Source organism: Brachypodium distachyon, chromosome 1 (assembly GCF_000005505.3).
Source record: "Brachypodium distachyon strain Bd21 chromosome 1, Brachypodium_distachyon_v3.0, whole genome shotgun sequence".
Taxonomy (NCBI): Eukaryota; Viridiplantae; Streptophyta; class Magnoliopsida; order Poales; family Poaceae; genus Brachypodium; species Brachypodium distachyon.
In genome coordinates this window covers 29,869,679-29,975,849 of record NC_016131.3, presented here as the reverse complement: position 1 = coordinate 29,975,849, position 106,171 = coordinate 29,869,679, and the positions used below count along the sequence as shown (strand labels likewise).

General features: G+C 44.3%; 12 protein-coding genes, 4 long non-coding RNA genes and 1 other non-coding gene across 21 annotated transcripts; 11 read left to right on the top strand and 6 right to left on the bottom strand.

The window, feature by feature from the left end:
- The first annotated feature begins 8,060 nt into the window (after nucleotides 1–8,060).
- LOC100824552 lies at nucleotides 8,061–9,901 on the top strand. Its single transcript, XM_003560469.4, has 2 exons — nucleotides 8,061–8,442; nucleotides 8,848–9,901. Exons 1-2 carry the CDS (start codon nucleotides 8,197–8,199, stop codon nucleotides 9,724–9,726), a joined length of 1,125 nt encoding a protein of 374 aa, XP_003560517.1. The 5' UTR covers nucleotides 8,061–8,196; the 3' UTR covers nucleotides 9,727–9,901.
- A 1,743-nt stretch (nucleotides 9,902–11,644) lies between these two features.
- Nucleotides 11,645–12,689, bottom strand: LOC112270076. The gene is made up of 2 exons (XR_002962385.1): nucleotides 12,114–12,689; nucleotides 11,645–12,026 (listed from the first exon to the last, which is right to left on the bottom strand). It is a non-coding gene; the product is annotated as an uncharacterized LOC112270076 (long non-coding RNA).
- Nucleotides 12,690–26,484: 13,795 nt separating this feature from the next.
- Nucleotides 26,485–28,464, top strand: LOC104581502. The gene is made up of 2 exons (XM_010229127.3): nucleotides 26,485–26,886; nucleotides 27,280–28,464. Exons 1-2 carry the CDS (start codon nucleotides 26,641–26,643, stop codon nucleotides 28,159–28,161), a joined length of 1,128 nt encoding a protein of 375 aa, XP_010227429.1. The 5' UTR covers nucleotides 26,485–26,640; the 3' UTR covers nucleotides 28,162–28,464.
- A 4,227-nt stretch (nucleotides 28,465–32,691) lies between these two features.
- LOC100821184 lies at nucleotides 32,692–43,666 on the top strand. Of its 3 annotated transcripts, XR_002963104.1 has the most exons (21): nucleotides 32,692–32,919; nucleotides 33,379–33,522; nucleotides 33,620–33,694; nucleotides 33,780–33,895; nucleotides 34,093–34,207; nucleotides 34,315–34,443; nucleotides 35,004–35,051; nucleotides 35,451–35,641; nucleotides 35,725–35,921; nucleotides 36,010–36,296; nucleotides 36,501–36,650; nucleotides 36,749–37,282; nucleotides 37,403–37,552; nucleotides 39,085–39,160; nucleotides 39,354–39,481; nucleotides 40,067–40,267; nucleotides 40,352–40,489; nucleotides 40,606–40,728; nucleotides 41,321–41,542; nucleotides 41,671–41,904; nucleotides 43,415–43,666. XR_002963104.1 is itself a non-coding variant. In XM_014898062.2 (20 exons), the coding sequence occupies exons 2-20, from the start codon at nucleotides 33,388–33,390 to the stop codon at nucleotides 41,836–41,838; spliced, it is 3,183 nt and encodes a 1,060-aa protein (XP_014753548.1). In that variant the 5' UTR covers nucleotides 32,692–32,914; nucleotides 33,379–33,387; the 3' UTR covers nucleotides 41,839–42,315. The 3 variants fall into 3 exon arrangements, 2 of the variants coding, with proteins under 2 accessions (XP_014753548.1, XP_014753545.1); XM_014898062.2 differs by lacking the exon at nucleotides 43,415–43,666 and having other exon boundaries at nucleotides 32,692–32,914; nucleotides 41,671–42,315; XM_014898059.2 differs by lacking the exon at nucleotides 43,415–43,666 and having other exon boundaries at nucleotides 41,671–42,315.
- A 5,336-nt stretch (nucleotides 43,667–49,002) lies between these two features.
- Nucleotides 49,003–50,035, top strand: LOC100823937 (auxin-responsive protein SAUR19). Its single transcript, XM_010229126.3, has one exon. The coding sequence runs from the start codon at nucleotides 49,308–49,310 to the stop codon at nucleotides 49,692–49,694; it is 387 nt and encodes a 128-aa protein (XP_010227428.1). The 5' UTR covers nucleotides 49,003–49,307; the 3' UTR covers nucleotides 49,695–50,035.
- A 1,596-nt stretch (nucleotides 50,036–51,631) lies between these two features.
- Nucleotides 51,632–52,608, bottom strand: LOC100820882 (auxin-induced protein 15A). The gene has a single exon (XM_003563468.4). The coding sequence runs from the start codon at nucleotides 52,228–52,230 to the stop codon at nucleotides 51,826–51,828; it is 405 nt and encodes a 134-aa protein (XP_003563516.1). The 5' UTR covers nucleotides 52,231–52,608; the 3' UTR covers nucleotides 51,632–51,825.
- A 6,589-nt stretch (nucleotides 52,609–59,197) lies between these two features.
- LOC100846688 lies at nucleotides 59,198–60,449 on the bottom strand. Its single transcript, XM_003563467.4, has 3 exons — nucleotides 60,272–60,449; nucleotides 59,993–60,169; nucleotides 59,198–59,895 (listed from the first exon to the last, which is right to left on the bottom strand). The coding sequence occupies exons 1-3, from the start codon at nucleotides 60,308–60,310 to the stop codon at nucleotides 59,662–59,664; spliced, it is 450 nt and encodes a 149-aa protein (XP_003563515.1). The 5' UTR covers nucleotides 60,311–60,449; the 3' UTR covers nucleotides 59,198–59,661.
- A 1,500-nt stretch (nucleotides 60,450–61,949) lies between these two features.
- LOC106865765 lies at nucleotides 61,950–63,006 on the bottom strand. The gene is made up of 2 exons (XR_001405101.2): nucleotides 62,675–63,006; nucleotides 61,950–62,598 (listed from the first exon to the last, which is right to left on the bottom strand). It is a non-coding gene; the product is annotated as an uncharacterized LOC106865765 (long non-coding RNA).
- A 3,049-nt stretch (nucleotides 63,007–66,055) lies between these two features.
- LOC112269778 lies at nucleotides 66,056–66,987 on the bottom strand. Its single transcript, XR_002961803.1, has 2 exons — nucleotides 66,845–66,987; nucleotides 66,056–66,500 (listed from the first exon to the last, which is right to left on the bottom strand). It is a non-coding gene; the product is annotated as an uncharacterized LOC112269778 (long non-coding RNA).
- Nucleotides 66,781–68,987, top strand: LOC100823634 (cation transporter HKT1). The gene is made up of 3 exons (XM_003560467.4): nucleotides 66,781–67,986; nucleotides 68,097–68,318; nucleotides 68,596–68,987. The coding sequence occupies exons 1-3, from the start codon at nucleotides 66,821–66,823 to the stop codon at nucleotides 68,804–68,806; spliced, it is 1,599 nt and encodes a 532-aa protein (XP_003560515.1). The 5' UTR covers nucleotides 66,781–66,820; the 3' UTR covers nucleotides 68,807–68,987.
- On the bottom strand, nucleotides 67,988–72,614 carry LOC112269779. Its single transcript, XR_002961804.1, has 2 exons — nucleotides 72,239–72,614; nucleotides 67,988–68,359 (listed from the first exon to the last, which is right to left on the bottom strand). It is a non-coding gene; the product is annotated as an uncharacterized LOC112269779 (long non-coding RNA).
- On the top strand, nucleotides 69,788–72,205 carry LOC100846381 (probable cation transporter HKT9). Its single transcript, XM_003563466.4, has 3 exons — nucleotides 69,788–71,180; nucleotides 71,257–71,487; nucleotides 71,580–72,205. The coding sequence occupies exons 1-3, from the start codon at nucleotides 70,072–70,074 to the stop codon at nucleotides 71,764–71,766; spliced, it is 1,527 nt and encodes a 508-aa protein (XP_003563514.1). The 5' UTR covers nucleotides 69,788–70,071; the 3' UTR covers nucleotides 71,767–72,205.
- A 104-nt stretch (nucleotides 72,615–72,718) lies between the features above and the next one.
- Nucleotides 72,719–74,144, top strand: LOC100846076 (60S acidic ribosomal protein P3). Its single transcript, XM_003563465.4, has 2 exons — nucleotides 72,719–72,998; nucleotides 73,763–74,144. Exons 1-2 carry the CDS (start codon nucleotides 72,801–72,803, stop codon nucleotides 73,925–73,927), a joined length of 363 nt encoding a protein of 120 aa, XP_003563513.1. The 5' UTR covers nucleotides 72,719–72,800; the 3' UTR covers nucleotides 73,928–74,144.
- Nucleotides 74,145–76,058: 1,914 nt separating this feature from the next.
- LOC100845772 lies at nucleotides 76,059–84,241 on the top strand. 2 transcript variants are annotated; one of them, XM_003563464.4, is made up of 19 exons: nucleotides 76,059–76,262; nucleotides 77,056–77,204; nucleotides 77,298–77,525; nucleotides 77,676–77,762; nucleotides 77,852–77,941; nucleotides 78,016–78,142; nucleotides 78,274–78,374; nucleotides 78,463–78,631; nucleotides 78,752–78,873; nucleotides 79,391–79,519; nucleotides 79,636–79,734; nucleotides 79,822–79,879; nucleotides 79,961–80,036; nucleotides 80,126–80,252; nucleotides 80,403–80,560; nucleotides 81,497–81,569; nucleotides 81,655–81,849; nucleotides 82,113–82,206; nucleotides 83,182–84,241. In XM_003563464.4, the coding sequence occupies exons 2-19, from the start codon at nucleotides 77,130–77,132 to the stop codon at nucleotides 83,994–83,996; spliced, it is 2,823 nt and encodes a 940-aa protein (XP_003563512.1). In that variant the 5' UTR covers nucleotides 76,059–76,262; nucleotides 77,056–77,129; the 3' UTR covers nucleotides 83,997–84,241. The 2 variants fall into 2 exon arrangements, with proteins under 2 accessions (XP_003563512.1, XP_010227427.1); XM_010229125.3 differs by lacking the exons at nucleotides 76,059–76,262; nucleotides 77,056–77,204; nucleotides 77,298–77,525 and having other exon boundaries at nucleotides 77,744–77,762; nucleotides 77,852–77,918.
- Nucleotides 84,242–85,625: 1,384 nt separating this feature from the next.
- Nucleotides 85,626–85,763, top strand: LOC112270264. Its single transcript, XR_002962663.1, has one exon. It is a non-coding gene; the product is annotated as a small nucleolar RNA Z247 (small nucleolar RNA).
- A 5,146-nt stretch (nucleotides 85,764–90,909) lies between these two features.
- Nucleotides 90,910–99,630, top strand: LOC100845164 (UDP-sugar pyrophosphorylase). The gene is made up of 17 exons (XM_003563462.4): nucleotides 90,910–91,462; nucleotides 91,897–92,001; nucleotides 92,324–92,440; nucleotides 92,634–92,774; nucleotides 93,289–93,385; nucleotides 94,573–94,700; nucleotides 94,872–94,943; nucleotides 95,046–95,110; nucleotides 95,298–95,358; nucleotides 95,450–95,567; nucleotides 95,857–95,981; nucleotides 96,320–96,396; nucleotides 96,798–96,903; nucleotides 97,770–97,829; nucleotides 98,615–98,695; nucleotides 98,778–99,017; nucleotides 99,101–99,630. The coding sequence occupies exons 1-17, from the start codon at nucleotides 91,358–91,360 to the stop codon at nucleotides 99,266–99,268; spliced, it is 1,866 nt and encodes a 621-aa protein (XP_003563510.2). The 5' UTR covers nucleotides 90,910–91,357; the 3' UTR covers nucleotides 99,269–99,630.
- A 1,056-nt stretch (nucleotides 99,631–100,686) lies between these two features.
- LOC100844546 (eukaryotic initiation factor 4A) lies at nucleotides 100,687–103,878 on the top strand. Of its 2 annotated transcripts, XM_010229122.3 has the most exons (6): nucleotides 100,687–100,846; nucleotides 101,700–101,772; nucleotides 101,900–102,006; nucleotides 102,084–102,514; nucleotides 102,871–103,530; nucleotides 103,680–103,878. In XM_010229122.3, the coding sequence occupies exons 2-5, from the start codon at nucleotides 101,702–101,704 to the stop codon at nucleotides 103,504–103,506; spliced, it is 1,245 nt and encodes a 414-aa protein (XP_010227424.1). In that variant the 5' UTR covers nucleotides 100,687–100,846; nucleotides 101,700–101,701; the 3' UTR covers nucleotides 103,507–103,530; nucleotides 103,680–103,878. The 2 variants fall into 2 exon arrangements, with proteins under 2 accessions (XP_010227424.1, XP_003563508.1); XM_003563460.4 differs by having other exon boundaries at nucleotides 102,871–103,878.
- The last annotated feature ends 2,293 nt before the right edge of the window (nucleotides 103,879–106,171 follow it).

Here is a 106,171-nt window from a genome sequence, read left to right as displayed (position 1 = left end):
CTCGCCCAGAAAAAATTGGCGGGATCCTTGAAGGAAATCAAGGGGAATTGGATAAACTGACGGGATTCTTTTGCTCGCCTAGGAGAAATTGGCGGGATCCTTGGAGGAAATCAAGGGGAATTGGAGAAATTGGAGCGATCCTTGATGGGAATCAGGCAGGAGAGGGACAGAAGCCGCCAGTGCAGAAGAGAATTTTGCTAATGCGCCTTATCAGCGCTTAAGTAGGCGCTTAGAGCCTAAGCGAGGCATTTTCCCACGATCAGAGCTTTTGCCCGCTTAAGCGATGCTTTTTCGAACCATGGCTCCATCTACAAGGGGGATAAAAATGGCTCATCTACGTCGCCATGAAGGCCAAGGATGTCCAAGGAAGAAGAAGGAGGCGGCACGGTCCTGCCGTGGCTCCACCATGCATCTGCCGCGGCAGAAATCTTGCCGCCGGGGTCCTGCCACCTCTGTCGCGGCAGAAATTTTGTCGCCGTGGGATTTTTGCCTGATCTTTGGGGCTGGTCCTCTTCATCATCAAATTTCTACTGGTCTTTCTAATGTCTAATTACTTTGAGTAATTTCACTTGTTCCTGTGGGCATAATTATTTTGAGTTTGCGGTCAATTTTTATTGCAATGATTGTTCTATGAGGGTAATTTATGAAGTCCGGCTATTTGTTATTTACCTTTATGGCTCATAGGCAGCACCTTATTGTTAAGAAAGAGTTGTAGGTATTAGGGGGTGACAAAAACCCAAAACAAATTCAATGGATTAGCATTAAGGGGGGATACCGGAGATCCTAGAGTTTAATGCATTGTTGAACTTTTGTCTTTAATTATTTATTTTGTATTAACACTACAATTAAGTAATGCAATCATTAGTGATGTATGTATAATAAGCTACACCTATCCTTGGCTCTGCTCTAAGTTAATTTAAATGGTCAACTTAATCAGTCTTGTTCTGAAATATGAATTGTAAAAGTAATCCGTGCTGCCCTTGGGAATGTTTCATGTTTGCCAAACACACGCTCTCTCACATAGACCGCTGGGCTTGTCCTCTTGCAAAGGGGATTGGGCTCTCTCTGAAAAGATCATTTATTTTTATTGCAATTTCGTTTCTTGTTCTTTCCTACAATGTAGTAGTTTAGTTATCCAATCAAAGATACCCTATTTGGGTCTGTTTGGTGTGCAATCAACTCAGTAATGCAACCGTGCAATCAAATTAACGTTAGCCATCAGAACCTTATTAGCTTTGGAGGCGATGCTTCGTCGAATTTTCTTCTCAATAAATTGAAGTTATTGTATCAACCAATTGCAGTCTGTGATGTTATATAAATAAAGCTTCGTTGTATCAATGAATTGCAGCCTCAGGTTTTTGTACTCCGTATCAACGAAGCATTACCTTTTTGCTTATGATATGTATCATTCAAGCGTGGTCTCTGATGAGAAGCGGGGGCAGCTCCAGAAACCGGACGTGTTGTCTCGTTTGGGGTCATCTTGCACATCCATGAAGTGGTCGATAGGTTTCATCTTCTGACTGATGGTTCGTAACACAACAACAGGGACTACTCTAATTCTTCTTCAAATGATGAATTTTATCCGGACTATGGTGGTTCTGGAATACCGCGAGGAGATCCCACTCGCCTCCATGAGTTCTCATGTTTTGCTGGCATTGTAGATGGTTCAGTTTCTCCAGGAGCAGGAGTTAATCCATTTTGATGTTGTGTTGTGTTTAATCCATGTTGATGTTGTTGTATGTTATCTTTGTATTAGTTGTTTGTTGTCCTAAGACTACCTATTTGTACTGATCCATAGCAAGCTATTGATCTTTATCTGAACCTGGGCATGTACTGTTATTGTCACTTATTCATTTCCTATGAATTTTTTTCGAACTGCACCTCCTACTATGAATTTCCTATGAATTTTGTGGGAAGCTTCGAAATTGAATTTCCTTCACATTGATTTCTAATTGCACAAATGGAATCCGAATGAAAAGTTATGCGGGATGACAAAATTTCAACTTGTTTTGAGAAAGTTGACTTTTGTTGACCACGGAAAAAATGGCCACGTTTTGCTGTTTGAGGCCCCCAAATGGACAATTTCGGAGGAAGCTTCGAAATTGAACTTCCTCCAACTTGATTTCTGATTGCACAAATGGAATCCGGATGGAAAGTTATGCGAGATGACAAAATTTCAACTTGTTGTGAGAACGTTGACTTTTGTTTACGAGGGGGAAAATAGCCATGTTTTGCTGTTAAAGCCCACCCAAATGGACAATTTTGGAGGAATCTTCGAAATTGAACTACTCCAAATTAATTTTTGAGTGCAAAAGTGGATACAAATGGAAAGTTATGCAAGATGACCAAATTTCAACTTGTTTGGAATACAAATTGCACAAATTTTAGAAAATTTTGTAGATTTGAACTTTATTTTGAAATTCCATCACCATACTTTGTCCAAATCAACTGAAACATCGTACACTAGCCACATATGTCTTGTGAAACCAGTATCTCAGACTTTGTTCATTTCTGAAATGTTTTGGTACTTTTTGAATTTCAAATTAACTTAAATTTGCTAGTTTTTCACATGTTTGATGTGAAACGCGTGCAATAATCCCAGAAGATTAACAGAGCTTTGTGAGTGCCTCACAAGTGTTTTGACCAAATTTCAAATTTTCTGGACTTTAGATACTATATTTCGTAAATTCCTTGAATTTCTGCGTTTTTTGGTGAAAAATTGGTAAACCGATGGAACTCAACAGAAATGATGGTACAACCAATGCAGCAAAGTTGGGTTAGGACCATACAAGTCTCGAAAAATTGGATTTCCTGTGGTTCAGATGAATTTCAAACCTATTTGTGCATCGGAGCTGGGATTTCCCTATTCGGCCAATTGGAAAAATATATAATAATATGAAATATTATCCCGAAAATTCTGAGAACTTCTATGTGCTCCTTATTTGTCACTACTTATCACCACAAAAAAAATTCAGAGCAAAATTTATTTTCCATCATATGCTTGTTGTTCAAGCTAGCACACCCCTTTGAGATGTTTTAGAAACTCTAACGGCTTGTTTGGCACCCATCATTTGGGCATAGAATTGTAGAATTCATTTTGAATTCCAAAAAACAACTTGTTTGGTTGGCATGGAATTAGCCACATGAATTCAATCTCAAATTCCATGGAATCACATTATAACTAGCCTCAATTACTCTCTAAAAGCCATTATTTCTCTAGAATTGTCTCTCACTCTTCAATTCCATGTGGTAGATAAACATGATTTTTCAACCCGAAATTCAAATTCAACCAAATGAAATCTTATCAAAAATTGGATCTCATTTCATTTTGATCAAATGAAATGAATTCTTGGTTGCCAAACGAGCTGAAGGAGATGTTGCAGATTTGATCTTTATTTTGGAATTCCATCACCATACTATGTCCAAATCAACTGAAACTTCGTACACTGGCCACATGACATGTGAAATCAGTATCTCAAATTTTGTTCATTTCATAAATGTTTTGGTACGTTTTGAATTTCAAATTCACTTAAATTTGCATGTTTTTCACATGTTTGATGTGAAACGTGTGCAATAATCATCCCAGAAGATTAACAGAGCTTTGTGGGTGCCTCAAAAGTGTGTGACCAAATTTTAGATTTTCTGGACTTGAGATACTATATTTCGTACATTCTTCAAATTTCTGCGTTTTATTGCGAATAATTGGTAAACCAATGGAACTCAACAGAAATGATGGTACAACCAATGCAACAAAGTTGGGTTAGGACCATACAAATCCAGCAAAATTGAATTTTCTATGGTTTAGATGAATTTCAAACTTTTTGTTCATGGGAGCTAGGATTTCCCGATTCGGCCGATTGGAAAAAATATAATAATATGAAAGGAACGCTCACCGTTTCCCACGCACGCCAATTTCAACATAAGGTGTTCTTGGGGCATGGTGGGGATGATGTTTCCTCCAACCGGTGCACCGTTGCCCACGCACGCCAGTTTCCCATGCAAGAGGAACGCTCTCACTGGGCCTCGCCGCCTCGCACGTCTGCTATTAGGGCGGGGTGGTGATGATATTTCCTCCAACTGCCCACGCATGCCAGTTTCCCATGCAAAGAACGATCTCACTGGACCTAGCCGCCGCGCACGCGTTCGCAAGGAAGTCAAACCGCTCCGGCGAAGAGTCCCAGAGCATGCAAACCGCTTTCAAAGCCCACCACCCACCACTGATCGCCGGAAACCTCTCCCCTTCCCCTTACCATCGCTATTTAACCCGGCGCCATGGCACTCCTTCTTTGCATTTTTCTCCTTCTTCTACACATCTTCACATCTCTCCACTTCATCTTATGTGCGGTTACCCGATAGGCAATGGCGTTCCAAGGCCTCACCTTCAACCCGCCGCCCCTCACTGCGGAGCAGTTGTCCCCACCGGGCGTGCGTGTGGAGGGGACGCTCCAGGTGTGGGCGATGTCGCGCAGCCGGAGCCTGATCGTGCTGGTCAGGGCCTTCCTCCACACCGGCTACGCTCACGGGGAGGCTGGGGCCCCTCCAATGTACGGCGTGAAGCAGCTCCGCGAGGATGGCGTCGACACGGCCATCCTGGTGCATCTCACCAACAGCCATGACGCCGAGTACCTTCTTGGCCGCGTGTGCTGGTGTGGATGCAAGTTTATCACATTCACGTTGAACAACGTGTACACCAACACAATGAGCACGTTCCCCCATGCCAACCAGATGCATGGCCTCCCGTACGTCGTGCCGGAGGTGGCGCCTGTGGAAGGTCCTGCGGAGCCTGGCGTGGCGGCGGTGGAGGAAGCCGGCGGCCAAGAGTATTCGATCGGCGTCGTTGTTATTTTTTATTAATGTTGTCAACTGTTGGAATATGAACTGGGTGTTCTGGAATATGAACTGCTATATTGAACTGCCTGTGATGTAGTTGTTTCCATAATTTTGCATGCGAGATGTGTTTGGCTTTCTTTAATTAAGCTGTGTCCGTGCCGTAGGAAACACCAGAGCTCACGAAGGCATATTCGGCGGCGGCAGTGCTGGTGCTTCCCTTTGTCAGTCTCGTCTGCGAGCCCACGGAGGCGTATTTGGCGGGGGCATCGCCCGGTGGCGCGCAGCTGCTCGTCATAATTTTGGATGGGGGGGAAGGGATGAGAGAGCGACGGTCCCACCTGTCATTCTTTGCATTGCCCCACATGTAAGTTAAGTCGACCGCTCCCACCTGTCAACCACGGCTTGGCCCGCATGCAAGGTAAACAGGACCCATTAAGCCCTGCCCGCTTGTGCTGCATCCTCGGTGCCCCACACGTCAGAACGAGGCTCCGGCCCCACCTGTCAGCGCTGCCTGTGGCCCACCCGTCGGAATCAAATGGTCAAAGGTCGATCTTGACCGTTAGCAGGTGCTCCGTGAGGGCATTTGCAAGGAATCGCCAAAGGGGTATAGAGGCGAGCACAGTTCGAGGCCTGAGTATTTCTGATCACATCTAAGCAAGGAGGGGCACGGAAATAAAAAAACCATGTATATATGTATACCTGATGGATCCACTATGTGATTATAAATGTGGAATCAAATGAGCATGACCAGAACATCCCACGTTTGCCAAGACTAAATCCAGAATATTTTTACAATTTTTTGTAAGGAACGGGCAGGAGCACTGCCTTTTCATTAAGAAGATAGCAATAAATATTTACAGAGAGGTGACGTGTTTTCTATACCCGAGGGAACGCACAAAACCCTGGGAAAACAGACAAATCACACCTAGTCAGGCTCTAGGGCAAGGCCAACGGCAAAAAGGCCGAAGGCAAGGTTGCGCTGAGTAATATCCTCCAAGGCAAGGTGACCAACTTCGACGTAAGTGAGACGCGCAAGGTTGAAGATACGGCGGTTGCGCTTCTTCCAGACATTTCACCAAACGTAAATGCGGTGGCCACTCATTCTTTTCTTAGCAATCCTATAAGTGTGGGGAAGAGAGGCGTCCCACCACTCGTCGATGGAGGCAAAGGACGGCACCGGGGCCGTAGCCACACCTGTCCAGTGAGACACTAAACGCCACACGCCCGTAGTGAACGGGCAGTCCTTGCATAAGTGGGTTGCGGACTCGGGGGCCCTCAGGCAAAGCTGACAGGCGGGGTCGTGGGGCCAGCCGTGAATGGCAAGCCTGTCTGCGGTGAGGATGCGATCCTGCAGGAGCAACCACGAGAAGACTCTGCACTTTGGTTCAGCATACGCCTCCCAAATCTTGGAGGCCTCAAAACACGGGTGAGAGCCAATGAACTGGGCCCGGTAGGCCGAGCGACAACAGTATACGCCGTCCTGGGTCTAGATCCAGGTGACGGAGTCCGGTCTGCCGGGGTCTAAGGCAGTGGAGCTGACAATCCTGGCTAGGTCAAGGAATTCGCGGAGCTGCTCGAGGGAGGAAAGCCGACTGATTGCTCTGATCCAGTTCTTGTTGCTCAATTTTTTGTGCACCGATCTGTTCTTCCGGGTCGCAATCTTGAATAGCTCGGGGGGGTGGGGGGGGGGAGCAGAAGGCCCCCTCTCCAGACCAATTGTCAAGCCAAAACTGAGCCAAATTGACGTCGCCAATCGTGAACCGGGTGGAAGCTCTTGAAAGGGCCATATCGTAGCTGTCGCATGGAAGGCTGGAGCCCACCCAGGGCCTGTCCGGCTCCGTCCATCTGAGCCAAGGCCAGCGAAGCCTGAGAGCCCTCCCAAAGCGCTCAGTGTCGGCGATACCCAGACCGCCGAGGGGCTTTGGACGGCACACAATTTTGCAGTTCACAAGGGCATGGCCTCCCCCAGCCGTCTCGCTGTCATCACCCTTCCAAATGAAGCCCCTTGAAATCCTATCAAGCTTCAAGCGCACCCATTTCGGCAGAATGATCACGGAGAGGTGGTAGGTCACTGTAGAGGTAAGCACCGCCTTAGCAAGCGTGACCCGGCCAGCCCGAGAAAGGTTCTTACCCTTCCAACCCTTGAGGCGACCCCCAACCTTGTCGATGAGAGGCTGGAAGTCGATCTTGCGCAGCTTACAAAAGTGGAGGGGCAAGCCGAGCTATTTGACAAGGAAGGAAGCGATCTTAGCCAAGAAGTCAGTGAGGATGTCATTTAGGTCTACCCCATCGCATCTGATCGGGAAAGCTTCGGACTTGGAGATGTTCGTGACGAGGCCACTAGCCTCGCCAAAGAGCTGTAAGATGGCCGAAATGGAGTAGATCTCCTACCTGAGGGGGTTGGCAAAAATGCCGGCGTCATCGGCATACAAGGAGATCCTGCAACGGACCGAGCAGGTACCCACAGGTTGCAAGAGGCCACGTTCCTCCGTCTGACGGAGAATGACCTGGAAAGGATCGATGGCCAGGATAAAGGGAAGCTTCTCCGGCTCACCCTGGGGGCCGTAGACCGACGTTAACAACGTGTTTGGCAAAAGCAGGGAGGGGGATTGGGAGTTTATTGATGAGAGTTTGATGGAGGATTAGTCATGGGAAGTTGATATTTAGTCCTATTCCCTTAATTGGTGTGGGGGTGGGAATTAGGAACGGTAGTTTAGGAGATGGCTGCTTTCCATCGTTTGCTTGGTGGGTTTAGGCGCGGGAATTTTGTTGCCACCAATTGTGGAACGTGCAAACCAAGGTCAATTCCCTTTCCCAGGTTCAATTACCAGGAGGACCCCAGGGAAGAGATATGCGGAAGTTTACCTTCTTAATTCCCTTTCCTCTACTCTTCTAAACTCCCATACCCGCTTAACAAACAGGGTTGTCAAGTCTCGTATACTCTCATATCCCATTCCCTAGTCTGATTTCCCCCGAATCAAACACGCTGTAAGGACCAGGAGACCTCGCTGCGCATGAAGTGTGTGTCTGAGATCGAGAAGATATTTTTATTTTTGCAATATATATCACAACAAGCCATGGGAATTAGAACATCGTACAGGCTACGGGCTGGAAATGAAGTCGGGAATGGGAATCGGTTCTGCACGTGTCAACCGCGCGGGAGGGCCCAGCCTCCAGCGACTTGGGCGGAGCGATCCGGTCGTAGAATATTTCCTCCCCCCCCCTCGTCAGCTCTTCACCCGACTCGTCTCAGGCTCGACATCCACCATCTCCCTGCTGCCGCTCTCGTACCAAATCCCAAACCCTAGCTACCCAGATCCACTGCCTCCCCTCGCTAGCTCCGACGGGGCGCGCAACCGCCCGGCCATGCGGATCCGCAGATGCGCCTCCCGCCTGGTGCTCGGCTCCGCCTACGACTTCGCCGCGGCACCCGACCCGGCACCCCGATTCGAGCTCCCGCCCCCGCCGCCAGCGAGGGCCAGCCCCTCCGCCGACGAATCCCACACTGGGGGAGGAAGCTTCGCGGCTGAGGCTCCCAGCTCTGGGCTGCTGTGCGAGCTCAGCCTGTCGCCATGGGACCTCATGAGCCAGCTCGACCTCTCGGATCCCCAGGTCAGCACCCTATCGCCTTCTTCCTCTCTCCTCGCTCCACTCCTTGTATTCCGCTCCACTTTGCTTTCTGTGGTATGAGTCCCTAGCTCGCTTGTTGTGCGGATGCTACTCGCTGCTATATTCAGTTCTTCTCGCTGCTCGCGCCGTCTGGTTTCGTGCATGTCGCGCTAGGGTTCACCCGCGGGTCAAAATGGGCAGGCAGGGAGCTCTTCTGTTGGTAGGATCCGGCCTGATCGAGGTCTAGGAAGCGTTAGCTACCCTTCCCTCGTTGTAATTTCTGGCCGGCGGCACAGCTAGGTTGGGAATCGCGGAGATGGCGTCGGGGTTCAACCATAGATCCACGCCTCATTTTCAAGCGCGCTTTCCCTTCTAATTAACCCAGTATTCTTCATTTCAATCGTTTAGGAGAAGGAATTCTTCATGCTGACTTACTTCGTCAGTGTCCCCTTCCGGGCTAGCTGGCTCCTCCCAACCAACATGCCTGTCTCCTTCATCAAGGAGGAGGTCGAGGAGGAGCAGGAGAACGCAGTAGCTGTAGATATGGTTGACGGGGTCAACGTCACACCGCCGAATAAGGTTGCCAAGAAGATGGCTGGGAAACGGATTTTGGCAAAGGAGGACAAGAATGCGAGGGAGCCAAGGAAGAAGGCAAAGCTTAAGACTGAACAAGATAACGGAGTGGCTGCCAGACAACCAGAACTCTGGACGTGCAAGAAGAACGATGGCAAGAGGTGGTTCTGCCCGCAGCCAGTGAACAAGCCCAATTCGTACTGCTTGTACCACACTGATCGCAAGCGTGCGGCACCACCAGTTTCGTCAGCAGCCTCCAAGACCTTCTGGAGCTCAAAGCTGCGTAAGAAAAAGGCCGTCGTCGACACATGCGAGGGGTTCTACTATTATGCCGGGTTCGGACCATCCCGCAGCAAGAGGCACTTGGCAGGCAGCGCCCTGCAAGATATGCCGCTTGCTGATGAACAACAAGATCAATCTCCACCTACTGAACAACAAGAGAAGGCACCAGCCGAAGATCATGCTGCTCCTGCCCCAGGTGAGAAAGCCCAAACTGATGCTGCAGACTACCAAGCGGCAGCACACATCGATGAACCTAAATGCGACGACATGGGTTGGATCGCCGGCTGCGATGAGGAGAGCAGCGACGACGCATTCGGCTTCAATGGTGAACCCCGAGTTGTCAGCGTTCATGGTGATGTCAAGAGGAAGAGCCCAATGAAGAAGAGGTGGAGGAAGCCTGTGAAAGCCCGGTCGCTCAAATCATTGATGTAATAGCGTGCGGGCATTCTTGGTCTCCCTTCTATGTGTTAGAAAAGAGATGCTATGTGGAGTACTAGTGTTCCGCGTAGTGTACCTTAGTTGCTGTAGAATTAATGTACGTACAAACTGTTGCATTCTTTTGTAATATTATTTAGTTACTTTGGTAAAATCTATTACTTTTCTATTTGTTCGATCGTCTTAACATGTGTTTAGTTTGATCGACAGAAAATTTGTCCTCCGTTTTGTGGAATTCAGGGCATGTTGCTGCACTTTTGGCTGCACTTCGTATAACAGTGCGTATGACAATATGATTCCACATTTCAAAGCAAACCACGCCTCAGCAGATATATGGCCGCAGATCACACGTACGTGCGGCATACGTGTAAAAAAGTTGGATTTACCTTTACGTGCAGATCCCACGGACGTCCAGAATAGGCAAGCATTGATCAGTTGAGGCTTTCGGTGGAACTGTCGTTGGCCTTAGTAGCCTGCACGACCGATGCGGCATTGGCGATTCCTCGTCCCTGCGTGGCCAATTCAACGATTCCTGTGTATGCCTAATCCCAGACGATCGAGGATCCGATCGATGCAGGCAACTTGGTGGCGCACGTTTCAACTTTGCAGCGGCGCGTGATTACATCGGCTAATTAAGCAGCGAGCAGGATATTTCACGGCACCTGACTCGCTCAGTATATATTACAGTAATTCTGTTTCTGACCGTTGATTAACAGGGCAATTAATATACAGTAGACGTTTTCAATTTGAGATCCATATCTTTAGTGAGGATATATTAGGTTGTTGCAGAACCATGTTGCCCTGAATTTTATAAAATAGAAAACGTTTTTTAAGGAAAATAAAAATAAAACTGTTGATTAGCTAGAAAGAAAAAGGATAGAGAAAAAAGATCACGAGAATCAACCTCCATAGCAAACGCAACCGTTCATATTGCTCGATAGATAATACTATTCTCTCCGTCTCATATTAAGTGACAAAATATTACATGTATCTAAAGGTTTTTTGGGTATAGATACATCCATATTTTTGATTAGTATAGGACAGAGGGAGTAGTATATATTGAATATTGTTACGGAGTTGCATACCATGTAGATACAAGAGACAACCCACGTAGACATGGCTATCGAAACTACAAGAGAAAAAACAACCACACACATGTGAAAAGGAAGAAAAGAAATCGCTGCGAGCGAGTGTTACCGCCAAACTAAGCGCAGGAAGCTAAAGCACAAGTGTACCGCCATCAAGAGGCCCTGCTCACTGACCTTGAAATAAACCAAAAGGGGTTCAACATCTCCAATCTTCATCAAACTGGTCGAACCTGGCTATCCAGTTGCTGCTCTTGCTCAAATCTTTGAGGGGAGGAAGCCTCAAAGGAGGGAAATCGTTGCAAGAGCACGAGGAGAGGAGATACAAGAGGGGGACCGATCTAAGGTCTCGCTAAGTGACACCTCCCACCAGTATCAAGCCAGTCGAACTTGACTGCATGGTTGCCGCTCTTTGCCGGAGTCCTCCACACTCTCCTCCGGGGGGTGGAAGCCCTAAAAGACGGGGTACGGCCACGAAAAGGAGGGCTCGAAGCCCTGATAACCCAACTATGGTGGAAGGAAACAAGTAGTGATGAGAAAGACGAAGCAAAGACATCCAAAGGAGTCAGCATACATTGCAGAAGAAACCGAAGGGAAAAACACCACCGTGGATCTGAGAAAGGGGATTCCAAGGAGATCAGAAGTTTATAGGGGGGGAGGGAGGGAGACACTAGGAGAAGGCGATGCGCGCATCCAGGGAGCCACCAAACGTAAGCAACCCTAGAACTGCTCGGGCGGCCGGAGGAAGCAGATCTCACCCACATGCCACATGGGCTCCCCGCGACCACCACAGTAACGTCAAACATAAGGGAGTAGGCCTTGTCCTGAGATTTCAAGGGTCCGGTACGAAACCAGAGTTACATTTATATGAAAAGGTTTATACATTTACCGTAAAAAATTATTCACTAACAAATACTAACGATGAATCAAGAGTTACATTTATATGAAAAAGTTTATACATATTACCGTAAAAAATTATTCTAACATTCCTTGATGCAAAGTAATTGATGATGCTATTTAGCATCAATCTCATCTACGAATTTCTTCTTCCACAACAACTACTATTGCCCGCTCATCTGGATTTCTTGCTATGTTGGATATGCTTGTGTTACTCTTCAAATCTTTATCCATGGATCTTTCTGCGATTCTATCATGTCATCGTCTCATTTCTTTTCTCACTTCCTGATGGATACTTTCTAGATGACAATAGTTCTGAAATTTAACGAACTAGATTAATTAACAAATTGAAACTAACATAAAGAATTATAGATCAAAGATAGTCGGGTAAAGATAGCTCACCTAGTGCCGTACTCCCGTTGTCCGGCGACGCCGATGCAGCCTGCAAGACGATCAGCGATGCATGTTGCATGACAGCAGTAGGCTTTGAAGAGGAGCAGTACTCGAACCGGCTTGCTACCTGGGCAGAGAGGTGCAGCCGCAAGGCTTGGCTGCCCAAGGCGGAGGAGCGGCGAAAAATCAGCCGATTGATTCGATCTGTCAACTTATCCACAGACGAGCGCGAGTGCCACGAGTCAGGCAAGAGATAACGAGAAAACGATGGGGATTCGATTGAAGTTAGGAGGTTTTCTTGGGCCAGGACCGTACTGCACATAGACACATATATACGGCCAGAACTTTGCCCGGTGTAGCTGCACTGCTGCACCACCAGGTCAAGCCGTCAAGGCGGACGAGCGAGCCCCAGCCTACTAGCTGCCCCGGGCATATCTGCATATGGCGGCTTGGGCTCGGGCCGAGCCCGTCTGTCCTTCATGCTGAGCGGAGGTGGGAAGCAGGCTCGTCTGGCCTTCGCGCCGAGCCAAGCTAGTCAGAAACCAGGAGCCCACCAAGTAATCGGCCCGAGCTCAGCTCGCGTCCACTGGCCCCAGGGCCGGCCCTGGAAGGGAGCGCCGAAGGGACGAGAGGACAGAGGACGGGTGGGCACGGGAGGGAAGTCGGCGCGAGCAGGCCCAGACGCCGCCGCCGCCGGCGATGGAGAGGCAAGGCCGTCGGGATTGATGGCGGCGGAGATGGGTCGCCTTCCAGCGGTAAGGCTTGGCGCATCATCCACGGCCGCCGCCGGGGAGTGGGAGGAGGGCAGCAAGGGGCGCCATGCGAGCTAGGAGGAGGAGGAGAGCAGCAAGGGGTGCCGGAGCCCCGGCGCAGGAAGCGGACACGGGCGCCGCTGCCGTGACGGCCGGATCTGGATCTGCGCCAGCAGCGCATCGGGAAGCGCAGTAGAGGAGCGAGCGATAAGGGAAGGGCGGCGGCGAGGGACTGGAAGAGGAGGGCTGGCTTCTCTGGCGGCGGGGCTGCTGCTGGATTGCCCCCTGATTCGCCTTCGGGCGGCTCGGGAAACGCTAGGTTTTCTTGGTGTGGCCTCAAACGCAGCTATTCTTTTTTCGCGCAAAAAAAACGCAGCTATTCTTTTCGGATCTGTCATGATGGTATCTACTGTAGTGGCACCGCCCCTCACCAGCATGTCCAGTTTGACCATACTCGGCAGTATGGCAGTCCGGCACTCCGGCCAGAGCCGCCGCCTCCGGCCTCTTGAGAATTTCAGAATTCAGACTGAATTTGTGTTCAGACTGAATTTAGACTGTTTTTGCTGCTTACTGTAATTCGTGAGATGAGTCGATTCAGCCTAGTACGTACGGCCGGGAAGGCATGAAGCAGTGCTTGATGCAGTAGAGTAGGAGAGGAACTGCATGGGTAACACGCGTGTTGGTGTTACGAAAAGATATAAGAACGTCGAGAACAGAACCCTCATAGGTCATCGCTGATTCTCTGCTGCCTTTCAACGCTGAACCGAAGTGTTTGCGAGAGACGCGGTGCCTACGAGTTGCGCAATGCTTTCCTTCTTCCTTTGTTCTTTTTAGAAGTCGTCGCTGGCCCAATCACCACAAGCAGCCATACAAGACGCGAATACACGCTTGAACACACACAGAAAAGAAACATGCAGAGCGGGACAGCATCACACATTACCAGCAAAACTGAAAAAAACGACCCCAGAAAAAACGAAAAATACAGTCTGGTACAAAGGCTCTTGGCAGTGTCTTCTTCAACGCCCACCGCCAATCTCGCGCGTCGATGGAGCACCACCAGAAAAAATATACGACAGAACAACCGACCAAGAGCAGAAGCTGCATCATCGCACGCACATTGGAGGCCAAACTATTTGTCGTGTGCAAGAGTTTTGCCGAGAGCTCTTCATCGGGCTTTCGGCAAAGGCTTACTAATTATGCCGAGCACTAGGCAAAATGCACCCGACAAACGCTTGGCCCTCGGCAAAGACTAAGCCCTCGACACAAGTGGGAAAAAGTCGTCAAGGTTGACAGGAAGGATACTGCGCATCCATCTTTGTCAAGGTTGACAGGAAGGATATTGTTATGTTGTTATTCTCTTTATTGTAAATTATGATGTAGTCTAACATTTTTTAGTTGGAATTTTACAAGGGCTTCATCAAGGAGAATTTAAAAACAATCCACTTTTGTTCTCGCAAAAAAAAATCAATTTTTGTGCAAATTTAATTATTCACCATTTTTTAGAGTTGTTTAATAGGGAGAAAAAGAAACAAGACCTAAAAAATGTCAAAAACTAAACTCATTGGCAAAGAGCCATATCATGGGTATATAAGATTGGGATAAATTTTACAAGTCTGTACACAAATTTTAATGCTCAATTAAAAAAATGGGCTATCTTGTAGTAGTTTCTTAACTTATGGTTTAAACCTCCAAATTTGAATCCCAAATCAAGTTTTTTTTTTAAAATACCACTTTTTGAGTGGAATTTTACTAGTCCTTCATTTAATATAAAAGCGAGGATTTAAGGCTATGGTTTTGCATTAAGATGGAGAGAATGATGGAGTAGAAGAACCTGTAATATCAATCAAGTCATGATCCACAAGTTTTCTTTGGAGGCTTTCGGTGATCGGAAACGATCTATGCTGAATTCGTGTGATACCATAAATCTTGAGGGAATTAGTCCGATGGGCAATGGGACATTGTGTGAATCTCCAAAAAAACTCTTTAGAAAACTGAAAGACAGTTTTTTTTTAATTATAGGACAAGATTTTTTTTTCATCTCTAATTATTTTCAACTAAAAATGTAGAGTGATGCTAATAAACTGGTCTGATGTAAAGAAAAGAAGTTTTTATGTTAGCTAAACAAAAGCACTGTATTTGTATGTTGAATACAAATTCGTCGCAAAAAAGAATTAGAAATTAGCTTGTCACACTTCGTAAAAGAGTAAAATACACAACTAGTCCATGAACTCAGCAAAAATGAACACTTTAGTCCACAAACTCAAAAAATGCACACGTACACCCCTAAACTGGACCTACTGTGTCACTTTAGTCCAAAAACGGTTCGGCGAGGCTTAAACATGCCACATGTCCGCCACATCTGCGTCGGCGATCCCTTCATTGACGTCCTCTCGTCAAAATTGAGCATTGTGGATTTGATAGCAACCTTAGGCGAGGCGGCGGTGGTAACGGCGTGGTTCTCAGGGCCCAGGATCACCGTCTAGGTGCGGCCGCCTTGCCTCTCGCGGGCGGCTCGGGCATGGTGATTTTACAAAAAAAAAATCCTGAGAAAATCGATTAGCATCCCGCGGTCCCGCCCGAAGCCGACGTGGCGGCCACGTGGCATTTAAGCCTCGCCGAAACATGTTTGGACTAAAGTGACATAGTAGTCCCAGTTTAGGGGTTTAAGTATGCGTTTTCCGAGTTCGTGGACTAAAGTGTTCATTTTTGCCGAGTTCATGAACTAGTGGTGTATTTTACTCTCGTAAAATTTACCAATGCAGTGCAGGTTGCTAGCGATCACGAAAGCTTATAAACAAAACGTTCTGGTAATCTATAACAATATATTAAATTGGAGTTGGTGGTGATGGTACGACCGCAGCCGTACGTCCGTCCATTGCGCCCGCACTTAAAAAACTAATGACACACGGAGGTACCCCGCATCCTGACCTAATGTGTGCAACAAAAAAAACGATCCCACGCACAATCGCCTTCTCTCCCCATCTCTCTACCCTCTGACCGATGCTAAGTGGATCTTCCCAGCTGTGGCCTGTCGGGCTGGGCAGAGACGGCCTCGATCTGTATCTTCCGCGGGCGCTGGATACATTGTGCTGCTGGTCCTCGTCAAGGTCCAGGTTCAGATCCGGCAGCCGATGAATAGCTCCACCGGTGCCAGCATGTTCCGAACCCGAACTCGAGTGCCGCTGCAAGGGGCGACCTCACCCAGCACGGGAGGAGAGCATATGGGCAGGGTGGCCATGGCGTGGCCCCCAGGGCGCGGGAGAGGGACGAGGCCAGGGGCTAGCATAAGCAGCTGCAACAAGGCGGCGGCCATGGCTGCTCGCGAGGGGAGAGAGAGAGAGAGAGAGAGAGAAGAGGGAACGAGGCGAGGGCCCAGGGACAAGCATAAGCAGCAGCAAGGCAGTGGCGGCCATGGCTGCACTACTAGAAATCACAGGTTTCCGTAGTACCAAATACTCTAGGGGAAAGCATAAAAACACTAGGTAAAGGTTTTACCCAGTGACCGCACTAGGAAAAAAACCCTAGGTATAGCATGGTGGGGAAAGAGGGCTTTACCTAGGGGCATTTGTACAACTCTAGGGGAATATTTATTTTCCTAGTGGCTGGAACTCTAGGTAAAGAGATCACATGGCAGCTATGTGCCAACGTGAAAAGTTATGATCCCTAGGGTCAATTTACCTCTAAGGAAAGGTGTGGAACCAATATTTGAATCAGATTTGCCACATCATCATCTTTCCCTAGAGGACTTTACCTAGTAAGATCTAAACTGCACTCTAGGGAACCATATGGAATTCATATTGACCATATATAAATTCATATTGACAATATTTGAATTTGAAATGACCGTAATTCAAATATATTCGAATGGGGCAGAAATTAATAACCAACAGAAACTTCACAGGAGACATTATATTCACTCATTCTCAGTCTTCGTTCAAATAACATGTCTGATCAGATTACAGCCGTGACAGATCAGTACATGAGATCAGTACATGCATGCTAGAGTTAGCTTGGCCAAAAAATATGACACGATATGTCTACTATTGTCCCATATCAACTATTGTCACATATCAGTAAGTAGCTAGATTTTGCTACTCCCAAAAACTACATAAGCAAGACCTATTCAGTTGCTATGGCTACTCATGAGCAACGATGAGAACGTAATTGCGCCTGTTGCAATCTCATTGAAGAAACCTCCAAACGCATCTTGATCTGCAGCATGCACAGGCTCGGCGGCAGAAAAATTTGAGCTGGCATTGTGCTCCTGAAAATAAGACGACAATCATGTGGTAGCATCAATATATACAATGGTAGTAATTAACAACATCTCATTAGATATCTAGTCAGTATGTACCTTTAACTTAAAAGCAACTCTACATGTACTCACTCTGTTCATATGTTCTGATGCATTGGAGTAATTATGTGGTAATATCAATATATTCAAGCATGCTCGTACTAAACTTATGTTCACATGCATTGGAGTAATTATGCCAAAAGGGCTGCAATCTCTCAAGCTGTACACACAGTTAATATGACATCCTAAAAAAGATAATAGCATTTCTCTATTGTGAGAAGAAAGCACAGAACAGTGTGTCGATCAGTGTATTGACAAACAAAACTCAAGAGTGCAGATCTGGAAAAAGGCATCAAATTACATGACAACGAGATTCTAGTCTTTTGGGGGAGAAAAAGGAACAACCAGCAAAGCACGTATGTCCAATTAGCAAACCTGTCCGTGACCAGCAAAGCACGTAATATAGCAGGTAAATAATTATTCGGTTTTCAGTTGAATCGTTTCTTAGGGTAAGATTTTTCTCTGTAGCTTTATGTAGTCATGTAAATGTAATTCTCATGTAAAGCTTGTTGAGTTAACCATTTAAGAAAGGTCTAACACATGTGGTTTTTGTAAACATTACTATCTTAAATCCTTTAGAACTACCCTATACAATGCAGGCTGAAGCTAGATTCAATTCTTTGGCTTACAATCAAACTATCTTTTACATCAAAAGCTCATAACTGTTGTGTGTCAGATAAAACGCTCAAAACTGTTGTGTGTCAGATAAAACTTGATGAGACTTGGTTGTGAAACCTGATTATGTACATCAAACGTGAACTATATTTACAGGTTAAGGAAGTTTTGTGCATTTAGCAGAGAGCAGGTCATGAGTAAGGAAAAGTCCATACTGAACAAGCTCCAGTGAGAAACCTATTAATTATTTGCATCTGAGCTGAACCACACTCTTAATTATGATGCTCACATGCTTCTACTCTGATCATGGCATCTACTTTCTGAAATCTTATTATTTATATCAAACCCGAATCACTCTGTATATTGTGTTTATCACATGCTATGGTGACCAGATTATTGCTTACATGATGTGTAGTCGGTTTTGATACTCTAAACTATATAACACTGATCAAGATGCCCACAATGATAATTTTTGGACAGTTCGGTTATGACATTTTTGGGATGGGTTTTATTTCAGAAGACATACCTGAACAAAAGAATTATTTGCTTGTTCTTGAGCACACAAGACTGGAGAATTTTGGTTGCCATTCGAAATCTGCGCCACAAGAGATGGGCTTTGAAAATAGCTATTTCTTTGTTTATCAGATTGAGAAAGATGATTACATACGTGATTTGGAGATCCAAGTGGAGACCGACAAGGCGAAGATGGTGAAAGAGCAGGTGGTGGAGGTGGAAGAAGTGGAATTTCGTTGATGGGCACACCTTGCTTAATAGCCAAAGTCTGGAAAAAAAACCAGAACAAGTGGTCAGTTTGCAAAGGTGATAATTTTAGTAACTAGAATCATTGATATTAGGTTTAGAGCACCTCAAGAAGCTTTTGTACGCCACTGCAATGGTCATACATGCCCATACCCCATGACATCATGTTGTTGGCATAAGTCTCTGCCCTTGTAGACTTCTCACGCTCCCTTCTAAGCTCATCTACCATTTGCTCTGAACGACGACGCTTGAAGGCTGCTGAGGATGTAAGACCGCCTCTAACATCAGCAATTACGTCGGTGTCATTGACAGCCCCATTGAAAAGAGCCCATTTACCATGGGGCCTCCCCAAAGAGCAGTCATGCCGGGCTCTAGAGCTGATGGGATTTTTCTTCCAATCAAACTCCGGACCATGCAACTCTTTAGCCTTTTTTGTGTAACGTTCCTATGCAATCAAACACATGATTCAGAAATTTAAATTGACTCCAATCTAAACAAACTACATGTTCAGAATAGGGCCCGTAAGCACGTACCAGGCATGCCGTAGATTCTGATGTGTTAAGAATATCAGGATTGTTCTCATCTTCTCCTCTATGTGTGTAGACCCAAGATTCAATCTGGTTTACTTCATGTCCTTTCTGTTCAGACTGCATTGAGAAGATTTAGTTAATAGTAGCTATATGTAATGGTGATTACGATCATTGAGAAGAGATAAGTTTAGTTAGCTGGTTACTATTTTCTGGCTAATGGTTGCCATAGAATTCGAGCCACCTTTGTGTGTCTTGAAGGTGGATTTGGTACGATTGACACGAGCTGTTTTTGATTTCTCAACCCACTCTGGAGTTGACCATTCTTCAGATAGAGTAGCCCAAGCAGCCTTGCTGCACCAGGTTGGCATTTGTGCCAAATATTCATCTTTCTCCAAGTAGTATTTTCCAGCCAATTTGTCATTAATATTGGTGTTCTCGGTGCTCCGAAAGTGGTCAACTATTGCTTGTATTCTTGCATAATAAAAGATACTTGTAATAGGCCTTTGCAGCACCTTCCAACATGTTGATTTGCCATGTCTTCGTAATCATCTTCATAGTTGTACCTCAGCTGCGAAAATGTGTGTAATTAAGGACAGCATTTAGGAGTGCTAAAAAATGATGAATATTGGTTATCATCTTACCCAAAAAGCATCTACAACTTTGTTGGCAACTGAATGAAGAAGATTGTCCTTTACTGCCTGATAGTGCTCCCATGTTGTTGCAAGTACTTGCTTACCTTCATAATCAATAACCCCAGGATGATGACGTTTGAGAAGACATGTAAGGACACTTGAAGGTCGTCTTCCTTTCCTTATCTTAGGGATATCCTTCCAATGCCTACGAAGGCACATACATGCTATATTACAAAGAAAACAACATGCATGTAAGCAGATATGACATTGTGCAAGTTGACAGAACTTACGTCTTCCCGATAGGTCGAATCAATGGACGATCTTCCTTGTTTTGAATAGCAGGTGGCAGATCTGAAAGCCCTCTTGTGTAACCATCATAAGAAACATTACCATTACCACTGTTCTCAGCAGGAGCTGGGTTCTGAACGGCGAGGACAGAGCGATTTGCTATTCTCCCAAGTGTCATCCTGCAAATTTTTTCACATATTAACATAGGGATGAAAATGCATAAATAAGGATAGAGGTACAGTAAGATAAGAAACACAATCCAAAATACTTAAAATTGTTGAGAATGGATACAAGAACACATTCATTCAGAAGTTTACAATCGATACTTAAAGCACACAGATTGTTCATAACAGATAGTAAAAGCATACAGATTGTTCACAACGGATAATAAAAGCACACAGGTTGTTTAGAAGGGATACAAGAACATATAATGTTCAAAAATCATCAACATCTTCTTCAATATGCTCTATGATCTCTTCAGGACATTCTTCTTCTTCTACCACATGCCGCCCGGCCCTTCTACCAGAAACACCGTGCCTTGTGGTTATGTCAAATAACTCACTTGGATCAACCACCTCATCCGAACCACTAATAGTCATGTTATCAAGATCAATTCCTAGGTGGGCAACAAAACCATCTGCATTATCAGTAACTTCTTGAAAGACATCTCCACTAGCGCTTGGTGCTTCGGTGTAATCATCAATTGATGGAATTGGCTGACTGCCTAACGGTGGAACCTTGTACGCAACTCTCCAAGCATTAAGATTGGAAGAGGTGAAAGAATAGGGCACGAAATATACTTGGGATACTTGGTTGGCAATAACAAAAGGCTCATTTGCTGGATTGCTGGATTCATGTGCAACTTCAACTAGTCCAAATCTATTCAAGTGCCTGATTCCTCTAGTTGGGTGAAACCAATGACAGTCAAACATCACAATCGCCAATTCATCATCACCATCGAACTTCAGTTCTACAATGTCCTTGATAAAACCGTAGTATTCTAGCTCTCTATTAGTAGCATCATCAACTCCAAGTGCAAGTACCCCAGTGTTAGTAGTTGAAAGGTCTCCTCTAGATTTTTCATATTTGTCTGACCGGAATCTATACCCATTGACCTCATACATGTCATATGATTTCACTCGCATACTACAACCTCGTGAAATTTTGCGTAATTCAGGATGAATAGCGGCATCCTTGATGCACTGCAACAATTGTACAATACAACATATTATTAGTAAGTTTATGTATTATACAATTTAATTTTAGATGTTTCAATTTTAGATCCTTACCAGGGTTTTGAACCAATCTAGCAAATCTGGTTTGCCTACACCAGCACCATTACGCCTTAGCTTGTCTAATTCTTTTTGAGTTGGTGGTCGAGGACGCCTCCATTGTTCAAGTTCGAATTGCCTACATTTGATAATGTTGGTAATGTAAAGGAACTTACTTGGCAATGTATACAATTGTTGATGAGCAAGGAACTAGTGAAAAATATCACTTACTTGACAATGTCATCCATTTCTTCCATGTTTGTTAAGAGAAAAATCATTGATGTCTTGTACTCTTCAATTGATAATGTCCTAGACTCCCCCCTTCCAGTTTTCCAACCTCTTTCTTTAAACAAGGAAATGGTACTTTTACTAAGAAGGTCAGACTGCACATAACGTGGGGGGCGATTTCTTGAGGTAGACACATAATCAGGGAGGTATAAAGAGATAAAATTTGCTATCTCTTCAACAAGATAGGCCTCACATATTGAAGCCTCCACACGTGTCTTGTTACGAACCTTAGCTCTAACCCTTTTTATTAACCTACATGTACATGCTGCGAGTTAATGTATTTACTAGGAAATGATAGTACCAATTCGATGAAAATGCATGACAAGGAACATACCTTTCATAAGTATACATCCAACGATACTTAGCATGCCCTCCAACTCTAGCTTGGTAAGGGAGGTGCAGCATTAAGTGCACCATAGAATCAAAGAACCCCGGTGGGAATATCTTCTCCAATTTATAGATTATGACTGGAATGCTTGCCTCCAGATTTCTCATTTGATTAGGATCGATTTCTTTTGCACAAAGAAATCTAAAGAAATAGCTGAGCTCAGCTAAAACCTCCCACACAGCATCATCTACATACCCTCGCATCATGACAAGCAACAGCCGCTCCATAAAAATATGGTAGTCATGACTTTTGAGGCCATGTATCTTGAGTTGCTCTAAGCTAACACCTCGCTTAATATTGGCCACATATCCATCTGGAAATTTGAGCTTACTAAACCACAACATGACTTCCTTTTTTGGGTCCCTAGTCAAACAAAATGGTGCTCTAGGCTTTTCCCATTTGTTGTTGGGCTTTTCTTGAAGATCCAACTTGGATCTACTACATAGCTTTGCTTGGTCAAGGCGGGCTTTAGCATTGTCCTTAGTCTTACCAGGAATGTCAAGAACGGTATTGAATATAGCTTCAGCAACATTCTTTTCAATGTGCATAACATCTATGTTGTGAGGAAGCAAAAGCTTTGGGAAGTACAACAGCTCCCACAAGGATGGAATGTGTGTCCAATTATGTGTGACATTATAACCAGCAAAGTTATTTTCCTTACGTTCATTCACGTAAGCAAAGACTTGTTCCCCTGTTAACTTATGTGGAGCTACATCATGTATTGTTGTATCTTTGGAAAAGGCATGTCTCTGGGTTCGAAACACGTCGTCAGATGGCAGAAATCTACGATGGCTATCAAACCATGTCCATTTGTGTCCATCATCAAGCCAAGTTGTTTGTGAATCTGCCCCACATTCATAACAAGCCAAACCACCATGGGTAGGCCACCCGGCAAACATTCCAAATGTAGGATGGTCATGCACAGATGTATGGAAGGCTGCCCTCATATTGAAATTTTCCTTGCGAAAACTATCCCAGGTTTGTACCCCCCCCCCTCCTCCACGCCTCTTTCATCTCATCAACTAGAGGCTGCATGTACACATTGAAGTTTTTGCCGGGACCCTTTGGTCCAGGGATCACCATGCTAAGAAATATGTTTTCTGTTTTCAAGCAAAGACCGGCGGGTAAGTTAAGAGGAGTAACAAATACAGGCCAGCAAGAGTATGTTGTTGCCCCGAAACTAAATGGATTGAAGCCATCCGTACACATTACCAACCTCACATTCCTGGGATCGTCTGCAAATCCATCCTCATTGAAACCTTTCCATGATTCACTGTCCGCTGGGTGAACCATGATGTTAGCATTTTCCCTCATGCCTTCCATGTGCCACCTCATATGCTTTGCAATTTCTGGCTCCATGAACAATCTTTGCAATCTTGGAATCAATGGAAGGTAACGAAAGACAGCCCTTGGGATTTGTTTACGCTTCCTTTGAGTGACATCAGATGGAACTTCTTTATACCTTGGTTCCTTACAGAAATCACACACTACCTTTTTCTCATCTTCTTTGTAGTATAACATACAATGGTTAATGCATGCATCTATTTTAATATACGGCATTTTCAGACCACTTAACAAAGACTTGCAATCAGACAAAGAAGATGGCAATGTGTGACCCTCGGGCAGAATGCCCCCTACTAGGTTTAGTATTCTATTGATGCATTCTCCTGAAAGGTTGAAGTCTGACTTGATGCCCATCAATTATGTTACTGCTCTAAAGCGTGATACTTTTGTTACATTATGCAGGGGGTCTTGAACAGCAGCTAACATTGCATAAAAGGATTTGGCATCAGGTGTAGGCTCGGCTTCTACATTATCATCATTATCAACATGCATAGAATCCCCAAAGTCACACAACATTTCCTCTAAAGTGTTGGCAAGTCTGTATTGTGATTTAAAGGTTCACTTCTAGGCTGCTCCCCATGAGATGTCCATCTATAGTAGTTGGGCATAAAACCCCATTGGCAGAGGTGAGAGGTCATCAAAGTTTTTGTTCTTCTAATATCATTGCAACATTTTGCACAAGGACAGCGAATTCCATACTTGGCACTACGAACCCCATCAAAAGCATGATTCACAAATTCATTGGTGTTTCTAATCCATTCCTGAGAATGCCTTCCACTTTCATCCCAACCATTGTACATCCAGTCACGGAATTGTTCAGAAGACATGGAATGCTTACTTGATTGCTTTGTAGCACAAAAGACCAGTTTGTCCTTTATTCCTTCAATCTGGCCAGCAAAAACTGGTATTTCTCTGAAAAGAATCGATGTACAAATTAATTAGACAAAGCAAAATAATGCTATAATTAGTACTGCACTTGGTCGTATCTATATTATACATTCCTCTAAACAGCAAGCTTCAGAAACACCAAGCTTTCAAAACATTTACTTCTGAACAGTAGGCTTCACACAATTGCTCCTTCAAAATACATACAAGAGCATCAATAAATTAGTTATATACTTTGGCCATTGAAATTTAGCCCCCGTCATGACCAAATTCTAGGTCTGCCACTGGAGCATGTGCCACACAAACAACGCTCCTTCAATTTATAAGATATTTAGATAACACATGTAGCAGACGGAACTATATCAATTGATAAAAACTTCATGATTTCACAAATCATTGAGACATCACAGCCAGCAAAAGCAAATCGTTGCTTCAGACAACCAAATCATTCAACTGAAATCATTACAAAGACACATAGATCATGACACATAGCAAATAAAATTAGAAATTAGAGAGGGAGAGAGAGAGCGCTGGAGAAAATTGAGATGAGAGAGCACGAACCAGAAGGGGAGTGGTCAAGGGGCAGCCACCACAGGGAGCCCGCTGCTGCCAAGATTCCTCGGCGAATCCCTCCAGAAACGGTCACCGCGACCGCATCCTCACAGGCGGCACGCCCATCTTGACAACGGAGGAGGCAGTTCTCCGCGGCGCGGATATGGCGGGGAGGGGCGGAGACTGCGAGTATGGCAGGGAGGAGCGGAGACAGAAGGGAACAGCGGCGCAGCGCAGGTACGGTGGGCAGGGGAGGGCGGGGCTGGCCGGGGAGGGTGGGGCGGCGTGGGTACAGCAAGAGGAGGAGGGCGGGGCTGGCCAGGGAGGGTGGGGCGGTGTGGGTACAGCAAGAGGAGGAGGGCTGCGAGAGGAGGACAACTGCGAGAGGGGAAAGAGAAGCAACCCGAGCGGTCCTTCTCCACAGAACAGAAAATTTTCGCTCGACTCTCTCGCTGTCGACTGGGCCTGTGCAAAGCGTTGTGCGCCCCTTGCAAAGCATCGCGCGCGTGACGGTGAAAAAGGGCGGGATGGACCCGAAAAGGGAAGCAAATTGCCCGCCATGAGCTTTTTTTTCCTCAGCCAGGTGGCATTTTTTACCTAGGGGTCAAATAAACTCAACGTAAAGTTTACTTCATATTTATTTTTGGATGCAAATTTTCTTTACCTAGAGTTACACTATTTGCACCTTTACTTTACCTAGAGTAACTAAAATCGGATCTAGGGAAACACATCTACCCTAGGGAAACTTGTGATTTCTAGTAGTGCTGCTCGAGGAGAAGAAGGGACATAGGTAGAGAGACGATTGGGTGGCTGGCTTCAAGAGAGCCCTCGCGACGCTGCTCTTCCTTGCTGACAGGGCTGCCAACCGCTGAACCGCGCCCTTGCCACACGTCTCGGCTTCGGGCTCATCGGGGAGGGGGCGACAACCTCGACCGACGTGCAGGAGCCCTCGCCTCGCTGCCTGGGCCAGCAGCAGCACGTCCCAACTTCGCGCTCATCGGTCAGGGAGGACGGCGGCGACCTGGACTGATGACGGCAGCGTCCGACGATGGGATGGCGTGGCGGCCTCGGCCGGGAGATGCGGACGGCGGCGGCGGCATCATCTAACGGCGCTGGCATCCCGATTTCCCTGACCTCTCTCATGTCCCGATTCGCCTCGTCTGTCTGCATCCAGCAGATAAACATCGATCGAATCGATCAGCAACTAAGGGGCAGGGCCAAATTCGTCCTGAAAATACTGGCACGTGGGTCTTGATGGAAAACTTGCATCAAAAAATATTTTAGAAAATGGTATTTTGTCAAAGTTCCAAAGAAAAAGAGTGTTATTTTGTCCAAGTTCCTCCCTCGAGAGAGGGGGCAGCCCACGTGCATGGCCTCATAGTTGAAGGCAAATACATATTTATTTTAAATAGGAATCTCTAGGTTCAAAAGAACGGACAAGATATCCATTGAGTTTGCCATCGGGCAAGAAGGCACTTCTCCATCTTGATGCATTTTTCAGTATCCGTAGCAACGCACGGTTCTTTTGCTAGTAATTAATAAACCGAGAAGTTCATATAAGCGTAGCCATTATATGCGGATGAAATATATTTTACCCGCTCAAAAAAAACTCTGTCAGGTTACGTTGAATTTCTATTCTACAGTTACCTACCCCACGGAGCATAATCGCAGAATACAGCGTCCAGGAAAAAACAAAAAACAAATTATTTCCGTCCGGCCCGCCCACCCTCGTTTGCTCTCTTCACTCATCTCCTGCCTCGTCTCGACTCGACATCCACCATCTCCCTGCTGCCGCTCTCGTACCAAATCCCAAACCCTAGCTACCCAGATCCACTGCCTCCCCTCGCTAGCTGTGCCGCGGCGCTCAATCGCGCGCCCATGCGGATCCGCAGATGCGCCTCCCGCCTGGTGCTCGGTTCCGCCTACGACTTCGCCGCGGCCCCCGACCCGGCGCCCCGATTCGAGCTCCCGCCCCCGCCGCCAGCGAGGGCCACCCCCCCCGCCGACGAATCCCACGCTGGGGGCGGAAGCTTCGCGGCTGAGGCTCCCAGCTCTGGGCTGCTCTGCGAGCTCAGCCTGTCGCCATGGGACCTCATGAGCCAGCTCGACCTCTCGGATCCCCAGGTCAGCACCCTATCGCCTTCTTCCTCTCTCCTCGCGCTCCACTCCTTGTCTCCTTGTATTGCGCTCCAACTTTGCTTCCTGTGGTATATGAGTCCCTAGCTCGCTTGTTTTGCGGATGCTATATTGCCATACTGTTGTCCTCCCTGCTCGCGCCGTGTGGTTTCGTGCATGTCGCGCCTAGGGTTCGCCCGCGGGTCAAAATGGGCACGCAAGGAGCTGTTCCGTTGGTGGGAGCCCGCCTGATCGAGGTCTAGGACGCGTTAGCTACCCTTCCCTCGTTGTAATTTGTGGCCTCGCGGAGATGGCGTCGGGGTTCAACCCTAGATCCACGCCTCATTTCAAGCACGCATTGCTCTTCTAATTAACCCAGTATTCTTCATTTCAATCGTTTAGGAGAAGGAATTCTTCATGCTGACTTACTTCGTCAGTGTCCCATTCCGGGCTAGCTGGCTCCTCCCAACCAACATGCCTGTCTCCTTCATCAAGGAGGAGGTCGAGGAGGAGCAGGAGAACGCAGTAGCTGTAGATATGGTTGACGAGGTCAACGTCAGACCGCCGAATAAGGTTGCCAGGAAGATGGCTCGGAAACAGATTTTGGCAAAGGAGGGCAAGAATGCGAGGGAGCAAAAGAAGAAGGCAAAGCTTGAGACTGAAGAAGACAACGGTCTTGCTGCCAGAGAACCAGAACTCTGGAAGTGCAAGAAGAACGATGGCAAGAGGTGGTTCTGCCACCGGACAGTGAACAAGCCCAACTCGTACTGCTTGTACCACAGTGATCGCAAGCGTGCGGCACCACCACTTTTGCCAGCAGCCTCCAAGACCTCCTGGAGCTCAAAGCTGCGTAAGAAGAAGGCTGTCGTCGACGCATGCGAGGGGTTCTACTATTATGCCGGGTTCGGACCATCCCGCAGCAAGAGGCACTTGACAGGCAGCACCCTGCAGGATATTCCACTTGCTGATGAACAGCAGGATCATTCTCCACCTACTGAACAACAAGAGAAGGCACCAGCTGCTGAAGATCATGCTGCTCCTACACCTGGTGAGAAAGCCCAAACTGATGCTGCAGACTACCAAGCGGCAGCAGACATTGATGAGCCTAAATGCGATGACATGGGTTGGATTGCCGGCTGCGACGAGGAGAGCAGCGACGACGCATTCGGCTTCAACGATGAACCCCGAGCGGTCAGTGTTGATGGTGATATCAAGAGGAAGAGCCCAGTGAAGAAGAGGTGGAGGAAGCCTGTGAAAGCCCGGTCGCTCAAGTCATTGATGTAATAGTGTGCAGGCATGTACGTGCGCACTCTTTGGTCTCCTGGCTCCGTGTTAGAAAAGAGACGATGCTATGTTGAGTAGTACTACTACTAGCTTTTCTCCACTTGGCTAATTACCTTAGTTACTGTACAATCTACAGACTGTTTGCATTTTGTTTAGTTACTTTGGGAAAATTCTGTTACATCATTAGATGGATCGGTTGTCTTCCATCATGTGTAATGTGTTTGACAGAATATGTTCTCCCTTTTGTGGAATTGTGGGCAGATATGTGGCTGCTCTTGGTATGACAGTACGTTCGTATGACAATATGACTCCACATTTGGAAAGCAAACCACACTACATCAGCATATATATGGGCGCCGCAGATCCCACGTGTAAAATAGTTGGATTTACCTCTACGTACGTGCAGAGCCCACTTCCAGAATAGACGAACATTGATCAGTTCAGGCTTTCGATCGTTGGAACTGTGGAATCCTTTGTCCCTGCGGCTAAATCAACAATTCCTGTTTATGCGTAGTCCCAGACGATCGAGGATCAATGGAGGCAACGCGGTGGCGCCCCTTCAGCTTTGGACTACTCCCTCCGTCCGCGAATAAGCAGTCCGTGCGAATAAGTGTACATTTGTCTTTGTCCTAAGTCAAAGTTCTTAAAGTTTGACCAACTTTCTAAGAAAAAGTAATAGCATTTATGACATCAAATTAGTATCACTAGATTCGTCTTCAAATATAGTTTCATAATATACAACTTTGACATCACATATGTTGCTACCATTTTGTGCAAAGTTGGTCAAACTTTAGAAACTTGAAACTTTGACTTAGAACAAAGGCAAATGTACACCTATTTGCGGACGGAGGGAGTACGTACGTGCATCAGTTATTAAGCACCGAGCAACATGTTTTACGGCACCTGAATAATCGCGCAGTATATATTAATTCTGACTGTTGATTAGCAGGCTAATTAATATTGACGTTTCCGATTTGAGGTCCATCTGTTTAGTGAGGATGCATTAGGTTTAGTTTATTGTTGCAGAACCATGTTGGGCTGAAACTTAACCTGCTATGAGAGGAAAAACAATCACAAAAATAGAAAATATTGATTAGCTAGACAAAAGAGAGAATGGAGCGTATGTGATTAGGAGAATCAACCTCCAAAGCAATTAGCAAAGGGCAACCGTTCCGTACGGAGCATACTTCAGATTCATTCACGGTGATCAGGTGATGTTGTTTGCTGCTTGATTCGTGAAATGAGTCGATCGATGCAGACTAGCACGCGGGGAAGGCATGCATGAACCAGTGCTTGAGGCAGTAGAAGGATCTCCATGAACCGAAGTCGTTGCGAGAGACGTGCTGACTGTCGGTTGTGCAATGTTTTCTTTTCTTCCTGATCTTCTACTAAGTATTTCTTTTTAGAAAGTCGTCGCTCGTTCATTCACGAGAAACAACCTGAACCAAGAGAAGACACGAACGCACGGTCGAACAAACAGGAAACACGTACGCAGAAAGGGACAACAGCGCGCCCCAGCGCAACGGCAAAAAGGACCCCGAAATAACAAAAAATACATTCCAGTCCCTAGGTCCTTATTAGGGCTGATCTTCTCCAAGACCCCAGCTCGGCAACTCCTAATGACGCCAAAATATATCTCTCTCTCTCTCATTTTTTTTTTCTTTCGAATAGCCAATCTCATCTGCGGCCCCCCAGCGCCATCGGAAAAATAACATTGGAAACCTCATATGCGATCCTACAACAGAGTACAACCCTGTGCCGATCTTGCCGCCACCCTGCAAACGCCGTCTCGACCATCCTTTTTTTCCCCTTCTAGAATACAACGTCACGACTATCATTGAAGAGAGCTGTACTAGTACAAGATTTCTCAAGACCTCCGCCCGCCAACGTCCATTGTGATCGGAACGATATGCGTGCCGATGATTGGTGCAATCGGGTGTTTTTTTTTATCGAGAGGATGGATGACCAGCGATCGATGGAGCACCGGCTGCGTGGAGGCACGCCGCACGCGCACTTTTTTTTTGAGGCACGCCGCACGCGTACGTAGCTGGGCCTAGGAGCGCGCCGGAGGTCCACTGGCGGGCCGAGCGAGGCTCGGGCGACGGCCCAGTGGGACTCAAGGCCACGTGGAGAGCGAGCATGAATCGTGATCGTGTCATCGTGATCGTGTATCGTTGTGGAGGCGACCGTACGTGCGTAAGTCTCGCAGAGTCCGAAACGCATCGTCCTATAGATGATCCTGATCTGACGATGGATCTCGGCAGTTGAGGATTGACACATTGACAGATGGTGCGCACTAGGCATTTACTCCGTAATTAGGAGAGTCAACCGGGACATCTGAGGCTCTCGAATGGAGTAGCGTCGAAGGGTGAACACAAGCACGGGACACGCCGGCGGACTAGGGCATGAGCTGTCAGACAAGTGTGGTCAAATAGGTGTGCAAAGGGATGTTGAAGCCAGTATTGGCCACTATCGTACTCAACTTGGTGGCAGGGTCAATTGAGATTGACATCAAGTGATGTACAAGACTAGATATAGGTTGACAATCCAAACAAAATTTCAATTTAAATTTCACTTTAACCGTATAGACTGTAGGATAATGTGTATAGACTCAATCTCTCTCGCTGAGCTAGGAGGTGGCTCCGCGGCAGTGGCGGAGCCAGCCCAAGTTTGTAGCCTGGACACTTATGCTTAATTTCCATGATTTCGGTGATCTAACACCATCATAATCGCTGTTTTTCCTTGGGGTGCGCCGTCGGGAAGCCTGGGCACCTGCCCGTGGTGCCCCCACGGTGGCTCCGCCGGTGCTTCGCGGGAGGCGGATCTAGCTAGACACTGACGTCAAGTTTCGTTTGTGGCATCAGATCGTCAGATGCAAGGGGCCGGCTCGCTATCTGCATGCGCGTTGTCAGTGGCGATCCAGTCGGTCTTTCTCCGGGGAAAACCCCAGATCCCTCGAGAGATCGGGCGAGGCTAGCGTTTGTGCGTCTTTTACCTCTTGGGACTTCGCCTTGGATGTTTCGCTGGGAGTCGATGGTTGGCAATGTCGAAAATGTTGGGTAGCTTCGGCTTTGGTGGTCAGGCGAGTGCATCTTCGGGTTTGGTGAGCTTCGGGGGAAAACCCTGCTCCATCCTATGTTGTTGCCGACGATGGTGGCGCTCTTGGTCGTCGCTCCCTCCTTCGAGGCATCGGCTGCGAAGGCCGTCACTTCCCACGTCGGTGTCTGGTCTGCTTGTCTGGTCGGCATTGTCTGTCTTTCGTCCTCGGTCGGGAGGTGCACGACCCTAGGGCTAGTGTGGATTGGCTGCTTCGTTTTTCGACTCCCTCGTGTGGTATTGAGTTGTTTGGGGTGCCGGCTTTGGTCGCTAGGGCGACTTGGTATTCGACCGCGGCCTGAGCCGTTGGGGTGCGTTCTTTGATGTATGGTTTTCGGACGGTTTTTTTACTCTATAATCTGTCCAACTCGTTTTCAACTAAATCAATCAATGACATTGTCTAGTTTTGAAAAACAAAATAAACATTCGATTCCATCAGATGACACCATGCCGAAAATGGTGACGAGAATATATATACTAGCGTGTTTGGCAAAAGCAGTGAGGGGGTGGGAGTTTATTGACGGGAGTTTGCTGGAGGAGTAGTCAAGAAGTTGATATTTAGTCCTATTCCCTTGATTGGTGTGGGGATATAAATTAGGAGCGACAGCTTAGGGGATGGTTACTTTCCATTGTTTGCTTCATGGGTTTAGACATGGGAATTATGTTGCCACCAACGTGCAAAACAACGTCAATTCCCTATCCCGTTTTGAATTACCAGGGGGACCCCAGGAAAGAGATACTTGGAAGTTTACCTTCCTAATTCCCTTTCCTCTACCTTCTAAACTCCCATGCCCCCGAACAAACAAAACTTGTCGAGTCTCCTATACTTCTGCATCCCATTCCCTAGTCTGATTTCCCCCCAACCAAACACGCTGTAAAGGCTAGTGACAAATGGCGAGAGAGAGAGAGAGACGAAGAGCAGTCCTGGGCTCCTGGCGAAGGAAACCAGCATATCGTAGTACGGAGAAGTGCATCAAGGAAGGCCATGTGGAGGAATAGAGCGAAAAGCCCCTGGGTCGCTCAGATGGACGCCACGTGTCATCATCAGCACGCGCCGGCAAGATGACTTCGTCAACGCACTTCCGATCAGCAGCTGGCAGCAGCACATCGGTAATTTCCCTTCTGGGGAAATTCTGGCAGCAAAAGATCGCGGCAGCTTTTGCACATGGGGGGGGGGGGGGGGGGGGAAGGAAGGGGGTGCCTTGAGTCCCTGCGTCCACCTCGGCCGCACGCACGAACGGTAGCGGACGCCACCACCCCGTTGCAATCCCAAGCAGCACGTACGCTACGCACGACACAGAAAGGGCAAATCAATGGGGGCAAGCAGCAAAACTCGAGGAGGAGGAGGAGGAGGAGGCCCGTCGTGAATAACCGTGGGGCTGTGCCAGCCCGCGTGCGTGCGTGCGTGCCTCTCCTCTCTCCCACCCCCCGCCCCGCCCCGCCCCGCGTCTCCCTCCCCTCCACACCCTCCACCCCCCGCGATCTCTCTCGCCCGGAGCGGCAGGAAGGAGGCGGAGAGGAGGAACCACCACCACCCACCACCAACGGCGCCGCGGCAGGCGTCCCGCGTTCGGCGTTGCCCCTCCTCGCTCACCATTGCCGCCGCAGCTCGACTGCCCCAACCGACCGACAGGGCCGTCGGGCTTGGCCCCTCGTAGTAATGTACTAACGCCCTTCCTTCCTCCCTCACGTTAATCTATCGTTTTGGATTCTGGTTGTGTATGCCCGCGTATTCGTGGGGGTCATGCTGTGTGGGTGCTGCGAACGATCGGGTCGTTATTCGTGAAATTGCAGCTCTCGGGTCGTAAAATTGCAGCTCGATTTCGGTTTCACGTCCGCTTTGCCGATCGTAATTTGGCAAGCTGGGTTTGACCAAAATGTAGCTTGATTTGGTTGGTTTGGGGAAAAGTAGCAGCCTGTCTGCCGTGAAATCTGAATCCATCATGTTGATCAAGGGCTTGGTTGTTCAAACTCTGACGAGTTCAATCAACGGAGCCGCCTTCCACGTTTGCATTGACGAAACTGTCAGCATTTGAATCATGAGGTGTTTCTAAGGGGTCAATGAGATGCTCATGTATGTTGCGGTGGCGCTAACATGTACATTGTCAATTCTGCCTGCAGTATTAGAGGATGGGTGTGATATCACGGAAGGTTCTGCCAGTGTGCGGGAGCCTCTGCTATTTCTGCCCCGCGCTGAGGGCACGATCGAGGCAGCCTGTTAAGCGGTACAAGAAGATCCTTGCTGAAATCTTTCCCAGAACACCGGTCCGGGCATCTCCACTTTTTTTTCTTTTTCTGCGGAATGTTGTTGCATTGCGGCCATTGCGAATGCATCTAATCATCTTATGCTTTTGCGATGTAGGACGAAGAACCAAACGAAAGAAGAATCGGGAAGCTTTGTGAGTATGCTTCGAAGAACCCTCTTCGAGTGCCAAAGGTGCTCCATCTTCTCTCTGGAACCTGAAATGTTCACTCAAATCTTCAGTTAGCTTGCATTATAATGCAGATTGGTATTTGAGCAGATCACAGTATACCTGGAGCAAAGGATTTACAAGGAATTAAGAACTGAGCAGTATGGCTTTGCCAAAGTGGTGATGTTGATATACCGCAGACTGCTAGTTTCTTGCAAAGAACAGATGTTAGTCTTCCTTTTCAACTATCTCTTTCACTCATCTCACTGAATTCGATAAAGTTATTTGCAATAATGAACACCATCCTAATGGCACTCATCAGATGTTAATTAGTACTATTATTTGGTATGCAAGTGGAGATCCTACTTACAGTTTGATATTATTCTGAATGTTTAGAAATATGAACGCGATTTGCTCTATGCAGGCCACTATTTGCGAGTAGCTTATTGAGCATTGTACACACTCTTTTTGATCAAAAGAGACAGGATGACATGCGTATAATAGGGTGTGAAACCTTGTTTGATTTTGCTGTGAATCAGGTATGTACATTGGCCTGATCTTCAGTGGATGCCATTCTTGACCGGTAGGATTCTAGTTAATATGGTATATATCAGCTCGTGTGTTCTTACATTTCTGTATATTCCAGGTGGATGGTACATATCAGTTCAACCTAGAAGGGCTGGTCCCAAGATTATGTGAACTAGCTCAAGAAGCTGGAGAGGATGAGAGAGCAACTTCACTGCGTGCTGCAGCTCTGCAGGCCCTTTCAGCTATGGTACTTTCTGCCCTAGAACCATGTCAAAAAAGTGTTGTATCGTAGCATTGATTGCTGAAAATGATAGAAATTGCAAGCGTGGGGAAACTGTTGCATTGCCAAAAGGGGTTCGCATCACATTTCTAACACAGATATTCATATCAAAATTTTGATGCTTTCCTTATCATGTGATGAATGAAAGCTCATATGCAAAATATTAAGCACTAACTATCTTTCAAGCGAATGAATATCCAGTTACTATTTCTCAACGTAACTTCCAGATCGTTCCGTATATTTCTCACCACTTATTTGTGCAATCAAGGATGGCCACTGCAACAGTATAGCATTTTTATTGTTTTGATTTTTTTTTTCAGTTCTTCAATGTGCGCTCTACTGTAGTCATAGGACTTCTTTTTACATGGTAGTTATAGTCATAGGACTCACATGAGTGATGTAAATGGAACTGTTATTCATTCTCTTATTATATTGTTTTTCTAAAACTTATACACTAAGTACTCTGAATATCTGAACCTTGAAACCAAATAATTTTGGCAGTCATAATATGTTCTTATGTTGAGCAGATCTGGTTCATGGGAGAGCTTTCTCATATCTCATCAGAGTTTGACAATGTAAGTAGCATCTGCCCAGTAGTTCTTTTCTTGCTGTATGATTCTATTTTATATATTTACTACATTCAACAAGATATGCCTGATTCCTGGTCCATCTAAATCCTGATCCAGCTAGCATAGCTTTCCTCCCATTTTATTTATGCATATTTAGGCTAAACATCCATTAAGTGCCTCTCATAAGAGCATGGTATGTAAATTAGTAAGTCTTCTCTCCAGCATCGTTGCAGAAATGTTGAGACCACTTCTAGAGAAAAAAATGTGTTACTTGGTAATGCATGGGAGTTTTATTCTTGATATTTAGTTTGGTTAATATCAGACTGAAATTGCTTGAAGAAGCAGATTGTGGCTCCCCCAACATTCCATCATAGATTTTATTTTCTTCTTAATCTTAATTGCTAGGTTGTTGAAGTTGTATTGGAAAACTACAAACCTCAGAAGACCCAAAATGATGATCAAGGTACCAAAGATCCAGACTACGAATCAGTACAAGAAGTCCAGAAAGCAGAGCATAATCCTTCCCCCTTTGTGATCTCGGAGATCCCCTCTTGGGAAAACATAGTTAACACTAAGGGAGGAGTTAACCTGCCTATGTAATGCAATCTTATTTCTACTCTTTCTGGATTCACCTCTTTTTTTTCAATAGATGGTTTCTCAACAGACTTCTGTGCTGCAGGGAAGAGGCCAAGGATCCTAAGTTTTGGTCTAGAATCTGTGTGCACAATATGGCCAAGCTTTCTAGGGAGGCAACAACATTCCGTCGTATCTTGGAGTCATTGTTCCGGTGCTTTGGTAACAGTGGTTCATGGTCAACAGAGAATGGACTTGCTCTGTGTATATTGTTGGACATGCAACTGTTAGTGGAAAAATCAGGTGCTTCATCTGCATTGTACGAGAGAGGAGACTAAAAGTATTGTACAAAAGTGGCCTAGTTTTAATTCTTTTTAAATGACTTCTGCAGGGCAAAACATGCACTTACTATTGTCTGTACTGATAAAGCATATTGAAAACAAGGCAATGTTGAAGCAACCAGACATACAGCTTAGCATCGTGGAAGCGGCAGCTACCCTTGCGGAACAATCCAGTGCTCAGGCTTCAGCAGCAACCATAGGTGCCATAAGTGATCTTGTCAGGCATTTAAAGAGAACGTTCCATATTACTCTCGGTAGCAAAGATGCAGAACTAGTAAAAAGGAATGAAAAGTTCCGTAAAGCTATAGATGAATGCCTAGTGCAGCTGTCAAAGAAGGTATGTATTCTTTTTTGTGCGTCTAAAAATGTGTGCTTAGTTCTGCTTGTTACAATACCAGTACATGACTTGTGGAAATGTTAGTTATTAACTGATGCCCCGTAGGCTTTTAGCAGTCCGATCTATGCAATAATATGGTTATCTTCACGTCAAGATCTCTTCTCCGTAATTTTGGAAGGCTTATCAAGATATTTTGTTGATCAGGTATCTGATGCTGGACCAGTACTTGACATGATGGCAGTGATGCTAGAGAACATTGCATGCACACCTGTCGTAGCTAGATCAACTGCGGCAGCTGTTTACCGCACAGCTCAAATAATTGCTGCTGTACCAAATTTGCAATATCAGAATAAGGTATTGCTCCCCAAAGTAAACAAAACGAAGTGTTTAAATTCACCACAGACTGCAGTACTTTTTGCTGCTTTGGGATTTATCTTCTATCTTTTCTGCAGGTATTCCCAGAAGCTCTATTTCACCAGTTGCTCTTAACAATGATCCACCCTGATCATGAAGCTCGTGTCGCTGCACATCGCATATTTGCTATTGTCTTGGTCCCCTCCTCTGTTTCCCCTTTGATTCAAGCAAGTGCCGCAAGCCAGGCTAGGACACGTGACATGCAGAGAACACTCTCTAGGGCTGTCTCCGTATTTTCATCTTCAGCTGCTATCTTTGACAAGTTGAAAAAGGACAAGCACTCTGACAATTCACAAGGAGAAAGCAAGATCAACAATTTGCATGGAATTGGTGAAGATGCCGGAAACCCCAAACGACAAAACCTACCCGTGTCTCAAAGCCGTCGCAGTAGCATGAGAGTTCCCAACTTTTCCATGAAAAAAGGTCCTTCAATGGCCCTGAGATCAGTTCCTTCAGTGTCTATTAAGGTTCCCTCCATGTCTCTTAGAGGTCCTTCAATGGCCCTGAGATCAGCACCTTCTATGTCTGCAAAGGAAAGCCAAAGTTCCCCAACCAAGTCAGATGAGGAAATGGTAACTTCATCAGCATAACCTTTTCTCGAATTTAGGATTATTAACTAAAAATTGGTGACATATGAGCACAAGATTCCTTATCATGAATAATGAATTCTATAATATGTTGAGTGCATTCAGGATTCGGTTTTGCTGAAGTTGAGCAGTCGTCAGATCACACTTTTGCTGACATCCATTTGGGCTCAAGCAGTATCTCCTGAAAACACCCCAGCAAACTATGAAGCCATTGCTCATACTTACAGCTTGCTTCTGTTGTTCTCTGGATGCAAGGTAAACCTACTCTTCAATTACATCTGTGCAGATATTGTTCTTATCTTCACCATTCTTGGTATGATTGCCTTGTAAGACACATACAAATAGTTAATGCAACATTTGGATGTGGAGCTGGACAGGACCAGAAGCTCTGTTTGGACCTGCACATGGTTGTGTCATAGGGAACATAAGAATTTTCCTAATTATGATTCTGCAGAATTTCACAGAGTATTTAGATATTTCTCCACAGAAAAGCTTCTAAATTTGATTGAACGCCATAATATTTGTCTTGATTAAATAAGCTGATTAGGATCACATGGCGAATATGCATTACACACGACAAGAGTGACACCTTTTTAGGTTGGAAGATCTCTATGAGAATTCGAAAATCCATTGGGTATTGTCATGTATCTGTAAGTACTAACTGCTAAGTGGTCCTGAACAAATGTTTGTAGGAGCTAATTTAGACAAAACTGTGCACCTTTTGTCCTAGGACGAATACAAAGAAAGTTATTTTCTACACGGTCCATTAAAGTTTCATGGAACTTGTCTCAGATCTACACTTTTTCTGTTTTTTTTTACTTTAAACTATAAGAGCTGTGCAATTGCACTCCGACAGTATATAGATACATATATTAATTTTCGCAAAGTGAGACACCAGAATGTGACCTTCGGGGGTCGAACCCTGGTGGGCAGCCAGCATACCTCGTTGGGCTGACCACCCAAGCTGAGCTTGGTTATCTTTTACACATTTTTTCTGTTACTCCATACGGTTCACGATTTCTGAATTTGTCTTTTGTTGCTTCTCAGTTCTCACCTTCCCCTGCACACTGTTTCCTCTCCCTCTTTCCCTTTTGCAATCCTTCTCAGTATGTCCTGTGATTTCTATCTGTTGTTTCTATTTATTTATTTATTGAAAGTCAGGAGAGGAGATCAGGAGACCCCTACCTGGAATTTTATAAAAGCAGAAAAAGTCTGCTAGCAGAACCTACAGATTTATGCATAGTGAAGGTTCACAGCCAAAATAGAAATATAATAAGGGGACCAAAAAACAAAACAGATACCTAATCGATTTGAAGTGCATGCTTCCAAAGATCAGCTCTCGTTTTTCCATTGAATATTACAGATTGTACTGTGCATCCAAAGCTCAAGCATAGCAAGATATTCATCTGTTAATATGATTGGGCTGGCCTCCAAGTTGTTAGAAACCTGCCCTGTTAGGAGAGAGCCAGATAGTCCAGAAATACCTACGGCAATCAATACCCAAGCATCTAGTCAGGCCAAAGAGAGTGATCGCTGGACAAGATCTTGTCAACCTTATCTAGCTTGAACAGCTCACAGTTAAATTTAACCTAAATTGCATGCCAGCGTCGACACCAGAGAGCAGAGGGTTCTACAGTTTCAGGCAGTTAACAACCTGATGCCAAAGTGATCTATTTCCTGTTTCTTATATCTAATGAATTATCATCCATTACTGATTTAGCTCAAAACAGAACGATAACTATCATGATTTTATCTTTTTTAATGTTTTGTATCTTTTGCTCTTGCAGGCATCGATTTTTGAGGCTCTTACTCAGAGTTTTCAGGTTGCATTTTCTTTGAGGAGCTATTCACTTACTGAAGCAGGTAACACAGTAAACTGACTATAAGTGGCATTATTAGTAGTAAATATAAATTTAGTGTTCCATATAAGTATATAACCTCAAACTTCGCCTCATGTTGTGCATGAAGCAGCACGACGCCGTCACAATGACTTGTATGAGAATTTGGTTTTGTTTCCTTCACATCTATCTAAGTTTTTTCTTTGTTAACCTTGTAGATTCGTTACCACCGTCACAGCGCCGCTCTTTGTTTACTCTTGCTACAGCCATGATTATTTTCTCTTCAAAAGCTTTCGATGTGTCACCTCTTGTTCCAATCTGTAAACAGATGATTAATGACCGAGCGGTATGTATGAAAGAAAATTCCTTGTTTGCTTTCTGGTAAATTTTATTTGGTGACAATATGAGATTCTTACATATTTGAAGTGATAAGAACACATTATAATATCAGGCTGATAAATCTGAACTACTCTTTAAGCAATCAAGGCAACGTGTTATGCTGCATTTGCTTAATCTAGTCATTTTTTAGAATTCTTGTTTTCCTTTAAATGTGTGTTTATATTGTAAGTCAGCATGTACCCACATAATCACTAAATAGTCACACCACACGTGTGTAATCATGGCAATCACTCCTGCATCCTTCCTTGTGTGGTCTTCTTGCTATCCTACAATGTACCATGGTTTAAAGCCAATTTAATAAATATGGATGAAATTCATAGTTCATGGTCATAACTCATGGGTTTTCCACAATGTTTCACAACTATTATTCCTAATTTACGTTACCAAATTGGAGTGCAGTTGCATATCTTTTTATTTTGGAGATTAACAATTTACAGTTGTTCGCTGTATTGTTGCTGAACATATTTTTTGTTGTCTTAACTTCATGTTGGCATAAACCTCATATCTGCATTTGTATGGTGTTTAAACCTAGGGTGATCCGTTCCTTCAGTTGGTGGATGAGATTAGACTTCAGGCTGTGAAAGATTCCTCAGACGACCCATCAAAAGTATATGGATCGCCAGAGGACAATACTAACGCGCTGAAGTCCCTTGCAGCAATAGAACTATCAGAAAGTCAATCTCGAGAGTGCATCGTCTCCACAATCATGAACAATATAGCAAATATTTTGGATGTAATGTTCACCTTCTCACTTGCAACTTACATCCATTCTTTGAACCGAGTTCCATATAGTGTTTGGTGACTTCTGTTTCGGCAGGCGGAGTTGCATAATGTGAGAAGCCAACTTCTAAGTGACTTTTCTCCCGATGACATGTGCCCAATGAGCACTCAGTTCTTTGAAGAAGCTCCTGAGAATTCATCATCAGGGTCTCATGAAAATGGCCACCATGAAGAGGTATATGTGTCTCGTACATATATTCGTGTACAACTTTTACGTTTAAAACTGCCCTAATCTTGGACCACTGTATTTGTCAACTAACTTTCTTGCTAAAAAATGAATATATTCAATAGGCTATGCTGATTGACATCGGAAATGATCATGATATCTTTGGGGAAGGTTCAGAAACTGCAGTGGGTTCCATGACATTTGTACCTACTTCAGATCTTATGAGTATCGATCAGCTTCTTGAAACAGTATGTCCTTGTTATCAGAAACCAATTCCTCCTTCCTTCTCTCTCTTTCTCTTTGCTTACTACATTCTCCATTCTTGGGGCACTGTCATGATAAGATAACCTGGCATGAGTTGATTACCAGTTTGGTCGTCACTTGAGCTCCTCTATTGATGCAATTTATCTGTCCTCTAGTAGCATATCTAGGTGCATTATCTTTAAAAAAAAAGTAGCATCAAGACAGTCAAGTTTTCAGCAGGTACATACCTATACATATATATATTACGATGGAATTTAGAACATCCCAGCAGAACGAGAGAGAGCTGCTAGGTGCATAATTCAGGCACACCATACATCAAATTCATTTTTTTACCTTTCACAGGGAAAGAGCATGCTTCCCTCAAGTATATTTGCATCGAATCTAGAAAATGATCCACGCCTGTGGCCTGCATTGCCATGTTTGCTAACCATATGTTAACTTGATTTATTTTTCTTTTACCTGCCTAATTAAAGGCAGCAGTTTTTTCAGCAGTAAGGGGTGTTTGGTCTCCAAGTTATGTTTACTTGGCATGATAATTGCTTTAACTTACACTTTCACCATTTTGCCATTTCATAGGTTGTCACAGACCCTACACATCAGACAGAAAAATCTCAAGTGTCAGCAGACCTGCCATTTATGGAAATGACTAGCCAATGTGAAGCCCTCACGATAGGAAAACATCAGAAGATGTCCAGCTTCATGAGCTTCCAGCAGAACATGCAAGCAGCTCCCATGCCAAACCATCATCAGCCAAACCAGATGGAATTGGATCTTTTCCATGATCCTCAGTTGCCTCAGGTATAACAATTCCCACTCTCTAGAGTCTAGACCATTCTTCGCTCTCTCGCAATGCATCTGAGGGAAACATATTAAAGCATATTACATTCCGTAAGATACTGACATCAATGAGGCTTTTCTCTAAGCAGGCTGGGGTGCAGAGCACAAATCCATTCGTCGATGAAAACATGCACGGTTACCCTCAGTACATGAACGCCGACAATCCGCAGTCAGCTGATGATCACTTCCAGCAACATTTCCTGAAGCTGCCGGCAGCGAACCCTTACGACAACTTCCTCAGGGCTGCGGGCTGCTGAAGGTGATCAAAATTCAGCGAGGAACAGCAGCGAAGTCCGTCGCGTCTCGGCGCATTGTACCGACAGGTAGTGCACACAGATCGAGATCTCAGGTTGCCACCCAAGATGTGGCAATTTCCCGTATATATTCTTTTTGCCACAAAGATGTAACATGTCTGCCTATCCGTGCGCGCGTGTGGTAGAGAGGGTCGTCAAGTACCGGATTCAACACCCATTCCATTCATTCTTTATGCATATTGGTATATAGGTTGGTTGCTGCGCTGTATATTATCCGATGTACGCTGACGTGTAGAGGGACTGGGGGCCGGGGAGCAGTGCCTTCTACCACCACAGAAGTTTGTACATGCATGTAGATTGTTGCTCATGCTGCAGATTGCAGAATATATAACGAAAAGAATGTGTATGGCTTTTTGACCGAAGTTGGAAGGGGAGAGCCCTACCTGAATAAAAAGGGGGAACCGAAAGAGTTCCAAACCATACAAGTCCCAACAGGGAGGTTACAAAGGCTTGGAAAGCCAACATTAAAACAAAGAGAAGGAGATTACAAGAGGGAATGTGTATGTCTGTAAAAAGAACTAATCGATGTACCACACTATGCAACTGTAGATGCATGAACTAATCAGTACTATGCCCAAGTCATGACTCATGGACCTATGAGGATCGAGAACGTCCTCCTAGTAAGAACTGCAGGAGTGCCATTGTTGGGATCAGCTACTAGCAAGGTCTGAACGTGACCTGACACCTGAATCGAAGTAGATGTTTAATTATCAGTTGTGTAGCTGTTTTCATGGATTAGGATCCGAATATACGTCCCTAATATTCTCTTGTCTCTGTGCAGCATCTTTTGACTGCTGCATGATATGTTCCTATTATGTAATTAACAGTACCTCAGTCGAGTCCTATGTTAATTAAGCTACTAGCCATTGACCGTTTCAGTCTTCACACGAGTGTTCATCTGACCGGCTCTCGTTTGTCTCCCTCTCCATGATTTTGCTATCAACAAGTTATTTCATCACGTTGTGGAGAACAGTCAGAAATTAGTCTTTGACTCTATCCACTGTAATGATGCTACTAACTTAATAGTAACAGCAAAAGTTATTTACTTTGTTTTTCATGCAGAAAAGCTCCAGTTACCTTCTAGAAGTGTTTGCTTCTGGCAGTATTATTAATAAAGAAGGTCCGATCTTACAGAAAAAAGAGCTTTTGATGGATTCATTTGACTATGAAAAAGAAAATGCTCGCCACGATGCCTGTGTTGCCCTAACCCATTTTTGTAGTACTTATATATATTGCCACAGGGTGACGAGGCTAGGTCGCTTGAATCTGCCAACTGTTGGCCACCGAAACGTGTGTGCCTCACTGTCTTAGCCGGCTTCCAGAAAAGAAAATAAACATCACGCGCGTATCACAAAACGAGAAATCATGGTATTTTTTAAAGAAGCAATATCGGTGGCTTCGGGTGTTGATTTTCTTTTCTTCGCCCATCCTTGTAGGGACTTGTGCGATATGTTGGTCTATATGAAATTGCAGAAATGATCTGATTTTTCATAACAAGAAAGTGTCTAATTTCTTGCAGGTTATTCTTTGGGCATCCCATTGGCTCCGTACGTGGTCCCTACTGCTTCGGACGGAGGCACAGAGATGTATGGAATCTAGGTGCAACCGTTTGGAGACGGTAGCACGGGAGTTATTCAACCGGTTTGGATGGTGCGCAGGTCTTAGGCTGGAAGGATATTGATGTTTTCTTTTCATCTTTTTTTCATTATCTTTTGCAACTCTGAGACATGTACTTTGAATACTTTTAATAATTAATGGCTGTGTGCATCGATCGATGCAGAGGTCGGGGATGTCCTCCTTTTTTTAAAAAAAATATCTTCATTATCTCGATCAAGGCTCTCGTCGTCGCTGCGTCTCATTAAACATCGCCCTGCATCTATTTTATGCAATGATCCGATCGCTGAATTTCCCAGCAAATGAGGTTACCGTTTCTTCCATCATGCATACGGACGGAGGCGCGTTGTATACGCGCGTCACAACTCCACACTATGATATACATGCATCATTGCGGAGAAATTTCGTGTCAACAAAAAAAATTACTACGTACTATGGATCGAGGAAGAGTGTCCACGAATAATTTCCGAGAAAATTAAGGTCATCGATCTCAGCTTCAAAGGACGTCATTCATTCCTCGGCCAATAAGGTCATGGTCATGCATGTCTGCTTAAGTCGGGTGAGAGCAGTGAATGTCCAAGATAACCCTACTTAATCAGAGTACTATAGTTATATATCTATTGGTTTTGTTATACTGTATCAAAATTGCCTAATTTTTAGTTAGAAATAAGTTGACGTTCTTGACCGTCGAGATAAGTCAACGTTCTTAATCATCGGATCTTAATGCAACGATATCATGTGGAAGAGGAGAAAACAGGGATAGCGCTCAGATCTTGATTAAATGGATTTGATTCGTCAATTTAGATTTAAAATATTTTGCTTAAAAATTAGGATACTGAGAAATAGCCAAACCCTATATATCTATATGTCTCTTAACAAAAGAATTATATATCCGAAAAGAAAAAGAAAAGACCATATCTTTATGCGACAAGCCAAATCCGGCGTGACACATGAATATTTCGGAATTACATCGTGTATAAGTATTATTCCTTCGTCGCCACCGAATACCTCATGGGTTTCTTAATTCGCCAAGGAATAAACATACGTCAATTCCATGCGGTTTCATATACTCCCTCCGTCCAACAAAAGATGTATCAAGTTTGTTAAAATTTGGATGTATTTAGACATGACTTAGTGTATAAATGCATTCAAATTAGACATCTTTTGTTGGACGGAGAGAATACTCCATTTTAGTGCTGCCTCATCACCAACTTCCTGTCAACAAAACAAGAATCTTCCCGTTGAATGGCATAGGAAGATGGCCGGGGTTTCCCTGGCATGTGAAATCGTGGGCAAATTAACTTTGTCGACGTAGCCATTAATTCAACGGCCAGGTCAAAACGGAGATTACTTTGACGGGGGTGATGCATGGCACGCACCAAGAACTGGTCGACAAATTAAAGCTAGCGTCCGCATTCCAGGGAGAGACAAAACATGCAGTATGTTCAGAGCGACACGGAAGGAATTTCCCCCTTTCTCGATCTCTCCCAGCTTTGCGTGTCGTGTCGCCGAGCGATTGAAACACATGCGTTGCATATGGTACGCTCGCGCGGGGTTACGGAAAGTTGGAAAGTTATAGTGGAAAAGATGTCACCCCACTGGAAAATCGAGTCAGAAAGCTGTAGTGTTGATGTGAACCGAGGAGCAGCTACGACCCGTTGCTCGTTTGTGGAAGAAAATTCGCACGTACCAGGCCCGCCGTACGTACGGCCGCAGTACTAGCCTCGACCTACCGTGACTGCTATCAATCAATGGACATTCAAAGGTGCCTGAGAGCAACGGTTTCGCTTGAGCCCCCCTAAAAATTAATTTATGTACTGTATACAATCCCGCGAGCCTAGTTTGACTGGCAGGAGCATGGGTATCTTTGGTTTACGCACAACATAGCACCATCGATATCGAATCTCGACAGAATTTGCCTTACCAATTATTTAGCAAACAATTCTTGAACTCACATTTGGCTAAATATAGGATAAAAATCTGTAAGAGATATGGCTAGAAGCTCGTTGGCAACCAAATTTTTGACAACAAATCAAACAAACATCAGATTTGGTTCAAAACCAAACAGACATATGTACCCGTGTGTTTTGAAAACTCGATTATTAGTACTTGTTGGTTTAGCAAAATCAGTATAGATATGAATTTTATACGATATAAGATAATATCAGAATGATAACATAAATTTTTAATTATGATGTGCGCTATATTTTTAGTCCGTAGCAATGTATGAATACCATGCTAAGATGTATATAATGTACATATAGGCGAGCTAACATGCGTTCCACGCACGCCAGGACACGGCCGATGGCGATAAGGACGCCAAGGAAGAAGAAATCAAAGACAATTGTTGACGTATGGATGGATTAGACTAAAATAAGCGGCTGGAGAAAGTGGCCGGCCAGCGGATATTAGGCCGTACTCTATCCCTGCAAACTTTCTGTACCTTTGTTGTACTTTGCTCCTCTAATTCTGCACGTCCATATTAACCGCACCCAACTTAATCGGGTCGTCGTCCGGCCTGCACGGCAACATCAGACAAATGTTGCCTCTGCCGCATCTCCGCTAGCGCTACCAATCCGGTCGTCTGGCAATGAACCATTGACGGAGAGCCAAACCCTGAAACCCTCTGCAATCAGTGTCGAGATTCAGTCAACAATCCGCTTCGTGGACCGTTTTAATTAGTGTTTGGAGGGCCCCTTGCAGATGGATACATTTTTCTGTCGTGTAAGAACTACTCTTATTTGAATGGAAGAAACGGTTTTGTGATTTCATTTCTTGTGCGACTGAGATTTTCTTTTTCCTTCTAAACCAACGCTCAGAACCATCTGACATAATGCATTGAGATGGGTGTACGATGGTAACGAGATGTTATTTTTCTTAAGGACTCTTAAGAGTCCAGCTCTTCGTGAAGGTTTTCTTCTCTCTCATCTTTCTCTTCCATATAACAGCTTGTTTGGCACCCATCATTTGAGACTAGAATTGTGAAATTTATTTTGAATTTTAGAAATTAACTTGTTTGGTTGGCACGGAATTGACTACATGAATTCAATTTGCAATTCCATGGAATCACAATACAGCTAACCTCAATTCCTTTCTACAAGCCATCATTTTTCTGGAATTGTCTCTAACTCTACAAATTCATGTGGTAGACAAACATGATTTTTGAATCCGGAATTCAAATTCAACCAAATGAAATCCTACCAAAAATTAGATTTCATTTCATTTGGACCAAATGAAATGAAATGAGGGGTGCCAAACGAGTTGTAAGTGATTTTCAAAAGAAAAAAAATCTGCTAAGTATGAACCTTCGTTAATGCCATCATAGGAAAATTAAGGTTTTTGGATATGAACCTAACTAATGGCACTAGATTATTTTGTGTCAACTTAAGTCACACTAGTTTATTGTTTGCTACACTGAGAGTTAGGTCTTATAGACAGTTTCTCGCAAAAACAAAAAGGTTTTATGGACAGTTAAAAATACAACTTATATATCTGTGCAAAGACAAATTGTCCGATAGAGATCTTAAAACAAATGGCTGTGTGCATTGCAGAGGCCGGGGTTGCCATCCTTTTCGGAAAAGAAAAAAATATCTCAAAACAACATGCTTCAACCAACGGACATGATAACTCATGCCAAAATCCGCTCTCGAAAAGATAATATACTTCTATGCACCCTTGGTGTACGTACAAATAGTAGTGGTGTGCCGTCTTCTCGTACATTCCCATTATGTTAACCTTTTCGTTACTGAGAGTTTGATTGGAGATGTTCGATCAGTTGCCGGCCGGGTTCACACTTCCGATGAGTTAATTAGCTCCATCTGCAGTGTTTAAAAAGGCGACGGCAACTGCGGTTTGGCGCCAAATTAACTAATCAAGGATGGGAAAGATCGATGGGGCGCAATCTGCGTATACGCGACGTAGATTTATTTCGCTTTAGAGAGTGGAAAGCTCGTTTTCCATTGATGCAATCAGCCCACCTCTTTTTTTTTGTGAACGACAAATACAATTATGTTAATCCGATAGAGATGGTCGGCCACGGGCTTGTAGTCGGCGGCATCGGCTTACAGGGCGAAATTCATTGGATCCTTTGCCCCCTTCCGTGTGAGCAAGATTTGGAAGGCTCAGACGGAGCCCAAGTGTAGGTTCTTTGCGTGGACGGTCGCCCATGGGCGTATCCTCACGGCGGACAACCTGGCCCTTCGTCAATGGCCTCACAACCCGATCTGCCAGTTTTGCCGCATCCATCCCGAGACGATCCCTCACATCTGTCTGCATTGCTCCTTCTTCATGGAAGTGTGGGGCCTCATTCAGTCTTGGTGTCGGGAACCACAGACTGCCATCCCCGCCTCAAGTTCGGTTAGCTCTTCCTGGAATGACCTCATCCATGGCCTCCCCAAGCAGACAAGACGAGACCTCAGTGGTCGCTTGATTTACACTTGATGGGGAGTTTGGAAGGAACGCAATAGAAGGATCTTCAAGGGGACCACGGCCACGGCGATTTAGGTTGTCCACTTTGTTTGGGAGGAGTACCAGGGTAGAATTAGGGCGTGTTCTTTAGACCCGGGAGATTAGTTCGCTTGGCCACGCTCTTTTCCTTTCTTTCCTTTTCGTTTTTCTTTGGGGCGACCAATCTTTGATCCCCTTTTGTACAGTGCTTCTCCTTAGCCGAATGACGGGTGTCGACCGTCTTTTCCCTCAAGAAAAAAAATTGTAATAAAAAAATCACGAATCACATCAACCCTGCGTTAAAACTATCCGAGATCATGAAAAATACTAATTTGAACAGGACTGATACGCTCCTGGTTTATAGAAACTTAATTAGTGAAAATCACATTTTAAATTTTTAAAAAGTATTGCACAAAGAATCATGCATGTCGAGAGACACCCTAAGTTCCATTTTACTCGCCGGCTCTAGTTGTACACTTGTATGTGCGTGCATGTGCTTTGATCGACTCCGAATCCATCGATGCACATAATCATTCGTTAATTAGAGCAATGTCTTACAACTAAGGTTTAAACATTAATTCATTTCTGACAAAATTTTGGTACCCACTGGAATGACGAAATTCTGAACTATTTCGGGTTTCGGTGTTTGAAATTTCTCCAAAATCTATCAGAAATGTAAAAGAACATAAATTTGTCTAGCATTAGTTACGCGAGTTAATTACTCATAAAAAAACATACCACTAGTTGATTTTAATTAGGATGGCTAAAATTTACGTAAGCTATTTTAAGTTGGACTAAGATAGTACGTAGTAGAAATGATTATGTCTTTTTACGGAAAGGCTAGGCCCACGCCCACCGAATTTACCAAAATTCCACCGAAAAACAATCCAAATTTTAAACCTTGCTCACAACCAGGTGTGCTCGGTGTGTCCACCTTTGTGGCGTGCATGTACAAGACTAGATTAATTGCACTTACTTTTCCTCTTAACCCCGACGACTACATTACACACGGTCACACCGTACTTGTATAAAAACGGACCACTGCCCCTGCCTCCAAATCATTTCCGGCCAGTTGCAGCCAGCTACGAACAGAGCAGCTAGAGATCGACCGATCGAGAAGTTGAGACGATCGAGGAGATCACGTCCTCTTCTCCTCCACCCCAATTAACCCAATAACAAGCTAGACACAGCAAGCATACCAATACCATCCATGGCGGCCACCAACCCACGACGCCCACCAGGCGCCACCAACTCCGTCTCCTCCCCCACGCATTAATTCACCCCCGAATTCCCTCTTCCATTAATTCCCTTCTCTCCGGCCACCCCAGGAACACGAGTTAGTTACGACGACGATGATGGTGATGGGCTACTTCCGGGCTCCCAAGAAACGCGGGAGCAGGAAGAAGAATGTTAACAGCGAGGAGGCAGGGGCGCTCCGGGAGGCGCTGCTGGAGCAGCCGGCCGGTGTCGGCGGCGAGGGGGACGGCGGCGTGCCGAAGGGGTACTTCGCGGTGTACGTCGGGGAAGAAGAGGAGGAAGCCATGGAGCCGCGGCGGTTCGTGGTGCCGACGGGGTACCTGAGGGAGCCGGCGTTCCGGGAGCTGATGGAGCGCGCCGCCGACGAGTTCGGGTTCGCGCAGGCCGCGGGGCTCCGCGTGCCCTGCGCCCTGGACGACTTCGAGGACCTCCTCCGCCGCCTCCGCTGCAAGAACAACGGCAAGAAGAAGCCCATTAGCTAGCGCAGCTAGCCGGTAGCCGCCGTGCCGTGCCTACCGGCCGTACGTTAAAGGTAGCTTCTAGAAGGGATGAATTTGAGGCTTTGAGCTAGCTAGATATTGCTTCTTGTTTGGTTCTAGCAGCTAGATTGTCGGAGATCGATGCATGCTGCGAGAAATGTACAGATCGAGTGCAGGCACTGCAAACAGCTAGCCACATGCATGCATGCATCATGTGTATTGTGTAGTAATAGTACTATAGCTGCATGCATGTGTGTTGTGTTGTGTGTTGACTGTTCGATCCTCATCGGTTTCCATGGAAGTACAGAGTACAAGAAGTTTATACTATACCATATCTCTGCCTCCGTCTTTTCTTCTAGCTAGCTGATCGTTTTGAACATGGACACCACGGTTGATTCAGCAAGTTTCCTTTCTGAATTACCAAGGACGAACATGGCACATCAGATAGATGATGGGAAATCCTTGGGGACTACCGGAGGCTTATTGATGACTCCGATCCATCAGATACTCGGAGGGGGAATTCAGGTTCGTTAATTACTTTCCTGCAAAAAAAAATCTGGGAAAAAGAGTATTGCTTTTCGTGTTCTGAAATTCTGGGCCATCCTTGTATATATGTAACCAGTGAATGTTTTTTTTTATTTGGTTAGTTGGAAATGATGGGGTAGTGTATCCCTTCCATCAACTGAGCGTCATGGATGCTAGCTGCACTACTTGTTGCTCCATTTAATACTGAGTGGGCTAGCATTTTGTAGCATCCCTAGTTATTGTAAATCGTTCACTCAAAAAGAGAAAACAGAATGGATAACTGACATGAAAAGCATGATAGCTTCAGATCTGGATCTCAACTTCTCATTCTTGAACAGCATGGCTCCACGCAACTTAACTCTGGATGTCTGGATGATCACCATGTAACTAATCTCAGGGATGTACTCTGAAATCTTAATGTAGAAGGAAATATTTTGTGGACGAACTTGAAGAAGAACAGCCTTGATGTTTTGCCTCTGCAGGTTGTTCCCCAGCGTTTGTGTGTTAGAGCCTCTGTGTGTTATTAGATTCAGGTGGTATGCTGCAAAAATGATCAACCACTGTAGTTTCCTTAGCTGTTGGGGGTCAGAGACTGAGCTTCGCTTTCAAGTTTTGCCCCCAGCGTCCTTTGCAGAAGCCTCTTATCACTTATCAGTTCCAGGCCTTTTTTATATTTGCCCTCGTAGAAGAGATACATTGGATCCTATGATGCATTCAGTACAAAGCAAGTGCATGATTGCTTGTTTTTCGGCGCTATCTTCAGAGTTCAGTAAAGCCTTTTCCCTTATGTATATCTAATAAAATCTTCAGAGTTCAGGTACCAAACAAAACGAACTGATTGATTCCTGGCTACCTGTAACCTGATAATTTAGTAGCTCAAGATTCAGGTAAAGACGCAGAGAGAGTTCCAAGACTCGTGTGATGATTCTCTGCGGTCAGGTGTGCTTGCCTGCCATAGTGCCCATGTGAACATGTACTTGCACAATCTTTCGATTATCAGGTTCCTCCTAAAGCCTTTGACGCCATATGAAGAAGTAACATGATTTCAGAATATGCTGATCTACCATCCCTCACACTTGATAACATAACATGGGTATGCCATGAGCCAACTGAACTGAATAAAGCGTTTTTTTTTCTGTACTTCTCAACAGAAACTGTACCTTGCCTCTGTTAAAAATTCCATTCCCTCCCACACTCTTGTGACCTACTGGCTACTGCTAATTACTAATCTCTTGAGCTTCTGCTACTCTGGTCTGGTGTGTCCAATGATGAACTAGTAGAGAACTAGTATTATCTGCAGTCAGATGCAGACTTGGTTTCAGTTGCTGAACTGTTAAGCAAGAGAGTACTGTTCAGTTGCTTTGTTTCAGGTTATGAAACAAGCAGGGAATGTAAACAACAGAGGATGGCAGCAATATGATCAAATGCCTAATTTTTGCATTAGAACAATCCTTGGTCTCTTCCCAGTGTACAAATTTATAGATCCCACTAGTCGTAACCTCTTCTCCTTTCTTCACAAAAAACCAAGAAGAAAGAAAGGGAGAACGCAAGACAGGAGAGAGAGGGAAAAAAAGAAGATCTCTGGACTGAATTCTTCAGAGCCCCGGCTTCATCTGCACAAGATCTCCGTCTCGGAGGAGCAGGAGCAGTCGCACATGGCGGCGGCGGCGGCGTCCTTCTTCCCGGCGGCGACGAGCCTGAGGATGCCCTCGAAGGAGTCGACGTCGCAGGGGATCCGGAGCGCGCCCTGGTGCCGGAACCCGAACTCCTCCTCCGCCTCCCGGAGCAGCTCCTCGAACGCCCAGTGGCCCAGGTACTCGGTGGGGATCACGAACCGCCGCATCTCCTCGCCCACGTACACCGCGAAGGACCCCTTGGGCACGCCGCCGCCTCCGCCGCTTCTGCCCTTGCCCCCTCCACCGGGCGCCACCGCCAGCCTCTTCCACTTCTTGAGCAGCTGCTGCAGCCGCACGATGTCCCTGATCTTGTTGCTCGCCCTGCCCTGCTCCTCCATTGCTGCTGATCGAATCGATTCGAATCGAGCAGCCTGCGGCTTGGTGATGTGCCACTGATCCTGGTGATCCTGGTGGGTGGTTGCTGTCTTGCTGATGCTTGGCTTGGGTTTGGTTGGTGCAAAGAATGCGGCTGGGGATGTATATATAGCGGAGAGAGCATGGAGGCTGTGTGCCAGCCTCCTCCTCCTCGTGACCTCTCTGAGTCGCTTCAGTTAGCAACTGCTCAAATCGATGCTCCTATTATAATCTTCTTCTTTATTTTTTTCTTCCTGCTAGTATATGGAGTAAAATACTTCCTTGTACTAGAAAATTGATAGCTGTACATTTTTGTATAGAGAAATACAATGCAAAGAACTGATTGTGGGATTTGAATTTTACTTTCTTCTCTCCACTCTTTTAACATTGCCAGCTATTGCTTGCAGGATCACCACACAAGCCTCCTTTTTTTTCCTGGTTGTTTTGCAGAGACATTTTTCTGGCTGTGATGTGCAGGATGGGCGATTGTCTTCAATTAGACTTGTGGTGGAACAACAACAATAGAAGATCTTTCTTTCCCCCCCTTGAATTCTGTGGTGATATGACAGTTGCTAAAATACTCCTCTTCTTCTTGTTGCACTGAATGCTGTATATGCTGCAACTGCACCTCATCAGAGAACAAGTCCTCTCTGTTCACTGGATGAGATTCCCAAATCGCTGGTGCTTCATCAGTGTGCAGAGATCAGAGTGAAAGTACTCTAACTGTCAGAAGAAAATTTACTGTAGGATGTCATCATGTCAAGGAGTAGCTAGATAAATTTAATTTGCATGCATTTGAATCTTGAGTTACTGGATCTTTCGAAGAAAAATATAAATTTGCATATTTACGAACTCAGGTTTTAATTGCTTAGGCGCTATTTTCTGCAAAGGTTTGTGAAATCTTGAAGCGGTACTTAATTAGTTTTTTTTTTTGCGAGGAGTACTTAATTAGTTTGATATCACAAGATTGTCTTCTGCATTCAAAATCGAGTGCTGCCAAATTGCAACAAGACATATTCTAAGTATGGACATACAGTTTGTTCAGGGCAAATCTGTACAAACTATTCTCAGTTCTGAAACAACTTACTCTGACATGTGTGCATTTGCCTGCAAGTAATAAGGAACAGAAATTTAAGACCTGGATTCAGGGAATCATTTTGCCTTACGTGTATCCAACTAACGGAAGCCAAAATCAAGCTGCTGAGGCAGAGTGAAAACAATGGGAGAGCCAAAAACAAACTGCTCAGTGATAGTTTAATCAGTAAGCCTGCAATAATGCAGATGCAAATTACAAAGTCTCAGGCTCTCTCATCAACTTGCCATGCATCCAGATGCATCAGCAGATTGATTTGATAAAAAAAAAGTTGCATTTGTTTTCCTCTGACTGCATTACTAGTTTATTGTTTTTCATCTAGCTTGATGAAGACTTCCTCTTTTCAGCCTGCATGTGAGGAGGCATCACATGGTACCATCAATAAGTCCCACTTCCTAAGCAAAGGGAGGGGAAAAAGAAGCAAGTACTACTACCTCTATAAGATGCATCTAATCTAATGCTCATGATTAAATTAATTCTGATGGTACTTAGACTTCTTAATTTGTTTTAGAATGAAGGTGTGGAATGATTTGAGAAAATGCATGGTTGATGAGGTGTGAAAACAATTATGAGATATTCCTTGGTTGTACCTAGTATTAGTTAGCCAGGCTCCTAATTTCTCTTTGTGTTCTTCCAAACTCATGTGAGTCCTGCTTGACTATCTCTTGAAGAAGCTAGAAGGTTGCAAGTACAATCCAAGTTGGTGAAAGATTCCCTCCCACCCTGCTAATCATGAGCATGAGGACCCAAATGAGCATTAAGCAAAATTAGTTTATTTTGAACTACCATATATATGCATGATCTTGCATCAATAGCCTAATCATTGGTGCAAGCATATGGGCAGATCATGTATGGATTGGAGAAGGGGTCAAGTCCTTAGGAATTGCAATTTTGTTTGAAAGTTGAATGACAGTTAGTGGTAGTATTCTTCTGTTTAAGAAACTTAATTGATTGGGAATTTGGATGTGCATACTCAGTCAAGCTCGATCAACTCGCCGAGTCAAATTACATATTTACTACTGTACTTGTATAGTAGTAGATCGGTAGTGCAGGCCGGGAGATTGTTGTCGTACGAACAAATTAAGGGAAAGATTCCCTTTTTCCCCTTCTCTCTGCGCACTTATCGAGGCAGCTGGTAATTATTTTTTTTATCTCTGATCGGTTTGATATCTGAATCTAACTATAGATTATGTATAACATTTTATTTTAGTACATAATGCTTGCCCCTGGCGAGTTGGAAAACGTTAATTAACGTACCATGTGAAGTGATCCTGGAATACTCTCTGTCTTTCTCTCTATAGCTTTGTGGGGCTTTCTATTTCAGAATAAGGTACGGCAAAGGACACTTGAAATTGAAAACGATACCATGTGAAGCGATCCTGGAAAACGCTAGCTCTGTCTCGTTGAAGCTTGAAATGCTCATGCACTTTCAGTTAGGACTTAGGACCACCAGAGACCAGACACTGCATCAGTTTATATCTCTCTCTGGGAAGCTCCTTCTCATTATATGTCTAAATATACACATCATCAACCATCATCGTGTACTCCTATAGCCTGGCCATGATGGATTTGGAGACAAACTAGAGCTGCAAGTTTGTGACCCTGGTACCCATTGACCCTACTTAGTTCAACCAAATGAATTAAAGTTTTAAAATGACATAACTTTTTGAAAAACTAGTTCATTTGTTTAAACTAAAGAGGGTCAAAAGATACCCTAAGGATCACCAAGTTGCACGCTAAGACAAACTCATGATTCGTGATGAACTTCTTTGAGATTATCGAGAAAATGAAACTGTGCAGGAGTTGCACCATTTGATTTCTTTTGCTTGGTCCGGTGTGGCCCATTTTCTTTTACTTGTTAAACCCGTAGCCTTAACAACATGTCTCCGTGCATCAGACGATCAGAGGCCAAGGACATGTCCTTTTTTTTTTAAATGAACTACTTGACCTAATATTTGTTTCGAAACTGTTGTTTCGCTACTCCACCGATCCCTCATTCTGATTGGTTGTGATGCGGGGTGTCGGCAGAACCTAATTGAAACAATTGAGCATCTTCCGTGTGACCATTCCTTCGGCAGGATTTTTGGGGGATGTTGTGGGCAGGCTTTCCATCCCTTAATTCAAAACAGATGTTTGAATTCTCATTGGCTGTGTGCATCACTTGATGTAGAGGCCGGGGACGTTCCTCTTTTCGAAAAAAAAGATGTTTGAATTCTCACCTCTCAAGGATATACTGGTGGTGGTGGAACAGGAACATGGAAAAGTTGAACTACACACAACCGAGCTTCTTCGTGAAATGCTCGGTTTGATTTTGTAAATCTGATGTTAGTGAAATCGGTAGAGTGCATGTCTTTCTCATCAAAATATAATCAAAACCTAATGATGCATGTTTTCTTCTTCCCTAGCAAAAACTCTCAAAATAGTTCATCCTACCGTCGACCTCCTTCTCTATTGAGTGGTTTTCACCTATTTTACTCCAGTTTTATCCCAATAAGCAGTCTCACCTAAGTTATTTTCTCTCTCATCTTTGTCACATCATTTCTTTTCTCTCTCCTCGCCGCTGAAATTGAAACAACGAGTCTCTCTCAAACCTTATTTCGATCAGAGCTGAAATTTTACCAACAGCTGGTCACTGGCATATTCTTACTGATTATTGGAAATTTTCAATTTTTCTGTGCAATTTGAATTTTAAACCAAATATTTGAATTCAGAACTTAACAGCAAATTTTCTCAAACCGTATGCCAAATTTAGTTGAAAATTTACCAGATTAGTAAGTAAATAATTATGTATGATTTATTAGGAGATATTTGAAATTTTCTATATATTTTGTTTTTGAACCCAAAGTTCAAATTTAAAACTAAAACATAAGTTTCTCTCAAAGCACTTTTCAGTTTTTTTAATGAAACTTTAAAATATTAGTCAATGTATTATTTATGATTTACTATAGTTATTTTGAAATTTTATATGTAGTTTGAGTACTGAATCGAAATTTTTAAATCTAAAGCAAAAAATAAGTTTCTCTTAAAACATATGTCAATTTTATCTACAACTTTACTAGATTGGTCAATGAATTACGTATAACTTAATATTTAGTTTGAAAAATTTATGTACTGTTAGAATTTTGAACCCAAAAATTGAACTTGAAACTAAAACAAGTTTCTTTTAAGCCATATGTCAATTTTAGCTGACATATGATCATATTGGTCACTGACTATATGCTTGATGTACTTCCTCCGTCTCATATTAACTGACTCAAATTTGTTTAAATATGAACATATCTATATACTAAAATACGTCTTAAAATATGTAATATTTCGGCACTTAATATGGGTCAGAGGGAGTACTAGATTTAAGAATAAAAATACAATAACTTGATTGGGATGATGAGTCGGCATACAAAGGGAGAGAAACCGCTGATGTGGAAAGAAAAAACAGGGCGATAACCGGACAATAGATATATAGAGGAGGGGCCTTATGAGTTATATGAATGGAACCAAACCAAAAGCTCGGGTTGTGGTATGAGAACTCGGGGACAAGTTTACGGGTGTAAAATGCACTCGTGCCTCTATTTTAGTGCAGTTAACCTCTGCTAGCTTAGCTTGTACAGTACTTCCTCCGTTTCATAATTTTTGTCGAAATATTACATGTATTTAGACACTTTTTAGGAATAGATACATCCATATTTAAGCAAATTTGAGACAAGAATTATGAAACGGAGGGAGTACGTATGTATATATCTGAGAAGAAAAGGCTAGAGTTTTTTGTATGCTCTATGATTTTTAAGCGAAATTGAGCGCTTCTGCACCCCAACAAAGAAACAGAAAGAAGAGAGTCAAATAAAAACGCATGGCGTTTGCGTTGCAAAAACTGTCATAACCGTCCGTCAGTCACGCGTGCATACTGCTCCCTCCGATTTTTTATATAAGGCGTGTAAATTATTTAGCTAGTTTTCGGAATATAGGGCGTGCAACGCTCTGCCCATCCACGCGCATGTATGGCAACGGAAAAATCGTACTTCACCGATGCGTGCGTGAGAAAAGATAGGCAGTTTCCCTTGCGGTTGCATCCATGCTAATGGGATCTCTTCTCTTAATTGCATGGGCGCTAGCAGTTTCAACAGACATGCGTTAATATTCACGCTAGAATTTGCACGTCTTACATAAACAAACGGAGGGAGTACGTACGCTCTTAATAGTCTCCGTGCCGGCCGTTTCACATGGCCACTAGCAAGGGATTGATCAAGAGCCTGCATGGCGCCCGGCCGCGCGCATGCATATGCGTACGTATGTTATTATTACAAAAGAACCCGTTCAATGCTACGGAACAACGGAAAGTCGTTGGAGGCGAAGTCTGGACATTGATTTTTCGATTGAATTGATTTCCATACTGAGATGGATACGAAGAATTTTGGATTTCATGCTAAGAAGATTGATTTATTTTAGGACTATTCGTATTATGTTGTGACAAATTTAAACCGTACGATAACTTTCGGTAAATCTAAACCGTAGAATTTCTGCTACTGAAATCGTGAATAAGACAGGAGAAAAAAAAATAAAGGATAGTAGCATATTGATTGTAATTTTAACGAAGCCGGGAGCGTACTTACGTTATTGTACGTCGTGGGTGCCGAGCGAGCGAGCGGGCGGCACGATGGACCACATGCATATGCAAACTTAACGGCGCGAGCGCGCGTAGATAAACAAATGCCGCCCCGATCGATCGATCGATCCGGGGTCCGGCGATGCTAGAGCTGCGCGGCTGCTGCACGTGCATGCATGCATGCGTGTACCGGAGGTGGAGGAGCGGGCCGGCGGCACAAAGTCGTGCTGTCTAATTTCGTTTTATTTTCCCCGCGCGCGTATTCCCGATGAACAAGTACATCAGCACTTCACCGTACAGTACACGCAAATTTTATTAAAACCACGACAAGTATTTAGAAACGGAGAGAGTACCACAGAAAAAAATTAGTTGACTTAACATCGACATGACGGGGTGAAATCCTCTATTCGTGAAAACTTAAAAACTTTTGATCGTATCCATTAGATTTTAAATAAGCGAATCAGATGAAACGTGCAGTGTATAGTCCCTTGAACGTGTTTTCTTTTATGAAACCCTCCTAAATTTTTTCACCTTCAAGTTTTTTTTTCATAAAATACGTTCAAATGGTTAGAGGTTTAAGTTTTTACTAGTATAGTGTCCGTGCGTTGCCACGGCCTCTTACTTTCTTTCGTTTTCACGTCTAAACATAATGCGCGTGGAGATTCATGTCTACAAAAAAGACAACATAATTTGGCTCAATCGAGATGGGATTCCATCAAATCAGATTCGCATCTCGCAAAATCGCATCGCCTCGCTCCACACACACACATACACGCGAATTTACCTCAGGAATAGCAAAGCCGTAAAGAAAACAAATAATTCCTCTGACCATATTACTTGTCGAAGTATTACAAGTATGTAGACGTTTTTTAAACATAAATACATTTATCTGTACCTAATAATAAAAGAACCCATGATGGACATTAGCAACACAAACTCCAGCAGAGCAATGTTTTTACTTATGTGGTCAGCCCGTAAAGCCTCATGTACTCATGAGAAAGTGCTATAAAAGCCCACTGTTTCTTGTATCCAATTATATCAATAAAGTGTTTGAAATAACATAAACTTTTATATTGCATATATGCATAATGAGGACTCTGAATTTGCTAAGGTGTGGACCTTCTGAATCTAGGCGTCTAGATAGCAGTCTGAAGAATTCAAGAGATACGATAGCATATCTGCAGCAATGTTTCAAAAGGATAATACAGAGTAGCCTTTCTATTCAGAAATGAGACTTTCCTTTTGAACAAAGCAAGAATGGAACATTCTTCTTCTCTAGTTTTATTCAAAATAATAGTCATACATGCCATTCCAAGTACAGAATCATCAGGAGACTTAATGCCAACAGTTACCAGTTCAAGATAAACTTCCAGGATCAACACATACAAGATCAAGTCTAAAAGTGAATTCAGTACAGCACTCATTTGAAACTGAGCTTTCAAAGTGACGAAACACGCAAGACACACAACGTTTACATCAAAACTTGAGTTGACATAGTAGAACATTAAGCTTCTGACACAAATTTGTGTTGCGGAGATAGAAACAACCTATAATATGTGAATCCCATATTACAGTAACTTGCTACTGATCACACCAAATTTACTCATAATAACAAGAGAAAAGTACTTTTTTTCGTCCTTCAAGTTGTCTGAAAGTTCGCTTCTCGTCTCTCAACAAAATTTTGTACTTTTTTCGTCCCTCAATTTTCAAAACCGGACACTTCTAGTCTCTCAGTCCATCCAAAATGGTTTTCCTATCCACGTGTCTGGTTTTTCTTACTGCCGTGCCATGCTGGCGTCCACGTCCACTCTCCAAAGTTCTGAAAAGGCTATCAAGCTCAGCATGAATCTTGTGTTCCTGTGTTGAAAGCATGGTCCACAACTGTTGTAGAGCTCTCTTTAATGGTCCAGGCCATTCAGGATCATACCACACTAGCAAATCACAGGATGTCTCATCCTACATTTTAAGAGAAAGAAGATAATGCAATTCAAATTGGCGAAAAATCACATAGCTGCGAATGAACTAATTAGCTGCAAAATAACTTGTTTCTCACCTCACAGCTGCAACCAATGAATCGTCTGCCTGTGTTCTCTCCATCAAATGCCACTTTCCTAACCGGCAGCAGACCATGGAAACACTTAATCTTGCTATCAACCTCCCAGCCATAGTACTCAATGTCATCGATGGCAACCGGAACCTGCCCTGATATCATTTCTCTACTCTTCTTCTCCTACAGTAAGCCCAAGTCAGACGAACCCTAATCCCCAAATCCACACACCGGCAGAACCAAAATGCCCAAATCCGCACCAAAATGACATGTATTACGACATACCTCGGTCTCCTCTCTGTCGTCGCACCTGCCAGGCGCCATGGATCTCGGTGGACCAAACCCGCACTGAAGTCGCCGCTTCCCTCGCCACCGTCGACCACTCCGTCGGGCGCCGCCGCCGCCACAGTCGCGAGAGCTCGTTTGGGGATTAGGGTTAGAGGAGTTGAGTGACGGGAGAAGAAAGGGAACGAGGGTATCAACCGGTACGGCTGACGTGGACGCCAGCATGGCACGACAGTAAGGAAAACCAGACACGTGGCTAGGAAAACCACTTTGGATGGACTGAGGGACTAAAAGTGTCCGGTTTTGGAAATTGAGGGACGAAAAAAGTACAAAATTTCGTTGAGGGACGAGAAGCGAACTTTCAAACAAGTTGACGAAAATTGTGATATCCATCCATTCTCTACCTCCCCCATCTATACAGCAACCCAGAGAAACCAGCGAATGTTCTAAACAACGAAATTAACTTCAGGTATAATCAATCATCTTAATCAAGGGCTCATAACCAGCTCCAGGAACAGGTCAACACGGCCATGGCGCTGCCTGCCCTTTCGCGGAAGCGTTGGACCGACCTTCTGTTGGCTTCCACTCGGCCAGACGCACGCTGGGCCTGGGCGGCGTCAAACTCAGCCTTGGCCCGGCGTTTGGGGCGGAGGTCTCCGGCGTGGTGCCGTGCGCGACAGTGACGCCGACAAGGCGGAGGAATAAACGAGCATGGCGGCTTGTCGCCAGAGAGGACTGGAGGTGGCAGGTGTGGCAGCCAGGGGAGCGCCGTCGCGCTCGGCCATGGCAACGCGCTGCTCACGCTGGAGCCTTGCGGCGACGATGACCAACGACTCCACGTCGTTGGACATGGAACACATCACGCTAGAGGAGACAGGGAACACGAGCTTCGGCGGTGGCGGCGGAGGAAGTTGAGGGATATGGATCGGAGAGTCGAGGGCCTGAGACGGTGATTGCGGACGGGGGAGGGGCGGGACGACGGCGGAGGAGGAGGTGCGTGGGCGCCTGGCAGCGGGGGAGGGTGATGGGGAGATAGGAGGGGGCCGGCGGCCATGGTAGGAGTGGATCAGGTGAGGCAGGAAGAATTGCAAAAGTAACCTCGAGTTTTGCAGAAAAACCTGGTTCCGTCCTCAAATTGGACTGTGCGTTGATTTCTGGAAAAAAAGACTAAAACGCAAAGTTGAGGGACGAAAACCAATGAGAGAAACAATATTGCTTTTATTATTAGGTACATATCTGATCCATTTATTCAGTGGCGGAGCCAGCCAATTTTTGAAGCATGGGCAAAGTCTAAACACTTCCTCCTACTCTAAAATTTGCCCATAATTTTTTCCTAATTTAAACATCAACCTTCTTTCGTTTAACAAGAAAATCAGATGGGAGCCTAGACAATTGCCCGGGCGGTGGCTACGCCCATGCATTTATTTAAGATGTAACAAATAGCAATTGAAAGTTTTAGAAGCCTTCATAATGATGTTTGGCAATGCAATGTTTACTAAAGGGGAATGGAAGTTTAAATCTCAATTCCCTTTCCCTCCCACAGCCCCATGTAATATAATTTGGGAAGTTTCACAACCTAATTCCCTTTTCCTTTTCTCTCTAAACTCCCAATTAATATCACCAGACAAGCAATAGATTTAAAAGTCTTGTCTCCTTTAATTTCAATTCCCTATCTTTAATCTTTAATTCCTATCTTTAATCTTTAATTACTCCCAACCGCACAGCTGTTGTCATCGTAGAGATCAATTTCACCTAATACATTCCGTTTAACATCTTTCAAAGATGCATACAGCCGTAAAGAAAACAGTAAATTTCACAAAACCACACTTCTTACTTCTTGGGGATAGAGTTTCAACAGGCCATGGTTATGTACTAACAGTCTCACAGAATCACACTTTTTAAGACAGCTTGTTTCAAAAAACCCAAATCGGGTGGATTAGAGTGTTTGATGTTGTTTCCGACACATGGGACCCACACTACTACAGAATCCTTCATCAGTAACGGACGAAAAACAACATCACTGGCGGTCAGGCCGCTCGTCACTAACTCCTGCCAGTGATGTGTGCCTCGTAGTGATGCTTGCTCCATCAGTAACGGTCACACACGACGCCCGACAGTGATATGTTTTTGCAAAAAAAAAAATTGAAATGCCCTCCCGGCCCGCACTGCAGCCCAAACCCAGACGCCGTCCGGATCCGTGATGGATGGGCCGAGACACGGCGGCGAACGCTGCCGTCCACACCTCCGGTGAGCTCATCCTGAACCATGCACCGGTGCTGCACAGCGCGCCGGAGCCGGGTTCTTCGTCGGTGGCGACGGCTTTCCGGCTTCAGTATAGAGAGAGAGAGCATGAGAGAGAGATAGCCTGAGAGACAGAACGAAGAGGGAGAGAGGAAAACTTACCGGATCTCGGACTGGGTTGGCGACGGGCGGACCGAGGGAGGCCGGATCCGGGGGCGGCGGGGGCCGGGGCGGCCGGGTCAGGGAGGCCGGATCCGGTGACGGCGGGGGCAGGGACGGCCTGATCCGGAGGCGGCGGGGTCCGGGGCGGCCGGAGTGGCCCTCGTCTTCGAGGGAGGGCGGCGCGAGGGGAGGAACCGGCGCCGGCGAGGCAGAAAGGAGAAGTTTGGGGGAGAGGAGAGTGTTCGGGTGGGAGAGAGAGATAGGGAGCGTGGCGGCTGCGGCAGGGAGGAGAGAGTTCGGGCGTGAGAGTTGGCTAGGGTTTCCATCGTATAGGAAATGGTTGGGCCGAGATTTGCATGTAAGCCCAATAGTTCATTAGTGGCGGGCATAGGTTAAAACCCGCCACTGATGTAGGTAGGCCTGTTACTGATGATTGTCATCAGTGACGGGCGCGAAAGGCCGGTCACAGATGTCTCGTCACATATGTATTGTTTTGTAGTAGTGCCACCAGTCAAACCCAATGTCGGACGCCCCGACCTATTTCTCGCCACATCATCACAAGGACCAACCCGTCGGGCACCCCGCCATCGCATTCCCCATCGCGTGGCCACAACATCCCTCGGCTTCGGGGAAGACCGTCGCCTGGCGCGGAGAAGATGGCGGCGACTGCAGCTCCTCGATGCACGGCGAGGCGCACTAGGGATCCCTTCGTGTGCGCGCCATCACGGTGGAATGGAAGGCGACGGTGGGGTGAATCCGGCGCTAGGGTCGTCCCGCGACGGTGAGGTGGCGGCAGCCGACGGTGGTCTGCCTGGAGGCTCAGGGAGGTGGCGCAATGCTCCCGCGCGCGGCTATGGGACACGGGGGCCACTGGGGGAGAGGACGCGAAGGCGGTGGAGCTCCGCCGGAGCCGTGAGAGAAAACCCACGCGTGGCAACGAGGGCGCGTGGCGAGGCTGGGAAACGAGCAGCAGCTCGGGCCGCTCGTTAGAGCAGGTCCTAGGGTGGAGAAGCACCATGGGGCGGCGCCGGAGGTCCCCGGCGGTGGCTGCCTCCTTCTTCAAGCATGACGGTAGGTGCTGAGAGGCCGCGCGAGGGTGGTTGATGACGGCAGGGTGCCTGAATGGTGGGTCCTGGCGCTGACGTGGCGCTTGACTGGTGGGTGCCACGTGTCGGAACACCATAATCCACTCGATTTGGGTTTTCTAAAACAAGCTGATTCAAAAAGTGTGGTTCTGTGACACTGTCAGTGATAACCGTGTCCCGTTGAAACCCGTCACATGAAGTGTGGTTTTGTAAAATTTACTTTTAAAAAAATGCATCCTGGGCAATGCTTTTCTTACCAGAGAGAAAGGTGGGAGGAAGCAAGGATCGGAAAGGAGCTGACGCGAGATCCGTCCGTGACTAAAATAATCCGACCCCAATCTGGGATCAACGGAGCCTGGTCAATGGATCGGGGACGATGAAACTGGTACTACTCCGGATCGAGCTAAGCTAGTTAAGCTAGGATAGCTGCACCTTTATTTTTCCGGTTTTCAACGCACTATGCATCCAACCATGCATGCATGCACGTAGTGCACACAAGAACGGCAGAAGCAGACGACAACTGAACGACGCAAATGGTTGTCGCTAGTCTAGATTCACTGTTGGTGGGAGATAGATTGAGCCGCTTAGCTTAGCTAGCTGCACGCGTTTCAACTTCAAGGACGACGACGTACGGTAAGGTACCGGACTTTGCTTCTTCAACGATCATCTTGCTTTTTTTTTGGGGGACCACAAAGGGAGGGAGCAGATGCGGGCCTGGCGATCGAGGCCCACATTCACGACCCAGCCCATCGACGGACACTAGCGTTCGGTTTTATACCGTTTTAATGCCCATCTCAGAGCAGATCAGTTGCTCAAAAGACAAATCTCATTGCCAAATCCTGTGTGCGCTCACCACCGCTGGCCATGACAAGGGTTCTCTTGGTGCTATGTTCAGGGAATAGAAGTTTATTCTTCGACTGGTTTATTGATTTTAAAGTACTTTTTGTTCCTAGAGTTTGTAGTAAGCCGGCGCATGACTGGTGCGATGGGATCGCGTAGTGCTCAGGCCGAACCTATTTTGTGGCTTGATAACTTACCTCTTGATGTATCTAGCCTAGCGACTGGCGATTTAGCCTCGTCCGCGAGTTGATAGAAATGCATGCGTTCCTCGGATCAGATCTTTCTCTAACAGAACTCTAAAAGCAGATCTTCCCTAAAAAAAGGTCTACAATGGAATCATCTGAGAACAGATCGTTTCTCAAAAAATAAGAGCATACATTCTTTCGAAGTTCCCTTTCTGGTCTTACGTACGGTATTACCTCATATTAGCTTTTTTTTCACCAACTATTTGACTAAGAATTACTCCATATATAAATGTACAATTATATGACACAAAATTGATATCATTGTATTCATATTCACAAGTACTTGCTTGGTTATGATTTTAAATCATGTTAGTCGCATATAAATGAGTTAATTTTTAGTTAAAGCCTTCATCAACCAAAACCTAATGTACACACTATAGTTGGACGGAGGTAGTAATTATTTCCACTCCCAGCAAAAAAAAATTCCCAGTCTGCAACAGCTAATGCATGTAAGGTAAATCCTTGCAACAAGAGTATCTGCATCCATTTATTTTACATCATTACATGCATCTAAATCCTTGCACACGCACCTTTCTTGTTGCAAGGATTTATAGAGAGAAGCCCCTCAACTCGAATACCAGTTAAAACATAACCTCCAGCTATTCATACCATTTAAATTACCCTTCTAACCCAGCAAAAAGATGGTTTTCACATGCGTAACAGGTTTTGATCAAGCCAACTAACATTATTTTCAATCTAGAAAATTCTGAAAAAACGGAGAAAATCAAAATCATGTTCTCAACCTATTTTTAAAATTTCAGCTTCATGGGACAAACGATTAGTAGAAAAACGACATACTAATTTTTAGCCTTAAATTTTTTAATTCAAAAGAAAAGTTTAGATTTTTTTTCAAAAGATTACACAAAATCATAAATGTTGCCGTTAGCCTACTGTTAAAATTTCAGCGCATTTTGACTAAGGATTCAAGAGAAAAATGCAGAAGTCAACTCGATCAAAACATGCCACGTATGCGAAAACCATCTTTTGGCTGGGTGAGGGGGTTAATTTAAACGGTATGAATAGTTGAAGGTTGTGTTCTAACCAGTATTGGAGTTAAGAAAGGTAATTTAACCTTGGATTTATAAGCTCCGAGTTCTAAAATATGCTGTCAGCAGCAGGAGCAGCATGATTGAGGACTAGCATGTGAAGAATTAAAATTGTGGGATGCAACCTTTCACAGCTGCGATTCTCAAAGAAATCCACAAATAAAGTAACGGATGCAATGGGGAGAGTATTCACTGAATGTGGTTACCAAAAGAATATCAGAACACGCAGAATTTGCATCAGTAAAATTCAGAGAACTTGATTGGTCGATGTACAGTCAAATAACTTGCAGAACCATAAACAGGGGTACATTTGTCTGAGACTAGCCAGCCGCAGACTGAAGACTGACACATGTGCATCTTACAATCTCTCAGAGTCTCACCGACCGGCTGCCGTGAGCTCTACAGAAATACCGGCCAACTGCACGGAAGCAACCTTGGCATTAATCTTCTCTATATATCCATGTCTCTTTGACCTGCAAACAGATTATGCTCTGATCATGGGATTGAGCACTAATATAGCATAGTAGCATTGCAATTATTGAAGGTCCCTCCTGATTGGTCATTTCATTTCGGCCACATTCCTTCAGTTGCACATGCACCAACTCTTGACCTTGTACATTTACAACGGATATTACTCTTCTTTCAACTTCAAATAAATATGATTGCATTATTGTGAGAGAAGTCACATATATTTACTGTATGATTGTGAGCGTTTATATATTTTTTTCGTTTGAAGAATAGCAGATCATTGATTGATCAGTTTACAGCATGATTGCTGAACTATGATTGATTTTTTTTAAAAAAATTAGACTAAAATCAAAGGATTAAATTGGTCTCCTATAGCAGATTGCACACATATAAGCAGCACTACTAGGAGACCAATCTTGTCACAAACGCGTGCATTTGTTTATCACACTCATATATAGCACCATGGGCGGGATCAAGAGATATTACCACGATTTCATCCATATCAAGTTGCATAGCTTCAGTCGCATCAGTAGATATGTTGCTGATTCAATTCTTTTCCTCTATCGATTTTTCACGTTGAATGTTCATCCATTCTGGATTCAGTTGTCCTACTTACTTGCCATTTCTATACTTAGTTCAGTCCTCTTGATGTCACTGAAACCAAGCAACCCTGAGTTCAGCCCCCGTTACATTGATATGCTGTTCCTGTCAACCTCTGCTCTAACAGTTTCTGGCCTCAGCACCGTCAAAATGGAGGACCTCTCAAGCCCCCAAATTGTGGTCCTGACGCTGCTCATGTTTGTAGGAGGGGAGATTTTTGTTTCTCTCTTAGGCCTCATGCTTAGAGTGAACCATCAGGACATGCCAGATATTTCAACCGTGAAGATCAGTTCAGTTCCTGTGGAGCTTGAAGCGATAGACTCAGCGAGCAGTGTGACATTCTGCGACGAGTCAAAGCTTGAAGAAGCAACTCAAGCAATTCCACCTAAGAATTCAGATTTGAAGAGAAGGTCTCTCAAATGCTTAGGATACGTGGTCTTTGGGTACCTTGCTGTGATTCATGTCTTGGGCTTTCTGCTGGTTCTGCTGTACATAACTCATGTGCCAACTGCAAGAATTCCACTGAACAAGAAAGGGATCAATGCCGTGCTCTTTTCAGTGTCGGTCACCGTCGCCTCCTTTGCAAATGCTGGATTAGTGCCGACGAATGAGAACATGACCATCTTCTCAAAGAACTCAGGGCTCTTGCTGTTGCTCACTGGCCAGAGTCTTGCAGGCAACACACTGTTCCCTCTTTTCCTGAGGCTACTGGTATGGTTCTTGAGTAAGCTGACAAAGGTGAAGGAGCTGGGGTTCATGATCAAGAACCCTGAGGAGGTGCATTTCGGTCATTTTCTTCCTAGGTTGCCAACTGTATTTCTCTCCTCAACGGTCATTGGCCTTGTAGCAGCAACAGTTACACTGCTCTGTGCTGTTGACTGGAATTCTTCAGTGTTCGATGGGCTCAGCTCTTATCAGAAGATCGTCCATGCATTCTTCATGGCGGTGAATACAAGGCACTCAGGAGAGAATTCCATTGACTGCTCGCTCGTCTCCCCAGCAATTCTAGTAATATTCATCATCATGATGTAAGTTCATGACTCCATGGCACTTTATTAATTGATGTTTCATGTCATTTGACTAAGGCTACTTGTTTTAGAATCATATGATACATGCCTGACATTTCGCTTGGTCTCAGGTATTTGCCATCATCAGCAACATTTGCACCACCCAATGGAGATACTAAAACCACTGATGACAACATGGAGCACAGAAGAGGATCGTTGGTGCAAAACTTAGCGTTTTCACCACTCATGTGTAACATTGTCTTTGTGATCGTTGTCTGTATCACTGAGAGGAGAAGACTCAGAAACGATCCGCTCAACTTCTCCACCTTGAACATGATATTTGAGGTCGTCAGGTGAGTTCTCTCTTCGATGTGACCAAAATTCTTCAATTACTCTGCTGGCCAGAAGCGATGCAGAAAAGTCAATAAGGCAATGAATAACTGGGAGTCTTAAAGTAAATGGGAATTGCGACATAACAGAAGAATGTGTTTCATTAACAGAGCACCTTGTATTTGCAAGAGCTAACTAGCTTAGGAAATGAAATCTACCTCATGAATTGTTCTTTTTTTTTTCAAATCACATGAACTGTACTTAATAAGGGAAATCATTTTAGTATGATTTTTTTTGCAGCGCATATGGCAATGTAGGGCTATCCACTGGTTACAGTTGTTCTAGGCTGCAGCTGCTACATCCAAAGAGCATATGCCAGGACAGGCCATACAGTTTTTCTGGTTGGTGGAGCGATGGAGGAAAGCTTGTGCTGGTCTTGGTCATGTTCTATGGCAGGCTCAAGGTATTCAGTATGGGAACAGGTAAATCTTGGAAGGTAGGGCACAGCTGAACAAGATTAGTTGCAAAGCGGAGTGTATCAAATTTACTAATTTAGTACGATTGTCGTTAGTGTACTGCCAGAAGGTTCAGGTTTCTAGTTGGACTTCATTGGGCAAAAACATGTGTGTTTGTGGATGTTGCAACTGTAATGCAAATGTTTCTTTCCCCAATCATCTGGTTTGCTCTTTTTATTAGCAGTCACCATCAAAGTATCAATGCAACTAAGAAACAAAAGTGCAAAAAAAAAAGTACCAATGCAACTTAGCACAGATTAAGTTAACTGAACCTTCTCTGGTGCCTTCGTCCAGAGTATGGTGAACTAATTATCATCTTCATACAGTAACAGTTATTGATATCTCAAGATTTTTAGTCAAGTGGCTTCTGTTCATTTGAACAGTCATTATTTCAGTCGAGCAATGCCTCGTCATCTTAAGATTGATCAAGATGAAACTACAGGCCTGCATTTATGTTGTACCATGGTCAGCAAGGAACTGGCGAGAAAAGTGAGCAACTGAGGAAGGTTCCTGTCCACTGGTGTCTGCAAATGTCCCTTGAAGCATGTCATTAGAACACTTGGTGGCCATGAGTTCGATTATAGCTAAACACGCTTCGGAGTTATCGTTTGGTAGCAGCTGCAGTCGCTTTCAGAATCATCAATGCTGCTGGACATCTTCAAGGGAAGAGAAAAATGCAAGAAGTAATTTTCTGCATATTCTTGTTCGCGACAAAATTCAGAGATGCTCAACCATTTAAGAAAATTTTGCCCTAACTTTTGGGTAACCCCACTAACCAGAGTACTTACCAGCTGTCACGCCACCTCTCTTGATATGTACAACACTTTCGCCTTCCTATTCTAACATCCTGGTCAAGGTTTCCCTTAGTGGCATGGCAATTGCCTTCATAATTAAACAAAACTTTCACCTGCATATTCTGGTGCCTGGTCATGGTTACCCTTAGAAAGATGACAATTGGCAGATAACGGGACAGAAATTTAGCACACCTGCAAACTGTTCCTTCCTATGCTCACATACACATTGAAGCATCTTGCTGCATGCTCCATATGCATAGCATAAGTTCTGAAAGTATCTTTCTTTAAAAAACACATGTGTGTCTGCTCTCCACTAACTTAACCAATCGACTGCATGTGTGTCTGCCCGCCACTAACTTAAACCAAGGCTGTATATATACTCCCATCAGTCAGTTGTCACTTTTAGTTGCCTCTAGAACCAAGGCTCACACATCATAAAGAGCTACAAGCACAGCCATTTACCCCCAATGCCTAGCCGGCTGCATATCTTTGTCAGTTCTGCAAGACATGTCACTAATTCTTCTGTGTTCATTTCTCGGTTCATTGCTTCCCATCTTAGCCCGCTTTTGATTCACTTGTCCTATTTTGTTATCTTTGATATACTTGGTTTTGTTGCCTTGATGGCGCTGAAGCCAAGCAACCCTAACTACACTCCTCGCTACATCGACATGCTTTTCCTTTCGACATCTGCCCTCACAGTTACAGGATTAGCCACCATCAAAATGGAGGACCTTTCCAGCTCTCAAATATTGGTCCTAACTCTCTTGATGTTGTTAGGCAGTGAGATGTTTGTTTCATTGCTTGGCCTTGTTCATGAGTTAAGCAAGCAAAACAAGCACGATCCTGAAGATAGTAGAGTCAGATCAGTTACCGTGCTCAACGAGTCGCAGGTAGAAGAAGCAATCCCGGCAACACCATCAACAAATTCCAATGGCCTCAAGAAGAGTTGCCTCAAGTATTTAGGATTTGTGCTGGTTGCCTACATGGTCACGATCCTTCTTGTAGGTTCTCTATTGGTGTTCATGTATGTCACACATGTTTCAACTGCAAGAGATGTGCTAGCAAGGAAAAGTATCAACACCGTGCTCTTCTCGATATCGGTCACCACCTCTTCCTTCACAAATGGAGGATTGCTGCCGACAAATGAAAGCATGGCGGTGTTTGCCTCAAACCAGGGCCTCCTGCTGCTACTCACTGGTCAGATTCTTGCAGGGAGCATGCTGCTTCCTGTGATTCTGAGGCTTGTGATATGGGCACTGAAAGGACTAAGAATGACAAAAGTTAAACCTGAAGAGTTTGAGTTCATGATGCACAACACAAAAGCCATGGGTTTGAACCATCTGCTGCCTAACCTGCAGACAGTATTCCTCGCAGTCACGGTTACTGCTCTCACAGCTGTGGCCGTCACACTCTTCTGCTGCTTGAATTGGTATTCTGCAGTGTTCACGGGGCTCACTTCCAGCCAGAAGATTACCAACGCATTGTTCATGGCAGTGAATGCAAGGCAGGCAGGAGAGAATTCCATCGACTGCTCCCTTGTCGCGCCTGCAGCTTTACTACTATTCATGGCTATGATGTATGTTCCATTCTCTAAGTTCTTGTCATCTGGAAAACAGCCATAAAATAAATAACAAATTGCTGTACATTTTCAGGTACATTCCAGCCTCGACAACAGTTTTCTCAGTGCAAGATGATGATGCAAGAGGCGATACGGAACACAAGGATGGACCCAAGAAGAGAAGTCTATCGCTGAATAACATGCTGTTTTCACCACTAGCCTGCAATGCTGCAATGATAATGATCGTCTGCATCACGGAGAGGAGATTACTCTTTACGGACCCTCTCAATTTCTCCACATTCAACATGATCTTTGAGGTGATAAGGTAATCAGCTAAAGATATCAAAATCTTTTGCAACTTTATCCTCATAATTCTTCTGAAACTGTTAGCAACTCAATCATTGTTTCTGCACACAGTGCATACGGGAACGTAGGGCTGTCCATCGGTTACAGCTGCTCAAGGCTGCTGCACCCAGAGAAAGAGAGCATCTGCCATGAGAAGCCGTACAGCTTCTCGGGGTGGTGGAGCGACCAAGGGAAGGTTGTTCTTGTTCTGGTGATGCTCTACGGGAGGCTCAAATGCTTCCACAAGCACAAGAACTAGTAAATTAAACCAACACCATCAGATTAGCCGGCCATATATCTAGTGATACCACCCTTCAGGTGATATCACCAAACATTCAAATAGTGATCTAAATAGTTATGAACTTCTTTAAAAACAATTCTGTTATATATGATGAAGCATCCTGTGAAAAATCGATCCAGATCAAAACGTATATCAACAGAAAAAAAAAGACAAAATTCAGTGAATAGTGCCTGTATTTTCCCTTTTGTTTTGGATTTATTTTTCAACAGATTTTGTCTTAATTTTATTCTCACTGTGTTATATGTTAATGTTGTGTCCATGTGTTGAAGACCATTTACACCACCAACATTTCAACATTGGTATGAGGGTATCACCTAAAGAGTGGTATCACTGGCCCTGTTTTCATGGTGTAAATTTGCAACAAAGGTATCATAAAATTCGTTTTAATGTGCGATTACATGTTGCTTGGAACTGTAATATGGCCACTTACCGGGTAGCGGGTGCGGAGGTCGGTGATCGGCGGCAGCGCGTCAAGCGGCCGAGATCGAGGCCGTATCAACAGTCGGTTCCGCCGCCGCCGCGCAGCACGCCTGAGCCCTCGCACTCCTAATAAACCACCCGAGGCGGCTTCCGTCGCTACTCGCCGGCCACGGCCGAGGAGGCCACCGCAGCTTCTCCACCGAAGTAGACGGAGATACGAGTTGAGTATTGACGGTAGAGGCAGAGGAGAGAGCGCACGGGCCTGCGGCGGAGGTCGCCGCCGGTGAACTTCACGGCAGCCGCCGTTTCGGAAGAGGGGGTTGGCCTTTTGGGGGCGCTTCGGCGAGAAACCGTTGGCCCGTAATGTTCGTTCAGCTCAATACAAATGCGGCCCATAAGTATAAAAATGGCCCGCCGGCCCAGTGATGTTGATCCAGCTTCCAGCCCAATAGTCGCATTATCCACCACTACATAAACCCATCCCCGAGCTAGGGTTTGGGTCTCTCGCATCCATCGCCATCCGCCAAACGCCTCCAGCTCCTCCGCCGCCGCCGCGAACCGAGACAGCAGACATGGGCGTCTACACCTTCGTGTGCCGCAGCTCCGGCGGTGAGTGGACGGCGAAGCAGCACAAGGGCGAGCTGGAGGCCTCCGCCGCCACCACCTACGACCTGCACCGCCAGCTCGTCGCCGCCGCCTCCGCCGCGGACTCTTCCGCTGGCGTCCAGTCCTCCTTCACCGCGGTCTCCCCCACCTCCGCCATCTGCCAGGTCCGGAACCCCCCTCGCGTTTACTGCTCTGTTCTGTACTCCTGATCTAACTGTATACGTTTGTCTTGCACTTCCATTATGTATATATACGGATCCATGAGTTTCTTGTGATTACTTGATCCGTGCTAGTTTGTATTGCATTCTGTGATGTGCTTTCGGTAGTGTTCTAGTTCCCTAGTCAGATCTGAGTAGCTGTTATATGTGTATATTAGTTTATTGGTCTAATTACTCGTTTCTGGTGATTGGAAATGCCCTGCCGCGTGCGAGGACGGCATGCTTGTTCTTGGTCTACATAATTCCGAATTGAGCAATATTTTTTTTTTGATTTGTTTGTGTTGTTATGAGAAGTAGGTTAGTAGCATCTCAAGCAGATTTTAGTTGCTGTCTCCTCTAGGTGTTTCATTATGGTTCAGAAAAATCTGCAAGGAGATGTTGTGAACTTGTGATACCATGAGATTATTTATTTATAGCACTAGTATGAATAAGCTGTAGTAGCTCTTGATTATATTAATTGTAGCCTTTAATTCGCCAATACAGCAAGGATTTACATCTATCGTAATGGAGGTGGTGAATTCGTTTATTAACTTTTGTGTTGTGCCTTAAGATGTTCATTTGACAAGTTTCTTGCTATTTGTTGGTGTGTGGAAAGTCATGTGATGTGTATTGGCGCCTCCAAGCTGCCAAAGCTTTTGAAGCCAGTTGTGCTGTTTTCTACTCCTATCTTTTGTAAAATCTCTGTAATGCTGATGTGAAAGCACAAGCAGGTGATCATTGGCGCCGTCGGTGGTGGTGCCATGGTCGGAGGTCCTGCTGCTGGTGGTGCTCCCGCATCCGGTGGAGCTGCCGCTGAGGCCCCTAAGGCTGAGGAGAAGAAGGAAGAGGAGAAGGAGGAAAGCGAAGACGACCTGGGCTTCTCCCTCTTTGATTAGATCACTCTCTTGCTTTGTCGCCCACAAAATGGCATATGGTACTCCTATTGCAGTAATTTTGGTGCCCTGTGCACATATCTAGAGGTTTCTGAACCTGCCGTGCTGATTGTCATGTGATCTATGTGTTACTTTCAGTTCATGTGAGGACTTGGTTATGTTATTCAGCATCAGATATCCTACTACTGTTTTTCTTCTCGCTAGTCTAGTTTCTCTGTTATGCTATCATTGCTTGCTTTGTTATATATATGCGCCCTTGGTTCCTGGAAATTTTGTTTTACTGGTTATTGCTGTATCTTGTTATCTATGGCTCAGATCATTTTGACACGGTCATATTGGTTTATCTTTTTTGGCTTGAATCTACGGCTCAGATCATTCTGACACGGCCATATATTCTGTTTTTTTTTCCTTTTCACTGCTGTTTGGGTTTTTTTTTTCTTGGCTCCTGCCTGAGATAATTTGCATTGAGCATGAAAATGCAAAGCAAACATCAACAGAAAAGTGAAGAACCTGCCTCTGCCTCTGCATTCGCATAGAATGAGATTCTGTTTGGATAATTTGGATAATTGTTACTCCCTCCTATCCAAACAATTGTTGTCCATTTTGTACCAAGTCAGTGCAAATTCTGTCCCAAGTGAGTGACATTTTTTATGGATTTACGTATTTAAAGCTAGATACTTGTGAAGGATATTCTCGCTGAATTCACATTTTAACTTGTTTTCCCCCAAACAAAAGTATTCATTTGCTTTGCTTCGCTATAAGAGTTGGGCTGACGTTGTATTGTACCACGGGGAAATTTCCTAGTTGGCCTGACGTTGATCGGGACGAGGTTGAAGCCCGGGAAACAGAAACCAGAAAGTACATTGTTGGTACTCCATTGGCGCGATCGATAAAAACCTGATCGCATCCCGGATTGATCGAGACCACACCAGGAAAAAAACAGACAAACATAAGCATGATGCAGTAAATAAAACGTGCTCCACAATTGTACAATACTGTGGAGACATCGTCCCGTTGTGCACACGCTACAGAATGCAAAGGCGAAGGAGGAAGCTTCCTGGCGTGAATTCACGGTGAGCCCTGCCCCGACCGGGCCCGACGTGGCTCTCGCGGGGGCACACGAATCTGCTGCCCCGAGCACGAGGAGAAGAGATCGTCCGTCGTCTACCGGGGAAGAATCTCCCGTGAACCGCGTAGGCATCGACGCGTGTCTCCGTCTCCCAGAACCCGATCTCAGTTGACTCTTGCGGCAGGGGCAAAGGATGGATATACGCGTGACGCAGCCGCTGAGCTACCACGGCCGGCCAGCGACTCCGCGCCGTCCTGGTTTCCCACTACTGCCTACACAAGAACCAACCACTAGAAATCTCTCAAGGCGTGCAGGAACTTTTCTCAAATTTTTGGTAGAAATTTGTCTTTTTGACCTTTCTAAATGTGTAATTACTTGAAATCTTACGGGTTTATAGATGATCAAAAATCTAACATACTACTCCGTATAATCTCAAGTTCTTTTAAAGAAGTTCTAAACATAGTTTCTACCAAGTTTGTACATTGCAGTTCGTACAGTAAAAAAATGATCCCTGTCTAACTTTTCACTTCTTGCTGCTGCCAGGAGACAGGCAAACAGCTGGGGTGTGATTAAAGCTCGTGATTTCTTGTTCCGAAGCATAATCTGCTGTTAACTGGTTATAGGGATCGACGACGTGGCGTCCTGCAAGTACTTTACCCCCCAGGTTGGCCCCCGTCCAAGAGACAGTCTAGGGAACGACGACACCCATCATGTCATGCAGATAATATGATCCGTAATGTGAAACTCATTTCTTTTTTCAAGCAATTTGATGAATCCATCATCTATCCAAGCCATAGAATAGAGCATTATTGGCACCAGATTCGCGGCGTGTCTTCGCCAAATACTCACAAAATAGCGGTTCAGATTCTGATCTTTGCACACACACAAGAAATCTGCATGAACGAAAGAATTATACGGAGTAATAAAAGTCGTAGTAGCAAGATTCTAAAAATTGACTGATCACTGCAGCATGCGATTTGCAAAACCAATAATAACGAGGCGACGTAAGGGCTTAGGTGAAAATCGGTCACTTGGTTGGAAGCTGTGTGGAATAAATAGCTTCTTCCTTCCACGGACGCACTCCTCCACTTCTTCGACCAAACCTCTCGCGAAAGCTTTTTCCTTTTCTGCCTCATCAAATCCCCGCCCCCTCAAAGGAGTAACTGTTTCGTTTCCTTTTCTTCCTTGTTCTTTCGCGAGTTCGCCGGATCCCCGGGGGCTCCGACGAATTCCGCAGAGATTCTCCTCCGAGGACTAACGCAAATCGAGGTAATTTAGCCTCTCTGTTTTTGACTATTTTTTCGGGGGGTAATTCCGGTCGTTCTTCGTCGTTCCCCTGGGTTCTGACACTTTGCGCGTATTTTGGGCGATCTATTAAAGTATAAATTTCGGAGCTTGGGGGTTAAATTTTGATTATGTGCTGAGGTTGGGGCTGTGGATACGTAGGTACCCGAGGGATTCGTTAGGGGAGAATTTTACGCGCAATTCGCCGTCATCAGGCTATAAATCGTTGGTTCTGCTAAGATTGTATGATCAAATAGGATTATCTCCGTTCTACAGAAAGAGCTGTTCTTGCTGAAGGAAATTGCATTTGTGCAGTGGAAGCTAGTGCTTCAGTCTTCACCTTTTTCCCCTTTATTTTTGCACACATAATATTTTTCACCAAATAGGATTTTGGTCGATTCGTTATTGGCCGCAGTGGATTCTAGTGTGGGTACGAACCGGTTGTTTGTCAATGGGGTAAACCGGCGTGCATGCTTAATAAGGCAAAGCTTATTTTCCCTAACGTGGGAAGCTCCGTAGAAAGGGAGGACACGATCAGTCGCAGTAGCATTAAGCTGTGCTTGCAGTACATATTTCTGCATTTAGTGTAAGTGGAAACTACACCTGATTGTCATGTCAAGTCAATGTTTCTGAATAACTGATAACTGTACTGACAATGAAGTATTATGAGAAGTATTCAATCCTGGACAGTTGAACCGGTTTGTGATCCATAAAAAAACTGTGAAAGGTGAAGGCCATGCTGATTTGCATCTGCTCTCTTGGACTTGTGGCACTGCAGGAGACCCACTGGCTTGCTAGCAGCTTAGCTTTGCCCACGGTGTGCCAGAAATTTTTGTCACTAGCTGACTTCAAATGGGATGGGGAACCATCTTATCCAGGCGCCTCAAAGTTTTTTCCTTGGCATTGTTTGTCTACTTGGACTATAAGGTGTGGATGTGCTTCTTTTTATGATGTTCTTTCGTCAACCAGTCTCTTCTGTTTGGGTAGAAACAGATTAACATCTTCTTGAGATACGAGCAGGCTGTTCAGAAGAGAGTTCAATGGGTTAGCACTGTCAAAAAGAATGCCATATGGGCAAAGACACACGAGAGAAATGCTCGTCGTGTTCTCAGCCTGATGATAGAGCTAGAAGGTTTATGGGTGAAAATGGGCCAATACTTGTCCACAAGAGCAGATGTGCTTCCTGAACCCTACATAAATGTCCTGAAGCAGTTGCAGGACTCGCTTCCTCCACGCCCTCTTGAAGAGGTATACCTGTTCATGAGTTAATGGTAGATTAAATTTGTTTCTCATAAGTTTTTTTCATTCATTTGTAATCAATCCAAATGGAATGTATACCGTCCTACAGTATGACTGTAATTATTTATCTTAATCTTAATTTTCTTCTCTCGTGTGCAGGTTCGTGGAACCATAGAGAAAGAACTAGGGAAACCCATGGGTGAACTATTTGCTAGTTTTGACATTGACCCTCTTGCAACTGCATCAGTAAGTTCTTTGGCTTCAAATGAACTTTAGATTATCTGATGTAAATTCATAGTATGCTCATGCGAGTCTTCGTGAACACTTCTTGACAGATAGCACAAGTTCATCGTGCAACTCTGGAAAACGGCAGAGAAGTAGTTGTGAAAATTCAGCATGATGGTATCAAAGAGATCATATTAGAGGTTCCTCTCTTTGATAGAAATAGTGTTTTGTAAAATAAGTAGGATTGCTATTATAATTTTTCATCGATGGTCAGGATTTGAAGAATGCAAAATCATTAATCGAATGGATTGCATGGGCAGAACCTCAATATGACTTCAATCCAATGATTGATGAATGGTGCAAAGAGGCCCCAAAGGAACTTGATTTCAATCATGAAGCAGGTAGTTCTCCTTGCTCAAAGTTCTTAATATGTGTTTATCTCCATGTGTTGCCAAATTCTCCTTCATCAGTCATGGTCTAGTCACTTGTAAAGATGTTATCATGACAATGTATGGTCAAAATCTAATTTCAGAGAACACTAGGACTGTCTCCAAGAATCTTAGTCAGAAAACTGAAATTGGGAGTGGCAGTGTTTCCAGTGCTGTTGATGTACTTATTCCAGAAGTTATTCAGGTCTAATTTTATTCTGTTTGTCTTGCATTAGTGCTCCGAAATCACATGATTACCATCTGACTCTCTGATTCATTCTTCTTTGTATCAGTCGACTGATAGGATTCTAATTTTGCAATATATGGACGGGATCCGCTTACATGACAATGATTCATTGGAAGCATATGGTGTTGATAAGAAAAAACTCGTTGAAGAGATAACCCGTGCGTATGCTCATCAAATATACATTGATGGTTTCTTCAATGGAGATCCTCATCCTGGTATTGTATTATATGCTTCGTAGGAAGATGTTCTGTCACCTCAATTATCTTACCAATTATTCCATAGGATTTCTTTGTGTTCCTTCACATAGATTCATCAAACATGCATTTTTTCTGTAGGCAATTTTCTTGTAAGCAAGGAACCTCCACACAAACCGATTCTTCTTGATTTTGGGCTAACTAAACGCATATCAGAATCAATGAAGCAGGCACTAGCAAAGATGTTTTTGTCATGCGCTGAGGTTTGTCACACTTTGACTTTCAAATAGTACACATGGCAGTAAATAACAAAGTTAATCAAGAGATTGTATCTTTGGTAGCTACGATCAACATTTCCTTTAGAGTAACTGCAACATTTTCTTGTATAATGAAACCAAACAAGCATGTCATGTAATCTTGTAACTTTCTACTGTTTTCATGTAATACCTTGTGACCCTTTTTTCTCGTCATTAGTCTTTACCCACCAGTGATATTGCAGATAGGTAGATGACATGACACATTTAACAACGATAAACAAGATGGAATCAGGAACTAAGCTTGTTTCTACTACTATGTTTTTCATGTAGCAATTATCATATTTATACACAATGTCCTGCAATATTAAGTTAACACATGCACTGATGCTTTGAAGTACAAAACATCTGATATGTAACGTTTTGCAAGACATTTTCTTTATTCTAACTTTTGTTGTTTATTATTACCAGCTTGTCATTCTTTTGTTAAATTTCTGTAATTTACAATTCTGAGATCAATATGCAGGGAGACCAGGTGGCACTGCTGTCAGCCTTTGCAGAGATGGGGCTTAAGTTGCGGGTTGACATGCCTCAGCAGTCTATGGAGATTGCCTCAATATTCTTTCGCCAGTCCACTACAGCAATTGAAGCAAAAGTAGGCTGAAGGCTACTGTGTGTTTTCATTTATTTTTTCTTGGCTCCTTTTTTATCACTTCAGGAATTTGTAGTAACTGGTTGGTTGTGGTGTTGTGTTTTTCTCCTACTCATTAGGAGAACATTAAAGCACTTAATGAGCAAAGAGAACGAAATGCCAAAGCCCTTCAAGAAAAGATGAAATTGAGCAAGAAGGAGGTTAAACATTTTAATCCTGTAAGTAAGCATGATTACTTTCCTTCAAGCTGTGTTGAGTTTGTCAACCAATAGACTGGTGCTAAATGGAAGTTTCATGGCTATCAGGTTGATGCTTTCCCTGGGGATGCAATAATATTTATGAGGGTCTTAAATCTTCTTAGGGGTATTTCTTTATCTCTTGAACATATCCATCCCTCTGAAATGTGCAGCATTATAGTGACAGTTTGTTCATTTATACCTGCAGGGCTTTCAGCTTCACTAAATGTTAGGATAGTTTATCTAGACATCATGAGGCCATTTGCTGAATCAACTTTGCTAGGGTGAGATGCATGCCATGCCAATGGTGTGTAGCTGCTTTCTTGTGAGCCATTACATATAAATTGCTAATTTATGCTTTTGTTGATATCAGGAATGTGATGCGTGGGCCCTCAACAAATACTCAGTGGATTTACGACTCATATCCTAACTCTGAAGTGGAGTCTAAATTGAGGAATCTTCTGCTGGAGATGGGAAGTGACAAAATTTTGGGAATACAAGTAGGTCGATAATCTCATTCGATTCATTTACATGCTATGCCATTGATTTTAACATATATTGGTCCGACAAAATTTCATCACGAGTTTAGCTGTAATATCTGCATATTGTTAGCTTGTTATAATGGAGCCTTACTGATCTTTCTTTCACAGGTATGTGCATATAAAGACGGAAAGGTCATAATAGATACTGCTGCTGGTTCGTTAGGGAAGTATGATCCACGTCCTGTTCAACCTGATTCTCTGTTTCCAGTCTTCTCGGTGACAAAGGGTATCACTGCTGGGATGGTACATTGGCTTGTTGACAAAGGGTGAGTGGTTAATACTATTAGAACCGACGCTTTTCTAACAATGCCAGTGTACAATGGCGGAGCTATGTGTAAGCTAATTAGAAAAAATCAGAGCAAGATCTGAAAATTGCGTTGTTCACCTGCCAAGTTCCGCTACTGCCAGTGTAAATATGTTTGCAGGGCATCAGGTTAAATCATATTATAAAATTCTATTCTTCATGCTATAACTGTTGCTCGTCTCATCTTCATCTTAGTTTACATGTGCACAAAGAGAAATGGCAAAATGAGTATGGCATCATGCCACTTCGTTTTAATTGGTGTCTAGGTCTGCCATCAGAGCAAGAACATTCAGGCCTGAGGATATTCCATTTGTGTATACATAGATGGAAAAATCGTACACAAACAGTTGTATTCTGAAGTAAAGACTCAAACCACATATGTTTTTAATGGGACAAGCACCTCTTGGTGTGGTGGTGGAGTTGTAGGTGCATGACTCCACCCACCAGGGTTTAAATCCTGCTGCTCACAATTATGCTGTAGGGGTTTCCTTACAGTCTTTCCATTAAAAAAAACATATGTTTTAATGGTCAAACAATACCTGGGTATCTAACATCTAGACGATACCACTTGTGGTATGTTGTGAATTTTATATGGAATGCTAGAATGTAAGTTGAAAACAAACTATGACCGATGTTGTGATGTGTTGGCAGGTTCTTGTACTTGCTTTCACCTTATTAAAGTCATAAAATGTCTTGATATTTTGTAGGCTCTGATGCACCTAAAGAGATCTGGGTTCTAGTTTAAGCTTTCTAGCATGTAAATCTTGTGCGGGGTAGATCTTTTGGATCTTGGCCAGTTGTGCATGATGCTCTTTGGAGAACATTAAGGATTAAGCATCTTTTCCATGTTACCTTATGCTTACATGCTTTGTACTGACAGCATGCTCCGATCTTTCAGGAAGTTGAAGTATGATGAAACAGTTGCTGATATATGGCCAAAATTTGGAACTAACAGAAAGGAGCTAATAAAGGTACAAAAACTTCTCCACTTCTGCTATTTGACGAGGCACAATGTTTCATCGTACTAACAGACTCATTCTGTACTTCCTAATAAAGGTGCACCATCTTCTGAATCATACATCTGGTCTGCACAATGCACTGGGAGATGTGGTCAAAACTGATCCTTTGTTGGTATGTGACTGGGAAGAGACACTACAGAAGATTGCCAAATGTACACCTGAAACTGAACCTGGTTCATCGCAAATTTATCATTACCTATCCTTCGGTTGGCTGTGCGGTGGCCTCGTAGAGGTATGTCTCTCCTTCTACCACCACATAACTGAACTGTTAGTTGACTCGTGTTAATTGGATCTTTATGGTTTCACATAATTTGTACTAATCTGTATACTGCGTAATGGTTGGCAAACTTTAAATGCACATATCTGTCAAGTTATCTTTTTCAGTTATATGGACTATTTTCAATTGAGTGGCAATAATTAAATCTAAGGCAATCTGCCCTTACGACATTGTACTGTTCTAACTTAATTTCTGACACTGGTGTTTGACAATAATAGCATGCATCGGGGAAGAAGTTTCAAGAGATCCTAGAAGAGGCTATTGTTCATCCTCTTCAAATTGAAGGAGAGCTATATATCGGCATTCCTCCAGGTATATAGCGGTTCTAAAAAACAGTATTTAGATTGGAGAATTTTTACGGTATCCCGGTACTCCCTAAAAAGGGTCAGGAGTACCAAGCAAATCTGTCAGTCCATCAGTTAGGGTAGTTTAGACCTTTTGCCTAGGGTAATTTGGACTTCCACGAGCGCTTCCTAATTGACATTAGACTGCAAGCCGCCGCCTGATCGATCGAGCTCCGTGCTCCTTGTAAGGGAGTACAGGACCGGCTTGGGCTAACGGCAGGCTTAGCCGGCCGGCCGACCGGCCAGCGGGCTACTCCTTGGACTAAATTTCACAGATATTGGAGGCAAATCTCGCCGCTCAATACCGGCCGCCGTAATTAACTGCGTTAAGTCCGTCCATCCAGCACTTATCCTGTTATCCCCTGTTAATTGACTTCATAATTACGATTTTACCCACACAAGATGGTACTCCTCAGTATTGGTCAATGGTACTCCCCGGTTGTTACCTTGGAGTGCAGATAAAATCTGTCCGTTAGATTAGAAGAAATTAACGGCTTATATTAGTTTGTGGGTACTGTAAGAGTGCTCTTAGATTGTTTACAAGGTGTTTTTTAGTTGATTGTGATTATCAAAATTGTCCTCCATGTGCTGCTTTTCTTGCGTGTTGGAAGAGTCAGAAACACAAGTACTTCAGCAATGTTTAGAACTGAACTTAACGAGAGACTGTAGTGCATCTGTAAATTACTGTATTGGAGCACTACAAATTTCCTGAAATTTGATTAGGGAAACTTTGGACTTAGCATTGCAGTTTTAGTATTTAAACTTTGGACTTGGCAATAATTTTTTCCTGGTTTCGGTGAACTCCTGGATGGGGAATCAGCTCTTCTAGATTCATGCAGCAAAATCCAATAAGTTAGAGACGGTGCATGTTATTTTATCATTATTTCGCTGTTGCAGATCATCCAGCTCCAATGTTCATAAAAAGAATTCGTTCCCTTTTCAGGTGTTGAATCTCGTCTTGCAGCACTGACAGTCGATGTCGAAGAACTTCAGAAGCTATCCGGGTTCCGGCCAGGGCCGGATGTTCCACCAGAGCTGGTGAGCAGCATTGCTCAGATGGCGAGTGGTGTGCCAGCTCTGTTCAACACGCTTAACGTCCGCCGTGCCATCATCCCCGCTGCCAATGGCCACTGCTCGGCGCGTGCACTTGCTCGGTACTATGCGGCGCTGGCAGCCGGTGGCGCCATCCCTCCGCCACACTCCGGCAACTCCAAGCCGCCCCTTGGCAGCCACCTGCACACCCCCATGTTCCCTACCGCTGAGCCCAAGAAGAAGAAGAAAGGGTCCACGAAGAAGGGCGGCAGTTCGCCAGAGAAAGGGGAATACGCGCAGCTACGCACCAGCGACGCCGACAGCGAAGTTTTGACCGCAGCAGTGACGGGAAGCGCCAGCACGATGTTCGCCAACAGCGACATCCTGGACGCCTTCATGGGCATCGGCGACTACTCGGGCATGATCTACCCTAACGGCAAGTTCGGGCTTGGGTTCAGAAGGTATGGCAGGTCCGGCAGTGCGCCGATGGGGTTCGGGCACTCCGGCATGGGCGGGTCGACGGGGTTCTGCGACCCTGAGCACGGGTTCGCCATCGCCGTGACCGTGAACAGGATGTCGCTGGGGAGTTCAACGCGGCGGGTGGTGCGGTTCGTGTGCGAGGAGCTGGGCGTGCCAGTGCCCGACGAGTTCTCTGTCTCCGGGGAGAAGGGCCCCGACATGGTGCTCAACCTTGCACCACCGGCGCCGGAGTCAAACCCTATGTAGGAATTTTAAGGCATGTTGATTTCACGTTAGATATAAAATACACAGCGCGTATAATTTCGACAAGGTGTTATGTTGTACCTATGAGAATTTGAGAATGTATCCTGTGAACGATGGGAATGCAAAGGACAATGAAACAAGGTTAAAGAAAGGAAACGCTGTGGCCTGTGGAAATGCTTCGGTAAATAGAGAATTGGGCATCTGGGCTAGATGCATATGTTAATAGTTGAGTGAAGCCTTTTGAACTACTGCATATTATAACTCGTTGCCAAGTTAAGTGAGCTAGATGGATATATTCTGAATTGAATGACCGAAGTGAGCCTATCTTGCTACTTAAGTGCACAAGAGTGATTTTTATCTTCCCGTAACCATGACTCGAAGGAGAAAATATCCGTGCGAACCACACGAATCATATTTTTAAAGCTACAAAGAAATATAGTAGGTACAAAGAGGATTTTGTAATAAATATGTAAAATTTCAAATTCAGACTCAACACATTTGTAAGTTATGCAAGACAAAATTCAATGACAAATAGTACTCCGTAGCAGACAAGAACCTCTTAACTCATTCCTGAATATTTTTTCTTGCATACCCCAGAACACAATGAATATGATTTTGAAATTACATGTAAAAGAATTGAGTTTGAAATTGAACTTTTGCATGCTTCAAAAATATCATCCTCTTAACTAAACACACAGTATATATCTTTTATAGGAACATTAGGCATGTTTTTTTTAATGAATTTTCTACCAAAACGTAAGTTTTTGGCCAACACTGACTAGGGCGGCGGTGTGATGGAGGAGAGCCAAGCAACAAATAGTGAAACATTTATGCGAACTGATGCGTCGTCCTTGCCGATAGCGAGAGGCACCGCATCTTGTTGTCAGTTCGATAATATAAGGCGGACTCGGATGTTAGCGATATAAGTGCATGCATACCAACTGTCTCGTGTCCCTTTCTATTCTTCTGTTGTTGCTTCCTATTCTTAGTGCCTTCCGTTTGTAATCACTCTTTAAGGCTGAGTGGATATTAACTTGTAAGGCCACGCTAGGGGCTGTTCCTAGCTAAATCAACACATAATCGTCACCGAGATCAAGTTGAGCGTTCCAGCAAACAAATATGGTATGAGAGCCTTCCCCTTCTATTTCCGTCTAGCAATCAACCAAGCCCATCCATGGCGACCTCCTCAGCCATCATCAGCATCAATCATCAAGTCTCCAAGAAATTAACTCGTGAGAATTTTCTCTTATGGCGTGCCCAAGTTCTTCCAAGACTCAAGGGCGCCCAGCTCTTCGGGTTCCTTGATGGTACCACGACGGCGCCGGCAAGGACCACAACCGTCGAGTCTCAGGTCGTGGCGAATCCAGTGTTTGCTCTATGGGAAGCGCAAGATCAAGAGATACTTGGCTATCTGCTGAACTCCTTGTCCAAGGAAGTCCTCATCCAAGTGGCGGCGCTGACAAGCTCCAAGGCTGTGTGGGATGCAATCGGGAGCATGTTCACCTTAACGTCGTGCTCGCGGATTAACACCTTCGCATTGCCCTCGCCAACGGCAGGAAGGAGAACAAGACAGTGGCGGCCTACTTTGCGGAGATGAAGTCGTACGCAGAAGAGCTCGCCACGGCTGGTAAGCCACTTGCAGAAGATGAACTCATCTCCTATATTCTAGCAGGGCTCGACGAGAACTACAATCCTCTTGTGTCGGCTCTGGATGCACGCACGGAGGAGATCACTCTCGACGAACTGTTCGCGCAAATGTTGACTTTGACCAGCGCGCTGAACTTCTCGGCGGATCAACCATGGAAGGCAATGGTGGCTTCAAGTCCTCCGCAAACTACTCCGCGTCACGTGGTCGCGGACGCGGACGTGGAGGCCCACCTTGAGGTCGCGGCAATGGAGGCCGTGGCCGAAACCGTGGTGGTTGAACCCCGTTCTACAACAACAACAAGGGGGCATCGCCATCTCGCAGCAACTCACACGGTGGTGGTGGACAAGGCTCAGATCGAGCCAAAATCGCCTGCCAAATTTGTGGCAAACCCGTCCATAGTGCGCAGGACTGCTGGTACCGCTACAACGAGGATGAACAAGAAGAGCACTTCGCCAATGTTGCCTCCTATGGAGTCGACACAAATTGGGTCATGGACAGCGGAGCCACCAATCATGTCACCAGCGAGCTTGAGAAGCTGACCATCCGCGACAAGTACCGTGGGCAGGAACAAATCCACACCGCAAGCGGTGCAGGTATAAAAATTAATCATATTGGTCATTCGGTTATTAAAACCCCCAATCACAAAATTCTATTAAACAATATTCTTCATGTGCCTGAAGCCTCTAAAAATCTCCTCTCCGTTAATCGTCTTACCATTGATAATCATGCTTATGTTGAATTTTGGCCAACATTCTTTTTGATTAAGGATCAGGTCACGAGGAGGGTAATTTACCGAGGCAGGTGTAGAGGAGGTCTCTACCCTTTGATTCCACATGATAAAACTCCCAATAAACAAGCTTTTGGAGTCACCAAAGTCTCTTCGGTGAAGGTGGCACAGTCGTCTTGGTCATCCGTCTTTTTCAGTCGTTGAACGAGTGCTTAGGAATAACAAGCTTCCTTTTCATGGAAAGCCAGAATCAGTGTGTGATTCTTGCCAACGGGCAAAAAGTCACCAACTTCATTATTCGATTTCAACAAGTGTTTCCACTTCACCTCTTGAACTTGTGTTTTCGGATGTTTGGGGGCCAGCTCCCGTGTCAGTTGGTCGACACAAATATTATGTTAGCTTTATTGACGATTTCAGCAAGTTCACATGGATTTATCTCATCAAAAAGAAATCTGATGTCTTCAATGTTTTTCATAATTTCCAAGCACTTGTTGAACGCAAATTTGGGAGAAATTTTTTTACCTCCAATCTGACTGGGTAGGCGAATATGAAAAGTTAAATTCATTTTTTCAGAAATTTGGCATCTCTCATCATGTGTCATGCCCCCATGCCCATCAACAAAATGGTTCTGCGGAGCGAAAACATCGGCATATCGTAGAAGTAGGGCTAGCACTTCTTGCTAACGCCTCTATGCCATTAAAATTCTGGGATGAAGCTTTTTTGACTGCCACACATCTCATAAATATGTTGCCCTCAAAAGTCATTGATTTTCATACACCTTTTGAACGCCTCTTTAATAAAACTCCTGATTACACCGCACTTCGTGTGTTTGGGTGTGCATGTTGGCCAACCTCAGGCCCTACAATGCTCGCAAGCTATCCTTTCGATCTAAACAAGGTGTGTTTATTGGATATAGTGCCATGCACAAGGGAGTAAAATGCCTAGATGTTCAAACAGGTTGTGTCTATATTTCCAGAGATGTAGTATTCGATGAAACAATCTTTCCATTTCAACATCTTCATCCAAATGCAGGAGCTCAACTTCGCAAAGAAATTTTGCTTCTTCCTGAGCAATTGCGTCCTTTTGACCATGGGGAGGATAATAACCGTTTTGATCATTTGGTTAATTCTCATACTACTAATCCTGTACCCAGTGGTGAATTTGTTGCAGAAAATGCAGGAGAAAACGGTGCAAATTTTGGTCAAAAGTCACAACCTGCAACCTCCCCCGATCGACGTACATGCGCCTGAAGAAAACGACGCACATGGGGAAGATTCCGAGGAAGATCTGGCGGGCCCAAGCACGTCTAGACAAATTCTCCTGGCACGGCAGAATCTCGAGGGCGCACGGGCCGGCGCACGCCAATCGCGAGCAGTCAAACGGCCGCAAGCCGTGGATCCCAGACGTCCTCGGACGTGCGCGCAGGCGATCCTGGCTTGTCTCCGAGTGGGCCGATAGAACCTGGGTTGACATAATCGGCCTCGAGCAGCGAGGCATCAGGTGCCTCCGGATCTTCTGGAACGAGCAACGCTGCAGTTCGTCCTTTGCATCGCCCTGTGCCTGTGCAACACCGTCCTGTTACAAGACTTCAGCGAGGTATTGTACAACCAAGAAAATTGTACAAAGGTATGATACGATATGCTATGCTATCATCTACGGGTGAACCAAAAAATATGGAGGATGCACTTCAGGATAAAAAAATGGAAAGAAGCCATGAACGAGGAGTATATGGCCTTGATGAAACACAAAACGTGGCATTTGGTTCCACAAGAAGAAGGTAAAAACATCATAGATTGCAAGTGGGTCTATAGGATCAAGAAAAAGGCTGATGAATCCATAGATCGTTACAAAGCAAGACTCGTGGCAAAAGGCTTCAAATAGAGATACGGTATAGATTATGAGGACACTTTTAGTCTGCTTGTTAAAGCTGCTACTATTCGTCTTGTTTTGGCTATTGCTGTTTCCGGGGGATGGAGTCTTCGACAGCTAGACGTACAGAACGCGTTTCTTCATGGTGTTCTAGAAGAGGATGTATACATGAGACAACCCCCAGGTTTTGAAGACAAGAAAATACCATTCCATGTTTGCAAACTTGATAAAGCTTTATATGGACTCAAGCAACCCCCCAAAGCATGGTACTCTTGGTTAAGTTTAAAATTGCAAGAACTTGGTTTTGTGTCCTCTAAGGCTGATACATCCTTGTTCATCTATCACAAGTCTGGTCTTACAATGTTCATGCTTATATATGTTGATGACATAATTGTTACAAGTTCATCTGATGAAGCAATTACAGCATTGCTAAAGGATCAAGGTGCAAACTTTGCCCTTAAGGACTTAGGTGACCTACATTATTTTCTCGGCATTGAGGTGAAGAAAACAAGGAATGGTCTTATCTTGACTCAAGAGAAATATGCAACTGATCTTGTGACTAATGTAGGAATGCAAGCATGTAAAGCTGCACCTACACGTCTCTCTAACACTGAAAAATTATCTGCTTTGGATGGTGACCCATTGGGACAAGAAGACAGCACAAGGTACAGAAGTATTGTTGGTGCACTTCAATATTCGACACTTACTAGACCAGACATTGCTTTTTCAGTAAATAAAGTATGTCAATTTCTTCATGCACCTACAACAGTACGTTGGACTGCAGCTAAGAGAATACTTAGATACGTTAAGGATACTGCTAGTCTTGGTCTCACATTCATGAGATCTTCCTCCACCTTGGTGAGTGCCTTTTCAGATGCAAATTGGGCAGGATGTCTTGATGACAGGAGGTCTACAGGTAGATTTGCTGTCTTTCTTGGGCCAAACTTGATATCATGGTGTGCAAAGAAACAAGCAACTGTATCAAGATCAAGCACAGAAGCCGAATATAAAGCTTTGGCAAATGCTACTGCAGAAATAATATGGGTTCAATCATTGCTTGCAGAACTTGGAGTTAAACAGGAACAATCTCCTTGTCTTTGGTGTGATAATTTGGGTGCTACTTATCTATCAGCTAATCCTGTATTTCATGCCAGAACAAAGCATATTGAAATCGACTTCCACTTCGTAAGAGAGAGAGAGTTGCAAACAAACAACTGAGTATCAGATTCATACATTCAAAAGATCAAATTGCAGATGGCTTTACAAAAGCACTTCCAGTCAAGAACTTGCAAGAATTCAGGCGTAATCTCAACTTGAGCAAGTTGTGATTAAGGGAGGGTGTTAGCGATATAAGGGCATGCATACCAACCGTCTTGTGTCTCTTCCTATTCTTCTGTTGTTGCTTCATATTCTTAGGTAGTGTTTGAATGTGAGAATGAGGTGGAATGTAATGGAATGGGTCCAATAATTGAGATGATTCTTGTGTTTGGTTCATAGAATATTGAAAACTGGAATGGAACCACTTGGTTCCTCAAAAGAGAATATTCTTCTAATATGCCTAACTATCTCATTCCTCAAAAAAGTAGGAATCACTTGGTTCCAAGTGAAACCAGTGGTTGTAGGTGTTTGGTTTCTAGAATATATGGAAGTAGAACCGTTCCATTACATTCCATTCCTGTTGGAATAGAACCGTTCCATTACATTCTACCTCGTTCTCCAACCAAACACTACCTTAGTGCCTTCCGTTTGTAATCACTCTTTAAGGCTGAGTGGACATTAACTAAGGCTGAGTGGATATTAACTTGTAAGGTCACGCTAGGGGCTGTTCCTAGCTATAAATCAACACGTAATCGCCACCGAGATCAAGGTGAGCGTTCCACCGAACAAATATCGGACTCATATTCGAAGATTTATATGTAATCGTCAATTTCGACCGATAAAATATGAATAATGTGTTTTGATATTTATACAATTGGAAACCTTCTTTCCAATACGAATACAATGCTATAACAATTTTTACCTATATCACATAATCCATGTATCATTGATCCAATATTTAATCAAAATTAAATCTCAATTTGCATATACGAGGAAGGGAGCCGTAAAAATGGGAGTACGGAGTACAACAAGGAAGAGAGCGGCGAAGGTATTGCGAGTCGCGTGTACTGCTGTGTCTGACGGCTCGATCCGGATGTATGGATGGCAATGGGTACCCGAAACCCGATTACCGACGGGTCTAGACCCGATTAGATGCGGGTCGGAGAAAAAATCAGACCCGCGGGTCCGTAAATGGGGAAATTTCGGACCCGTCGGGTCTGGCGGGTTCGGGTCTGGTATGGCCGAACCCGAACCCGGAAACCGGAAAACCCGGTTCAGTATAATTCGGCCCAGCCCAATGCACATCAGATCCACTCCTCCTTCCTCCCGACGACCCCGCCGCCCCGCCCCACTCTCTCTCGCGCGCGCGCATCCACCCCTCTCCCCGCAGGCCGCCTCCGCCTCTTCTCTCCGACGGTCGGCGGCCCCAGATCCTCGCGCCCCGCCGCCCTCGCCTCCCGCCTCCTTCGCCCGCCCCGCCGCCCTCCCCTCGCGCCTCCCTCGCCGCCGTCGCCACGCCTCGCGCTCCCGCGGCCGCCCGTCGCTCCGCCTCGCGCGCCCGCCGCGGCCGTCTCTCCGCCTTGTGCGCCCGCCGTGCCCGTCACTCCGCCTAGCGCGCCCGTCGCCGCCGTCGCTTCGCCTCGCGCGCCGGCCGCTTATGACCATGTCCACGTGAGTCATCAAAGTAAAAGGCCTCATCGCCGCCGCCGCCGCCGCCGTCTAGCCAACCCAGTAGACCATCGCTTTCTTTTCTTCCTCTCTCTCTCTCTTTCGCAGTCTCGCCCCAAATCCCCTTCCCCTTCCCGGCGCCGCTGAGGATAACCGCCGACCCCGCACGACTCTAGACGCGCCGGCAACCGTGGCCCACGCGTCCCCCGTCCCTCTGTCTATATCCGTTTCTGTCGAAACCGACGCCACCGCAGCAGCAGCAGACTAGTAGACGAGAGACGGTTTTGCCTCGTGATTCCACGCGCCTGACAGCGACGCAAACCGCCGCCTCCTCCTCGTCCTCCTCGCGCGAACATGGCTTCCGGCGCCGACTCGGCGGCGGAGGGCGTCGCCGCGCTCGGGATCTCCGACTGCCCCGCGCCGCTGCGGCGGAACCTGCAACTCCTCTCCCACGACCAGGTACCACTGTAACTTCATTACTAGTACTACTACTAGTATCTTTTTATCTCCAGACTTCTTAATGTTTAGGACGGTGTTCAGAAAATCTTTTAGGATTTGCTGCAGTGTTCCGGCAGTTCTTAACGCCAGTACTGCCGGCCAACCACCTTTCGTTCTCTGCGATTTAGTAGTAGTTCCCTCACGTGGTGAGGGCTACTTGGCCGGCCAAGTTGAGAGCATTTATCAATTCCATGCCAAGTTGGCCGGCTCTTGGAAGTGGGGGCTGTACTCGATCCTAGCCCAATCTGGACATTGACTTCACAGAGAGAATTACGTTACCGTATTTTATTTATTAATTACATGCGTCAAGAGTGGTTAATTTCGATCCAAACAGCGATTGATCATGCACATTGTTTTTTTTTGCTTAGTGTAACACTTGTATCCGGTGATTCCAGGTTGAACTTGCAAAGATGCTGCTGAATGAAGGCCAGACGCACTTGTTTGAACACTGGCCAGAACCAGGTGTTGATGATGACAAGAAAAGAAGCTTCTTTGACCAGGTGAGTCTTTGTATTCGTGAAATACTTTAGCATTAATGTTCATCGATGTGCATATTTATCATGGAATCCATAGAATGTGTACTGAGTACTGACAATATACCAATGCAATAGAAGTTCATTGTGAGATTTTAATATCAGAGGCACCTATGAACCTTAGCTGTTACTAATTCTCTGAAGCCTTGTGTCTCTTATTAAAATAAAAGAGAACAAGGCCTTGTGTCCTCCTACTTTTCCCTACTTTGTCTAGTCCAACAAATTCAGAAACAGAATTGCATGCAAAATTAAAGGTTGTTTCTTCCCTGCTAAAGTTTTTGTTATGTAGGTTCACCGACTTCATTCAAGCTATCCTGGTGGGCTGGCTTCATACATTCGGAATGCCAAAAAGCTTTTAGCAGATTCAAGGGCAGGAAAAAATCCATATGATGGCTTCACACCTTCTGTAAGTCTGGCCATGTGCCATTTTTTGGTGAATTTGTTGGTTTCTTTTGAAATGTGATTTCTTCTTGTGTTTTATGTGATCTCAATTGCAATTTCCATATGCTTAATTGCTTCTTTTTCCTGAATCAATTTGTGGTGATATGCCTTTTATCTGAAACAAGTGCATGGCCTTAACAGAGGAACTGTATCTGCAGGTTCCCTCAGGGGAAGTATTGACCTTCGGTGACGACAATTTTGTTTCACTGGAAGCAACTGGGGTAAAAGAAGCACGCAATGCTGTGTTTGTTCTTGTAGCAGGTGGACTTGGTGAAAGACTTGGTTACAAAGGGATTAAGGTAATGTGTCATGTCTTCCTAACAGAAAACTTAATCCCTTTACAGAATTGGAAAGATATGACACATGGTAGTGCAGCTACGGAATTAAATATTGCTTCTGTTGTTCTATTATAAAATTTCCACTTGCACACCCTATGTTTATGCTACAGTATGTTTTCATCACTCTCTAGCTAGCACTACCGCATCGCCCGAAACACAGAAAATAAGAGCACCGATCAGAGACAAAAATTATGGAAGCACAATTCCATCTTCACAGTTCAAGGAATGCGCACAAAGCTTATAAATCACCATGGAAGTAAGCATGTTCGAATATCATTAGCCTTGACTTTAGAAGCTCATTATGTACCTTTAAATCCATTAAGCTCTTAATATCTTATTGGCTCTTGATTAATTCGCAATTGGGAGCATGAAACTCATTTTCTCTGCCCGTCCACTAGTCTGTTTTATGACCTTAATATCAAGCAAGTTTCTGAAAGTACCATGCAGTGATTTTATTAAAGTTATTTCATTGCAGGTAGCACTCCCGAGGGAAATAACCAGTGGAAAATGTTTTCTTCAACATTACATAGAATCCATTCTGGCTTTGCAAGAGGCCAGCTGCAAGATGGAGGGTAAGTAGATTATGGTACATGTTCAATGGATTAGTGACTTGTTGATATTTTTCTACGATACCTGTTACTGATCAGTTTTTCTTACAAATACTTTTGCATTTCCTATGATGCTTGTTAATCTGTCATTGTTGATTTTTTACCAGTACTTTTTTACTATACTAGTATGTAAAAATACTACTCCCTCCTAACAATTAAATCAGGATCGGAGGAGTATTTTAGTTTTTCGGTAGCTATTGACTATTCGGACTTTACTCTTTTTGCTTTAGTTTAGCATTTTCTTGAAATGAAATACTCCCTCCAGCCGGAATTACTTGTCGCATTGTACTAAATCTGCGACAAGTAATTCTGGCCGGAGGGAGTAGGATTTTTGCTCCTATTGTTCCTATTGGTTGGTGTGACTGGTGGACGAGCCGATATGAGCATGTAGAATTAGATTGACTTGCTGCTGTTAATGTGTAAAGAAAGATATCACTCGAAGACATTTCCGTGAATTGGATTTTCTCTCCTAATTGTTCCTATTGGTTGGTGTGACTGGTGGACGAGCCGATATGAGCTTGTAGACTTAAATTGACTTGCTGCTGTTAATCTGTAAAAAGAAGGATGACATTACATGTCAAATATGAGCTTGCAGAATTAGATTGACTTGCTGTTGTTAATGTGTAAAGAAGGATGACATTCAAATTTGCGCAAAAAAAAGGATGACATTCAAAGACATGTCACTGAATATGTAAACCTGAGATATGACATAGTATTTGTAGTACTCCCTCCAATTCATATTAATTGACTCAAATTTGCCCAAATATGGATGTATATATGCCTAAAAAGCGTCTAGATACATGTAATATTTCGACAATTAATATGGATCGGAGGGAGTACTAGTTTTCACCCAACTTATATAGCCTAGATCAAGATGAGCTTAGGCCTAAAGACCTGAATCAGACATGTTAAACCAAATTTCTCAGTCTCTTATTTCATCATTTGATCTGTTTGGTGATAGAATCTCCCCCCTTTTCAAACCTGATAGAATCTTACGCAGCATGTTGGATATACAAACAAATTTTTTGGTTTTCTTGTAAATTTCTCATCTGCCATGATTTCAATTGTTTAGATGTACACAATATGTTGGGCCTCAAGAAAATTCAGATATTGGGTTGGCTGATTACTTTTTTTATTCCTTGATTGTGCAGGTGAATGCCATACACAAATCCCATTTGTTATTATGACTTCCGATGATACAAATGCACTAACCATCAAACTTTTGGAATCAAACGCTTATTTTGGAATGGAACCATCACAAGTGAAGATTCTGAAGCAGGTGGCTTTCATTTTGCCTTTTCTACCATGTACTTCTTAGGGACAAAATCAGTTTTTAGACAACGGAGGAAACTCTACTGGCTTCTTCGCTGAGAGAGGCGAAAATACAGAGCCATAAAGGGGGAAATGAGCTGTTAGGTTCGTGCTCACAGTAATTTTTATTTCATTTCAGGAAAAGGTGGCATGTCTAGCTGACAATGATGCAAGGCTGGCATTAGATCCAAATGACATGTATAAGATCCAGGTTGCTAATTTACTAAAGTTGGGTTTTTAAATATATGACATCGTATTATTGTTCTTATCTTGAGCTAGCTCTTCTCTTACTTATAGTTTTGTGATTCGGCAGACAAAGCCACATGGGCATGGAGATGTTCATTCTCTTCTTTATTCAAGCGGATTACTTGAGCATTGGTATGTTTGTTGATTCAAGAAGTGGCTATATGTTTTTCGTTCAAGAAACATTCTCAATAGATATTGTTGCCCGTTTGAAGGAAACTAACAATTATCATTGATCTTTTTGACATAATGTGTAATCAAGCAAAGTGCAAACTATGCATATTCTTTTTATGATACTTCTCATTTCTCATTCATTTGACAGGAAGAGTACAGGAAGAAAATGGGTTCTCTTTTTCCAGGACACAAATGGGTTGCTATTCAATGTTTGTAAACTTCCTTCCTGTACTATATTATATAAATTGGGAAACGCCGTAGGGTGCCGGGAACTTATATAACATTCTCCTCTTTATTTAGGCTATACCATCAGCATTAGGTGTCAGTGCCAGCAAGGGGTACAATGTTAATTCTCTCGCAGTTCCTCGGAAGGCAAAGGAAGCTATTGGAGGAATAACCAAACTTACTCATCTTGATGGTAAATTTTTCAAAATTACCTCATTTCATGCGAGCTATTTATGGTTTACACAGAAGAAAGTTTGGCACTTTTCTGATATCGTGGACAATAGTATTATGAATCAGTAGTGATTACAATGTATCTGCAGTGCCAAATTTTAAAAATCATGATCTGTTTCTTCAGTTGGTCAGTACTGACATCTAATCCATCCGTTCCTATGGAAGAATGCATTTATTTTCACTCGCCTTTCCCACTTCTGTACAACTAGTTGTTTCTGTGCAATTTGACGTAGATCCACTCTTATCTGTAGGTAGAACTATGGTGATTAATGTTGAGTACAATCAGCTTGATCCACTCCTTCGTGCAACTGGGCATCCCGACGGAGATGCAAATTGTGAAACAGGCTATTCTCCATACCCTGGAAACATAAACCAGGTAATGTTTGCAAACAGATATAAATACTAGGGCTTTGTTAACTCCCAAATGATCCTTTGCTTCATGGGTCGCCAAATACTAAAAACATGGTGCTTTAACATGACATGTCTGTTTAATATTACTAGTGTCGTCTTGCAGTATAGTATCAAATTACTGACTTATTGTGTATGTTGTTACCAAAAATTGCAGTACAACTGTTCAAACTGTTGATGAGCATCAGCACATGTTCTCCATTGCTCTAAAAAAATGAACATTACTCTTCTGTCAGCTTTAGTATGCATAGTGTCTCCGTGCTTGTTTTTTTTTTGTTATCCTGACTTTATGCTGTACTTTTGCAGTTGATACTGGAGCTTGGACCATACATTGAGGAGCTCAAGAAAACACATGGTGCCATTTCTGAATTTGTAAATCCGAAGTAATTATTCTTCTATTTGCTCCAAAAGACGTTTTTTTACATTGCTATTTGTGCAACCAACAAGTATGTTTCCAGCTTCAATTCAGTTGTGGACCCATTTTTCTCTATGAAATCTTCCTTTTTCCTATTTTACTTTATGAAGAAATTGATTCAAAACAGTTCCTTGTCTTATCCGCCAAGTGACATGTGTTCCGTGTAGTATTTTCCTAGATGCATCGGTGCTAGTTAATATCAAGGTACTCTTATAGAGGCAGCAGTAGTCTCGAGAATTTACAATATAATAAACTCTTAATTGAGTTCATCTATCATGATGTCTGATTGCGACTTTGTGAGTTTTGTAAATCATGACCAGGAGTGCTTTATTTTAATTTTATTCAATTTTCATCATTTTGTCTATTTAGGTATACTGATTCTACAAAGTCAGCATTTAAATCCTCCACTCGCCTTGAGTGCATGATGCAAGACTATCCAAAAACACTGCCTCCAACGGCAAAAGTTGGGTTTACGGTAAGGGACAACTTACAGCTGAGCCCTCTGTTGTAAGAATGAGTTTGCTAACTAACCAGCTTTATATCCTTTTGACTTTATGTCTTGCACTAGAAGCATGTTTCTGCTCCTCGTTCTTTCACTTTTGGTCTTTCCAAATCCTATTATTCCATCCTTTTCAGTTTCTTAGGACCATCTCAGAAAACATAGTAACCAATGAGCACCTAGTTAAGTGCTAGGACATGTATAAATGCAACATGCATGGCTACCCCTCCCGTTCATGCATTGGTTGGTTTCATATTGAGAACCAAAGTTACACAGGAATTCGTATAGATGTAATTAATGTTTGCTTATTTTCGAAGCAAATGGGCTTATAAACTAGAAATTTTGGATTTTGAGATGTGCCTAAGAATCTGAAAAGGAGAGAGTATGCTGCATCTGGCTCAATCTAAAATTCTAAATCCATTCTGCTTATAGGAATGCTGGTGTACACATACAGTTAATGTTACATCAGAGATCTGCAAACTCAAGATAGTGCAGGCCACATAGATGAATGTGATTTGGTTTATCTTTGTTGTCTGTAGTCTATTGGCAGAAGTTGGTATTACATCTGCATACTCATTGTCAAGATCATCCGATTTGAACCATAAAGTTGTGCCAGGAATTGCTAGTTCCTATAACCTTTCATGAACAGCAAACAGTACAACTTGCACATGCTTAGAGAAGAAGGCATGTGAGATCGTAGGGCTGTTTTTATTCATCTAAGGAGATCACTGTCACTGTATAATGGTCCTTACATTGACCATGGTTGTAATTTGGTAGATATTATTCAGATGCAAAAAAGATATTTCATGTCCTTACCGTTTCGTGTTTTTTCTTAATGCTAGGTGATGGATACTTGGCTTGCATATGCTCCTGTAAAGAATAATCCTGAAGATGCAGCTAAAGTATGATTTCAGCCCTAATGACCATTGATTTTTTTTTATTTCCATGTTGCATATTATTTTCAACTTGCATATGAAGCATTTATACTTGGTAAGAAGATGGCTCTATCTGAATTTACACTAACATTGATGAATTATCATCCAGGTTAAAGTATGTATCTTTTATGGGCATGTTAGTTGTCGGTATCGACTTTGCCTTGTTGTGACACGTCAAGAACTAAAGTTCATCTGCACCTTTTATGATGCCATGTGTATTTCATACGCACATTGATGTTACAATGCACTTAATTTTGCAAGCCCTACTGTTTTCCATTAAAAAAAAGAGAGTTTTAATTGTAAATGATATTATGCATCAGGCCTGCACCAACTGTAGCACTGCTCCTAGATTTAATTGTAAGGATATTATGCATCAGGGCTGTACCACTACCAACAGTCGCAGTACGCTGAAAACTAAAGTTCCTTTGCACCTTTTATGATGCCATCTGTATTTCATATGCACATTAATGTTACTATGCTCACTTACAAATCTTCAAGAGCTAATACTGATATTCTATGCATCTGTCCTGTACCAACAGTAGCAGTACACCAAGAACTTAAGTCCCTCTTCGCTTTTTATGATGCCATCTGTATTTCATATGTGCATTGATATTACTATGCTCACTGAAAAGTCTGCAAGAGGTTATTATATTATGCATCAGTCCTGTACCAACAGTCGCAGTTCAGTTAGGAAGCAGTTGACTTTTATACTTATGTATGTATTGATGAGTCTATGATACACCTTGATTTAGGTTCCAAAAGGCAATCCTTATCATAGTGCAACCTCAGGAGAGATGGCAATTTACAGGGCAAACAGCCTCATTTTAAGAAAGGTGACAAGGCCACTTTCTCCTTCTCAACTCACTATTTGTTTGCGCTCCAGCTTAACAAGCTCCTTTTCTCACTTTTATCCAGGCTTCTGCACAAATAGCTGACCCGGTAATCGATACTTTCAACGGTCAAGAGGTAGAGGTTTGGGCACGCATAACTTGGAGCCCTAGGTGGGGTCTTACATTCAAGGATGTCAGGGGGAAAGTGCATGGCAACTCTTCAGTTTCCCAGAGATCAGTTTTGGTCATCAATGGCCAGAACATCGTACTCGACGGTCTTTCCTTGGACGGTGCTCTTATAGTCAATTCCGTCGATGAAGCAGAGGTAGTACAAACACCGTTACCCTAGAGAATTCTGCTGTGCCCGTCACAGTCATCTTAATGATGGATTACTCTGCCCATTCGCAGGTCAAAGTCACCGGTCATGTAGAAAACAAAGGGTGGGCTATCCAGCACATTGACCATAAGGACACCTCGGAGAAGGAAGAGATCCGGATCCGTGGATTCAAGTTGGAGAAGGTTGAGCAGATGGAGGTGAACTACACTGAGCCAGGGAAGCATTGCATGAGCTCATAAACAAGCATGCTCCATTGACAATTGCCATGGTTCCCTGCCAATTTACAGCTGGAAATAATAGAAAGTGCGGGTTCCCCAACTTGTCCCCCAAAATTGGGCGGCCTTCAGTATGTGTAATAGCAATAAGCTGAAAGCATTCCTTTCTGTTCCAAGGTTGAATAAGGAGCAAATTGCTTCGCCATTTAGTCAGTCACAAACTCAGTATACCTAATGTAAATCTTGTAAGCATGATGTAGCCTTTATTTATAGTTGCCATTCATTTTTTCTGTAAAGTAAGCAAACGTAATGCTACATATCGGAAATGTGGCTGATTTATTATTTCTTACATTCAAAGTGTTGAAGAAAGAAAAGAATTGTTTGAATTATTGTTTTGAACTCTCCACGTCCTTTTTTACAAGATGTCCAGACTTTGTCCCATGTCAATTTTTTTAAAATTTTGACCAAATTTATAGAAAAAATATACTAACATCTACTCCCTCCGTCTCAAATTAAGTGACTCAAATTTTTGCCAAAATATGGATGTATTTATATCCAAAAAATGTCTAGATACATGTATATTTCGTCACTTAATAGATACATGTATATTTCGTCACTTAATATGGAAAGGAGGGAGTACAATATCAAATAAGTATAATGTGAAGATATATAGTATGACCAATTTAATAGAACTAATTTAGAATTGTAGACGTTGATAGTTTTCTTTTGAACTTTGATCAAACTATATTTTTTTTTAACTTAGAACATCTTATAGAAGGAACAGAAGAGTAACATTGTAGCAGCAAAAGTACACGTCCCAAATCTTACCATGGCAAGAATTGAATTGTTCCCTGGGATTTTCTTTTCAAAAGTCATGTGAAAGTGACGAGGCAGATGTAATGCCCATGGCCATAGAACAAAGCTGGACCTTTCATTTTAAAGAATAAGAAAAGGCCGGTTTGGACCATGCTTGGTTGCCATTCCCCTTTCTAGATTCGGTTGTCTTTAAAGTACATAAATGATCTAAAAACTCCACACGGTTCCTGCATAATATAAACCGGCAAAGTTATCTTCTCACAGACCTGGTGGGACATGCTCGGCTTGATGCAAAATTGCTCCAGAGCTAAGTATTGGCATTTTGTAGCAAAGCAAATGCCTCCCAAATTTGGTAACGCAAATTTTAGAAGAAATTATCAACAAATTTTTCCAATCCTACTGCTACTCGTATCCAATCATCCAATTTTCCATGGCACCTTTTCCGGGATCGAGAATAAGGAAGAAGTGAAAGAACATCCCTAAACAAAAGAATAAGGAAGAACAAACAAAAAGAAAAATAAATATAGAGAGTCCTACAGGGACACGGGTCCAGGCCCTGAGAGCCCATCAGCGGCCCATTGAAGAGAGAAACCCTACCCGGACTCTCTCGCTCCACTACGCCCCGAGGACCCCTTAAAAGCCGCCTCTCCCCGCCGTCGCCCAAACCCTCTGTTTCTCTCTCCTGCCAATCCCCTCATCGCCTCCGCCGCCGAATCCGAGACCCCGATCTCGGATTCACCGCAGCGCACCCAGGCGATCCGCACCGGCTCCTCTCCGTCGCTTCAGGTCGAACCCCTCTCTCCCCCTCCTCTCTTGCCTTCACCGATTGATTCGTCCCGCTTCTGTTGTTGTTTCGTCCGCCGTCTCGCTGGACCGATCTGTAGAGGTGCGGGTGTTTGTTGCGGGATTGGGCGGATCTGGGCCGTTCTAGGGCTGGATCTGTTTGGATACGGTGGAAAAGATTAGGTTTTTGGCTGTCGAGGACGCGATTTTAGGGTTTCGTTCTCTGTTGACGCTGTAGGGCTTTGTTTGCGGCTGAAAGGATCGGTGCCATCTTTGTTGCTCATGGCTCTTTAGGTTGATTTATTTGGAATATGCGATGCTCTTTGTTATGGTATCCTGCAAAAATATTGCGTAGCTAGCTGGCCCAGGCTTGTACCAAGCTATACTTGGTGGTGCCATAATGTATTTTTGTGCTTATACTTACTCTGTTCAGGCTGTATGAACTTGCGGTCTAGGCATAGCCAGCAGCATCACTGTCTGGTGTGAGGCAAGCTAAAGATGTTACATCTATTTATGCTACTCTTTGTTTGTCTTGAAAGTGTGCTACAATGGTAATAATAGTAGGGGTCTGTTTTGACTCAGTCCATTGTAGCCATCAACTTTGGTCGACTTTACTGTTGAGATATTGGTTTTGCATGTTGTATTATCTATTGACCATCTTTATGGTCTTCTCTTACATGTTTCTTGTCAAGTATGTCTAGTTTTTCTGTTGTGTGGCAAAAAAGAATCAATTTTTGTGCTCTTTGTTTCTTCAGATTTTCTAAATTTACTCTAATATGCGAGTATATTTTCATGTATTTATAGCATTGTTAGCCTTGCCCCCTGTTTTAACTAACATATATTTTATCTCCTGCAGCCATGGCAGGAATGGCACCAGAAGGTTCCCAGTTTGATGCTAAGAACTATGATTCTAAAATGCAGGAGCTGCTGTAAGTAATATTAATTTGTTTTTTCATCATCTTAGCTACTCACTGGTATCAATGATAGTTTGTATGTAGTCGTGTGCTGAGTCTGTTTTTGCTTTTTGGTACTTACAACTGATGCTGCTTTCTACAGGAGCCAGGGTGAGACTGAGGAGTTCTTCACATCCTATGATGAAGTTCATGAGAGCTTTGATGACATGGGCCTCCAAGAGAACCTTCTCAGAGGAATTTATGCTTATGGTACAGGATCTGTTTTGTCGTACCTTTTTGCCTGTTAAAGTAGTATTCTTCTCACATGTCTGTCTTTTGTTCAATAGGTTTTGAGAAGCCTTCTGCCATCCAGCAGAGGGGAATTGTTCCTTTCTGCAAGGGGCTTGATGTTATTCAGCAAGCACAATCTGGAACAGGAAAGACTGCTACCTTCTGCTCTGGAATCCTGCAACAGCTTGACTATGGTTTGGTTGAGTGCCAGGCCTTGGTACTTGCTCCCACCCGTGAGCTTGCGCAGCAGATTGAGAAGGTTATGCGTGCACTTGGTGACTACTTGGGTGTGAAAGTTCATGCATGTGTTGGAGGAACTTCTGTTCGTGAGGATCAAAGAATTCTTGCAAGTGGGGTGCATGTTGTTGTTGGAACACCTGGTCGTGTCTTCGACATGTTGCGTAGGCAGTCTCTGCGCCCTGATCACATCAAGATGTTTGTCCTGGATGAAGCTGATGAGATGCTTTCCCGAGGTTTCAAGGATCAGGTAAACACTCTATTCCCATTTTCATATATTGTATTTTACATCTGGTATGGAGTATTAGGATTCTGTTGAAGTTAAATTATTGGTCTGACATTCACTGTAATTACTTAATTGAAAGGCACTGCAAAATTAATTCAGCTTAAATTTTAATTCAGCTTAAATAAATTCGGCATGCTTCATTTTTGGCATATGTTTAATTGAATTACTGAACCAACTGCTTATAATTTGTGTGCGTAATTGCATGATCTTAATTTGAATCATTATCCAAGTTACTTTTCTATGGCAGTTGTAGTTATTGTGCTCAAATCACTCTTCATGTTTTAATTGTGAGTTGTGATCTCCGTGTTGTGTATGTGCAGATTTATGACATCTTCCAGCTGCTCCCCGGAAAGATTCAGGTTGGAGTCTTCTCTGCTACAATGCCCCCTGAGGCCCTTGAGATCACTCGTAAGTTCATGAACAAGCCTGTGAGGATCCTTGTGAAGAGGGATGAGCTTACCCTTGAGGGTATCAAGCAGTTCTATGTCAATGTGGAGAAGGAAGAGTGGAAGCTCGACACACTCTGTGACCTGTACGAGACCCTTGCCATCACCCAGAGTGTCATCTTTGTGAACACCCGCCGCAAGGTGGACTGGCTCACTGATAAGATGAGGGGCAGGGACCACACAGTTTCTGCCACTCATGGTGACATGGACCAAAACACTAGGGACATCATCATGAGGGAGTTCAGATCTGGTTCTTCCCGTGTGCTCATTACCACCGACCTGCTTGCTCGTGGTATTGATGTGCAGCAAGTGTCCCTGGTCATCAACTATGATCTTCCGACCCAGCCAGAGAACTACCTCCATCGCATCGGTCGTAGTGGTCGTTTTGGTAGGAAGGGTGTTGCCATCAACTTTGTGACCCGTGAAGATGAGAGGATGCTGTTTGACATCCAGAAGTTCTACAACGTGGTGATTGAAGAGCTCCCAGCCAACGTTGCTGACCTCCTGTGATCAAGCTCCTCTTGAGGACATCTGGTAAGGAGCCTGGTAGGGCTTGTTTTTGTTGAAATATCACCAAGTTTCTTGTTCTGGGGGGAAGTGATAAATGGTTGGGGGTTCTACTTTAAAGTCGTGGTCATGGACAATTTCGAATTTATTATGCCATGTTTTGGGAATTTTTGTAGTTGCTAGGCTGTGCTATGTGCTGGGTTTAAGCTTGAGGATGGAGGCGCTTCTGCTGCTGGAGTCCTCACTTTATTTGTTAAGACTATGTAATGACCGAATGATGTTATTTATTTGTGTCATCCTTGACTCTCCACCGCATGTAAACCTGCAATCGTATTGTGGAGTAAAAACTGTTTGCTCTTATTTTGCCAGTATTGACATGTGATGTTCGTTACTGTTGCATACTCCCCAAGTTTGCCAACATTTTCCTTCTCCGCTGTAACTTGATTTTATTTGTTCACATCAAAAATTTGATGGGCATTCTGCCCAAGGCGGTATAGTCATACTAGATGATGCCGCGGGAGAGTTAATTCTTCTGTGTAATGGAATGGCTTGGTTTTCGTGGGATGTCAAATCTATAAATTTAAGGGTTTGTGTTGGCATGGATCGAATAAGTTGAATTTTTAGCAGAAAGGAAACTGTAGATGCCACCGGACCCAGTGGATTGGGCGAGAGAAAAAGAAAAGGGGCAAGTGCGAGAAAAAGAAAAGGGTCAAGTGAGGAAGCTAATGCGCGGCTCTCAAGATCCTCCCACATGAGGAAGGCATCATCTAAAGCTGGAAGGGCCTTGGAGCGGAAAATGTGTCTGTTCAGCTCCTTCCAAACCCCCCACCAAGTCGCGATCATCCTGCCGTTTAGCGTCCATTTCTCCTTTTTGGGGGAACCATGGAGCATGTCGTCCCAGTGAGTGTTAATGTTGGTGGCGAGAGGAGTTGTTGTCGTGGTTGAGGAGCTCCAAGCTTGGATGTGGCTCCATACCTCCATGGTGAAGCTGCTGTCTCGACAGACGTGTAGGATTGTTTTGCCGTGGATGTAGCAAAGACGGCAAATAGGGTTGTGTGGCCATCTGAGTATGGCAAGGTTGTCTGCCGTGAGGATCCTACCATGGGCCACCGTCCAAGCGAAGAGCTTGCATCATGGAGTCATCTCGGCCTTCCAATCTTCTGCGAGTTGAAGGGAGGGACCAATCCAAGGAATTGGGTGCGATAAGCCAAAGCCGCGGTGTAGGAGCCTAAGGGGGCCCACCGCCATGAGATGGAATCGTTCTTGGTCGACAAATGAGTCTCCTGGATACACTCCCAAAGAGTGACGAAGTCGTTGATTTGTTGGGTGGTGTCAATGCGAAGCAGGGCCCGCACCCAATTCCTGTTTGTTAACTCCTTCTGGACAGTGCGATTCTTGCGGGAGGCGATGGCAAAGAGCCCAGGCCATCTGTCCCTTGGTGTAGAACCGTCAAGTAGCCACGCGTCATGCCAGAATAGGGCTTTCTTGCCGGCGCCAAGGACGATATGGGTCGATGCCCGAAACAACGCCATCTCCTCGAGGCCGTAGGGAGTGGGAAGCCCCTTCCAAGGCATGTTGCGATCGGCCCAGGAGAGCCATGGCCACCGCAACCGCAGGGCCCGACTGAATTTGGTTAGGTCCAAGATCCCGAGTCCACCAAGCTCCCGAGGGCGGCAGACCAATGCCCAGTTGACTAGGGAGAGGGAGGAGGGCTCTTGTCCCGGCGTGCGCGCCCGCGACCAGATGAAGACCCGAATTAGTTTATTGATTTGTCGAAGAATTCCGACGGTGAGATGGTAAGTCACCATCGCCGAGAGGACAGAGCTAGTGAGGACCACCTATCCTGCCCTAGTGCCTGACCACGCGGTGAGTTGAAGTTCATTTCTTCGGTGATAGCTATAATTATATGTGTACCTGGAAGTTAACTTGCGCAAATAAAATTCAAAATCCCCTCGATTTTGCTGGTCCTTTATGGTTACTTTCCATTAAAGTATATATGTAAATATTCAAGAGCTGATTTGAGGATTGAGGAAACCTATACTCCCAAGTACTCATGTGTGGGTATCTAACAGCACTGACTTCCGATTGAACTAAAAGTCAATTTGTTACTACTCCTTCCATTTCAAGATACAACTATAGATTTGTGCACTTGGTCAGAGATAACTCTCGTTTCTAGTGCCTGACCACTCATATTGAGTTAATAATGAATGAATGTGAGTAGTTATTGACCGGATGCATATCAAGAGAAAAATGAGATGCATTGTGAAAAAAATGAAAAAAATCTATGCACGTTGTGTTGTGGAACGGATGAATGTGGAACGGAGGGAAGCGAAACTGCTTGTAGCGATTACTCTATCCCGTCTATCCAACTTGCCTTTGTTGCAAATATAGATGGCCTTCATTTGGATTTACTCTTATACTCCAATCCGTGTTATACACTCGTGCAAACATTTAATAGGCTACAATGGATATAAGTGACTCCTCCGCCCCGAGGTTCTGTTTCTGGGCATGTAACATTTAAAAAGAAATTCTAATTGGGTAGAATTGATATAAGTGACTCCTCCGGCGCAGTCCGCATAGCTCGAAAAGTGAATAGCGAGGGTAAAGTCGCAACCATGCATGGAACCTATATTATACCTTGTGGAAAAATATATGGGATATTATTTTG

Bases quoted from the DNA above. Each gene is read 5' to 3' on its own strand.
- LOC100824552 (XM_003560469.4), top strand. From the start codon at position 8,197: ATGCGGATCCGCAGATGCGCCTCCCGCCTGGTGCTCGGCTCCGCCTAC. The intron at 8,443-8,847 runs GTCAGCACCCTA...TCAATCGTTTAG, and splicing joins TCGACCTCTCGGATCCCCAG to GAGAAGGAATTCTTCATGCT.
- LOC104581502 (XM_010229127.3), top strand. From the start codon at position 26,641: ATGCGGATCCGCAGATGCGCCTCCCGCCTGGTGCTCGGTTCCGCCTAC. The intron at 26,887-27,279 runs GTCAGCACCCTA...TCAATCGTTTAG, and splicing joins TCGACCTCTCGGATCCCCAG to GAGAAGGAATTCTTCATGCT.
- LOC100821184 (XM_014898062.2), top strand. From the start codon at position 33,388: ATGGGTGTGATATCACGGAAGGTTCTGCCAGTGTGCGGGAGCCTCTGC. The intron at 35,642-35,724 runs GTAATGCAATCT...TCTGTGCTGCAG, and splicing joins GGAGGAGTTAACCTGCCTAT to GGAAGAGGCCAAGGATCCTA. The intron at 40,729-41,320 runs GTATGTCCTTGT...GCCATTTCATAG, and splicing joins TCGATCAGCTTCTTGAAACA to GTTGTCACAGACCCTACACA.
- LOC100823937 (XM_010229126.3), top strand. From the start codon at position 49,308: ATGATGGTGATGGGCTACTTCCGGGCTCCCAAGAAACGCGGGAGCAGG.
- LOC100820882 (XM_003563468.4), bottom strand. From the start codon at position 52,230: ATGGAGGAGCAGGGCAGGGCGAGCAACAAGATCAGGGACATCGTGCGG.
- LOC100846688 (XM_003563467.4), bottom strand. From the start codon at position 60,310: ATGGCGCCTGGCAGGTGCGACGACAGAGAGGAGACCGAG. The intron at 60,170-60,271 runs GTATGTCGTAAT...GGCTTACTGTAG, and splicing joins ACGACAGAGAGGAGACCGAG to GAGAAGAAGAGTAGAGAAAT. The intron at 59,896-59,992 runs GTGAGAAACAAG...CTTAAAATGTAG, and splicing joins TCATTGGTTGCAGCTGTGAG to GATGAGACATCCTGTGATTT.
- LOC100823634 (XM_003560467.4), top strand. From the start codon at position 66,821: ATGGGCGGGATCAAGAGATATTACCACGATTTCATCCATATCAAGTTG. The intron at 67,987-68,096 runs GTAAGTTCATGA...GCTTGGTCTCAG, and splicing joins GTAATATTCATCATCATGAT to GTATTTGCCATCATCAGCAA. The intron at 68,319-68,595 runs GTGAGTTCTCTC...TTTTTTTTGCAG, and splicing joins ATGATATTTGAGGTCGTCAG to CGCATATGGCAATGTAGGGC.
- LOC100846381 (XM_003563466.4), top strand. From the start codon at position 70,072: ATGCCTAGCCGGCTGCATATCTTTGTCAGTTCTGCAAGACATGTCACT. The intron at 71,181-71,256 runs GTATGTTCCATT...GTACATTTTCAG, and splicing joins CTACTATTCATGGCTATGAT to GTACATTCCAGCCTCGACAA. The intron at 71,488-71,579 runs GTAATCAGCTAA...TTCTGCACACAG, and splicing joins ATGATCTTTGAGGTGATAAG to TGCATACGGGAACGTAGGGC.
- LOC100846076 (XM_003563465.4), top strand. From the start codon at position 72,801: ATGGGCGTCTACACCTTCGTGTGCCGCAGCTCCGGCGGTGAGTGGACG. The intron at 72,999-73,762 runs GTCCGGAACCCC...AAGCACAAGCAG, and splicing joins CCACCTCCGCCATCTGCCAG to GTGATCATTGGCGCCGTCGG.
- LOC100845772 (XM_003563464.4), top strand. From the start codon at position 77,130: ATGGGATGGGGAACCATCTTATCCAGGCGCCTCAAAGTTTTTTCCTTG. The intron at 77,526-77,675 runs GTATACCTGTTC...TCTCGTGTGCAG, and splicing joins CTCCACGCCCTCTTGAAGAG to GTTCGTGGAACCATAGAGAA. The intron at 79,880-79,960 runs GTATTTCTTTAT...TTATACCTGCAG, and splicing joins GGTCTTAAATCTTCTTAGGG to GGCTTTCAGCTTCACTAAAT.
- LOC100845164 (XM_003563462.4), top strand. From the start codon at position 91,358: ATGGCTTCCGGCGCCGACTCGGCGGCGGAGGGCGTCGCCGCGCTCGGG. The intron at 91,463-91,896 runs GTACCACTGTAA...CGGTGATTCCAG, and splicing joins AACTCCTCTCCCACGACCAG to GTTGAACTTGCAAAGATGCT. The intron at 95,111-95,297 runs GTATGTTTGTTG...TTCATTTGACAG, and splicing joins AGCGGATTACTTGAGCATTG to GAAGAGTACAGGAAGAAAAT.
- LOC100844546 (XM_010229122.3), top strand. From the start codon at position 101,702: ATGGCAGGAATGGCACCAGAAGGTTCCCAGTTTGATGCTAAGAACTAT. The intron at 101,773-101,899 runs GTAAGTAATATT...TGCTTTCTACAG, and splicing joins TCTAAAATGCAGGAGCTGCT to GAGCCAGGGTGAGACTGAGG. The intron at 102,007-102,083 runs GTACAGGATCTG...TTTGTTCAATAG, and splicing joins CAGAGGAATTTATGCTTATG to GTTTTGAGAAGCCTTCTGCC.